At 39.2% G+C, this 144,179-nt stretch overlaps 1 protein-coding gene across 4 annotated transcripts; it reads left to right on the top strand.

The window, feature by feature from the left end:
* Window positions 1–44,207: 44,207 nt before the first annotated feature.
* NETO1 (neuropilin and tolloid like 1) lies at window positions 44,208–121,558 on the top strand. Of its 4 annotated transcripts, none has more exons than XM_033135633.1 (11): window positions 44,208–44,518; window positions 46,555–46,608; window positions 46,851–46,988; window positions 52,841–53,089; window positions 94,555–94,596; window positions 94,713–94,840; window positions 102,999–103,227; window positions 116,108–116,221; window positions 118,340–118,898; window positions 119,881–119,955; window positions 121,223–121,558. In XM_033135633.1, the coding sequence occupies exons 1-10, from the start codon at window positions 44,491–44,493 to the stop codon at window positions 119,939–119,941; spliced, it is 1,602 nt and encodes a 533-aa protein (XP_032991524.1). In that variant the 5' UTR covers window positions 44,208–44,490; the 3' UTR covers window positions 119,942–119,955; window positions 121,223–121,558. The 4 variants fall into 4 exon arrangements, with proteins under 4 accessions (XP_032991524.1, XP_032991523.1, XP_032991525.1 ...); XM_033135632.1 differs by having other exon boundaries at window positions 120,797–121,558; XM_033135634.1 differs by lacking the exons at window positions 119,881–119,955; window positions 121,223–121,558 and having other exon boundaries at window positions 118,450–118,603.
* Window positions 121,559–144,179: the final 22,621 nt, after the last annotated feature.

Raw genomic sequence — 144,179 nt, 5'->3', positions numbered from 1 at the left:
CAAGGGCTTTGTCTGAAATTCATTATCCATCTCACTGCTGTGCCCTGCTCTGACTGAATTGTACCATCTGAGGGAAGTACTACATCTTTTGGGCACAGCTGAGTAGGGGATTCCCTGGGGAGAGGTGGAGAGTCGGGCAGCCAGTTCTGTGCTATTGAAACCGTAGGCTGTAGTGTTGGAGAAATTGTGTACCAGCATCTCAAAGGCAGCGTAATGACTTTAAAACTCTGGGGGGATGAGCAGAGGAAGGAAACTGAAGGGTCCAAGGCACCCTGACTGACTGCTGGGCATCACTGACCAGGCCAGTCTGGTCCTCTGCAGGGCAGAGGGCTCCAGCCTCCTTCATCCTCCCAGGGCTGTGCAGTTGCGCCAGCGTCCTTAAATTGGTTGCAATTAATTGATGAATTAATGGACACCATTCACAGCATTCTCCAAGTTTAAATCTCATGAATGTGTAGATTTACATTGTTTCAGTTACCTTTATCCCAAAGCTTAAATGTCAGCAGAGGAAAAACTCAGAAAGCAAACACTCAAAAATAATAAAAGAAAACACCTACAAAAGATGATTGCCAGGTAGTGAGTGAGTGAGGGGTGCACTTTATTTTCTGAGAGAAAATAATGACAAGTCATAATTCCCTGAAGATAACCAGTTAGTAGTTTTCTCAGTTAAAAATGTGTTTTGTTTTTTTTTGTAGTAAAGTCTCCTGAATAAGATTCTCTGACCACTTCTCTTTCAACCATGCTGCTTCTTATATCTTTGTCAAGCTGAGTTATGTTGTCAATAAAAACACCAAAGCATTACAATTCTAAAGCCATCTGTCACTACCCATGCTTACTATTATTTTTTTAAACATCAAAGCTATGCTTGAAAACTTTCAAGAGTATATTTGCATTCTCCGCCGCATCTGGAGAAATTGGGGAATTGGAAATCACAGCCCATCCACTTGTAACCTGTGTGACCTTGGGCTAGTTGCCTGACATCTCGGTGCCTCAGTTTCCCCACTATGAGAAGACGATCATAACACATTTGTTTGTTGTGAGGAAGCAAACGTAACAAAGGTAGCACTCTCAGCACAGACCTTCCCAATAGTAACGAGCACAGAAGAGCTCTTCATAAGTGGAAAATGGTATCGGGCCACTGCACACCTGTGTGCGGAGGGATACAGTCGTTGTGGGCGCCTGGCCACAGTTAGGTGGATCCGCTGTTATTGTGATTTGGCGGGTCCTGGCTGCTGCTGCAAGTGCTCAGTCGGTGTTGACTGAACTGTTTCCATGCATAATGTAGACATGCTCCCTTAAATAATTTAGCAGCCGCTTTAGCTTCGCTCAAGAAATGCAAAACTGTGTGACATACGAGAAATCCCGTATGTCCCTTTTCTTTGGAAGTTTAAGACTAGAGATTTAAACGAATGTGTACTCTCTTCTCTCTATGAGCATAGGCCTCCAGCTTAGTGAGCATTATGTATCTTAAATTGTGTTTTGTTTAGGGAACAAAAGGGCAGAGGATCTTACAAGTACAGAGAGCGAGGGCTCTCTGTGTGGGATTATGTGCTTGCTCCCCAGGCGAGGCTCTTTCTGGGGGGCAGTCAGCCATGATCTCCGTGCTAGATTAAATAATTCTAGAATTTTATCCCATGAAAATATGTGGGCACAGAAAAAGCTGTAGAGTGAACCAAAACAAAACGCATGTAATGGCTTGGGATAATGAAATCCACATTCCTTATCAGGATCTGAAGTCTCCATTTGATTTGGCCGCTGCCTTTCGTTCCAAACTCATTTCTAAGCCACTTCTGCTGGCCCAGTCCTCTCGGTCGGCTCACTCCAGATCCCATTGTTTCCTTTCGTTTCGTTTTGGTTTTTTGAACATGTCAATCTCATTGGAACCTCCGTGTCTTGCTCATCTCTCTGGAAAGTTTTGCTCCTGGACTGTCAGGTTTTTCGGTTTTTTGTTTTTCTGCCTTTTTTTTTTTTTGTGGGGGGGGTAGTTCTTATTTTTTTCAAATCTTCAGTGAGATTCAAAGCAGAGTGGCCTAGCTCTGAAGAGGCACTTCTCTTGCATGTGAAATGTCATGTGAGCCAAGGCAATATTGTGTGGAACTCCATGATGGCAGATCCAGTTTTCAAACCTTCAGCTATTCTTCTCATAGGTGCAACTAGGTGTAAGAGTCACCACCATTACTGAGATTAACTACATTACTTACAGTATCATTAGAACCAGACACACGCTATAATCTATAAACACGATGAAAATGGAATGGAGGGAAGAGAATTTCCTATGTGACTCAGTGACACGCTTGAGAATGAAGTGGAATTTGAGCTTGACCTTGAAGACTCATTGCTCCCTGCTCTCCTTCACAGCCTTCGCTGAGTGCTCTGTTAGCACTTAATCCACCCTGCCTCAGCTGCCTCTCCAGCAGTCTCCAAGTTCCTCAAGGGCAGGGGTTTTGCCTTGATGTTTAACAAGCATCACCCAAACAGTTGCAAGGCACTGGATTAAACATTAGTGCACAGAGGCCAGTAGCCCCCATTTTGCTCAGTCTCACCCAGAAGAGAGGCACATGAGCACCAAGGACACAGTGCTATCCAATGGCAACCCATGTACCTGGACCCAGGCAGAGACAGCGGCCATGACAGAATTCAGTTCAATGAGTTCTGACAGTTGTTTCCCCCAGCAAACCATCACTGCCATTGAGAAGCAGAGTATTTGCATCGCCCCCCAAAGAATACTCATGCCCCTTTGCAGTCTGCCTCTTCCTCTGCCCATCCCCCACACCACCCCACCCCCATCCCGGCCAGTCGTAGGCACCACTGTTTGTTTTCTGTTATCATAGATTCGCTTGCATTTCATATAAACAGAATCATATGGTAGGCACGATGCACATACATATACACAATTTGTACACAAATGGCGACTGGCTTCCTTCATGCAGCACAGTGGTTTGGAGTTTCATCCGTATTGTGACATATGTTCCTAACCAACTTCGTGCTCGTTGCTTATGCTTCATTCTTAAGAGTAGTGTTAAGGGCCCAAAGAATGGTTAGCTAAAATTGACTCTGGCTGGAGAAATTAATATTGAAATTTTAAGTACCACCTCAACTTCAACTGCACGAAGAGAACAATTATAATCAAAGAGATCCTGAATTTAAAGGTCAAGGCATTTGCTCTGCTCAGCTTTCTCTATTAATTGTTCCAACAATGTGTGCACGGGAAAGGAGCAAGGTGTTTACGAGAGGAAATGACAGAAAAGCAGACCTTGGAGCACATGGTAGCCTGTGGGGCTCTGGAATGATCTGTGCAGCAGTGAGGGGCCTGGCTGGTGGGCAATTAGTGGATTTTCGCTGTAACTGGCTTCATTACATGCAACCCTTGCACTTCTAGGTCTTGTGTCTATAAGTACAATGAGGGGAATACCACTTCCTTCTCTTCCTTCTCAGGTTTGTTGTGATAATTAAAAGAGCTCAGTAAGTGTGAGGATGATTATGTAAAATAATCAGCGTTTTAATCTGGAAACCATTTAGGAACAAGTCTAAGTGAAGCGTGATGCTTTAACGCAGCATTTGGGTTCAGACAACGTGGGTTTGCATTTAAGCCTATTGTATAGCTGCGTGATTTTAAGGAGTACGTTAGCCTTTCCAAATTTTGTTATTTCTTTCTACCAGTGGGTATCATAAGTGCTTGGTAAACAATGGAGACGTGCATGCTAAGTATTTAATACAGAGCTTCCCACATGCTGTTAGCTAGTGGATGGAAGCTGTTACTGTCACTCACATATGGTCCTAACAACCCCTGTAACCATGCTCCTCACAATGTCCCTTTCAAATGCAATAATTATGTACAACTTAAAGCTGACACTAAAACCCTAGCTTAATTTGTTGATCTTCTTGAGAAATAAAACATACAAAAACAAAAAGCAAAAAAACCCACATGAGAATCAAAGTGACTATTTTTAACGTGGTTTATCTAAGATTTAGTTCGCATCAGATTACAAAAGTATTTTATCTGACTGACTCCAGTGTGGTTCGTAGAATGCCCCGCCATACTGAATGCTGTAACACTGAGCGCATCTAGTCTGCGACCAAAAGCTTGAGTGAATCCGAGATCTACATCCTGTAGGAGAAAACTGTGTAGAGCCAAGGATTACTGTATCTGTTGATATAATATCATATTTCACTTCCTGCTGAGTAAAAGTGTAATTTTAAGTTTTATTTTACCTAAGATTATAAACTTCAGGTAATTGCGCACAAATTATTTTTTAAAAACCTGGGGTAAGAAAATGGAGGTGAATAATACATGAGATGCTTGCTTAGCAACTCTATTTCGACAAAAACGTGTGAAAAGTGACATTTACATGTGTAAATGACAATATGAAGGAATGGTATACATGAATCTTCATTTGGGGAAGAAAAGTTACTTACTCTCTTTGGATATGATGTCCCCACATATTTTCTAAGACATATCATATCTCTGGAAATGCAGTATTTGTATCATAGCCTTTTCTTTTTTCCTAGCTTAGTTCATCTGACAAAGGCTGAAAATAGATAATTTCATTCTAAAGTCAAAAATATATGTTTACTTATTTATCTTGTAGCTCTTATGAGTAATTACCATTTTCCACAAATTTAAAAAGCAATTATTGTCATATAATAACACATTCTAGCCATCAAGAAAGAAAACTCACTGATAAACTAGAGTTTCTTCATTTGATGAAATTAATATTGCACTATCTTTATTTTGATTAATAATCAGCAATGATTTTCAACATCTTAAAATTCAGTCTAGCCTAGTGGAAGGGAGAAGAAAATGGTGTATTACTGAAAACTGGATTTAAATCTTGCTTCTATCAAAAAGTAGTAGCAACACCCTTTAAAATCATATGCATTTGTAAGTATCAGTTTACATATTTGTAAAATGTGGGACTTGACCTGGTTATTCTGTGAACTGTCTTCCAATAAGTAGTCCAGCCCATAGGAAGCCCTGAACTAACATTAGCCATTTATTATTAGCAGGCCAGTAATTTAAGCTTCCTGTTCTTCGTATTCATTTGGCAAAGTAATTAGCAGCATTTAAGCAATCATTCACACGTACCAAGCAATCTTATATATAAAAGGGGCCTCTCATTTCATAAGGAGAAGAACTTATAATTAAAGTAATTACCCATAAGAAATCTGCTTAGTAAAATCAGGTTTTCTAAATTCTTGTCCTTAGATGCCCACAGTTTCAATAAAGAATATAATTGTTTTCATTAATTTGATTTCTAAGGAACAAGTTTTTTTTTTATTCTCTTATATTTCATTATATAATATCTAATTTGCATTGTATAATGGTCTATAAACGGTTGCTAGAACAACATACATTATGTTTCCGGAATCCATCGGTTTTTTCCTAAGAATGCCATAAAATACATATAGAGTTATGTTCAGTGATGGCTCCATTCAACTAGTCATGACACTAAAAAAGAACATAGTGAAGAAACTGCTAAGAACAAATCAACTAAGGCCAAGCTCATGTGCTTTTAGCGGACCACGTATCATTTAAATACATGCAAAATAATGTATACTAAGGGCCTCCTACTTTTAGGTAGAGGGGGAGCACATGTTCTCATGACAAGTTCCTATGAAAGAGAACAGTTTGTAATCATGCTGTTACAAGACCCATCAACGTTATGCATTGGAGAATATAGGCTTTGGAAGATGTAAATTAGAGATTGCTTCCTGAGGAAAATTAACTTTAAGACAGAATAGTAATGAAAGGTAGTAATTAGCCAAGTGAAAGGGGTAAAAGTGGGCTGAAACCATGTGAGGTAGTGGTAGATGTTTCATAACAGCATTAATCATAATAATAGCTAAAACTTAACGCACGTATACAACCTACATGTATTGATAACACCTTTATAAGGTAGGTACTATCATTATTTCCATATTGTAGATAAGGGAACTGAAGTACAGAGATGTTAATTGGCTTCCCCCAAATCACACAGCTAATAATTGGTGGAGCCAGGGAATCTGTCTCCTGAGTCTTACTATGGCCATTGTCCCAAGGAGGAAACCCCTCGAGTGCCAAAATAAAATAAATAAATAAATAGAAATGTAATCAAGATACATATATGCATTTCCCTCCTATCTCATAAAAAGGTGCATTTACAATATAATTTGGGGTTTCATGCTATTTATCAAACATTTCGTCCATTTATATTGATTATCTGTACACCAATAATAATAACGATGATGTGACAATGGGAAGAAAAAAATTCACAGCAATTTAGGATGCCAGCGTTTTAAATTTTATCACCTAACATAATATATATTATCTACAAGTATAAGTAAGTATGCATGTATTTGTGGAGAAGTACTATGGGTATTCAGCTAAATATTTTCAAAAATAAAAGCATGTTACAATAGGATGTGATATTTTGGGCAGGTAAAATGCAATTAGGAATCCAAGACAAGAATGCATTGATGTAAAATTTATGACTATGAAAGAAGGGTTTTCTTTGCATATTTGAAATGGACTATGGTGGATAATGAATGACACTGGTGTTTATAATCTATGGCATTATCTAAATGACACTCAAAAGTTTTAGTTCATAATGTCAATATTTACAACACTGTAATTTATATCCTTTCCATTTTAACTTGTGATGCCAATTTTAACGTGAGAGGAAATACATAATTTTCCAAAGAATTAGGAAAGAGATTTGAAAATAACTACTCTAGAGAATTGAGAAGATAGGGGCTTTCTCCACATCTTAGGAACTTCTGCCATGGCTTCGGGGCGATGCCAAAGCACTTTGCAAAAGGGCCTGCTTCCTCTCCAAAACCTAGAAATTTTATCTTTCCTACCTCCTGTCCATCACACGGAAGGAACTGGACATGACCTTGAATTTGGCCACATCCAAGACAAGGTCACAAATAACCACCCTGAGGGTTTTAGGAAAAATAAACTGTTCGTGAGTTAGTAATTCAGTTCTTAAGCTACCAGGTCTCAGAAATTAACTCATAATGGTTAAATTACATGTTTTGGGCGCTGTATCATAGCAGGACACGCGTTGGTGAGCCTGGCTGATTCTTAGGAATGATGCGTGTCTGCTGATGAGACATTTCAGCAAATAATGTTTTAGACAAAAAAGACTCAAGAGACTTGTTCTTTTCATTTTCACTTAAGTTCAACAGTTGTAAGTCACTCATAAAAAGTATTTGGCAATGTGTCTTCTGAGATGGTTAAGAGCTTTATAATGTCTCTGGCCTGGCAAGTGGCCTGAGCAGTATTCCAAATTCAGATTGAAACAAGTTATGTAGAAAGAGCTAACCAGGAGTGACTGCATAATGCTAATCATTTGAAACTGTGTTCTCAGGAGCGTCAAATGCACTGTACAAGCCACTATCACAGGGACAGAGCTGTCCAGATCCCTTATACCCTAAAGCCAGAGTACGTGCTTTTCAACAGTGGAAAACTCTGCCTTTGATTCAACCCCCACTCATGGCAGATAGAGGAGCAAATCTCCAGAGTTTGAAAGTGGTTCCCAAACCCACTGCCTTTTCTTCCCCTCTTTTTTCACATATTAGGTAACCCTAGGTAAAAACTAAAACAAAGATGAAAACTTCAAAGTTCAAGCTTTATAAAAGCAACATGAGCCTCTGGCCAGCTCGGAACCGGCCGGTGTGCTCCAAGGGAGTTCCCTGAACCAGTGGCCTCAGCATCACCTGGGACTTGTTAGAAACATACAGATTCCTGGGCTCCGACCAGCCCTGCTGAGTCAGATGCCTGGACTTGAACAAGCCCTCCAGGGCATTCTGAGGCACACTGAATTTGGGGAACCACTGGCCTGGAGGATGGTCTGCACCGCTGGGGTGATGAAGGCCTAGATTTTAACCGCATCTCTGATACTTACTACGTGTGTGATATCTGCTCATTTGCGTTCCTTCTCTCACCTTCAGTTTGTTATTTACAAATCTGTAAATCGGGGACAGTATTTACTGAGCTGATGTCCTTGTAGAGATGAAGGGGTAACACCTTCTCATAATGCACAGGTTGCTTCTAACCTACCCAGATGAGACGTGCCATAGAATGGGACAACGAGAATGGCAGTGTCTTCAAGCCTTAGAGCAGAAGACACTCTGTAGCTGGGCCAGATATGTGAGTGCCACGTGCCTAGACAGAAAGCACTCCTGGTGGCTGCTTTTCACAGAATGCCACCAACCCACCCACCCAGGCCAAAGACGTGATACATTTCCTAAAATTGATTGGGGTGAGTCTCTTTCCCAACCTGTCAGGTGCGGTCTCTGAAAACAGCCCAGAGTGCCAAGTGCAAACCCCAAGAGTAAGAGGATCTATCCAACGTGGGGTGGGGCAGAAGAATAGCCAGCTGATGTCACTGTTGCCTTTCTCAGATCAGGAACAGAACTTCCTGTATGTTTCAGAGGGACTTGTTGAGTTCCCTTGACCTGCGATGCCTCTTCTCAGATGGGAGGATATTTCGTGTGTTGTGGACATTTCATATTCACTACTCTTCACATATCCTCATGTGAAGAGCACCAATTCAGTTAAACCAGTTACTCTAGAGGATGGTGAGTTAATCTGGGAGTTATATTAACAGTTTTCCGTGCTGTTAATTAAGAGAAAACATATCCCACACTTGGAACAAACAGATGAACTTTTCAGAGATAAGACAATTAGGAGTTTGGGCATCTCTCTCTTGTCCTGAAAGAAACTCTTCCCGAATCACCCTGACATCCTTCAGGGAGCTGAATGGAGTGCCGCATCAGAAAAGCTCCCCTGTAACTCTGGCTGATACTTAACTTGCCTTTTCTGTCCCGCTCTCCCTTATTGTTCTTTATAGCACTGATGGATACCTGACCTTTTAAATGTGTATCACCACGTGCCTGAACTCAGTGTGACAGGGGTGCTGCCCGTTCCCTGCTGTGTCCCAGCACTTACAAGATGCCCGAACATAGCAGCTACTCAGTAAACATTTACTGAACAAGTGCAGTAGTCTCTCTGCTGTTTTCATCCATATATAATCACTGAGACGTATTTTTTAATACTTACTGTTTCATTGGATACTAAAGTCATGCTGCTCAAATCTTATCTATTTTGAACAGCAATGATTCCAAAACTTTTACATTATCAGAAACCTATCCTTCCCCGATGCTGAAATATTGAGTCCCTTCTGAAATAATGAGATTCAACACTGTAGCCCATTTTCCTTTTCATTTGAAGCCCTGCAAGACAGCGACGTAAAGCATATACCTTTTTTTCTATATCACTCTTTTAATGGTCAACATTTTACAAAGACAAAAATATATGACACCAGGTGAAAATACAGGGAGAGGTAAATGTTTAGCTTTTTATAGTAAGTCTCTAGTTGGAATTTTTTTTTTTAAAGCCAGCAATCCACAGATTTTATAGAGAAAGAATAAAAATGACCAGGAGAAATCGCATAAAGAAGTGTGAGACATCAATGTGCTTTTACAGCCTCTCTGGCAGGACAGTCAGTAATGCCTAAAGCAGGAAGGGAAGAAGTGAGAGTGCAGTGGGCAGTGCCCAAGATGGGGAAACTGCCAAAGGAGGATGTGTGAGGGTGCCCGCTTACAGCCACATGGGGGCAAACATACATCATCAGCTTAGTTAGAAACTTCTTCACATGACGTTTCTTGAAAAAAAGAACCGAAGCCTATCACGGCAGTCCAGTAGCTCAAGAAAAAAGGAGGAAATAAAAAGGATTCGATTTATGGCTCTGTAGGTTAAGAGCAAGTTACAACTGTTTTAAAAGGAAAAAATTGGAAGAAAATAAAGGCATGGTCTTTCTGATTTTAGGTCAAGAAAGGAACAAAAGGAGATTAATTCTCCTTTCTTCTTAGCATGGGTTATATAGAATTTGTCACTGAGGTTTTCCTGTTTCTGGCTTCCATTATTATTTTCTAAGAGTGTCGTGAGTGTCCACAAACTCAAAATGATCGGAATAGGGGCGTACAAGGGAGTGGGAGTGACATCTCGGGGGCCATTGTTCACAGATTCCTATATCATCAAGAATCCTACTTGGAATTTGGAGGACAGGTCAGGCCACTAGGTCAGAGGTCAGGGGGAGGACTATCCAACCTCTTGCCTGGCCCCCAGTTTCACAGGCCGTACTACATATTATTTATTACTATCTAAGAGTCGTAAGTAGGGAGCCCTTCCACATCGCTTTGCTGGGACAACATCTTGTGTTTGATTAAAATGTGGTTATATTATCGTATCTCACCCCCTTACTTAGAAAACACAGTCTGGGTTGCCACAGTGTGACCTCTGACCTTCGCAGACTGATTCGTTGCCTACAAAAGCCGTTATACACACTCCCATTCACGGATTGTATTCCCTTGCGGAAATTTTGCACACACTTCTCAGTGATGGCTCCTTCAATTCAATCAGTGGTGATGCACTCCTAATTAAAAAAAAAAAAAATACAAAAGAAAAAAATTAAACAATGTGTTGACTGGCGATGCCTCAAATGTTGCATTCTTTATTAACAACATCATTTATTCTCAGTTTCATCTGTTTGAGAATCCTTATGTGTCTGCACAAGAATAATCTGAGTGCGATATTACATCATTTCATTCTTAAGCAAATAGCAATCATACTTTAGTCATGGGGCTGAATAAAGAAGATTCACACAAGAAAAGTCCACACAATTTCCAAAAATGTGGGAGGGTCCTTTAGGCCGATTGTCATGAACGAGCCACTCATCTCAGAGCCTCTGGGGAGAATCAGGACAAATCAACGTGTAACTGCCCATCAACCTTAATTTATTTCTGTTTGAATTTTAAAAGTTTGTATCCAAGTAGAAAACTATTTGAAAGCAAAACATGCCGCTGCGTGTATTACAGGTAGATAGTTCACAGTGAATTCGCACTGTGGAATTAATACTCAAGACAATAATAATGTAACTCTCTGTTGGTAAAACAGAAATTCAAAGTATCTTTTAGATATTTTTGAAATATTTACTAAAAGTGAGGAGACAAAGAGTTTTCTTCTAATAAGATTAGTGTAAGATTTATTAATGGTTTTCAAGACAGAAATACTCAAGAGATGCAGCAAAGGAGAGCAAGACCTGAAACCATCACTCATCTCTCCAGGTAACCTTCTCACCACCGTGACGTCCTCTGACCTATAACACGAGAGGTCCTCATATATCTTACATAGGATAGAACTGTTTAGTCATGAAAGCATTTTATACTCAGTTGCATAACTTCTGTGAGCATATGTGATATTCTCCAAGTAGCCATGCTCCATCAACACTCGGAGTGCAGATTTGTTTATTGTAAGTAACCTAGACAACCAGGTACATCCTGCTTGAAGCACTTCATAAATAGGAACTCTTGCTCTAAAAAGCTATTATCCTTTTTGCCAAAATATCTGATGATAATAGACATTTAAAAGAAGATAGCTCCCTGGCCTGCTGTCTTTCCTGAGGACTTCCTCCTGCAATGTGAGAAAACAAATCGTAGAACTGCTGCTTAATCCTTCTATTGTGGAGATTCATGTTGAAATGTCCCCTGTTATCTCAAAAGTACCCCCTACCATATTCTTTTCTTCATGATTCAGACATGACATTTGGTTTTCATGTCTCTTTATTTTATCCAACTCTAGAGAAACGCCCTATATGTTTTTATCTTTTATGAGAATAACATTTTTTGAAGTCCATCTTGCTTACCTTGCAGAATTCCCTACATTCTGGATTTCTCTGCTTTGTTTTCTTCCTCATTTTTAGAACGTAGGTAAAACAGTTGGCAAGAAACTACATAATACTCCATATATTGCTGTATACGCTTTTACTGTTGTATTCCCAAATCATATAATATATTACCATGTATTATTAATAGGATACACAACGAATTCTACTGACTGATGAGTTAAATTATCAAGACCATGAATTAATTATGCCATGATAGATTATTTATTAATAGGAAGAAAAAAGCCAAAGAAAGGAATGTGGCTTTCACATGCATCTAAATGCCTTACCCAAAGGATGATTTCTGAGACCTGCAACTCTCCTCAGAACCCAGACTTTCCCTTGCTTCTGTGACTCTCAACAGAGTCCGTATTGATTGATGAAACAGTAGGAGCATGACCTACTTAGTGAGTACTGACTACAGCAGGTGCCATTCAAAGTTTGAGTGGCATCTCTTCACTCTTTCCAAGAAGATAAACAAACGATTGTTTGCTTATTTTTTACCTGTATGGTTCTTTGGCTCTAAAGTCTATATCACGATTTGTGTAACCTTCTCAGAACATGATACTGGTTCTGCCAGTGTGTTATGTGCCTAGGTGGTGTCATGAGTTGCTGTGTCACCATCTTACCGTTTTACTAAACTCTCAGATAACTTTTTTCGTGATATTTATAGTTTCACTCTTTCTGTGGATACATAAAGCATTTATTTTTCTTTTCTTTTCTTTTTTTTTTTTACTGAAATTACATCATACATTTCCAAAGTAAATGTGAGTCCCATTGATTTCCGTCCTTTTCTTCAGGGAAGTCTTCAGTGTAGCGTGCAGTAATCTCCTCTCATGGCTAGAATTCTTGTTCATTCTGGTGTCTTTGTACATAGTACCAGTTGACATTGATTTAATATCTAATGGATCTTCACATTTGTCAATTTAACAGTGTTTTCCTACTGAAAGCATTCGGTACCTTAGACTCGTACGTTAGGGGGTCCTTTGTTCTTAATATCATCAGCCCATCTAACTTCACAGGAGGATATCTAACATGGTCTCACAGTACTTTATATCTGCGCAAGATGAGACCAATATGGCAAACAATGTTTGATGATACCCACGTCAAGCCATCTTCCTGAGAAGATTAACAATGAGTAAAATATTATATATCCTATAATGACATTCCTTATACTTCATGCATATAACTGATACAAGACAGCAGGTGATAATTAACCCCAGCAATAACACTTGTTTTATGAGCAAGAGTGAATTGATATAGTTGGAAAAAGGGTATCTTTTCGTTGAAAGGCAGTCTTTGGGAGGAATAGATGGTTTTGAAGTTGGAGGAAATGAAATGCGAGAAAAATTCATAGTCTAGTAGTTTTAGGTCGAATGCTCCTTGTTCGTGAAGGCCACTGTCTTGAAACATGTTTTCCTTTTATTTTAAGATAAATTTGAAAGTGATAGACTGTAAAAACATTTCTAGAAATAAATGACGTCTTGATCATAATTTCATGTTAGCCTCCACTCAGAAGGACTTGCAATGTAGTCAGCTTCCAAGAATGTAAAAATGCCCCAGAACGGTATGGCTATGAGGTGCTGGGATAGGAAGGCATTAGAAGAATGCAAGGATAACTCACGTTTTGAGAATAATCCACAGGATGAAGAATGATTGTCTCTATAAGGGTAAAAGAGTGGGGTACTTTTGGACCTGAAACCAAAAGAAAAATAACCACTTGAATCTCACAGTTCATGACATGATTACAGGTGATTGGCATAGTGTAATCTGTCAAGCCAGCCCTCTCAGGATTATATGTCTAGGCATGTACATTCTTTAGGGACAAAGTGAGTACAATTATATTACTGGATTATTTTGTCATTAGCAGAACTATCTACATTTATTCCAGTCCATTTTCATTTTTCTAAGACGTATAACACATTTTAGCATCTAAAATCTAGGCACTAACATGAAACTTCATGAAGATAAGAATATCATAGAAGTCATGTTTTGAGTTAGATTAATACTGGATTCTGTCCCACGTGTTCTTCTGTTTAAATGCAATTGACACAGGTCAAGAACAATAGTTTAAAACCCATTTTTGTTTCAGTTTCCCAGTATTACCTAAATTGAGTTCAATTTAATTTCTACTTTTTGAGATAAAATTTCCATCAGAAAAGTATCATGAATACAAATTCCATTTCAGACTTAAAACCATGTGATCTGTGACAAGTGCACTAATTCATCATATTACTAGTGTCTTCAATGACATAAAATTATAGTAGCTGATACGATGTAGGTAAGTAGCAAGTTTCAACACAGTACAAATGATTACATCCAAAAACTGATAAAGGTTAGACTATTTGAACAGGTTCAGTGAGTTTTACTGGTAGCTTTCTTTGGGAGATTTATATGACAATAAATAATTAAAGTCAGTTTCTGACTTTGCAGTTAAAGTGTATCAAGAATTTGTACCATTTCATTACTGTGTGACTAAAGTAAAGCGCCATGTTAAAGTCAGGAGGAAAATGTTTTCCCTAAAGCACTTGCTATGATTCTCTTTCTCATCACAGAATCATGAAGTATCTTCTTTCTGTGCCCTGGGAGCAAGGAAATCTAAATCCATGGTAGATGTACATATCTATATCTATACAATTTTAATAATGTATTCTATGTATTATGTAACTGTTTTAAAGATTTGTTACATATTTGCGATCCAGGTTGTTTGTGTTTATATTTCATTGACGCATTTTATATGCTATTTTTCATCACGTGTATTCACTATAAATTAGTGAAAATATATGCATTTCCTCAGGCAAAAAGAATGTTTATTATGTAATAAACTTTACAATCTCAAACCCATCTTCCTGTTCTCCAAATAAACGTGGTGGGAGTCCCACTGGCCATCAGAGCCAAGTGCTCAGGGAAGCCAAAGCTGAGTGCCCACGTGTGACCTGCTCCCTGAGAAAGATTCTGAGAACTTGGATCTGGCCGCAGTGAGGGAAGTGTTGCGCCTTTCCCACCCAGGTCTCCGGGGAGGATGGGGCCAGCCCTAGGTGTATGGGAAATTAGAAGCCTGACCCTCAGGCAGCAGCTTTTAAATTACAGTAGACGGATGGACCCCTTTGGGGTAAGGAGTGGAGATGGGCATTTTTGCCAGATCCTCTGTGCTGAACCCTGGGAGAGCTGTCACTAGGGCTTAGGCTTCTGTTAACACCTGCTCCTTGGTTTGCTTAACTCTTCAGAGTCTCCTGGCAGTAAGCCCCATTGGCTCTGAGAGCTAGGTGTTTGGAGGGCCTGTCTGGTGGGTGGCAGTCTTAAAAACTGTGGTGCCAAATGGTCCAAAGCCTTCACTCCTCATAGAGAACCAGGAGGTAGGGGTTTCCTCCGGATTGTTTGTCACTGTGCTGAGGGTGCGGCGGATGGCAAGGGGCTCTCTCAGCCTTTCCTGTCTGTTTCAATGTGCGCTTTTCCTCATTGGCCTGCTGAGTGGAGTCTCTCAGCTAGCTTCTGGGTCTCTTTCGGAGGTAAATGCTCCATGTGTGGCCATGTGTGGCCGTAAGGTCCATGGGGGAGGAGATAAGAGCCCCACTGTCACCATCTTAATTGACCAACTCTTAGACATTCTTTAAGTCAGAGACTCTGGCTCTGTCTTGTTTCCTCCAACACCTTGGGTGTCTTGTTTTTTATTCCTGAAGTTTTGTCCTATGGTGGACCCATCCCTTTCTCAGATTGACTAGTCTTTTGATTTGAGGATAGGTTACTACTTACTAAAATTCCCTCTATGTTCCGTATCAGAAAAGACACTGCTGTCCTTGTCAAAAATCAGGCACCGTCCATGTCTGCACTGAGTGGAGTTTGCTGGAGCACTTTTCCTGATCATGCTGAGTGTCCTGTTCCCGCCTCACACCGCCCTTCGGTAACTGCAGACTTCACTCATGGTCCCTCTCCAGCTTTCCTACAACCTCTTGCTAAACCCCAATTCTCTCTATTTTCCTGCCTCTTCTCTGCAGCACATCTCTCAGCCTTAGGATCTCTACGTCTCCAACTTGAAACACAGTAAATATATGAACCGAATAATAACAGATAGTAGAGGTTACTAGACAGACAGATTTTTCATGAGATTGCTGCTTGATATGTGTGGCACCGGCCAGATGGCTTCTGTCCTGGGCTCTTGATTGGAATATTTTATTATTTACTTGTGAGGATGTAAAATGTCAGTTAAACAAATGCATCATTAGTACACAACTAGGAGGACGTCATGAAGAATGGCAACAGCAGTATTTACAACGGACTTTATAAAACGATCATGAAAGACCAAAATGAGAAATACTAAATATAGTAAGACAACGTCCAGGCTTGTACATAAGGTGTGCGTTTCGGGAAGGCGTGTTGGTGGGTTTGGGGAAGTGGACTCTGAAGTTAGAACTGGGAATCCAATCAATTAAGTACGAGTATTTCTCCTGTGACTCTCGTCAAGCACGTATTCCCTAAGGCTCAGTTTCCTCTTTCTTCACTGAAAATGTGGGAGGATTACACAGACACCAGGCATAAAATGCTTAGCGTCTACGTGACTCTCGGTAAACATTGCAGAAATATTAGTCACTACGATCATCTTCGTCATTGTATGCGAGAGTGGCGTTAAAAGCGGTTCATGTGAGAAAAAGAAAGCCTGACGTGATTGATACTTAATCGCAAGCACGATATCAGCTATCTTGTGATTCAGTTGCTCTAAATCAGGGGTGTCCAAACTTTTTTCACCGTTTGTTACCAAGGGCCATATGCGGTAAAACACACAAACAGCCGGGCCACTCACTCGAGGTGAAGTACGTATTGCCTCACCTGGTTTATTTACGTAAACTAAATATATTTTTGGAATTTGCAGTGGGCCAATTAACAATGGATTGCGGGCCACAGTTTTGACACCCCTGCTCTAAATGGTTAGTCGATTTTATACTACATTATCGGAAAATAAACATAGCAACCTCAAGGTCAGCAGGCAGCCTCTGCTAGCTCATGACCCAGTGCTTCTCAGCCTGGAGGGTACATGGGGCACCTGGGACTCTTAGGACATCAGATAACACAGTCGGTCTGGGTGAAGCCTGAGTGTCTACGTCTCCAGCTCCCACGTGATGCTGCTGCCAGTGGTGGCGGCGGTGGTGGGACTCAGCAAGGGTCTAGAACTATCAGCAGACTATGTTGCGTGCTAGGCCCTAAGTTTGAGGAATACTGACAAATTAGACATTATTGTAAAGGAAGTAATGAAGAAGTTAAAAGATCAGAAATTTGTTCCTATGACAGGAGAAATAATAGATGGCCAGGGTATAAAAGCATAAAGTTAATTTTCCTTATTGAAGGTATACGAAAAGCATTACAAATAATTTATTAACTCTTAAGAAAAATAGTGCTTTTTTTCCTTTCTCCCACACTTTTGAGGAATAGGCAATTAAAGGCACTTAAAAATAGTAATTTGGGATACTTAGTAAATGTCATATAGGAAAGTGCCGGAAAGGATTATTATGTGCTCAGTTTGGCTAATGTCATCTTGCTAAAGGTCTAAAATTAATTTAAAAATATTTATTAAAACAACCTGTGATATATATAAATCATTTTACTTGGGCGTGGAAATTGCATAAAACAGTCTGCATTCAAAAATTCACACAGAACTAGGGGAAACCAACACATACACATCTACTTATCATATAATAAATAAAACGTAAGCAAATGTAAGCCATTTTCTAAAACAGCTACCATCATAGATAAACTGAGTGTTCTAGAAAACCAAAGGTGCGAAATATATTAAATCTTGTATCAGCTCATTAAATTGACAAAAGGTCCATACAATTCTAAGAGTCAGATATAGGGCCAAATCCAACGTCATATTAGTTCATCATTCAGAATAATGTCATGCTTCATTCCTGACACAACGTTAGCTATTTTTATTATTCTAATTTATTGTGATTATACATCTACAGAAAGTATAACCATAGCAAGGAAGTCATGTTTTATAAATAAATGACCATCTTATAACCCCTAGTTTTTGAAATTTATTCCAAATGAAACACACCAACCCTCAAGATAGTTGGCTTATTCTGATGTTGCCTCATTTTCACTTTGGTTTCTGCTTCTTGCCAGAGTCACTATTAAATAGATTACAAGTAGCACTAAAAATTATAGTTTCCTCTAGAGAGCTTTGTCAAAAATAAAAAATGTATGTATTAATATTAAAAATTGAGACTCGTGTGTGTGTGTCTGTGTGTGTGGGGGTGTCTGTGAGAGAGAGAGAGAGAGAGAGAGAGAGAGAGAGAGAGAGAGAGAGAGAGAGAGAGAGAGAGTTTTCTTAAAATGTTTCCATCTTGCCAGCATTATTCAAATTTCAGATGTGAGCAGGTGGCAAGGGACAATCAGAATCTTTTCCCATAATCAGCATTCTCTCTTTCCAAAAGTTGTGGCCAAAAGAAAACCACAGGAAGAATGCTAAAGGGGAAAATCATTTGAAGATCTTGAAATGTGTAGGACTATACAACAAATTTGCATTAGAAATACAATATTTACATCAATTATGTTAACATTTAAATTTTAAATCAGCTATCAAAGTCGGCAGTGATATTCCAGTTATCTAAGAAACCAATTCTAAAATAGCCCTCTGTGCCCATGAGCTCTGATGTTTATGGGGCTACCTGCCAGGACTGTGAAGTATTATGGGCACATTCGACTGCATCCTAGATATTGTCACCGGCCGAGATAAGGTGATGGCACTGTGTAAATGGCAAAAATTAGGACAGACAGAACTTCCAATGACTTCTGTAGAATGGAATCGTTCAATTCTGAGTTCCGCGAAGACTCGGGAAATGTGGCGTTGAAGGAAAAAACCAGCAGCTCATGAAATGTGACACCCTAACTTCCCGTTGACCAAAGTCGGTTGGTCATCTGTTTTGTTGTCTGTTTTGACACGAGGCTGTAGACAAATCCCTATTGTTTCCGTGGCCTTTGAAGCTCACTCATTATTTTGGAGTCAGATGAACCCCTGCAGCTGTATTTGGTGACTTGAAGCCTGAAATGATAGTTGGGTCAAAGAAAGGCTGTGACTGCACAGGTGGAACAGAGGCTACAGAACTCTGGGTACCAGGCTGTTACAGATTGTGTCCTGGGACCGTGAACACAGGGAGACACACTAAAAATACGTCCCTGTTCCTCGCATCCATGTGGTGCTGGTACTGACTCAGAATGGTTAATGGAGCAAACTGCTAATAGCTTGTTTAAAAGAAATACGAAAGAAAGGAAATAGTGGAGCCCTCCAGGGCCAGTGAGAGGGGAAAATAGAAAGTCTCCTGAAATCCCTGTTCCACAGCATCTTTTGAAGTAGAAAGACAACTTAGGTGAGCCTTCCTTTCCAAAAATCTGCGTCTTGGACAAATCTGGAGGGACCAGATAAACAAGGTGGGACTGCTGAGCAATGACATAATATCAACTCTTTGCATTTTCCGTATTTTAAAGGAACAAATGAATAACAGCGATTGATTGAAAATGTGTTGTATATTAATTTGAGGAGAATGAGTATAATCCCTTTAAAATTAATATAATTCACCCTTAAATATACCATTATATGCAGTATATGCAGAGCAAAGAAGTCACTAAATATAGCTTTTAAAAGCATCCATATATGTACATCTACCTTTCTGATTATATTGCAGTTTAAAGTGTCCCACTTTGAAATGATATTCATTCTATTCTAAGAACTTAATTCGTATTTGGTTCTTGCTCAGTTAACTTTTAGATGGAGACTTGCAGCATGGAAGGTGAGTTTCTGTCTCAGCACTGAACTCACTTTTTTCATCATGCCAACTTGATCAACCTGGTGCCACACTCTCTGATGAGCAACAGATCCTGCCCACATGCGACAAACGTAAGAAATCTCTCAGTGCTAAATTTAGATGGAATTCTGAAGTCAGCTTGAGTGATAAAGACACAATTTTTCCTTTTGTATAACATTTTAGTCCAATTTATTGAAATATAGAATTCACACAAGCTTTTTAAAAGAAGAGACAGAGACTCTATTAAGCTTTTTCAAAACTACACAGGCTTTGCTTCAAATGTAAACAATGTTTGCAATATGAAATATGAATATGGGGATTTGGGGTTGATTATCGCCTCTCTGAATATGATAGCCATGACTATTGCTGTTGTGCCATCAAACGTGCTTTGTATTAAAATTGGTGTGTTTTTTCATATATAGTTGTTATTTTCTAGGCCAAACAACTGAATTTCCCCTGCATTTCACAGAGTTTCCAAAAATTACTACTTAGATTTTATATTAAAATATTTAAATATAATTAAGAAGAAAAATTACTGAAAGGGAAACGTCAAACACACCATAAGGGTGATAATAAAAATAAAACCTACTAAAAGGAATATAAAAAATTATTAGAGATTATTTGAAGGATCTTAATCTTTACCATTTTAAATTTGGACAGTCTACTATTTCTCTTTGTTTTGTTTAAATTTATTTTACAGAAATTTATTTTATAGAAACTTTACTTACATTTCTATATAATGTTATCATGTTTGCAGTCAATTTTATGAAAACATACATATTTTAAACTTGCTTATGAGAATTGATTGATGAAAACTCATAATGTTCTAAACACAATGTGTGGTATCCTGAATTGAGTCCTGGAAAGAAAAATGAAAAGATTTAATTGGGAGGGACTGAAATGTAAATAGTGTGAACTTGACTTAGTCATAATGTACCAATGATGGTTTCTTGGCTGTGACAAATGTATTATGGTAATGTAAGATGTGGACATTCGGGGACAGTGGATGACAGGTATACAATGACTTTGCATTATCCTTGCAACTTTTCTGTAAATCTAAAATTATTCCACAGTAAAAATTTTATTTTAAATATCATACATCAGTCACATATTTATATACCTCTGTAATGGAAATTGCAGTTATCCATACTGATAACCTGCCCTTGTTTTAAATAATTTTAACAGGTAAACTATCAACAATATTCAAATTGGTTGAAATATTCCTCAAAAAAATAGGTGTTAAAAATTAGAGTTTACTTTTTTTTTGGTCCTGGTAAATTGTGCCATTCTGGTGATGAAAATGAAGATGAGTTAATTAATTATTTTGAGGTATTTTCATTTCATATTCATTTGTTTAGCAAATTGTATTTTCTGTTTAATGCATTTTAAAATATTTTTTGTATCCATAAGACAGTGATTCATCACAAGCCAATAAATGGAACCATATTATTTTAGATGAAAATAGACTATCTTGTACCTTAGAGTCTAGAATTAGGACCATCAATTTTGATACTTCGTAGCTATATGACGTGTCACAAAGATTGCTCCCTTAGATCAACTATTGCTACCACAGAAAAGTGAATGTGCTCTTCCACCCACCAGACAAATTAAAGAGTAGCAGTATTTGTCATAGATGCTACACTCTATTTACCAGATGTTAAAGAGATATGTCTGCTCTGTAGATTCGGAATTGATAACACCCATCATGCATTAACCTCACTGTGTTGCAGAATATAATAATTTAAAGTTCAGTGCAGCCAAAGCACTTAAGGGACACCTATACTTTCAGTGACAATACTGTCCGAATCCAAAGGATAAGTGCCAGGTATTACTTAAGATCCGGACTGTGGAGTAATCAGATGTGAGCTGAAAGCTTGAGGAATGTTATTATGAGTGTTTTAAGGCTGCCCTGAGCCAAAGAGAAGTGATGTCACTGACAAAAGGAGAAGCAGAAAAGGAGAAGCAGGTTCGGGATGGGGAGAAAGATGAAGTTCAGTTAATTTGAAATTTGTCAGACACAGTGAAAGCAGATGGAATGCGAAGGACATAATCCTTGTCTCATTGTTTAATGGAAACCAGGCCTGTAAAGAATGTATTATAATACAGTGTAGCTGGGAAATGGATGATGATGTACGTGACACTGTGGGAGCTCAGTGAAGGCAAACTTGAGAGGAGAGTCTACGAAAGATTCTGCTGTGTTATTCACAATAGCCAAGTTATGGAAACACCTACGTGTCCAATGACAAATGAATGGATAATGGGGTATATGCAAGTCTGATAATTAAGTTCGCGAATTCGTTCTAGAAAAAGTGGTACATAACTCACTGCTGAATATCACTATGGTCACCTTTGAAGGACTCCCCTTGGGAAGTTATGCACCGATGCCAGTGCCTAGTCCCCCCTTCCAAGCAATTTTGGAACTCTTTCTGGAATGGCCATCAGAGCTGTCATCGTATTACCCTTGATGTCCTGAATGCCATCACAGTGTCTTCCTTCCAATATTTTCTTTGTCTTTGGGTAAAGACAGAAGTCATTGGGGGCCAGATCAGGTGAGTAGGGAGGGTGTCCCAATACAGTGATTTGTTTACTGGCTAAAAACTCCCTCATAGACAGTGCCATGTGAGCTGGTGCATTGTTGTGATGCAAGAGCCATGAATTGTTGGCGAAAAGTTCAGGTCATCTAACTTTTTCACGCAGCCTTTTCAGCACTTCCAAATAGTAAACTTGGTTAACTGTTTGTCCAGTTGGTACAAATTCATAATGAATAATGCCTCTGGTATCAAAAAAGGTTAGCAACATCATTGCAACAAGTTTGTGAACTTAATTGTCAGACCTCGCACAATGGAATATTACTCAACTTTTAAAAAAAGGGAGGGGGGAGCATTCTGCCATTTGTGACAACATGGATGAACCTGGAGGACATTATGCTGGGTGAAATAAGCCAGACACAGAAAGACAAATACTTTTTTTTCAATGATATTACTCATATATGGAATCTGAAAAAAAAAAGTCTAACTCATAGAAATAGAGAGTAGAAATGATGGTTGCCAAGTGCTGGGGGGCTGGGAGAAGTCGGGAGATGTTGGCCAAACTGTACAAACTCAGTTATAAGAAGTTCTGGTGATCTAAGGTACAGCATGATAACTATAGTTAACAATGCTGTTTTGAATACTTGATATTTGCCAAGAAAGTAGCTCTTAAATATTCTTACCGCATACACACAAAAGTAACTATGTGAGGTGATGGATATGTTAATTACCTTGATTGTGATCAATCAGTGTAATGCATATTGTGTTTAATATGCATTTCTTATGGAGTGATAAATCTCAGTAGTTTCTTTTGTTGCATTAATAATTTCCTATATTTCTTTCATAATCCTCCTTGACTAGTGTTATTTATCCTCCAGGTTTATTGGGTCAATTAATTTAAAATAATAATAGCCATCATGACCAGGAGAACTTTTAGTAAGAGCATAGCAGTGATAGCAATCCATTAATATTTATAATTGTTTTAATTAAAATAGCATTTTACTCTGAACCTCAGAAGTGATTGTTGTACTGCCTCTCAATTTTATTAGCATAATGTTTGGTCCATAGAAAAAGAATAGATGAAACTTAATGTTATATATTTTAGATAACTTATGCAGAATATATTGAATAAATTGAATTGTAATTATTATGTACAAAAGCACATTGTGCACTTAAACACAAAAGTCTGAGCTAGAAAAATTTGTATACTTAAGTCTAGACTAAAGATGGTATAGAGAGGATGAGTAGAAAGATATCTCTGACCTCACCTAACAGTTTGTTGATGCTAAATTTTATTCTGACCAGGCCTTAAAATATCGTTGATTCTCTATAGAAGCAAGTTTGCCTCTGTGAAGCTAACTAAGAGCATTCCATCTTTGAACAAGTGTCTCCCATGTTATGAAGAATTCACAGAATTTACAGTTTAGAGCCAAATGAATGTGTTCTAAAGAAAAAAATGTCATATCTTTACCTTTTGCAAGTCTGTGTCATAAAAACTATGTAAATATGTTTCATTTCATTTTGTTGCATTGAGTGAAATATACTCTATGTTAACTAAACATTCTGAATGTTTTTATTGATATTGTATTGTTTTCAATGTTCAGTCCATTCATCACAATGTAGATATAAGTAAATTAATTAGAAGTCTGCTCTATAGGCGACTAAAAGTCTTACCAATAGACAGAGTAAACATATGTAGAACTGAAAGTCCTGTTAAGGGAAGAAGTTATTACATACTCTTGATACATTTAAAAATATTTCAGATAAATATATCAAATTTTGGTTCTAGTCAAAATTTACATTTTACTCGTCGTGAATGCATGTCAGTGTCCCATGTGCCATTTGATATAATTCCATAAATCCAAGGAGATTATAGAATTTAATGAACAATATTTATAAAGTAACATTTTTGACAAAAAAGAAAAACTCAGTTGTGAACTGGCTATTATGTTTAGGAATAAAGAGTATAAGACAGATTCACTTCATATTCTGATAATGTTTGCTATGGTTTTTAAATACCTTACTGTTTCTATAGTTACAGCATGAAGCTCAGAAATGTTCTTTTCTTTGTAATACGCTAAAAGATAACTTTATTATAGTCTGCTAGAGTATAATGTTCACTGCATATACTGTCATAGTAGTTTTTATGTTACTATCAGACCCCACTCTACCAGACATGATATATGAGCAGGAATTTTTTTATATTGAATATGAATAACAATGCTTACTATTTTAGAAGTGCTTATCAAAGCTAACTAAAGCAAGGGGAGAGAAAATAATTTTTAGCTTCGTTGATTTTGTTATTAAAATTTTATAACTTTTTATTATTTTGTAACTTTGTATTACTCTGATTAGGTAACATCATTTTTGTTCATAGCACTCTAAGGCACTGTTTGCTCATCCAAACCAGTGCTTGGAAATTAGAATACAGTGCGTCGTTTCTTATGTCAGTGAGACCTAGTGTGACTTTGAAACCGAACGTTTGATGGAAGCTCTTTGAAAGGTAGTTCTTTCCCCTGCGCCCCATACCTCAGATCTTTGGGTAGAAAGCAAATGTCTTCCACTCCCCCTTCATCATCTAATTCTGCTTATTACGATTAAGTCTCTATCTTTTCATCCCCGACTTTCTGCATTCTGAATGCAAGGATGACAGAGAAGCATGTGTGACCTCTCCCCAGCGAAGTTGTGAAAGTGAATTAGTGCACACGCGAATGGAGGAAACAGCACCTACAGGGAGAACTGAGCTTTTCAAAAGAGCAGTTCTAGCACATTGCAGGTTTTCTGTTTATTTTACTTATTTCTTCAATTAGAGAGGCAAGTATTAAAAAAAACAAATAAACAAGCAAGCAAACAAACAAACAGCAAACAGAGGTAAAGAAAGACCTTAGCCCAGATGCCAATTGCCAAGGATTGTTTTATTTTAAACTTTCTGGATTTCCATTTTGCACATGCAGCTTCAGAGTGCGACGCCTGTGCATGCGTTGGCCACAGTGGAGGGTTTCATGCACTGAAGCAGCCAGGTTCCCACGCCGTCCAGTGCCTATGCTGCCTAAAGTAGCCTGGCTGCTTCAGGGGCCTAATTAGTGAGACACATCCGTCATCTGTTGCACTGCTGAGTCCTCTGAACAGATTCAACATGGTTGTTCTTTAATGAAAAGCAAATAAGGTCTCTATCTACTCCTCTCATTCTCTTGAGGTAGGATGACTTTGTTCTCACTTTAAACCAAATACTATTATCAATATCCCCTGGAAATTCCACTTAATGAAAATGCTCTAGTCATAAAATCTGCCAATTAGAAACTTGGTTAGGTTTTTCAATTAACTGCATTTAATTCGAAATATATAGTACGGAGTCGATCTGCTCATGTAGCTTATCCTAATCAAAGAGGCTTGGGTTTGGTCAAAATAAAGAGAACATTTAAAAAGTAATGGCTATCAACAGGATAAAATGCTGTCTCCCCCCAAAATGTCCTCATCTGGCCAAATGCATTCGGCTTTGTGTTGTCAGGAGTGAGCCACCTGGCTGGCTCGGATCACGGGGCAGCTTTGTGACTGGACCCAGCTCGTATCCCTGTTACCAAACGTCCTCATGACACCAACTTAAAAAGGAAAAACGGAAGAACTGGCATGGAAATCGTATGATTTCTGAGTTTTATTTTCTTCTGTTCAAAAACACAAAAATAATGTCGAGTAGCATTCAATTACAGTTTCACACAACCCTACCCCATTCTTTCAAGAAATTAAAAAAAAAAAAAAAGGTGCGCCATCAGGAAATTACTTCTCTTTGAGCTCCCAGTAATTACTTTCAAGGGTGTTGACGATTGTGACATATGAACGTTATCCCAAGATGAAAGCAAGCATGCTTCCCATGCAAATGCCGTCTATGACAAAACACGTGGAAATGAAAAGTCCTGAAGTCAGCCTGGACACTCCACATTTACAACCATAGATTTATATTTATTAACTTGCAGCAGGAACCTCCAGGCTCGTAAAATCTTGGTTTTTACAGTAAAGAGTTTTGTTTGTTGTTCAAACTATAATGGGAAGTAGTGGAACCCTACATGTTTGTTAGATTTGGAGGCTTCAAATCAGGCCTTGATCTTACCTCGTACAGTCTGGTGAATCGGGATATTTTCCAGGAAAAGGGAAATGCAGCTCCGCCAACCCCACGGCCTGACCTACATCCAAGGGAGAACAAGAACTACAGCATCTGAGCCTATTGGAGTCCTCACCATCCTGACTCAGTGGGACAAGATACCATTTACTTGCTTGCTTTTGATTAATGTCTACTATTTCTTCAGTGGAAGGAACATGTTTTGAGCCTTTCTATTAAGGTCATGCTATCATGGCTTCATCACAAAATCAGAGTAGAAGTTGAATTATTGCTCATGTAAAGTCCAGTTGGTGACTGTCATTGTGTTGCCTTTTGTGGAAGCAGAAGCTTAGATCCTTGCAGTGTGAGGGATGAGCTACCGTAGGTACCAGAGAGGATCCGCTTAAGCAAGACTGGATCGGAGGAAAAGGTAAGGTGCTATGCAGATCCAGCAAAGCCTCCACCCACTCCATGGGGTGACCTGGAGCAGAACCAGCCAGCCGGAGCCAAAGGCTGAATGGCCCAGACTTTATCACCTGGCTTTGTTTGTATTGGGTTCAGCTATGAGGTGCTGAAGCAAACCTGGGAGGAGCTGACATCTAGGTGTTGTCTGCTGACAGCTGCCTCTTTTCTGATGGAACAGAAAATAATGTATTTGACAAATAGGAGGTCCTCTCGCATATAACTGCTGCCATATTTATCTGCCTAGCAATTGGGGTTACTGCTGCCATAGTGTAAGGTCACACCCCACCCCAGGACCCAGCCTCTTTCTACAGGGGCCAGAATGATCAATGATCATTAAAGAGAAATATTTGGGGGCTTGACTCATTTAGATCAGAGTTGCAGAGTTTTCCTGGAAAGGATCAGATAGTGAATATTGCAAGCTTTGTAAACCACCTGTGATCTCTGTGACGATGCTTCTCTGATTATTTTTAGGAATTTAAAAAAATACAAACCATTCTTCACTTACGGGCCAGGCAATGACAGATCTCAGTCTGGATTTGACTCACAGGCTGTTGCTTGCTTACCCCTGATTGGGATTCCTATAGGTGGCTCTGATGTCTGTCATCACTGCCACACCACTGCAGTGTTGTTTTGAGTCACTACATTGGCTGAGGATGGAGGGGCAGTTTCCCAGGCTTCTTCTGCTTGGCTGTCCCACACCGAGACACATCTGTTGTCTGCCTCCCATGTACCCCCATTCTAACGGGGGCCGTGATTAAGCTTGGAATCTCCAGATAATAGTGTCATTGTAGACCCTGTGTCCAGTGGTCCTCAAAATATTTTGATATCACCTGTTTTTCAGTGTTATAGGTTAACTTGTGTCCTCCCAGAATTGATATGTTGAAATCCGAACCCCCAGGACCTCAAATATAACCTCATTTGGAAATAAAGTCATTGTCAATGTCATTAGTTAGGATGAGGTCATACTGCAAAGGGTTGGCCCTAAACTCAGGTGACTGGTGTCCTTACAGGGCAATTTGGACACAGATACACACACACACACACACACACACACACACACACACACACACACAGAATGAATATGTGAAGAAGAAAGCAGAGATTGGGTGACTGAGATTGGCCTCTGTTGTCCCCATTGCTATAACTGTGCCTAATTCTGTCATGACCTCTCTTATCATAGACCCTGGCATAAAGAGGGGGCCGCCACTTAACATTTAGAGGTACTGGTGCCCTTGTCACCGTTCTTTCCTCGTGATGATAGTTAATAGCACATTCTTTGGGCTTCTTTGTGGAGTCACCTTGTGCAGGGCTTCCAGCCTCACACATATGCCCACCCCTGCATGCCCATTTGCCTGAGATTTGTCATTCTCTCTTCCAGCAGCTGCTATGCAATTCTAGCATTCACCTTCGCTTAGTGCTGGAGATGCAAGGTACCCAGGAGGGTGGACATTCATCAGGGCTGAAAAGAGGAGAATGAGCTGAAAGTCTATATGTGCAATTGTGGGCTGTCAAACCCCATCTTCAGGTGCAGAATTTGCATGTCTGGTGTCTGTCCTGCCTCCCATTCCGCAGGCAGGAGATCTAAGTTTTCATCCCTGGGGAAATTAAACTTTCTTAATAGAACAGTCCGTACTCTGGAATTTGGTTATCTCTCAGCATAATTACATCTAGCTTACTTTCAATCACTCTTAAGTATGTCTGACAGGGACAAGCCTTATAAATGTACCCAATTTCCTACTATCTTTTACTCACATTGTTCTTATAAAACAAAGTTTGGACAAATAGGTGAAGAAGATTCCAAAAGTACACACTGAGGTTCCTAGTAGGGTGAATCAAAACAAAACCAACTAAACACACCAAGGCTCGTGAAATTTCAGAAAATCAGGAATAATGACAATATCCTAAATACTTCCAGAAATAAAAATGCATTTAAATTACACAGGAAAGATCCTCAGATTTTTTTCCTTCTTATTCTGAGTACTAGACTCTATATGCTTTCAAAATATGGAGGGAAAACTATTTTCAATTAAAAATTTTATACCTTACAAATCTAGCAGTTAAATGGAAGTTAAATAGGAGACTTTTCAGTTATGGGAGAACTCAGAAAAAATTCCTTCCCTTAGTAAGCTTGTCTTAAATTACATGTGTTGTAGCCAAACAGAGAATTAAACCAAAAGTGTTGCAATGTACCAATTAGGTCAGTTTTAACTCTAAATAACTGAAAACCAATAACTAGCACAAGCTAATAATAATGATAATAATTAGGCAGGTTATTCTTACTCATTAGTGTAATAGTTTAGGCTCAAGGTTGGTTTTAGTCTCTAACAGTTCCACCCATTCAGGTTAGAGATCATCAGGAGAAATAAGGTAGTTCTGCTATTACACCTGCTAGACAAACTTTTGTAGAAACGATTTTTTGTAGAAACCATATTTATATATATATAAAGGTCAGAAATTCCATTGAAAATCAGAACTTCTAAGTGAAAGAAAAATAATCATGGAACACTATTTACCTGGTCACGTGGTTGTTACCACAAATATTCATTTCTAATTAAGTAAATATACGACCAATCTCACCAAAGGACAAGGCAGGGGAAGCAGTGTGGGATGAAAGAATGCTAAATCTTTACTCTTATCCAGAAGTAAATGGCAGTGTCTAACTTGGAGAACTCAAGATATAGCAATCTTCGTAACTTCAGCTTTTTATTTGGGTAGTTACAGTCATATCTCCAAACAATGAAAACCCCATTGCCTTGGAGGAGAAGAGGCAAAGAAAAAAAGATGAGGTGGTCATTCTCTATTAAAACACTTTCAGGGTTATTTTATTTTTATCCATGTTCATGTATTGTTTGGGCAAAATTAACTTTGTTTTTTAAAAGATGAGCTTAAGGTGTCTCTGTTGGTCCAATGTCAACTTTAGAACCACAGAGTCTTTCAACTTAAGTTTTTCAAATTAATTATCCTATCAAGTTTTCAATAATGAGTAAATTTTTGTTTTTCCTTAGATTTGTTTTTCTGAACAAATTATGGCCAAGAAAGAATTTGTAAACAAAATAATCGTTTTCCTTCTTGCATTCCACTAATGCTAAGTTCTTACCATGGGTCGGTATTGTCACTGGTCCCAGTATTGTACAGTCCCAGTTTTGATGTAATGAAGCAACAACGGAAGGTAGATAGTGGGTGGATGGATGGATGGAGGATGGATGGATGGATGGACGGGGGTCGGAGCCATCACAGGTATGCAGTCCGCACATGGCTTCTTCTATTATCTATGAAATGTAGCACGGTCTTATCATTCACCATCTCACCAGGTATTAGAAATTGTCTTTAGGTAACAAAAAAGATCAAAATTGGTTTATCTGCCCCTCTTCGTTTGTCTCCAGTTTAAATATATCTTAAATGAACAAAACCAACAAGCTTGAATGAGAAAATAGGAACGGGTTATGTCACATAAAGGAGCAGGCAACTTGAGAGTGAATATAAAGGAAAGGGGAGCAGGAGGGGGTGTCTGGCAGCTTCCACCCCACCTGTTTTTCATGAACATCCACGTAGGAATAGTGCAGGCCTGTTTTAGTCCTCACTGCTGGGTCCCTCCTCCTTCCCCACCTGCTCTGTTTCTCTAGGCACCTGGTTCCTCTCCCAGCAAGTCTCTGTAACGCACATCTGGTGGAAATAACTTTATTCAAAATGACAGTTTTGCTATTTGAGAGTTCTTGAAATTGATTTAGGAAAAGGGGGATGGGACAAAGGATCCTGTGACTTCTGGCCTTACTAGCTGCAAATCGTGCATTTGAAGTTTTTTTCTAATACTGAATCCTTTTTTTTCTGTGCATGTCATGGCATACTTCTTCAAGGTACTGATATTTCTGAAATGTTTTTTTCATTACGAATGTTGAATTTCAATACCGACAAATCCAAACACAATTTTAAAAGCTGTATAACCAGCATCTAAATTTCAGTGCATAGTAGAGAAAAATTATTGTGTATTTTTTTGAAAAGTGAAGCCTCGACTTAAACAATAGCAGTGTAGATTATTTATGAAAAGATGCTCAACTTCACTAGTCCTCAGGGAAATGTAAGTCCAAACCACAATGAGATATTGTGTATTTCCCTCATACCTGTTAGGACGGCCATTCTCAAAAGCAAAAAATAACAAGTGTTGGTGAGGATGTGGAGAAACTGGAAGCCTTATATATTATTGGTGGGAATATAAAATGGTGGATTCTTCATGAAAAACAGTATGAAGTTCCCTCAAAAAATTGAAAATTGAGCTACCACATGATCCAGCAATTCCACTTCTGGGTATCTATCCAAAAACAAACAAACAAACAAAAAACTGGAATCAAGATCTTGAAGAGATATCTGCACTCCCATGTTCATTGCACCATTATCCCCAGTAGCTAAGGGGTAGAAACAGCCTAAAAGTCCATCAGTGGAAGAGTGGATAAAGAAAATGCAGTTTATACACACAGTGGAGTATGTCAGCCTTAAAAAGATGTTTGCCCCGCCATATGTGACGACATGTATGAACCATGAGCATGTTCTACTAAGTGAAATAGACCAGTCAGAGAGGGAGGACCACTGCATAGTTCCATTTGTATGAGGTATTTAAATTTGTCAACCTCACAGAAGCAGAGAGTAGACTGGTGGCTGGGGGAAGGCAGAGGTAAAAATGGGGACTTGTTGCTCAGTGGGTATAGAGTTTTAGTCCTGCAAGATGAAAATGTTCTAGAGATCTACTCTACAGCAATGTACATACTCTTAAAATGTGTTGAGGGTAGATTTCATGTTATCTCAGTTTTAACATATTTCAAAAATAATCCGTTCAATCGACTCAAACCCAGAAAGTCTGGGTTTGTTTGGGTGCTTATACTGCACAGTCCAGGGACCGGCTAATGATCTGTGTTTTCCATTTTCAACGCCTACTGCTGAGGGGACAAAACTTAGACTTGTAGCTCTGTGCTCCTCTGCCTACCGACCAACCTGACCGGAACAAGATTTCATCTCACAAAATTACTTACCATTCTGTCACATCAGTTAGGATTTCTACCCTGTGCAAATGACAACTTCTCCATGCAAACCAACTTTTGCAAAACTGGACTTATCGACTCATAAGATGGAAAAACCCAGGATAGTATTTTAGGCACAATTTAATCCAGAAGCTCAAATTATTTGGACTAATTTATTTCTGTTCCGCTTTTCTTCCAATTGGCTCTTTTGTCTGAAGACCCTTGCCAAACCCTCCACTTCCCCCCACACACATACAGAACGCCCTCTCCAGCAGCTCTCCTACCCCGAAATGTGCATGCTCCTTTCCTAGCACATCTGTGTTTGCTTAGTAACATATTAGGCTGGTGAAAAAGTAATTGCGGTTTTTGCAATTAGTTTTAACCTTTTAAACCGCAAATAATTTTGCACCAACCTAATAGATATATAGTATGTTAGTATAAAATTGTCATTACTGACTAGTCCAGTGGGTTCAATATTTTCAACCGACCATTTAGCCATGTTCCTGAAGCTGTGAAGTAAATATCCATTTGCCTCCTATTATACCTAGATACCTGGAGTCTATGTGAATATTTGACAGAAATGGTGGCATTCTATTTCATTTGCTTGATTTGGTCACATTTTCATCTCTGGCTGGTTACTTTGGCCGCAGAATTTAACATATTAGTTGGCCGAGCCTAAGTCCTCCTGTAAGCCTGGAGGCAGGAGTGTAGCAATGTGCTTTTATGTTTTATATTATCTAAGCAAAGGGAAGGCTTCTTAGGTTTCCATAGTCCCTTTAACTGCTGGGTTCAGCTTGCATTTCCTGTCGCAAATTCTGCGTGAGGCTGTGGGCTTTAATTTTACATTCAGTATTCCAGAAGAGCAGATTTTCTATCCAAGCACCTCTATCCATGTGTATGTAGTTATGAATCCTGAGTTGTGTATTGAAATTAAAAGAATATGAGTCAAAGGCATATACTAAGAATAAATTATTTTTAAAAAATCCTTATTGCTAAGGGTAACAAAAAAAATGAGTTGCATCTTTAGAATAATATATAGATTTTCTAAGGAAAGGCAAATCCTTCTTTTCACAAAGATGGATAGGGTGGTACTTAAATAGATAAAAATAAAGTATTGAATTACAATATATGAGTATTCATTTTCTATCTATCTATCTATCTATCTATCTATCTATCTATCTATCATCTAATCTACTTATCTATCTATCTACTTATTTAATCTATTTTCAGATATGGAATGTGTTTTTCCTATTAAGGGAATCAAAAGTGTAACTCATTCTTTTTAAAAGTAATGTATACTATTAGTATTGTTGCCTACTTATGTTGGCCTTGGTTATGCAAACCCTATCTTGTAGCTGTGTAAGAAGTTATTTCAGTACAGTGCATGGACTGTTCATGAATCAATCTGACCTTCTTCTCTCCCTCCCTTGCAAACCTATGCTCTGTTCATTCAATATAGAATCCTCTTGAAAAAGAGAACAAAAACTCAAAGGGGCTTTACATGAAAGCTTTGTTCCTTCCTGGGAGACATCATCATTTAAAAAATAAGTAGGGAGAAACTCCAAAATCAAACAAACAAAAACATGTAAATGTCTAGTACTAAGATAATTGTCATAACCACAAATTTGCACACATAACATACTTGACATTCATTTCATTATCCCCTTGAATTCTCTGGAATCATCCTTAATAGTGTGTGTTGTAGGCATCCACAGCTATATTTTTCTCATTTTTAGAGTAGCTCTGTGAATGTCATGAAGAATTCCTCATTCAAATTTGGAAATACGTTTCGCGGAGCAAAAGGAGTCGAGTGTGTATACATTTAGCTGTGTACAAAAATATAGCAGGCTCCCTTTTCTTATGTATGAAGTCAGTCTAACCCCCGAGCTCAAATACAGGAAAACAATTCTTTCCTAACCTGAAGATGACAATCATGTATGATTTAAAAGTCAGTCCCCCACCGCCCTTCGTTGATTATAGACAAATGACTAAGTTCAAAGGTCAGCGTGGCCCAATTCGGGGAATCTTGTTTTGAGAGAAACAGAATCACTGGAAGGACCTGGGAATTATCGAGCAGGTGCCAGGCTGGGGACAAAATAAAGATATCAGTAAGACAGTGTGGGCATTGGGGAACTTGCCTGTGATTCAGAAGTTAATGATTTGACAAGGACACCTGAAGCAAACACTAAAATTGAGCGAGTAATAAATGACTGGAGTGTCTCCTGGAAATAGTGAGAAAATAAGGGCTTCACACGAATCCTGTGGAGATGCCACTGGTGAGGGCACGTAGCACCCTCAACACCCAGCTTCCGATTCTGCTAATTATCTCTTTTGTCCCAGAACACAGGCAGGAATCCCCCAGTTAAGCCACGCTGAGATGTGAACCAAGTAGTTGGTCTGGAGTCCGTGAAGGACGAGGTCAGAACTTGAGAGCAAGGATGGTCCTCTATGGCGTTAGCCTTGGGGTGGGGAGTTCTAGTGTTGACACAAGGGAGGCTGCTGTTCCCCAGAAAGTGTGGATGAGACACAGGTGCTGGTCCGGGGGAGAGGGCAGTCTGAATGTTCAAAATCCTCGAGCACAGACCACACCTCATCTCGACGTCACAGGTCTCAAGGTCCCACTTCTTCGCTGTCACAGCCCGACTTCAATGTAGAGCATATGTGCCAGGCCGCCCGTTCTGTTTTCTATATTAACTGTCCATAGGCCAAAGCCCCAGGGCTTGGGATTTTATGACAATCTGGGGGCACCAGCATCCCAGTACTCACCGTCAATGGACGGCTTGTCACCACAGGGCAGTGAGCGATTCCAAACCAGAATCCGGTCCTAAGAGTCTGCATCCTAGGAACACTTTGAAATCAACGCAATTGTCGCCTTTCCCCAGAAAACAAAACAAAACAAAACCCCAGGATATGAATCAGAATATCGGTCGTTATTTTATAGGTTTTCCAAGCAATAGTGCTAGGATATTGGGAACTGAGACTAGGAAGGGAAGACAGGAAGGTAAGTGTGTGAGCAAACAAGCCACGGCTGTGGGTAATGAATGAGACCTGCATCCTGCTGGAAAGTCTGGGCCCAGGGGAAAGCACCCACTTTGGGATTGTACTGCAGGATCGGGGAGGGACCAACTGCCAGCAGTCACTCTTGGAAGGCTGCTTGCACCTTTCCTGCCATGAGCCTACTCAGAGCAGCACCCAGCCAGGGGAAAGCCCGAGAGAAACGTTTGCAGGTGCTGGCAGTGGAGATCTGGCCAGTGGGCACCATGTGGTAAGGGGCAGGAGGGTGCTGCTCAGACACACAGCACCCGAGTTCAGTCCGCTGCATTTCCATGAGCTTCAGGAACCGAAATCTAGAGCTTTGCTTCTTTCGCCTTCTTTTTAAAAATTATTTTCTGAAACATTGTTTAATATGTGGATTATCATGTCCTTAGAGGTAAAATGTGTCGTGCAGTAAATTTAGACATAATGTCATCCTGTCCAGGGACTCGTTTATTTATTTCCTCATCCATTCATTCATGCATTCATTCTTTCTTTGTATTGTGGGGGTGAAAGGTGGTGAGCAGAATCAGCAATTCAATTTATTTATGGTTATTGGAATGTTCAAGATTCTGTTTTTTTATTTAGAAATGTTTGCATTTTATATTTTTTTCTGTAACTTTATCCTGGTTTTCAAATTTGTGTGTATGTAGTTGTCCATAACATTCCCTGCTTTGCTTTTATCTCTGTTTTCTCTCCTTTTCATTGTTTATGGTGTTTATACACCTCTTATTTCCTTTCTTGCTCTTGATCAATCTTGCCAGAGACTTATCTAATATAGTTTTTCAAAGAACTAGAATTTGGTTTTAATAATCATCCTCCTTCTATCAGTCCATGTCATTGATTTCTAGCATTTTCTGTGTGGATGTTTTTCTATGCCTAGGTTTCTTGTAGCTGTGGGTAAGGTACTAAAGAGAAAACAGGTAAAAGTGAAACTGCTCATCTTTCAAGAAAAATTTAGAGGAAACATAAAGGAGCCAGAAATTTCTAAGTTCAAAAAATAATTTTTTTTGTTACTCTAGCCTTTCCAGACGGCAAAAAAAAAAAAAAAAAAAAAAAAAAAAAAAAAAAAAAAAAACCAAAAAAAAACCTAAAAACAAAACTTTCAAAGTTAAGAAATGGCTTCAAAATAACAGTCAAATCTGGGGCAAGGCCAGTGAAACAAGGTTTCTCAGGGTAAGTTCAAATCAAAGTTGCAGCTATAAGAACCTTGATTCAAAATTCAACTACAAGAAAAGGCCTCAGGAATCTGTGTATCTTGTACCTCTCAACTGGACAATAGGGCAACTATTGGTCTTGAAGGCATTTTTTCTTAGCTCCTAACTTGCAGCCCAAGGCAGAGAGGGAAATCTTTCAGAGATTTATGAACATGATTTTTATCCGATAGAGAAAACCCCAGTAAGATATATGGGAAACCCACGAGAATTTTAGTAAAAGTATATTGGCAGAAGCATCCGTACCAATGCAAAGGAGAGTTATGGCATTATTATAAAGCTCTCCTGAAGGAACCCCCACTCACAGCCGCTAGCCTTCTCCAACTCTGCTGCAAACCCCAGTTTTCTCAACCCAGGAAACAGCTACCAAATACTTCCTGAAGAGGTTCTCACATTATTTGTACAGTAGTCCCCCTTATCTGCAGGGGATACATTCCAAGACCCCCAATTGATGTCTGAAACTGCAAATAGTACCAAACTTTAAATATACTGTTTCTTTCCTATCCATACATACCTGTGATAAAATTTAATTAATAAATTAGGCACAGGAAGAGGTTAATAATAACTAATAATAAAATAGAACAATTATAACAATATACTGTAGTAAAAGTAATGTGAATGTGATCTCTCTCTCTCTCTCTCTCTCTCTCTCTCTCTCTCTCTCTCTCTCTTTCTCAAGTACCTGCTCTGATAACCAAGATGGCTACCAAGTCACTAATGAGCAGGTACTATATACAATGTGAATACACTGGGCCAAGGGATGATTCACGTCCCGGGAGGGATGGAGCAGGATGGCACGAGATTTCATCATGCTACACACAACAGTGTATAATTTAAAACTTATGAATTGTTCATTTTTGGAATTTTCCATTTAATATTTTCAAATTGTGGTTGGCCACAGGTAACTGAAACTACAGAAAGCAAAACTGAAAATATGGAGGGACTACTGGATTAGTTATTGAGCTTGGCTGTGATATACTCATATGCCAACCTTTTTCAGCTTTGATATCTGTCAGCATTGTTATGTTAAACCTTAAATGCTTATGGTTTGAGGATATAGCTGTACTATGACTATAGCTATAGATAAAGAAGTAGGTACATGTATAGATATGGGTATAGTTATAAGTGTAGGTATAGATATTATCCAGGTACCAAAGTTTTCATGGAATTGTTTCCATCTGCAAGACACAAAACTAGGTAGTTCTGATCATTGTATTGATAAAGAATAACAGTATTTATTTATGCCTGTCACTGTGGTCAGGGCTTTATATGTCGATCCATTTATTATTAAATAACTATATGTGTTATTATTCCCATTTCATAGATGAGAGCACGTAGGCTAAGGAAGTTTAAGTAATTTTTATATATTTACTAATTGACAGACCTGGCATTCTCACAAGATGTTCTGACTCCAACATTCTTAACATCTACACGTCACCTTTAAATGTTGTGAAAATAGTATTAAAGAATTGTCTTTTATTTCTAACAAGTCATATGTTATTTCGTTTGGATATATGCACTGTGCACCCACCTGATTTGTCCTTATGCTGCACGTGCATGTCTGTATGTTTGTAGTTATGGCATTATTATATTCCAGACTTTATTATAAGACTGTACAATGTGATGATCTTGGCCATTCCCCATTTTTACTTTCTATGTACTAAGGTATTTCTGCTCCCTACGCTTTTTCCTCCAATGCACTTGCTATTTTCTTGAATTACTGTGTTTTTGTTTTGTTCTGTTCTGAATGCTAGTTGTCATGGACACTTATTTTGTTCAGCAGTGGCTCTAGAGGCCTGCACACTCTTGTTGGAAGTAAGTAAGGGAACAATGGCAGAAAACATTAGGGCTTTCCTTTGAATTCAGGAGAAACAATCTCAATTGAGTAGCAAGTTTTGCTTTTGTTATTTCCCTGTGAATTGGAGGACCTGGGATCCCCTTAGTTATCATGTTATGAATAAAGTGACATTATGGAATCATTGCACTTCTTTTGATCTCATTTCCCTTGCTCTTAAAATGATAAGGTAGGATAAGATCAAGGTTTGCTAACTCAAATGCTTATAGAGGTTAGCTGAATGAACCCTAATAATGCCCTAAATAGTCAAGCCTGGAGTCATAAAAACATTGACCGAGATGTAAAACTATGTTAGTGCAAAGGAAATGGTAAAGTGCTACGGATATTTCCTCCTTGGCTAGGAGGTGAGGTTGGTGGAGATTGTAGTCATTTATCAACTGCTCTTTTGGATTAAAAGGGCTGCTGACACTGGGGATTTTGGTTAACTATGGTCCAATCAAGATTTTTAAGTGAAGTAAGCGTTATCTAGAATTGGACTTAATAAAATGCATTATTCAAAAGCATCAGCTTATAGACTTTAGACCAAAAGAACTCAGTTATGCTTTTCAGTCATGACTTAAAATGATTTTAACCTCATCCTCTCTAATTTTAACTTAGTTCTCATACCCTGACCTGGTGAGAATGTCAAGTTCTTATAATACCAAAGTATATCTCCCATCCTACTGTCTTCAAGCAAAACCTTAAAAGAAACCCATCTTTCTAATAAATCTTCCAATTTGTATCCTATGCATATATAACAATTTTCCCCAGTACTTACCTATTTGTTTCTTCAATAAAGGCCTGTTCTGTTCAGAAGACTGTGTTAAGACAGCTTGTAGAGGGCCTCTTGGAATGTTATTGCTTTTTGTCATTTCCAACAACCTTTTCTTTCTTTTCACTCCATTAGAAAGCATCAATTTAGAGGAAATGCAACTGTGACAGGATTCATGTATTATACATAGCCTGGTAATAACTATAATAAATCCTTTATTTCCCAGGGAAATGTGTTGAAAAATTAACTGTGTATGTCAATTATAAAACTATTTTGAAGACTATTATTTTAATTGATACATTTACTAAAAAGCATTGATGACAGTTTCCCTTGATTTTTTAAAAAATATCATAACCATAATTGCTTGGCAAAAATTCTGCTGCAGTATCACTCCTTCCTAAAACTGTATTTTTTTCCAACTTGGTCTTCTCTAGAGCTGGGGGGAAAAGCCCTTTCATAGGCAAAAGGTAATGAAAACATTTGGGACGTTTCCTTGTACGTGTTGAGTATAAGAAAGAATGGACAGTCAAAGAAAGAAGAATGGATAAATGATGGCTATTATAAAAAAAGCTGTGTTTTCATTCAACATTTATTTCCATGACCCAAAGTGTACTTCTGTCTTCAGAATTATTTCATGAGTCAGATATTAGTCCTGTCCTACCTTAATATTCAAGGTTATTTACAACAAGCAACTCTTGGCTTTCATTACTTTCCAAATCATCCACCTAACACCCAATAAATCATAATAATAACATAATATGTCTTAAAGAGACAAAGCAAGAATTTAGGTAATACTATTAATTTATGTAATTAAGGATAAAACATTTAAATCTGATCCATAAGTAACATTCACATATTTGATTTAGCAATTTTAAGTCAGTTTTGTGTGTATTCATTAACGGATGTTTTAAAATAGAATATACAGATCCATTCTTCACATTAACTTATATTTTCCAAATATAACTAAATCCCTTTTCAATTAGGGATGGGAAGTTGTTTTCTCCCCAAAATAACACTGGTTATGGCCTAATACTTAGTACAAAGGCAGCTCCTTCACAGAGCAATGCTCTTTCTATCTCAAGATACGGGCTTATAAATTTCATTTAGTTTATGCTGATTTAGAGTACTAGCCATTAATTAGGCTGGTGGTTGTAGAAAATCTTGACATTATTTTTATAAGCCACTGTCAATTCAATATTGATCAGAAGAAAAATATATATATATTTTAATTTTAGCGTAAATTGGTGGATCATGGAATTATTTTTATTCTCCTCACATTTCCCCAAACAGAGATGATAGTACATTGTTCCTGGAGCACGATTTTCATCTAATATGAAACATGGACAATGACTGTGTATCTGTAAGTACTGATGAAAGTTGGTTGAATAATGCAGTGTTACGACACTTCTTACCCACAGGAGGCTAATAGTCTGGTGATACCTAACAATACATAGTATATTCGTACTTCTAAGAAAACTGTGTTCTACTTCTCTAGTCATGTGCATTAACTATCCTGTCTTGTTTAGATGTGAGGTTTCAAAGATTTTAACTCTCTTCTATTTTTTGAAGACGTTCTATCTTCGTGATAACATTTAGAGATTGCTGAAGGGAAATGGCTGCACCCATAGTGCTTAAAACCAATTTTGCATGTTACAGCATTGCCAATAATTTTTAAAAACATTCCAATATTTGGCAGAAAATTATTTATGAATACATGTTTCGATTAACTAACATTAAGACTTGTATATTGTTCAGTTAACAAAATTAAGAACATAACTTTATAGCTCACAACTATGTAAATAAATAAAAATTTATTTAGACATTTTCAAGAAACTATCGTAATATAGAATGTGTAAGAAGCACTATTTTATTTGTTTTTTTTGTTTTTTTTTTTTTGTTTTTTTTTTTGTAACATTACCTCTTGCAGTTGTAGAAAATCATCCTTGAAGAAGATGCCAATCCTGCAGATGGAGTCACACAAGTGCCCCGGTAGGCCTGCAGCTTCCCCATTTTCTCTAGAGAACTACATGTACGTAGACAAATCCTAGCTGCTTTTGCATTAGAAGATCAGTGTCCTACATCAGATCTGTTTAAGGTTTTGGAAACTCTTTTCACCATTCAGTGTTATGAGGTGCAAACTTGAAGAACACCAGTGACACTTTAATTGGGTTCAAGAAGTGTTAGTTTTGCCTTAACTTCTGCAAGTAGTCTCCTTTCCAGTGCTAGCCTCGCAGAACTGTGCCCAAGCACCCTCTTCTAAGACAGCACCTTTCATTTGTTGAAGCTCTTGGTGTATAAGCTCTTCCTATCAAAATAATCCATCTGCATATCAGACCATACTCATATGAGTGCATAACCTTCCCTTAGAGAAGCTGGACTTTTCCCTTATGTCGTTTTTTTCTCTGAAAGATGATTGCACGGGTCCCCATTAGGGAGGTAGCGTTACTTAGCAAGTGATGGTTCAGAACTCAGAAGTGGGGAGGCAGTTTGCCAAGCAAGCAGGAAGTGGAAGGTGGTTAAAAGCGTGTGTGCATGTCTGTGTAAGAAAATAAATGGGATTTTCAAGGAAAAAGTTGCAACCCTCACCTGGGAGGATTAGGGAAACCCTGGAGAAACCTCAGCACCTGCCTGTCCCAGTCCCTTGGTGAGTGGGCACAGCACCTGTGAGTGCGTCTGGCATGGACATGTCCAGGACTTGCACGTTCACTTCCTCAGCCCTGAGGTTTGATTGCAAGTGCAACCCTACAGCCCAGGCACTGCCGCGGAGATCACTGGGGTTCAGAGATCAAAGACATGCTGTTTATGAGAATTTGATTTCAAACACAGAAATACTGGCCACTAGGTTACAGGGGGAATGAAGGCAAGAACAAAACGTTTGGAGTCCCCTTTCTTTTATTATCCCTGGGATTTCCTTCCTGAGTTTCCTGGATTCCTCTCTCCTGATGCAAGGACCACTTGCCCAGCAAATTTTCCGTTGCTACTTCCTTGGCCAGGTAACAAAATCTGTGGGTCCAGAAACTGACCTGACAGAGGAGGGGAAAGGTTAGACATACTTGATTGGACGGATTAGCAAAGACCAGATTTCCATCCTGTCTTGCTCACATTGCACTTGGGGAATACAGTAATTTTCCTTAAGATAATTTTTAACGTCCTCACTGTGTCACTGAAGGGCTGTATTATTTTCGTAAAGAAGATGTATTTCTGGTTTTAAAAATATGCAATCTTAAAGATTTCAACTCCACTGTGATCAGGCATCAGTCACTGGCAGTTTTTCAAGGACCCTTTCGCCCCTGTTGATGGCCACATCCTTTGTATCTATTTACCTATCTACTCAGCGGTCCCACGACCCTTGGTCGTTTTTGTTTCTTTGCAGTTGGGACATTTCTTTCTCAGCTCCTCTGGCACTCACCTCCCCCCAGAGCCCACGCTGGCATAAGAATCACACGTGGGTCACATGACTCCACGGGGCCTTCTGCCTGTTTCCCCCTGGACCCTCTGACAAGCACACGCGTGGGTAGACACACACTGGCTTTCTGAGGCGCTCCTCGCGGCTTCCCATCCATCCGCTCAGCCCGGGCTCTTTTCTCGGGCTTGTAGCTCCACTCGCAGGCGCGAGTTCTGGTGGAGTTGGCATTCTGTGGGTGCGCGGTCTCTGCCAGCCTGCCCTTCTCTCGCTCCAGTTCTGTTTCCCATTGCTCTGTCTGCCTTTCCTGAAGTGGATGGACACACACACACACACACACACACACACACACACAGCCCTTCTCCACTTGTTAACTTTTCCCACCATCCAGAACTGACAGCTGCCCAGAATCAGGGAACTGAAAGCTTTGTGGAAGGAATCTTGGAGGCTGCGTCTGGGACTGGGGCATCCCCTCCAGCTTTGGGGTCACCTTATACTCCTCATCTCAAATGACTGGCAGGAGACCTCTACTCTCCTAGCCGCTTTGCTGGGGGAAACGAGGGCAGGGCAGCGAGCACCCGGCCCACCCGCGTACACGCGCGTGGGCGACCCAGCGCAGCAGCAGCAGGTGCCAGGAGGTGCAGGCCGGGCCCACGCGCTCGCCGGTCCCCTCTCTGGACGCTTTCCTCTCTCCTGTGCCTTTTGAGGTGACCCCAGTCTTAGCACCACAGCGTCTCTCGGCTTTCCACCTTTCTTAGTTCTTCCTGTTCCCATCCCCTCCCCGCCATCATCTCCAACCCGAGCCCGGGTCCCGGCTGCTGCGGAACCAGGGGCGCGGCGTCGGCGGCTGAGCGCCCCTGGGGTCCTGGGTTGCCAGCCCTCCGCACGCCCCCGGTCCGGCTGGCAGAGGGTGGGTGCGCGGGGGTCTGCAGCGGCTGGGAAAGCAGGAGGGAGCGGGGTTGGGGGAGCGCTGCTGCAGCGCCCGGGAGAGACGCCCCCGCACCTTGGAGCGCTCCGGCCTCTGCTGCCGGCTCCTGTTTACAGTTCTTTCTTATTTATTTATTGGCGTTTTATAAGCTGGGGCTTTTCCGGGGCTGTTTCCTCGGCAATTCTCCCCCCGCCCCCGCCCTCAGTTTAACAAGCAGCGCGAGCTCGTGGGTGCCTGTTGGGGTGTGTAAGAGGTGATCTCTGTGTGCCTTGGGGGGGTTAAATTCTAAGGGAGGGTGAAGGTAAATTGCAAGTAGTCCGAGTCTGCAGGAGCAGTTTGGTGGGACCGACCTCCGCATCAGGCCGGGAGATAAACCGCAAAAGTTTTCCTGCCTCCTTTGCCTTCAGCGCGCCCCTGCCTCGTCTCCCAGCTGGAGCTCCGATTCCAAGACAAAGCCTTCACCCCGCAGAAGAGAGAGCGCCCACTTCCTCTAGACAGATGGAATGTAAGGGGTGGGAGACGAAATCGACTGCGATTTCTAACCCTTAAAAAGTGAAAAATAAACCCCAGGGGTATTTGCACATGACGGCTCCTCCCCGTTGCACGCCTTATGTACTGCTCACGGATCCAGCTCGGGATTCGCCTCCTCCCTTCAGGCCCCCTCGCCTAGTGGCCGAGTGACGGATCCTCGCCGGGTCCTCTCCCCCTCCCCCTCCTCTCCCCACCCCACACCCCCAGAATCCCAGCGGGTGTGATGTCCTTGCTGCCGCCCCATTCCGCCGCGCACCAGCCCAGGGGGCGCCGGCCTCGCAGAGCTGCCCAGTTTCACCCTGGTCCCCTGCTTCCTGGAGGGTCGCAAAGCCCACGGCTATGACTCAGGCGCCCACTTGGTAACTCTGCCATCTTCCTGCTCTTCCCCCTCCCTCCTTTCCCCGCCCCCCGTTGCCACCCCCGTGCCTCTTCACCACCCTCCAGCCCTCCTCCCAGACGCCCACCCACCAGCTCCTCTGTCTGCAAGATAGCAGAGGTGGCGCGGAGCCCTGCGAGCCGATGACCGACCCTGTCCTCCTGTCTTCAATGCCTCAGCGGAAGATCCCCAAGGGCTGGACAGAGGAGACCTGCTGCTGGACATCTTCCCGGAGAGGCTGCTCCGACCTGCTGCTCGTGGTGTATGAAACTGGGGACTGAGCGCGCCCCAGTCGCCACCGCTGCCCGCTCCGTCTCTGCCGTCGGTCTGGACTGGCCCCCGCCTTGCCGCGCCTGCCGCCCGCCGCCCGCCGCCCGGCCCCGGCCCCGGCCCCGGCCCCGGCTCTGGCTCCGGGCGCCCCGGGGCTCGCCGCCCGCGCGCCGACTGCCCGCGTGCCCTCCTGACAGCTGCGGCGGCGATGATGCAAAGGAGGAGGGTGCTGCCGCCGGCGGTGCTGATGGTGGCGGTCGGCGCCCGGGTGTGATGCGAACGTCATGGTGGGGATGCTGGCTTCGCGGTGAGACAGCGAGAGCGAGCCCGGGGCGGAGGACGCATGGATTCGGCTCTTCTGCCGTGTGGGCTCGGATCTCTTTCTTCCTTCTCTCTCGCTCCCCCATTCATTTCGTTCTTGCTTGGCACATTTCACATCTCTCGACTCCATCCTGTCGGCCACCACTGGACGTCTTCCCGTCTCTAAATGGAATTAGCGGAGCTCGGATCCTCTGGTGTAAGGAACAGACATGATCTATGGACGCAGTTTGTTTCACAGTGAGTATTTCCCAGCGCGCCGGTCCGCTCCCGCTGCCATCCCGCCCGCCCTCCCCTCCCTCGTGGCCGGAGGCGCGGGGGGAAAGCCTGGCCACCGCTCTCCCGCGGACCCCGCAGTCCCCGCGAGTCTGGGGCAGGTGTAAACTTTCTGTATTGCAGCATAATAGAGCGGGACTTGGGGGCGGCGCACAGTCACTGGTCTCCGGATCTCAACACCCGCCCAGGAAAGCAGCCTCTCCGTGTGCAGGGAGGTCCCGGGGATGGCCGGTAGTTCGGGGCTGAGCACGAGCGGCAGCGGCCGGGCAGTGGGCCCGAGGGAGGGCGCAGGTGGAAAGGGAGCGACAGCCGGGTGGACAGTCTGTGGGACCAGAGGGCATATTCCTCTTTCAGGGGCTCCTGGAGCTCGGCGGGCCCACATTCCCCTCCAGAAGGTAGTTTGGGGTACACCTGGACGCAACGCTTGAGGGGAAGACTGGGGGAGGTTGGGGCTCAACCTTCTGGCCAGTACACCTCTAGTTTTGCTTTAGGTAGGATCCTGTGGTACACATGAAGCCATGGGGGGAGAATTGGAGAGAAGTAGTGTCAAAAGTCATCAAGCAAAAGGCAATATGAGAAAATGTGTGGTGGGAATTTCACATTATAAAGCAAGGATTAGAGTCTTAATCCTGTGCCACGCAGTTAAAAGACCGGTTTTGCTGATGTGTTCATTATAGTACATGTTCCATAACGTGATTCCTTAAAAACAGGAAAAACAGAGTAAAGAAAACACCAAACATATGTCCTGATATTGATGGCTGTTTGCCTGTGTGGGTACAGAATTATGGCAAGTTAAAACAAGGTTTTGTTCTATTTAAACACACACAATAACAACAACTAATGTTTTCATCTTAAAGCAGATGACCAGGCAAGAGAACAAAGTAATATAATTGATACAATTTCTCAGATGCTAATATCAAGACCCAGATACTTTTCTCGGCACCCTCTTTAGGCATACATTTATAATAAGCCCCTGGAGTGAGCTTGAGCTTAGGAAGTCCTTGTAAATCAGAAACATCCCTTTCCCCATTTCATTTGAAGTGGAAACATGATTATACACCTAATGGAACTTAGAGCTATTTAGATAAAAACAAACAAACAAAGTAGAAGAGGGAAAATCAGAAACTATGAAGCTTACTTTAATACATTCCTAGGTTTAGGTTTTGTAAAAGTGTCCGGTGAATCGAGACTAGACATAAAACAGAAGTTCAGGTTACAATGGTCTTTGCAGATTTACTGTTAAATTACAGATCAGTCTCTTTTTGATATTGAAAAATTGACTCAATAAAATGCTTATAGAAATCGCCTTTGTCAAATTAATAATCTACTTCTGGAAAATACTAAATATTAAATCACAGTTAAGTTTAGAAGATATTAATTTTATAGCATAGAAAGTGCCGAGGACGTGGTCACTCGGTAATACATTTTTATAATGAACGTTTTTATAATACTGTCTCATGCCCCCATCCACATTCATGTTTTTCTCTGTTCCCCTCTCCCTCCAGCCATAGGATTTGCCTAAGCATATCTTTTCTAAAATACAACAACATTGGCAATGTGTTAGGGTCAGTCCTGGAGTCCTTTCTCACTGTTTGCTTCTCCTTATCATCCTTTTACCTAATGTCACCACTCTTCCTTTAGAGATATTAGCACAGTCATTCATCAATGTCCCCTTAGTGTGGGTCCTGAAATCCTACTGTAGCCCCGACATTAAGATTACAATGTTGCCCCTTAGTCTTGAAGCAGGCCTTTGCCTAAGGAATTTGGGTCTCATCCATTCTTAACTGGCACTACCTCTTGAAGCCATCTCTAAGGTTTCCTGATTTGTGCATTTCGAATCAGTTTGTCCAAGTCCTGAATCCACTTGGAGCAGTCCACAATAATAAAATTAATCTGATTTGATATCATTTTATCTTTAAATTCTGTTATGTTGTTATAGAATGTGATAATTTCAGTGAGTATTAATATTATCTCTTTCTAATTTTTCTTTTCTGTTTCAGTTGTAGCAAGTTTAATCATCCTCCATTCGTCTGGGGCAACCAAGAAAGGAACAGGTGTGTTTCTTTGGAAAACTGCAGGTGGAACACCTCTACTTATTTGCATTTTCCTATTTTCCCCCATATTCTTGGTATTCCAGAATATCTGAACATTTTATAGTGTGTATAATTGATTGGTTTTGACCAAGACAACATTTAGAAATTAATTTACTAATGGGTATTATAAGAATGTCCTCTCTATTTTTAGTTTTATAGAAAATTGGATGATGGCTCTTTTATTTATTTATTTTTTTTAACAGAAAAGCAAGCCACCTCAGAAACACAGAAGTCGATGCAGTGTGGAACTTGGACGAAACATGCAGAGGGAGGCGTCTTTACCTCTCCCAACTATCCCAGCAAGTACCCCCCTGACCGAGAGTGCGTGTACATCATAGAAGGTGAGGGGCCACTACCCAGCCCGCCACCTCTGTGTGGTGGATGGACAGTGTGCAAACACACATACGGAAACGGGCTTTGTAGACCTTGCATGTAAAGCACTCTCCATGCATCAAATGCCTGTGATATCTGCACTGAGGCTAAGGATGGAAATTCTGAGGGTTATGAACAAGTAACACCTGGGAAAGAAAAACAGATCGACAACTTAGTTTATTTTGCAGTTGATTTAATGATTTGGAAGTCTAAATTAATGGAATGGCTGCATACTTGGCATTACCCTTGTAGACACCTCTCTATTATAAAAGTATGACTTTTAAAAATTCAGTTGAGTGTTTTGTCTAGTGATAGGTTTTAATACAATATGTGTTAGCACCTGATGACCCCAAACTTGCAGCCCTTCCCCACACCCCAACACACACACACAGATGGAGTTGCCTCAATTAAAGGTATGTATGCTCAGTATTTACGTATAAATAAAGGACATGTTCGTTCCTTTGATTGATCTTGCAAAGAAAAAGGCTTTATATTTAACTGTCTTCAAAAATGTCTACTTAGAAATGATTCTTTTTCTTTTTGTAATTTTTGGGCCAAGACTCTTCCCTCTCTGCTTCTGCTTGAGGTTGAACCGTTAGCAACGGTGTCCCACACTACAAGAAGGAGAAAGAATGAGCTCTAGCAATAGATGGATAAAGCTGAGAAAATGGCACTCTGGCAGTACTTCCTCCTCTTATGACTCATAGAAAAGGAAGTTGAAATATGGAAATTTGGGGTTAGAATTAGTTGTGACTGTTACTAAGTTAATATTACATATCTATTATAAATATAATGTTAGGAACTTTAAAAGAATTTAACATACATTAGAACATTTAATCATAGGAAGCAGATATATTTGTTCTCCCTATTTTACAGATAAGAAAACTGAGGCACAGTAAAGTTAAATATCTCACTTAATTTCACATACCTTGTTTTTTGAAATAACAGTATTTTAAACTTCACATTAATGAAAAGAACAAAAGTAAGCAGTTCTCATTTTAGAGATTAATTCAGAAGCAAATCTTTGCATGTTAATTGAGCTTTCGTGTTTACTATTATTTAGAATTAAACAGCACTGCTTACTTTTGATTTTAATATCATGCACATACTCACATGCAGTCCTTAGTTACACCAGGACAAAACTTAAAGTTGGGAACTAGAGCCTCCTGTTACTGTTAATCTTGCTTCTGTAGCCTTTTTGAAACACTTTGTACTAGTCATTTTTTAAATTCATTTATTTAAATTTCAAATATTTGTTGAAACAACTACTAAGAAACAACCACTCTTCTAGGTACAGTTTAGAGAGTACTGCACAAAGCAGACATGGTGCTTGCCTTGTGGAACTTAAAAATATGGTCTTTCAGTAAACAATGTGAAGTCCCCCAAATGAGCACAGGTTCTGGGATGGGGAGGAAGAGAAGGCTGTAAGGAGGAGGAGAGGGTCACGCTCAGTTTTGACCAACATGCAGGCGTTCATCATTCCATATAGAACAGCAGAAGCAGAAGTTCAGAGATGCGGGGTGCGCAGGACCCACATGAGCTGTCTGCTGAGAGTGAGGTCAGGCACCAGCCGGGAAGCTCAAGATGTGGACAGTCTCAAAGCCAGGTGGAACAGGTATTCCATCTGTTCCTCCAGGAAAGTTTCAACTTTGTTATAGACAGTGGGGCACCGTTGAAATAATGTAAGTAGAGAAATAAAAAGGTGACATTTTGATGAAGTCACTAAAGGAAAACAACATTAAGTGGAAACCTGTTATGAAAGATTAAGTAAATCATAGTAAAAGCATGAACTAGAGAAGTGATATTGGGGACATGTCAGAGGAAGAAATGAGACATATTTAGGAAATTGAACCCTGAGTGATGGGACATGGCTAAGAGAATAGAGAGTTCCAGGACTATTCTCAAGTTTTTGGTTAGTGACTTGTTAGATGGCATTGCAATGCCAGATAAGGAATATAGGTGGAAAAAGAGAGTTTGAATAGTGTGTTCAATTTTGGTGTTTACACAGATGTCTCATAAAGAGATTGGATATATGGATGTTTAACTCAGTGGAGCATTCTAGGCTGAAAATATGTATTTATAGGTCATAAATGTAGAGACTGCTATTAAGGATATTACTATAAATAAAATTGACCAGAGAGAGTATTTGGAACACTGTTGTTGAACCCTTTCAAAAAATACAGATGCCCAGGTGCGCTGCTCATGAATTCTGACTGAATTGGTCTTAGGTAGAGCTGCCTGCATCCTTACATTACAGTCATCGCCCGTCGGGAAGTCAGTGGCACCCAGAGCTCTGGTCTGGAAAGAGGGGAGAGAAGACATAGACTAGATGTCTGGAAAACAACCTATAAGGGACGGGCAGAGTAAATGCAGGGAAAAGCCAGAGAGGGGGACTGGAAAATAAGGTGAAAGGTGCCACAATAACTGGAGAGGACGAAGTTTCAAGAAGCAGAGAGGAGCCCAAGAGCCAGCTACTACAGCACAGAAAAATCAGTTCAAAGCAAATTCATCTAGTGCAGGAGGCAATTAAGAAGCTGTGAGGACTTCAGAGCCTGCGCTGTCACAGACATGGTGGGGTGGGGGCCAGCTTCCTGCGGATGGAGGAGCTCTTGGGCGTGCTGATGGGCTCACGTGGAAAGGAGGTTTCTTTCTTTTTTTCTTTGTCTTCTCTTCTTTAAATGGAATAAATTGCCATGTTTAATTCTGAGAATCGCCTGTTCTGTAGGAAAAGGTACCTTTAGAATAGAAGACAAAGATGGATGAATAGCTGGTCGAGTTACTTGAGGTAAGAAGATAGGTTGTGATAAACGCAGATGGAGTCTCAGTCACAGAAGGGAGGGTCCCTTGTGTGGATTTCAGGTTGTCCTACAACTCCCACAACGAAGAGGCGACTTTCAGTGTCATTGTGCACGATTCAGGTGGAACTGTCCATGGTTCTACACGTGTCCAAAGATTCTCTAACAGGTTAAGACCACTTGAAAAGGAACCTCAGTGTTTGATCAGAGATAGCCTACAGAAAATGGTGAAGTGAAAGGTCGCTGTGACTTGAGACAGTTGAAGGGGAAGAAAGTCTAAGTTTAGGAGGTTGGAACTGCATAGCTTCAAATGTTTTACCTCACCATAATCACGCATTTTTATTTTTAAATCTACAATGAAACTTATAGGATATGCTTATGTTTTATTTTACCACCTTCTAAAAGTCATTTAGTGGAATTTCAGATATAAGTTTGTCTAGTTGTCTTCAGGCTGGCCCAAAGGAAAATGAATTGTCAACACGTCACGTATTCTACCAAAAGTCATAATGATGGTATGTTTCCTGAAAGAACATTGAGCGGTTGGTTCATCCATGTTGGACAGAAAGTAAATGACAATGAAAATAAACGTTTAAATAAATGAATTCATGTTGGGCGGCCATGTATGTCCTGTGGTAATAGGGAAGAATAGACGGATATATGTTGATTGGCAGAGTTTTAGGTAAATTAGCAGAGGACGTTTCTCATCCCGTTACCTTTCCCTAACCACACATTATGTACATCGAAAAGAAATATCCTATGTTCTGAAATCATTTACTTCCTCACAAAACTTATCATACTAGCTTCTCAAAGAAAGATAAACAAGCAGATACATCCTGTAGGATAATATACATACAAATAGTACTTTAATGATAATACATAAATCGGTCCAGTTTCTTAAGCATTTGCCTTGTTGTTATTGGATGAAAAAAGGGGTGGGAGTGGAGTAGTGTGGGGGGGCCCATGGCTTTCCAGGTAATTTCTTAGGATATTGTCTAATTTTCAGATTTAAAAACAAATCGTTGGCATTCCCTTGAATCTATCATTACGGTACAGACTATATTTGCTGACCTTTGTGTTAGTGGTAGATAAAATTATTGCTGATTTGTCTTGTAAGAGTAATAATTGTCTCTTTTCAATGTCCAAAGAGTCAAAAACATTTTTAGAGATTAAAAGTAATCCATAAAACTGTATTTTAACACGGATTGACCTTTAAGCAATCCATCTTCAATTTTATCTTTGGAAAGTGTCAAGATTATATTTCATTTTATAAGTCTCTGATTTCCAAGTCATGATGTATCTCAATTCTGTATAAATTTTGGCATCCATACATACAAGGCTTTAATTTTAAAGCCATCAGGGGTGACATTCAATATATATCTCAGAACTGGTGTGGTGTGGACCACAGTCACTCAGAATGGTCACCGACCACATGGGGTGGAGCAGGTCCCTCTGTGCCAGGTCTTAAGGTCCAGCTTCCTGGAGCAGGTTGGTTCCTGAAGAGGGCTAAGTGGCTGAGAAGCACTCGGGGACTCAAGTCAACAGCTCTTCACAAACTAGGGAAAATGTGTGTGGGTATCTCAACAACTGTCAAGGCTATTTGGGGGTATCCTGGCTAAATATCCGTCTGGAATGCCAGAATGTTGAACTGTTTTGGACATGACAGTGGAAAAATGGGTGGGCAGTAGCAAATGCTCCCATAGGGCAGGTTTACAGAGCTGCCCTAGAAGGCTCTTCCATGATGCTTTAGAGAGCTATAAAAACATTTGTGAAGGCAAGAAATTCATTTACATTTCAACCAACAAACTTTTTTTTTTTTTTTTTTTGAGAAATCCTCAATGACAAATATTGTGCTGCGTGCTGAAAAAAGAAGGTGAATAGATAGGGTTTCTGTGTTTGGTGAGTAGATTTAGAGAAGAGGTTTCTTTTAAGCAAGATTTGCCTACAAAAAGAGGAGTTAACAAATTGGAGGTATTTAAATACTCAAGAAAGTGGGAAAAATACATGACAGCCTGAAACAGCATATCTCAGAAAACATGACATGTCTGGCATAGCCTGAGCTTGGGCTGCGTGTAAGGTAAAGAGACCCTGGAAGTGTCTCTTTAGGCTACCCTTAAGGATCCTACGTGTTTTCCCGAAAATAAGACCTAGCCAGGCAATCAGCTCTAATGTGTCTTTCAGAGCAAAAATTAATAGAAGACCCGATCTTATTTTACTAGAAGACCGAGTCTTATGTAATATAATATATTATAATATAATATAATGTAATGTAATGTAATGTAATGCAATGCAATGCAATCCAATATAATATAATGTAATGTAATATAATATAATATAATATAATATAATATAATATAATATAATACAATATAATACTGGGTCTTATGTTAATTTTTGCTCCAAAAGATGCATTAGAGCTGATGGTCTGGCCAGGTCTTATTTTGGGGGAGACATGGTATATGCCAAGTGCATCGATCATTTTCCTGTAACTGTTGGAGTGTTGCTGAAGAAGTTTGAACCTGAGAGTGACATGATGAGATTTGTGCTCGGAGAAAAATGGCTCTTAATTTCCTCCTGCATATACTTCGATCTAATCATGGCCATCTGATTGCGATTATTTGAACGGTTGCATAACTCTGTGCTCAACAATTCTCAAGTGGTATCTGACCTTAAAACTGGTTAGTCCAGAAAATATGGGAAAAGTACAGAAAGATGCCTCTCTACTTTATAAACCTGAGTCAGCAGCCTTTCACAAAAATATTGTGATTTGTTAGTTCTATGTTAGACATCGAAATGGTCATTTTATATCAGAAGAATATTTTGTGCAGTGTCTAAGGATCACCCCTTAGTCTTACAGAAATATTACCCGTTGGAATCCTCCGTATAGCATCCTTGCTTAGTGTTTCCATCATTTCATGCTCAAAGTTTGATAAATGTGCAGATAAAATCTGAAGTAGAATCAGAAAAATCAAATTAATGATTCAAGAAGGGCCTTCTAGACATGATTTTTCTTTCTTTTTTTCCTCCAGCTGCCCCAAGACAGTGCATTGAGCTTTACTTTGATGAAAAGTACTCTATTGAACCGTCTTGGGAGTGCAAATTTGATCATATTGAAGTTCGAGATGGACCTTTTGGATTTTCTCCAATAATTGGACGTTTTTGTGGACAACAAAATCCACCGGCAATAAAATCCAGTGGACGATTTCTATGGATTAAGTTTTTTGCTGATGGAGAACTGGAATCTGTGGGATTTTCAGCTCGATACAATTTCACACCTGGTAAGTAGGGGCTTGTTTTTTCCTTATGTCTTCTTCTTCCTTAGTTTCTGTCTTCCTAGCGCAATAACTTTTGTAAGACAATTTTATAATTTTTTGAAGAATTTTCCCATTCTATTTAAAGCCAAGCCTCCAATGCTCTCTCCTTTCATTTCATAAATTCTGAAAGGAAAATACATTTTCCGTAAGACTACACTGGAGGTAAAGTGAGGTGACTCAGGGGTCTGGATGGGCATCAGCAACACGGTTAATTAAACGGACTTCCATTATGCTGAAATGTGTAATTTCAGAGACAATCTGTGATAAAGAAACTAATTATACATTAAATCCCAATAAACTTGAAAAAGCAATTGTATTATTTATTGTAAAATGTATCCATCAAAATGATCTTTGGAGAATTTGAACAAGAAATTCATTTGTTCTGAAAATTATAATTTTTAAAGCACATGGATCTTAGTATAAAATAGACTAAGCTCTTTATAGAAATGCAAATCCCTAACAGTCAGGATGAAAGGAAAACTGGACCCATAGCATCCAAATATTCATTTGCAAGGCGAGGCAGTCATTATCTGTAATTATATAATTGCACATTCTGTCAATTTTCCTTCTAACCTGCTAATATTTAAAAGGGTCTGTGATGTTGACTGGCTCACTTTATCATGAGTTATCATTTATTACAATAAAAATTGGTTATCACATTTTCAAATTGCACGAGTGTCAGGCTGAAGCCATTTGAGATTTGATGAAAAGTCATTTTTTTATGGAAAAATGTCTTAATTACATAAAGCACCTTATTTATATATAATTGCTTTTTTTCAGTTTGCACATGTTTTACTGAGGTTATACTTAGGTGTTATTTAGGTTACAATGGGCAATAGATGATATTGGAATATACTGGGTAAAATGTGTTGAAGTTTCTGTTGTATGTTACAAAGGTAACATCAGAGCAAGGATGTGATGCTCAGTTCAAACACTAAAATTAAAAAAAAAAGATGTGCAATTAATGATGAGTTCCATTGTGATAGCGTGATTTATGTTAAATAAGTCAGATATTCCCTGTACCCTATATATTAACCTTAAACTTCAGGTGTGTTTTAAGAATATCGCCAGGAGGCTGGGGTTTTAACTGTGCTTTGCTAATACTGGACAGCTCACAGAAATCATGGATGTTTTACACATGGCGCTCAAACTCATTTGATGTTTTCCAAAAAGGGTGCAAACATTTAGATGACTTGATTAGTCCTAGATTTGGAAATGGAAGTACATATTTTTTCTTAGCTGATATTTGAGTCTAAACAGGACCTAGAGAGTGGCACATGGTATGGTGTAGGCTTTTATAAGTTGTATTTTCATTCTGGAATTGGTGATCATGGGAATAATATCTGGGATTTAAATTTGTGGATTCATAAAGAACGGAGGGTCAACTAACATACTTTATCAACATACATGAGGCGACCTACCTTTCTAGGCTGACTGGAGATCCCATAAACTGTGGCACTCAATGTGGCACCGTACGTTTTAAGCAACCCCTTTGTTCCCTGGGCACAGTTCTTCCCTGTCTGCTTCTGTAGGGCCACCTCGCTTCATCTGAAGGAGGAGATTCTATTATCAGGAACAACTGAATCGGGAGGGACCTTGAGAAGATGCATTAAGGATAGACCCAGGCTCTGTTTCCACTCCCACATGGGTAAAGGGACACTGAGCCTCTGAGGGAAAAGCAGGACCATAAAAAGGAGACTTGTAATACTTCCATGGCAGCAGAAGTTGAGGCTCCATGGCCCCCGGCCATTGCCCGGTGGCACAGTCAGCTACAATTCATTCCATAAAGAGGCAGGACTGAGGAAGCCAATTAGTTAATGAAATAGGAAGGTGGCGGGGATGAGGGATAATTTAGGGAGCTTTTAGGGAAGAGGAACAGGAAGGCTTCAGTTTAATTTGGCCTAATATTCATTTGGTGGAATGCTTTAAGTAGTGACTTGGGGAAATAGAGGGGGGAAGTGTTCCTCAAGTCAACTTCATGATTTCAGTTCTAAGACATGGCTGCAGTCACCAGGGCACCCAGTAGACGGCACACTGGAGGGGAGGCCTGCTGACCCAGTCCACTGGAGAGCTGGACTCTGGCATGGCCGTGAGGAACACCAGTGTGGGAACCAGATCTGGTTTCCAGTCCTGGCTTTCTTGTTTCTTGCTTGCTGTAAACTTTGCACATCATCCTCACGTCCATGCCTCAGTATTTTTATTTGTAAAATAAGGATACTATTGAACACCTCATAGAATTGTTTGAAGAGTGATTGTCAACCAACGCATACTTAGGAATTTTCTCACTTCCTGTAAGATCTCAACTATTGGGAGCTATTGGTTTCATTAATTTGATCATACGTTCTTAAAAGCAAAAGAGGCCTAGTATAGATTATTAAAACAGATTTTTTTAAATTACAACAGCTCTTTCTGATTTTGGGGGGCAGATGTGAAAACTTAACACCAACATGTGTGCCACTTTTCCTTGTTAGCCTTGTTTAAATGAGTCTGGGCCTCCGTATGGGGGTTGTTGTTATCTGTGACGGCAGTCATGAAACATGTCAGAGCAGAAATGGCAGTGGGAAACCTAAGTGGTCTTTATTACTTTCGTGAATTTGCCACGCTCTGGAATCGATCTTAAATCTTACAGTCTCAGAAATTTGATGTCAGTCCTCATAGGAATTAATCACATTAACCGAGCTGAAAAGGTTGAATAAACATATATGCATATGTACATTTATGCACATATCTATACATACATACACACACATAAACACATGTATGTTATCAATAAGAATTCTTAGAACTACGCAGGTCAGTTGTTCTTATAAGCCAGCATTCACAGGTACCCGGCTTCTAAGCAGAGGACTGATAGCAAACGTGAAATCCAAATATGGAAGCTGAGATGACGTGCATTTTTGCACCATCCAGCTACGATCTTGATGACTCAGCTCCATAACATGGATCTTTTCTCCCAATGAGGCTCTAATCCTCAAACTGTCATGGGCCAGATCCCCTGTCCTGTCTTCAGCTTCCACCCTGCCTGGCCAGAACGCTAATTTGTGTCAGCTCTTAGCTTAAAACGTGTTTCTGTTTCTTCATATCCAAGTCTCTTTGACTTCCTTTTCTACTCAACTGAAAAAACAAAACCCTTCAGTGCCTGGCTGCTGGGAAGCTGGTAAAGGTACTTTGGAGCTAGTGGTGGGTGGGAACTAGCCAAGTGGATGTCAGGCACGGGTTTGGAGGGTAGGAGGGCAAAGCCAGACAAGACGCCATGGACATGCTCTTCACGGGGGTTTTCCAGTATCTCCTGATTCATTTGGATGATTCCCCGTTATTTCAATGATCGTGATTATTTTTGGATACTGTGTCATTTCCAGGGTCCACAGTGCAGTGATGAATCACCCAGGATTATAGTCTAGTACGCATAACAAGGACAGTGAGATTGAGCGATGGTCAGGAGTCAGCTGGTTCACATCCTGGGATCTGCAGACCTGAAGGACGAGGGTGAGGCGTAAGGAAGGGCGGAGGGGCTCAGAGCCCTAGCAGGACGCTTTTGGATGACGCCTGCAGGGGAAACCTCTTGTCTTCCTGTATAAACAGAGTTGTGTCGTGATGTCTCCCAAACAGTACAACTCTCCCACCTCTGGGAAGAGAGAGAAATTCAGAATCACTGAAAATGTTGAGTTGCATGATAGAAAATTTGATAACCCACATGTAATTTAACAAGAAAACATATAAAAGTGCTTACTGTAATAGAATGATATTGTTTTCTCATCTTCATAAGATAATCTTTTTCTTAAAAAACATGGAAACCACATTTACTATAGAAAAATGAATAATGAGAAAATATTTGTGATAAAAGTACTTTAATAATATTGGAATAATATTTACCAAACTTAAAACAATGTCGTCAGGGGATCATGGAGTACTTACTTGAAGGTGCCAAGATGTAAACATTTACCAGCATTGTCAGCAATGCTTTAATTTTTGAAAACTACTGGTTTTTTTTTTTTGGTATTATTTGTATAAATAAAATTATTTACGATAAAAGCATCTAAAAAGAAAAATACCATAGTTGGTAATTTTTCAATGAATTTTTAGAAGGGGGAATACCATTTCTCTATATTCTGTAATTTCTTTTCTTTTTAATCAGACTAAGAATGCCTTTTGAGTAGAAAATAAGTTTCGCCTCTAGCCAGCTGCCTTGATGCCTCAATTTTTGCCAGTTGAAAATATAAACTAAAGAAAAAACATGGAACAGTGTCTGCTGTATTCCCAGTCCAGTGGCATCGCGGGGGCTTTGTTCAATTTTATCAAGAAAAACATCCAGGATGCTGTGTAATCTTGGGGAGAGTAACCCTTCTGATGTCTTTAGGAACAAGTATCATTTATTCGCCTTCTCTTCCATTTCCTGATAGAGATTTTCTGCTGTTTACAGGCACAGAATGGGAAGCTTATGGCATCTCCCTCTGGATAGTTGTTTCTGAACTAGTCTTATGAAGCAAAGTTACACCCACCCTCTTGGAGACATTTGATTGAAGGGTTCTGCCTCGGCCTAGCAAATAGGTGAGGGGGAATTAGGTGCTGGCACGGAAGTGAGTGGAGTTGTTAAATAAGCTGAATTGATTAGGATACTTTGTTCTGAAATAGCACCTTTGGTCTGAGGAACTCCACGTGGTTTAGAGTGTTGGGCCCAGTTCCGAGCCTCCTCTCAAGTGCCATGCTGATTGACTTCAGAGCAATGGGGAGAAGGCACCGCAATGCAGCCATTTGGCTGACTGTTTTAAAAAGATGCCTATGCATACGAAATCAAATGTGTCATTTAGGTAAAATATCGTCATGGAGTCAATGCTATTGCAATTATTCAGTGCAATATCTCTCTTCTTTTTATCTAAAATATGAATGCATGTGTGAGTTCTAACCGTGTTGAAAGTTCCTAAATTTTCCTGTCTAAGCAGAGTTTTGATATATGCTCTGTTTTAAGAAAAAAAGGAAAACACGGCAAAATCTAATCATTTTCTCAACAACTAAAGTTTAAGTAGGATTTTGCACTAAAAGATGAAAGAATAAAAGGTTTGAGCAGCTATGGTTAGAAGAACTTTATTTGATTACTTCGTTTTTCACATAGAAATAATAGATGGAATAAATTTAGGTCAGATAGTTTGTTTTTGTTTCTATTATATTTACACTGTGGGCCCAAAATATTTTAATTTCAGCCCCAGCAAAGGCCGTAAAACAGAAAATGTATGGAGCAAAATCACATGTGTTCTTTTTTTATATATAACTTTTTTTATTAGTTTCAGGTGCACCAAACAATGTAATCGTTAGATGTTTATCATTTATATCCCTCATACAGTGACAAACCCCCTCCCCCCATTCATTATCCCTCTGACATCGCACACAGCCATTACATTTCCACTGTCTCTATTCCTAATGCTGTACTCCGCTTCTTGTAACTATATGTATATATAAAATTGTAGTTGACATTCATTATTGTTCAGCTTCCGGTGTACAGTGTAGTGACCAGGCATGTAAAGATTTTGTAGGGTATCCGATGGTCACATGTGTTCTTGAGGCATATTTTTCAAGAAATGAAGTTAAAAACTTGAGAGTCCCAGAGGAACAAATTTATCAACGTCTAATAGGTACCACAGATATTCATGTGAGGGTGAGTTCATTGATCCCTTATTCTCATCCGTCCAGCTGTGACTTGGGTGAGCTGATCTGTACAATAGAGGGCTCAGGCAGAGGACTGAGGTAAAGAGAGAGAGGGGGAGAGAGAAAAAGGGGGAGAGAGGGCGAGAGGGAGAGAGGCAGAGAGGGAAAGAGGGTGTGAGAAAGGGAGAGGTAGAGGAAGAGGGAGAGAGGGAGAGAGAGAGAGAGAGAGAGAGAGAGAGAGAGAGAGAGAGAGAGAGAGAATATGCTGGAGAGGGAGAGAGGGAGAGAAGAAGAGAGGGGGAGAGAGAGACAGAGAGAGAGAGAGAGAGAGAGAGAAAGAGAGAGAGAGAGAATATGCTGTTTGGTCTAGGTGGGTGTTCAGGAGAGAAGTTGAGAGTGGGAGAGAAAATTCCAGGATTAGCTCCCATCTGTGCAGACAATATTGAAAGCAGTAGCAAAGGATAAAGAGAAGAGAGATTTTTAAGAAGTTTCCTGTACAGAAAGAATGCCTTCCTCATCTTGTGTCCTGGAGAGGTGGAGAAAAGTGTTCAGGTGTGTTTGTATTTATTTAGTGGGGCTACTCGCTGGACCTGCATGTTTTTGTATATGGTGTATAGGGTCCCACGTACATTTCCATTACAGATGTGTATTTTCTTTAGATATGGAAGAGACCATGGAGTTCATCTCTTTGAAACTTTTCATTGTAAAGATAGAGAACTAAAGGTCTAGAGAAAATACATTGCCCAGGCTCGTGAATTCTGTGTAGAAGTTCAGCTACTGCTTGCACATCAGTTATGTAACTACCATGCTGATCCACCTTCTATAAAGGGTAGAGATTACAACCTTAATTACATCACACATTGCAAGTACTTTCAGTACAGTTATATTAAGGAATTTAATTAAGGGATAATACTGTATCAGCCACATTTCACCATTAACTGGTGTATGACTTTAAAAATTCACCTCTCCGATGTTGTCTGAAATGTCTTTCAATTCACAATGACCAAAGAGGCAGTAATTTGTCCCCTGTCCCTCTACCTCTATCATAAAATTCTGCCTTGGCAACCCACCTGAGCCTGAAGGCACAATTCATTTCCTGTGCTTCTCAAGTATCTGCTGTTAGTGACGTGGTCAGTGTATGACGGTCTCATGACTTGAAACCTGTGCTCATCTGCTAAGTACTCAAGGGAAAACTCTAATTCCCTCCTCCTAGATCTCCCACAATATTTCCTCCTTCATAACACACGTGTCTGACTGTTTCTTGGTGCCAGGTGCTTGCAGTCAGCACCACCGTTCCTCCCTCCAGGGCTGCTGGTAGAGTCTGTACATCAATGACACTCGGTTGACGGGGAAAGACGGGCTAATTGCATTCCTATTCAGACACCCTGGAGCAGAGCCACATCCAGACCCATTTAGGGGACTGGGGACTGGTTACTAATTCACATGAAGGTGACTTTTGGACTCACCGAGGCCATGCCTCAATCGATCATAAGTTCACCTCTGCATCCAAACACACGATAGTCCCAACACCCAACGACAGACATCTACCTTTCACTTAAATTGTTCTAAAGAGAAGTTGTAGCATTTGAGCAAGAGGAATATTCAAGAAACAAAGCAAAAGAGAGAAATAATGCATACACTCTGTCTCCATTTTGCATTCTCAGGTTTTTCCTGGGTGTCTTTAGTTACTAGACTTCCTGGTAAAATTGTCGCCTAGAAAACTCTAACATTTAACTTATCGTATATTCAAGAAGTATGCTTTTCAAATTATAAACGTCCTACATATTTTGCCTTGGAAAATATTATCTAGCATTTTCATTTTTTAAAACATTTCTTTTCATAATGATTCACTTTAAAGCTTATTGTTATTTTGTATGTGTACAAAATAAATCAAGGAATTATCAGGAAAACTACTCATACTGTTATTTTCTTGACCAGAAATGTTTTCCTATTTTAGAATTTGTATGCCATTAGAGGTATTTAAGTATAGCTCATGTAACTATTTTTAAAGCAAATGCAATGAATAACTTAATTCCCACTAGGGAGTGTTTACCACTTACATTTATTCAACAAATGTTTATTGATTCACTATGCTAACACTGTAGAAATACAGTATGTACAAGACCCTATCTTCCTTGTAATAACTTCATAATCTATAAGAAAAGAAATCATGTGAAAAGGGATGTCTTTGACCTAATCCCTGGGACTCTCAATATGTTAGGTTACATGGCAATGGGAAATCAAGGTAATTGGATTAAGGATGCCAATCAGCTGACTTTAAAACCAGGAGATTCATTTGGATTATTCCAGGGGAGGGGGCAATGTAATCACAAAAGTCCTTCAGTGTGGAAGAGGGAGGCAGAAAGTCAGTGTGAGAGTGATGTGATGTATGAAAGAATGCCAATGGCCATTTCTAGCTTTGAAAATGGAGGAAGAGTCCCCACGCCAAGGAATACATGACGTTTCTAGAATCTTGAAAAGGCAAGGAATGGGTTCTCCCCTAGAGCCTCCAGAAAGGAACACAGCTTTACCCTCAAATTGGTTGTAACCCAGTGAGACCCATCGTAGACTTCTGACATCCAAAACGTAACATAATACATTTGTGTTGTTTAAAGCCTCTAAGTTTGTAGTAATTTGTTATGGCAGCAATAGGAGACAAACACAAAACTTGTGCCTGAACGTGGACTGCTGCTGTAAAAACTTACCTGAAAAAATGTGAACAGAGAAGTTGAAATGAAAGAAAGTTGTCAGACAACTCAAATATCTACAGGCAAGAAACATGCTGATAAAACTACTCAGCAGCAGACATATTCTCTCTTTCATGGAAAAGGAGAGCTGGTTCAGAGGGTAAAGCCCAAGTCCAGTGGGTGGGGCTGTGAGTCCAGAAGGAAGAGCCAAGAAACACAAAGGATTATCCCAGGCCTTGAAACCCAGGGGAATTTTCCAGCTGGATTTCACATTGCTTGGGAATGGTAGATTTTTTTTTCTTTCCATTTTCTCCTGTTTTGAACAGGAATGTCTATAAATGTTATCATATGCCTGCCCCATTATGGTTTTGGAGCAGCTAAATATTCCTTGAGTTACACAGGTTTCCAGATGGCGAGTATTTGGGCCCCAGAATGGATTATATTCAGTGCCTCATTGATACCTGATTTAGAAGCGATAGATGTTGAGATGTGAGACTGTTGAGCTGATGGCATTTAGACTTTGAGTTGATACTGTTGAGACTTCTGGGGATCCTGGAATGAGGTGAATATACTTTCCATGTGGGAGGGACTTGCATCTCTGTGGGCCCCAGATTGGACTGTGGTAGGAAGAATAATGGCCCATGCAGGTGTCTACATCCGAGAGTCTGGAACCTGCGAATACATTATGTTACATGACAAAGGAAAATTAAGGCTATGGATGGAATTGATATTGCTAATCAGTTGATTCAAAGATAAGGATGTTATTCTGGATGGTCTCAGTGGGCCCAGTGCAATCACAGGGGTCTGTAATGTGGAAGAGGGAGGCAAAAGAGTCAGTGTCAGATTGGTGTGGTATGAGAAAGACTCAAATGGTCATGGTTGTCTTTGAAGATGGAAGGGGCCCATGAGCAGAGAAATATAGGTGGGCTCCAGAACTCAGAAAAGCAAAGAGATAGATTCTGTCCTAGAGCCTCCAGGAAAGGAACACAACCCTAACCAACCTTGATTTTAACTCAGACCCATTTCAGACTTGACATCCAGAAGTGAAAACGCCTTTGTTCCAAATGTACAGTATCCGAACCTCTTAGCTGGACTTTCCTACACATAATTGGATCCCTTATATCTATATGAACATTTGATTTTATGTGAGTGTCATCTTTATGCACAAATGTGGCCGCAGCCCCAACACAATAACAACTTGCAATTCTTCCCAAAGACGTGCATAGGGTGGTGGCATTTTTCCTCGTGGCAATAATAGCTATTTGTGGAACCTGGCACTCAAAGGCTCTGCCCCTTCACGGCACATTTGCCTGATGCCTTTGCTTCAAAAGAGCTGTGCTGTGTGTTCTTGCTTGTTTGGCTGGCTTCCCACCTCTCCACAGCTATGCTGACTTGCTTGAAATTCGGCTTCAGCACATCCCAATGGCATTTTCCCGTTCTCTTACTTTGAGACACCTCACTTCAACTAGACTACCAGAAGAATCCCAGAGTGATTATAATACAGCAGGACTCTTCACAATGGGCAAGCCATGTACCCACAAAAGACTTAAACTTGACTTGTTTAAGCAGGAGGACATATTAATCATAAATATGTCACTTCTATTCTGTTCCCTATCGATCATTACCCGAATCGGAAGACTGGTCTATTCCCTGGACACTTTTCTTCTGAAATTTGCACTTCAAAGCCCCAAGCAGTTCCTCTAAGAGATTCCGAGAGAAATTGGATACAGAAATCAGTGCTACGGCAGCACATCCCCAGACTCTATTCTGCTGGCTGGTACCCACTGGCAGGGACGTGTATTTCCTTTAGCAGATTCGGGGGTGATCAGGGGAGGACTTGGAGAATGGTCAGTGGCTGTGGTGATGAGCTAGGAAAGAGCCGATGAGGGTTGTCATGGCAATGAGAAGTGAAGGCTGAAATAGAGGGTTTCCATGGGTTTAAAATGAATCAGCCTTGCAGAGATCAGCTGGCGTGGGTAATTGCTTAACTGGTAAGAAAATTATTCCTAGCTTTTTTGTATTTGCGTATTACTTTAATAGTCATCTTAAAATAACATTTGCATCTCAATTTTAAATTCCAAGAAAGCTATCATCTAAAGTCTGTACCACCATGCACATGTTTGACGACGGTTTTCCCTTTACGTCATTTCCGTTCTCTCCATTGCATTTGTTATCCTGTTGGGGTCTTGCTCTGCTTTCCGCCTGCCACCCCTTCCTCCTCAGCCCCTCTTCCACTTACCTGAGTAGAGGCTGCATAACTTCCCTTGAAGACTCCTCGGCGGTGTATTTCCCACTCTGTTTCTCAGGGCTGCTGCATCTTGAGGTTCTACATTGCACCTGTTGACTCTATCAGCCTCATTTTTGGGGTTGTCTGTGCTCCCATTTTCTAGAAAATAAATACAGGTACCATTTCCGTCTGAACTATTTATAAGCCCTTAAAATAGGAGACATGTAGCAATTAGTAAATACAGTGTTTAATTTCCGGCATAAAATATCAGTGTTGGCATTTATGTTCATTGTGCTACACTTTGCACGGTCTAGCTTGAATTGGACGTTATTTTTTCTTCTAACAACTACTTACATGTTCTATTCTAAATCATAAAGTAATCCACAATAAAGCTCAAGTTTCTGTTCACCTAAGGTAAAATGGTTCTAAGACTGTGTTTCGGTATGTTCTTCTCATTATCTGTGGATGAAATGTTCTTATATGCCTGCAAGTGTTCTAGAAAAGTTCCTCAATAATTTCAAGTTATTTTCACTGTATCCTATATTTCTTCATCAGAGAAAGAAATCACTAATCATTTGAGGTCATAATTCATAATGCACATTCAACTAAAAAGAGTTTATTTTAGGCTTTTCCTTTAAAACATACTAGTAGGCACTGGGTTCCTTTCAGAGGATATTGGCAATATGCCCAATCATTGAATGGTCTATTTGTACAGGACTTCTGTTTGTTTTTTTTATATCTGCATCAACCTATTTTTTATCAGAGTTTCATATAATATGTGTGTATGTGTGCTTGTGTAACACACATAGTTTCATGAAACATGGTCCATAGTGCCAGATTTTCTAAATTCAAATTCTGGCTTCGAAACATTATTATTATGTGACTTTTGGCAACAGCGATTTACTTACTCTCTTAGAGTTTCAGTTTCCTCATGAGAACAGCACTTGACATATTATCATTATGAATTTTGCTACCTAATGATACAGCCAAAATACTGCCATTATTTCACATGTGACACGATATTCCCTGAGATCATGTCTGAACCTCTGATTCATTATTCATATGTTCATTCAACAACAATAAAAAATTTTGACCCATAATTGGTCTAGATGCTACACTATATGCTGAAATACGTAAAAAACTGAGACACAAAATCTACTCTGTGTGTTTGATTCCTGCTTTCTGCAATCTCATAATAAGATATCCATTTTAATGAAAGCAATTAATTACTGAATTCTTATTACATGGCAGGCACTGTTCTAAGCACTTTGCATACATTATCTCATTTGATGTTTACAGCCCACCTCTGAGGTGTATCATTGCCAATCTTGTTTTGAATTAAAAAAAAATAGACTTAAACTGTTTAAATGCCATACTGAAGGTTATCTCCCTAGCAAGCTGAGATTTGATCACAGGAAGTGTATATATTTAGGAATTATACCCCACTGTCAACAAGTAAATACATATTTGCTTCAGAGCTTAGTATCTCAAAAACGTTATTTTTTTTCACCCTTTATGAATTTATTGTTGAGATTTGACATGTTTTTTTTTCAGTGATCTTAGAATTTATCTTATCTTTGCACTCTGACATCTTTCATATAATGAAACGTTTGTCTCTATATCGTATTTAAACAAAAATTTCCTCTGGATTTTTAAGATCTTAATTATAATATTTTACTTTCATCATTAGCATTATATTAGTCATCAATATTAGTAATCAATAATAATGATAATACCACTATTTATCATTTATATCTTATGAATTGATTTTAAACCTATAAAATAATTTTCATATTTGTCAAGTACAATATAATATGCAGTTGCCACAGAAAAATGATTAATTTACTCAATCTATATGTTGTCACCAGTAAAAAAAAAAAGTGAATAACAATTCTGAATGCTGAAATAATAATGGAGTTCAACCATCTTCATTTCAAATAATTCCCCCACAGGCACCACTTTACGTTTCTGTGGACTTCAAAAAAAAAAATTAATTTGAAACAATTTTGAAGTTTGAGGAAAGTTGCAAGTACAATGAAAACATCTTCCCTGCCACCTCTGAACGCTTTTCTCTACACATTTTATTTAATCATTTTAATCAGCAGAAAAATAGCATCAATCAGCTTTACCCTTTCATTTAATTTCAGAAAGAACTCAATATCTCCTCTTAACAACATTTTCTTGACCATGAGTGTCAACATGGTACAACCCCTCCTTTTAGTTGGTGGTGACAGGTGAGAGTGCCATGTGACACAGTGAAAAGAACACAGCTATTCAGCCAGCCAGCTGCACTAACACTTTAAGTTTGGGAAACCTGGAAATCTGGGCTAAAAGAACACAGATCTGGGAGTCAGGCAGGCCTGCATTCAAGCTGGACTTTTAGGACATCGTCCAGCTGTTAATTAAAACAAAACAGTTGGCCTTTCTGAGTTCTAGATTTCTGCTCTGCCAAGTCCTTGTATTAACTCTTCGATCCAATTTTGTGAGGATTAAGGAAGATAATATTTGTGTAACCTGTTCCATAGGATCCTTTGCACATCTTCTCTTTCTTTGGGCCTGTGTATAGACTGATCTCAGAAACCATTTCATCCCACCATACCAAACCGCAAATATAATAGTGAAGTCATTGATGGCAATGCAGATTTGCTAAAGGCTTCTCAAGGAGCTGGATTAGTTAATTAAATATATAATAATTCAAATATATAAATGAAAATGTCCCATATACTTTAGTCAAGTATTTGCTTTCCCTCCAAGTATTCTTTTCATCTCCTTTAGCTCAAACTCTTCTCAGCCTTTCTATAGACTTGGGTTCATCCTCCACCTCCCAAACACCCCTCTTCTCCATGCCCTTGATAACCAGCTAAAAGAACTGTCACCAAAACAGAAGCCTACCAACAGTTACATGACAAACAATGATCCTTCCCCAAATTTATGCTGCTGATAAGAGAGAGGAAGGGACTCCATCCTTTGAAACATACTTGGCACCGTGCCTTGGACTATGGGTTAGTGGACACCCTACAAAAAGCATTCTATGCACTGATTTTGGTAGCCACCAATCATCTGTGCTACTTAGTGTCTACAGAGCTCTTCCGTACTATACTTTTGTGATCATATCTAGTGTCAGTCATTCTATCTTGAATACCTAAAACAAACACTGGCCTCACCAGGAAGATTAAAAATTATCTTCCTTTAAACTTAAATTATCCACAATCTTCTATCTGTATTATTGGTTTAATGCTAGAACATGATTTTTAAGTGTCTCTCTTTCTCTCTCTCTCTCTCCCTCCCTTCCTCCTTTCTTCCCTCCCTCCCTCCCTCCCTCCCTCCCTCCCTCCCTCCCTCCCTCCCTCCCTCTTTCTCTCACCTCTGAATTTGCTGTTGGAGCAAACTCAAACTTCTTATTGGGTTATATAATGCATATTTGTGGAAAATTTCTCTAGGCCATTAATAGACTGTCTGAGATCTTTATAAATCACTCTCAATAATTATTCCCCTATTTCTTGTATCATTGGAAGATTGATCCTTGAAATATGAAATGCTTGACTGGCACCCAAAGTGCCTTTGTTTGTTGGGGTGATTATTTGCTTTTAATTACCACTCCGATAATACGCATGATGGCTGCGAAGTCTCGGTCGCATAACTGCCTACGTGTAGCAACTGAATGTTGTTAGACCAAGAATGCGTACATGCGACACAGTCTGGCTTCCAGGGGGAATAAAAGGCAAACTAGTCTAGGCAAATGTGGCGAGGAGAAATTAGGCTTAGTCCATTAATAGCCACCATTTTTGCATTTCCACACTTCCGCCTACCATGCTTCCCTCCCTTCCTCCATCTTCAGTGCTCACCTTAGAATCCTACCTGGTGTCTCTTTTGTGAAGATGTTTATTCTGAGCTAGTGTCCTGGCTGGACAATGGTCCTATAGACCTGCCTCTACTGAGGAGGGATTCTACCTGATGAGGAAGGTTATTCCCTCCAGCTAGAGCAATCTGCATTCTAGATGACATACAAGGACTGAAAAACGTGCTATTCTCAAAGGAATGAACTTCTAGGCAATGGGGCCAACTGTGGAGTGATAGAAGCACCTTCGGGTTATGAGGACTTTGCACAATCCTTCACTCATAGACTCCATGCTTTCATTACCTGGATGTCCACTGAGCACCTGCTGTGTATTAGGCACGAAGTGATAGATACACAGATTACTCCAGGAGAAGGAGACAAACAAATGCAGTAACCATAAATACAAAGGGCTATGGCAGAATGAAAAACAAAAACAACTTAATAATATCTTTCTTAAGTATGTCTGAACCTTGGAGCCTAAGAAAAAAAATAGCCTTTTCCCCTTCTCTGCTTCTTTAATGTGGATGATATCTTTCTGGCTACACTCCCTCTGTACCTTCGGGAGAGTCTGTCCTTTTTTTTTTTTTTTTTTTTTTGTGACAAGAAATAGAAGTAGTCATTTTAAAGGCATTTGAGGTGTTCACCTGAAATGAGGGAAAGCTATCTCACCTTGAAAGCACTTACATAACATCACAGTCTGATGGGTCCTGAATTAAGAATTGGTCATGTGGCCTTGGGCAGGTCCTTCACCCAGTTAGGCCTCCATTTGCTCATTTATAAAAGGACCTCAAAGAACTTGATGTCATCCAAGCTTATAGGAACTCTAACAATCTCCAATTGTGGAATCACTCACTATTCTATTAAAATGAAAAAATCCATAAAAACATGGATCACTTGATTTTTCAAAACAAAATTGTATTGTTTTCCCTGTTCACCTGTTTTATAGAAGAGTGATTTTAACTTTGTAGCATATCTGAGTCTGCTCAGGCTACTATAACAAAATCCCTCAGACTGGCTTGTAAACAACAGACATTTCTTTCTTCCAGTTCTGGAGAAGCACTAGTCCAAGACCAAGGTACTGGCAGACTCAGGGTCTGGTAAGAGTCTTCTTCCTGGGTCGTAGACGGTATCTTTTTACTGTGCCCTCACATGGTGGAAGGGAAGGCAGCTCTCTGGGGCCTTTTTCTGATCTGTTCATTAGGATTTTGCCCTTATAACCTTGTCACCTCCAAATACCAACATCTTGGGGATCAAGTTTGCAACTCATGAATTTTCAAGGACACAAACATTCAGTTCTAGCAGAGTGAAGTGCTTTGTACACAGCATCATGACTAATAACTGGAGCTACTAACCATACATACTCTTTCTAACTCTAAATTCTGCAGTGTGTTTTTTTTATTATTATTCAAATTGGGAGACAACAGATTCAGAATCTTCACTTCCTGTATTCAGCAGAACTTTGCCTTGACGTTCAGTTCTTAAAATAGCTCTGCAATAACAAAATATTGATTCTTTTATTTACATTCGACATTGTAGTAACAGTAGGTGAAATTTGTTATGTGTCATGTGGTTGTCTATACTTTGTGGACCAGTAGAAAAATAATAACCATAAGCACAATGACTTAGGTTCTTTATACGTTATTCTTTCAACCTCTACACGAATCCTAAAAACTTAAACATTACTATGAATATAATAGTACATAATTTTTCCTATTGACTGAAAATTTTAGTCAAAACATTACAGTTGAGAAAAAATGGGTAAAACGAATCTTAAATTCTAAAGGCAGAAGTTAGATATGTGCATGTGGAACTTGAGTGACGAAGCTTGTGATTCAAATTTTACCCTCAACTTCCCAACAATCTTTATCAAATAGAAAACTGAAAATTCACAAAGTTGGAAAATAGGACAGTTTTCATTCTGGTTATGGATTCTCCAGGAAAACCAGTCTTTGAAAGTGTGGGTTCCTGCCAGAAATGCAGCTAGGAATGTCCCCCACCAAGATGCACTGGAGCAGGGTGGTGACAGGGTTCTTGGGTTCTTAGGACACCTGTGACCTGAGGTTTGGAAGTTTATATAAGCCACAGGAATGGTGCCTGGTTCTTACTCAAAGAATTTCATAGGCTAGGGTCTGGAGCAGCTTGTGATGGCAATAGAAGTATCTGGGGAGAAGTAGGTCAAGCCTGTACTCCCATATCTTGGTGTAGCAAGTGGTCAGGTGGTCACTGCCCAGTCAGGTGCTCACTGCCCAGACAGGTGGACTATCAAGGAGATCAAAGCTCATGATGTCACAAGAATTGTCTCAAGACATCAGTCAGAGTCTAAACTGCTCACATAACCATGACCTTTGTGTGGGAACTAGTATTTAAATGCCTGCCGCTCACAAGGATTCATCAGCAGTGAAGCGATAAGTACGAGTATCATCAGCTCAACATGCAAATGTTTGCTTCTTTTCCTTTAACCTGGTCTTCAAGCAAATAGTTGCCAAAGATGAGAAGGATAAGGGAACTAGAAAGAGAAAGAGTGACCTGTCTCCCCTTTCCCTCTGCAGGGCGTTCGGAGAGACACTTTTCAGGGGTGGAGATGAGGGAGGGAGAATGTTTTGGAGGTGTGCAACTCTTCGATTTCAACAGCTGAAGTATCTGAAAGTGAGTCATCATGGTTATAATAAGAAGTGTCTAAAAAATTGGAAAGCTATAGGATCTTCCCAAGCTCTCGTTCAAGGACAGGGAAAAGAAATTCTATGTAAGTCAAAGACTATAGTTGGAATTAAAGTAAGAGTATTACTCTTCGCACCCTATAAAGATAAGCCCAGTGAATCATCTAGGTGTAAAACTGTTTTCCTATATTAGAAAGAAGAAAACAGAAGCTTAGGAAAGTTAAAAAACATACCCAAGGTCACCCAGTTTGCAAATGACGGCAGGAAAATCAAAATCTCATGCAGTCTGACCCTAAACACGTCCTCTTGAGACCTATGCAGTACTTCCTATGAAAATCAGAATGATAAACTGCATTTAGTCATAGGTGTCTTCACAGTAAGGAAGAACAATACTTTGACTCAATTCTTGCTTTGCTGACTAATGCAGGGATCATTTATTCTTAACCTCCGGCCACTGGGTACTCTCTCGTTCATCTCACTGTACTTTCTTCGGAGACACAGTTCTGTATTCCGGGTACTTACTAGGAACCTCCCAGATGTACTCTAGACATTGTATTTATGATGCCTGAACTTGAACTCATTAGCTCCATATCCCCAGGTGAACAACACGTGCTGAACATTTCCCCAAGCCTGTCTTTTTTTCCATTGTTCCCTTTGTTACTGATCAATAGCATCATGATTCACCCACAAATTCAAGTCCCAATCATCTGAGACATTTGATTTTCTCTTTCCTACTCACTTTCTTCATCACTAAGTCCTTGTGAATCTACATCCTTAAAATTTCACCTTTGCTTTTTCTGTTCTCCATTCCTACTCATGTTACACTTGTTCTGGCCAAACAGTATGTCTCATCTGGCCAGGTAATAGCCTATCTCCTCTCATTCAGATGCATTGTCCCCATTTATCTAACCCATTACTGCCAGTTGTATGGAAGAGAAATCAAACTGTATCCATTTCCCAATGAAAACCATCCAGTAGTTTACTATACCATGTCTTACCACGGCCATCAGAGCCTTCACAATCTAATCCAATCTATATACTCGGCCTTCTTCCAACACTCTCTTTTTGATGAAAGTCTTCTATTCATAAAAAAGTGTCTGCAATTCCAATCTTCTGTGCTTTTGCATGTTTCTCCTGCCTAGAATGTCTTTCTCAACTCATTCATTTATGTATGCTCTTATTAATTAAGTAAGTATGTGTGCTTGCTCTGAATTGTGTACTGGACACTGGGGATCCAGTGATAATCCAGACAGATATGGACCTTAGTGTTAATGACCTTAAATATTTAGTTACAGATATTAAATAGGGGCACCAGAAGGGGAAGAGAGAGAGCAAGGAATTGAGAACCTCCTTGAAGAAATGATGGAAAACTTCACTAATCTGGTGAAGGAAATAGACATACAAGCCCAGGACGCACAGAGAGTCCCAAACAAGATGAACCCAAAGAGGCCCACACCAAGACACATCATAATTAAAATGACAAAGGTTAAAGGCAGAGAGAGACTCTTAAAAGCAGCAAGAGAAAAACAGTTAGTGACCTACAAGGGAGTTCCCATAAGACTGTCAACTGATTTCTCAATAGAAATTTGCACGCCAGAAGGGATTGGCACAAAATATTCAAAGTGATGAAAGGGACCTATAACCAAGATTATTCTCCCCAGCAAAGCTATCATTCAGAATTGAAGGGCAGATAAGGAGCTTCCCAGATACACATATACTGAGAAACAATCACCACTGTAATGTTAGCCAACACCATCATCTTCACATAATTACCATTTCTTCATTTCTGAATACTTCCCCCTAGGTTATTTCTTTCCTTTTATACCTTTTCCCTCTGTTTGTCTCAAGGCATAGAAGACCCCTCTCCTCTTCTTTAAGTGCTGTCATTCGTGTGTGTGTGTGTGTTTGTGTGTGTGTGTGTGTGTGTGTGTGTGTGTGTGTGAAATGGAATTGGAGCTTGGGCTCAAATTTTTTTTGTGTTTTATTATCTAGAATAGAACATGTTTATGTGGAAATGGTTAGTATTAAATACTAAAGACCTGGCATAAAGTTGCATGTATTCAGATCCTTTTAGCTGGTGTTCTAAAGATTTCACTACAGCAAAATATAATGTGTGGTAGAGGGAAGTATCAGACTTCAGAGAGTTTGGTGACAATCTTGTTCCATCACTTTGTCATCATGTGGCTTTTGGGGACCTTTCGATATTTAGATCTCTCACCAATACAGTGGGAACAACAGTATCAAACTCATTGTGTTACTGTGACAATGTAAAACATAAGGTATGGAAAGTTTTTGGTACATTATTTAGTGCAATCATTATTCTTCTCTAAATTCAGTGTAAACGTTTTACTCTATTGAACCTTTGAATAAGAAGCATGGTGAGCTTGATCTCCAGGGCAGAAAAGATATTTCTAAGTGGGCAATTTTAGTCAAGCTAAATGCAACCTCCAAATTCCCTTAACTGAATTGATTATTCAGTTAAATGCTTATTTTGTCTTATTTTTTCCCTTTTTTAATTTTGTACATCAAAATTTACTTGGTGGTTGCCACGGCCAAACAGAGACCAAAGAAGGGGAGGGAAGTGATAAGACAGTAACTTTCTATTTTCTCTTTACTCCCCTTTGCCATATTTTTGTCAGATTCCTCACCATTAATCATCAAAAGTACAGCTCTCCCTGAATTTTACCTCATTGAGGGAAAATGTTCTACTTCAATCAAAAATTGTTGTTCCTCAAATCTTTCTATTGTGGGACTTTACTTGAAATTCCTGTAGCATTCACCCTCTAGATTATATCCACCGATTTGACAGTAGTTGTTAGCATTGTTTTATTCTGTACAGTTTCCTGTTGATGTGTTAAGTATTCCTAGGTAGGTCTTAACCTCCCTTAACTTGAGGCTGTATCTTACACAGCATCTTCTGAGGGTCTTTTGGATCCAACATATGCGTAATGATTATAGATTGATGGTCAGAGAAAAGAAAGCAGAATAAAGACTTTGAAAATCTTTAAATTAGTAACACTTCTTTCCATTAAACAATGTTCAAACTATCCAAGGGCATGTCTAACTTTTGCTTATTTTATGTAAGTTTCAAATTACCACCATTATAAATTACACATCATAAAATAGTATCACTTGCTAGTAAAAATACAACCATATTAAGAACACCTTTTTATTACACCACTGTGTAAGTAAAAATATATATGTAAATACCAACACTATAAAGTTGTAAATGGAAAACTGAATTATAATAAACCATGCTTTGGCCTATGCGTTACTAAGAGTCTGTATCAGTGAGAGTGGCCAGCAAACTATAGCAGGCTAGTCTAGTCACATACCCATCCCTTGGATGATGCTAAGGAGCCAGATGTTGTATCCTATAACGAATAGGAAACATCCGCTGCCAGATGTTACCCACAGGCTCAAGAGACAGTTATAAGATCTGCTTATTGCAGTGCATGGGTTAATAAGAAGTCTACTTGGCTATTTCTTAATTATTTTGCAGTGTAATTTAGAAGTAGCTCTTCCCGAAGAGTAAATGTAAGTAAATAAAATCTGAAGTATTTATATTGCCCCAACAGAAACTGGATCTTTATGACAGTGAGGCAAATTACTCTAATTTCAAACCTGAGAATTATTGACTATTGCAAACAATAATGTTCTCCCTTAGAAATATTTTGAGTCACACTAAAATTTCTAGTCATTTTAATTTTAATTAAAAAAAATTAAAATGACTAGAGAAATTTGAGTCGCACTAAAATTTCTAGGATATCGTCAAACACTGTCTAAGATAAATTTTAGGGATTACATTTTAATTTTCCATAAATTACAAAGTATTTTATACTACATTAAAATTTAAGAATTAGCACACTGGATAGCCAGCAGGAATTTTAAAGCTATCACCTAGCTCATCTATGAGTTATTCATTTTTTCATGTGCTAGGCACTGAAGATAACAAGTGAATAAAACTCAGATCCTGCTCATATCCTACCTGGAAAGACAAGGTGTCTATTACATACATCAATCAATGTGATATATGTCATAATAAAGGTAACATATGGTTTTAAGGAGGTAAGGGAACAGGCGCTGAACTTAGATGAGTCTAGGCAATAGAGAAGCACTCTCCAGAGGAAACCAAATCTGATCTTGAAGCACTCAGAAGAGCGAGCTAGCAGGAAGGTATGAAAGGGCCTTGCAGGCTCTAGGACCCTAATGGCCAAAGACAGAGTGTTGCTATCTCTTTTCCACCAAAGAAATTGCAAGCTGTTTGACTTGGCTGAAATAAAGACTATGCACAAAGATATAAGTTACGTGTTTGACAAAGTTATCCAAGATGGAAGTCAGTATTTGCTATGCTAACATGTTTGAGTTTAGTCTTGAAACAATGGAAACTCCCAAAAGATTTTATGTATAGAAATGATAATGGTTGAAACACAGAAACACCACCGGATCAAAGATAGTAAATTGGAAAAGGGTGGAATTATTTATGAGTTGGGACACTGTCCAGGTTAACTGATACTAGTTCTAGTGATAGCACTGGAGATGAATGGGAAGATGGAGCTTCAAGAGTGATGCAGATGTTAAAATGGATGACACATGTTCTCTGATTACATGCGAGGAGAAAAGATAGTGAGTTATCTTGGTATGTCTTTGGTTTGTGGTACCTTTGAAATATAGACATGAAGCAACCCAGTGTCTTTTATTATCTGACGTACCAGATGGTAATTCTATGAAGAAATAGATAAATTTTAATTCATTGTGGTAGCTCTACTTATTGAATAGAATTTTAAATTATGAGAATGATCTGGTCGGTGGAATCAAATGTGTAGTAGAAACCCTGGGTGTGGATGACAGTGCTCAGCAAAGAATTATCAGGAAAGATCAAGCCTGAGTAGGTGGACTGGCCAGGGAATAGACAGGCTGCTATTTGCGAACTCTAAAATACTCAAATGGGCGGCTCCTGGGCTTCAGGTGGTGGAGTGGGGGTCCTGGAAACCAAGGGGAAGAGACCTATTCAAGTTAAATAGTTTGTGGTGTATCAAACGGAATAGAAGTAGCCATCAAATTTTTGCAATTAGAAGTAAATGATCACTTTTTAAACTATAATTTTCCTACAGTGGTAAAGGTTGAATTCAGACTGCTGAGAGGTAAGCAATGAATGAAATGGAGCAAGTGGAGCCTAAAGGTGCAGAATAATCTTTCAGGAACTTTGTGAAATGATAACGCCAGGGGAGGCTGAAGGAAGAGTAGGTGGTTGAACATGAGGAGCAATGCAGAGTCAAGGGAGGATTTTTAAAGTTGACCTTTTGTCACTTCTTTACGGAGGACTTTGCCCCGTTAGATATTAGCCTTAAGACAGGTTTCCTTCTGCTTTCTGCACCCGGCCTCCTACCTGCACCTAACAAAGTCAGCTCCTGAAAACTTCTGGCAGTCCTCAGTAGTATAGCTGCTCACTGAGGAACGCAAGCCCACCTTCAGCCCCTGTGACCTTTGCTATTTTTTTCATTTTTCTTCTTGCTTGGGATCCTTATTTAGATGTCGTGATCCCTTCCAGTGTCCAATAGCAGTGATAGGACAATGGTTTTCTGGACAGTGGTCTTACTGATGTTGCTGAAGTTCACACCTGGCTGTCATCCTGTTTCTGGGATTTGAATGCTGTCCAGGGTGCTGGACGTGTGGAGCTGTCCCTGGTCCAGGAGCTCCATTTCCACTCGCTCCACTCACCACACCAATCCTCGCAATGTGTTATAGCACTGCGGGTCCACTCCCGTGTGGGGCTGGTTCCGCACCCACGCTGCCGCTTCCCCAGTTCTGTGCATGACATATATTTCCACACGACGCCCTGATAAAGCAGTAAGTCTTCTAGTACTGCATGCGTAGCTCTGGGGCCCGGGTTCAGGCAGTGTCCGAGACATGCAGTATGATCTCTTTCAACTCTCTTCTTTGTTTGTACGACCGGAACTCATTTTTCTGGGAGTGAGGTTTATTTCTTGCCCTCTATGGATAGACTCCAATTATATTCAAAAGTGTCTTTAGCTGCTTGGGTCAATCCTAGGGCCCTGCAGTTTAGCCTCAAACGAGAGTCAGACAGTGGTCACCCTACATGGGGCCACGTTGCCTTTAGAGCTGACTGCTGTGATGGGTCCCTGTACAGCGAGGGCAGGGCCATCTGACGCTCCCGACTGAAGACAGTGGGCTCACTGCTTCCGTTTGAGAGATGCTGGCCAAACGTTCTTCTGTTCCCTAGGGTTCCCATCCTGTTCTTATTATTCCATTTAGTTTTCAGTCTACTATTTGGCAAAGGAGATAATCATTTGCTTGTATTCCACAAAGTAAATATATGCTAGAGTAAAACAAACATAGATCTATCTTAACAGTCAAAGTAGAACCTGGATGTTAAAATATACATTTCAATTTCACAGCTTTTATCATGTCAGGTATGTCAGGAATGCACTAGGACTGTGAAAATACAACAATGATAATGGTAATAAATAATAATAATAATAATAATAATAATAATAATAATAATAAATGCTATTATTATAAGATTTAATAGCTCATTGGAGTGTCTTGGATATTTTTGGCCCTTTTTTCTTCCACAAAAAAGAATCAACTTGTCACTTTCCATTAAAGAAAATCTCTCTTGGGATTGTGGTCAGTCTGTTGATCAAATTGATGAGGAGAGCTACCATTTTCAGTACATTGGGTGTTATGTTTCATGAACATGGAGCGTGGCATGACTCATCCTTTTAGGTCTTATCTAATGCCTTTCACTGCCATTCAATTCTAAATCTTTTAAAATTTTTTCTTTGACTCATCCTATTTTTTACAATGATTGTGGTTTTCAATTTCAAAATGAGATTTTCATATTTTTCTGAACTTCTGATTTACGTTGTATTTTCATAGGAAATGCGAAGCATTTCTTGTTACCATTTCATTTGTTTACTGACTTTCTTGCATTTGAAACTGTTCTCAGATTATTTTTCTCTTGGAACTAATCCTCAAATTTTCCTTTAGAAACGGTCTCTTGGAGATAAAACTCCCTCAGTGTTTGCTTATTCTCTAAATGTTTTCATTTCCCTTTCATCCTTTTGCTGACTGACAATTCAAGGTTGACAGGTGTTTTCTCCTGGGTCTTAGTAGATATTATTTGACTGTTGGCTTGTGTTTTTGCCGTCAGACTGTCTGAAATCATTCTGTCATTTCCTTTAATTGACATGGCCTTTCTTGCTGCCCCTTCAAGATTTTATCTTCTGTGTTTAGTGATTCCATTGCCATCTGTCTAGACACGGATTTCCTTTTATTTTACTTTATTTTTCGTGGAAGATACACTGATCTACTTTCTAGATCAGTGGCTTCATATTTTCATCAGTCCTGAAAAATGCGTAAATTATTTTTTTAAATATTTTCAGTTCTGTTCTTTAACTAATTTATATATGGAAATTCCATTTTCAATCGCTTTGTTTTTTATAATTTCTTACTGTGTGTTCATTTTTGCTCCTGCCTCCTTTCGAGACACTGCATGTTTATCTAAAGACATACATTCTCTATTGGATGGCTCCAAACTCTAGCAGCTATCGTGTTTGTTTCTGCTGTTGTCTTGTAGAGTGATGACGCTTTTCCTTTTCATCACCTTTTTTTTAAACTCCAAGTACAAACTTTATTTATATTACAAGGATGTTATTAATTATAATACTGATGAAATAAAAAGGAAATGGGGGCTGATACTTGGTTTTCAGAGCAAGCCAAGAAGCTTAGGCCTCATTTGTCAGCTCTTTATTTTCTCTTTGAATCTCTTGCCATTTGTCAACTCATTTTGGGAAACTTTCCTCCCAAGACGACTTGGTAGAACAGAGTAACACCAGCACTCCTGCAAAGTGTGGGTGCAGAAAAGATCCCCAGTCTAAATTCCATGTTCTTCCCAAAGTTCAAAGCCCCCACAGAAGTGTTGTTATGGGAATCACTCATGCGAGAAACTCTCCCTTCTCACATGCCAAACATTCAGACCAATTTCCTGCACTCCTGCCGCCCCCCATTCCCTCTTCCTGTGGGCCTGTCCATGTGCCCTGGGTTCCAGGTGTTTCTGTCCCAGTTACTGCAGGTCACTCCACTCCAGTCCAAGCTCCACCAGCGCAGCGGGGGCTCAGCTTATGGTTATGGGATTGTTTGAACCTGAGAGTCGTCCTGAGGCTGGTGAGACCAGTGAGGTGTCTGTGAGCGTGACCCTCAGGATACAGGAGTATCCGTGGGCAAGTGTGTGCGTGTGCGTGTGTGTGCATGCGTGTGCGTGGTGCTCCTCAGAGCTCCTAGTCATTCAATGACAAGAAAGAAATCCTGAGTCATTTTCAAAGAATTATTTTACAATGAGTACTTTCAACATCAAACAAATATAGGGAACATATTTAAAATTCTGCAAACTCATTGCTAAGCCCTTAAAAATATGGGAAGGTTACCATTAAATAGGTAACTTAGAAACTTGAGAACAACCACTATATATATAGAAATACAGTATATAGTTTCCAAGCCATCGGAGAACTAAATGGGGATATAGAAATCTTATAAATCAAAGGGAAGGCAGAAAAATAGGAAGAAAGGAAATGTGAAGGAAAAGAAGCATTTAGAAAACACAAAATATTGTAAAAGTAAACCCAGATATGTTACTAATCAGTATAAATATAACAGAGAAAATACCAATTAAACTGTGAGAAGTAAATTAGACTAAGCAAAAAAAATCCAGCAACACAGCGCTTGTAAGAAACACACCTGAAATTAAAATACGCATATACACAAGCAGGAAGGTTGAAAATTAGAAATATAAAAAGAGAAGCACTAGGCAAAAGAAAGGCGACCCGTTTCTGATCTTTTCCCATGGCTCTTATGGTTGGCTTATGAGTCCATGGCTGGCGGTTCCTTACTTTATTAGCTCTTCCACAAGAATATTTGACAACTGCCCTTGTTCTATTATTCTAAAATGAAGGTGTTAATTTTATATTGAAACCCAAATCTCTTTGGTGGTAATTTAAGTCGCTTTTCCAGTCTCAACATATGAAATATTTGGGAACTATTCTCATATGGTGATGTCCTAGGTAGTTAATGAGTATTTCCCAGAACATTTTTCATTGTTCAAAAGGAACACCTAATTCATTTGTATCAAGTATACACAGCCAGATAATAATAAATTCAATCTGAGATTGAAGTCTGAGATTGAGTTTCACAAAAATTTTATGAGAAGGGAAACATATTCATAGTAGAATGCCATGAAAATATAATTTGAAATAACGTTACCTTCTGCCAACTTCCAGGGCATGATTTGAGTGCATTCCTTCTTTAAAAAACATTTCATGAGTACCCACTAAATGGTAGGAATTCTCAGAAATGTGTGTACTGAGATTGAAACAAACCAGGAAACTCTACCTACTTTCAAAGTGCATAGGGACTCTGTTGGGATTTGTGGATGAGTAAACATTATGACTGTAGAGCAAAATGCTACAGCCATCAAATTGTATGATAAAGTCAAGCCCTTGCTCCCAACAAATATTGACCACAAAGCAGTCAGAGTGATCTTTGAAAACTATGGTCAAAGTCACTCCACCAACAGCCATCCACGGGTTGTTCTTTTTCATCAGAGTCATCACTAAACCTCTCTTCCGGAAAGGACCACATAGTAAATATTTGGGGCCACTACACCTCTGTGGCATTTGCACAGCTCACAGGGAAGCAGCCCGAGGCAATAAGTGGCATGGATGTGTCTTAGGAATATATATATTTTTTTGAGTGGGGGGAGGTTGGAGAATTTATTGTTATTGTTGCTTTTGTTGTTCTTGTTTTTCCAGAAATCTGATTGTATATGCAAATTTAATAATTCATAAAAAAAGGTTACAGAACACTGTCTGCCACGAGTTAAGTTCAGCTTTTATTCGTACCGCAAGCCATGTTGTTCTGATAATAGCAGCACCATTATTATTTATTTCACCATTACGAGATGCACACAACTCAGACATAGACAAATGTGACTCTCAAAACTAAACTACTTTTCTTGACTCCCAGCTCATAGTTTTGCTTGGCAGTAGATAACTCCATTTTATCCAGGAATTTCTTTTCTGTAAGCCATATTCAAGATTCAACTCAATTCTTTTTGACACCCTGTCTGCAAATGGTGCTCCTGCTGCTTCCACACTTCCCCAAGTTCTGCCGGGGATCCTGAGGGTGGCAGTGTTACTGGCACCAGCTTCTTTGTTACCTGTGCTGCTGCCACTGCAGTCTGACTGGTGGCATGGATTGTGCCCTGTGCTACCTCATGCACGTGGCACATTGGGTACTCTGCAGCTTCCCGGCATCCTGAGCCAAGGGAGTCAGGCTCCCCAACCCCATCCACCTGCCCGCCTCGTGACCAGCCATCCCTGTGGTACCCACCTCTCCCTGCCCCCTCCAGCTTCTAGGGACTGGAGCCCCAGTCAAGCTCTTCAGCTCCCCGCCTGGCAGTCACTTCATAGCCATCTAAGTTATCAGATCAGCTCTGGGGGTATTGCAGGGATTGTATTCAAGTAACTCATTTTATTGTTATAGTTGTTCTATTGTATTATTAGTTATTGTTGTTGATCACTTACTGTGCCGAATTTATACATTAAACTTTATCATAGGGATGTATGGACAGTCTATGTAGGGTTCAATACTATGTGCAGTTTCAGGCATCCACTGGGGGTCTTGGAACGTGTCCCCCACAAGTCGGGGAGACCCCTGAACCTGCATGCAAATTCCACTCTGCCCTGTGTACTGTACGACCTTCATCAATTATCTCAGTCACCACAAGTCTAGCTTTTTTCAACTTGAAAATTTAGAATGAGAACCCCCCTGGGAGTTAGGTATTATGTTGAGGATTAAAGAGACCATCAGTGGTACACAGGGCTGTGCATATATAACCAGTGCCTGATTCTCCTGGGGTTGAGTCCCACACTTTTATTTACTTACATAAAGAGAAGAGCATAAAGGGTAAAGAGAGCTCAGCTCCAGGTGGCAACAGACAGAACGAAGCTAAGGAATGGAGGAGACGTCGTATGTCAGTCAGGACAAGATAGCTGCTTCAGGGTTGGGAAGCTGAAGGGGACTGGTGGCTGTTTCCCAGGCAGGGGATGGGCAAGAAAGATGTGGAGGGCCCCGTGCCATCCAAATTAGTCAGGGTTCTTCAGGGAAACAGAATCAATTCCACATGAGATTTAGTATAAGGAGCTGGGTCACATGATTCTGGAGGCTTGGAGGACCACATACCTACGGTCGGGAAGCTGGAGACCCAGGAGAGCTGGTGGTGTGCTTCCAGCCTGTATGCAAAGGCTTGACAAGCAGGAGAGCCAGGCTGCAGTTCCAGTTGGGAAACGGGCAGGCTCCAGACCCAGGAAGAGCCAAGTTTTCAGTCTGAGTCCAAGGACAGAAAACTGCTGATGTCTCAGCTCAACAGTCAGGCAGGAGGACTTCCTCTTAGTCCAGTTCCCTTTTTGTTCTATTCAAGTCTTCAAGGAATGCGTGGATGAGGCTCCCCGACACTTGGGAGGGCAGCCTTCATCACTCTCTCTATGATTCAAAGATTAGTCTCATCCAGAAACCCCCTCATGGACCCACTGGTACAATGTTTGGCCACACATCTGGGCACCACATGGCCCAGTCAAGTTGAACCGTTAACCATCACACCGTCCTATGTGTTTCCAAAGCTGCAGCAAGGAGACCAGGCGTCGGTTGAACAGACAGCACTGCTGGCAGAGTGCGTGCGCTGGGCTGGGCAGAGGCAGCGTTCCATTGTGCGGTCAGGTAAAGAGGAAGGAAGCTGTGTATTCTGTAACTGGTGTTCCTTTCCGATCGTCTGCTTTCCAACACATCGATTGCTTTGTTTAATTGTTCCACACTGAGGTGCCCTGAAATTTTAGAAACAGAAGTTTATAAAATTTAATCCTAAGACATTTACAGTCAGTCTTTCCTGAAACACGAAAATTATAAATCATTCATTCTGCTCTAATTTTCTATACATAAGTTAAATGAACATTAATGGAGTATCCATATGTCAAAGGGCCTCTCTCAGAGTTTTTAGAGTAGCTTATAAATTTGAATTTTTCCACTTATGTAGCTTTAATGTGAAACGTATTCTTTACCTCCTTCTAGTACAAAAGCAAGAAACAAACCTTTCAATCTTTCTGGTGCTGAAATAATGTTTGAGTTTTTATTGTATGCGTCTCTCACCAACAAAATACGTTTTTAGGTAGAGAGTGGAATTTTTTTTTCTTTTTAATAGAAGCAACTAAGAGAAATTGTTCTTAATATTTAAATTTAATATCCTGAAATTACATTATTTTTCATATCAAGTACAATTCAAAATTAATTTTATGTATTTAAAGAAAAAGTGCACTTTTTTGTTTTCAATATATTTTATTTAGAAATTTCTTTACATTTAACATTGCTTTTTATGCTTAATATTATTTACTTTTGCTTCATGTCTCACTACATGGAAATTTTCATGATAGTTGACAAGAAATTTTAATGTTTAAGGAAAAGAATTTTAAACATGAAAATTAAGGAATTAAATTATAATTATATTTTGATGGTTTTAAATATTTCAAGTTAATTTTTTTAAAAATCTATATTTCTTTATATATTATAGTGTTGGCATTTTTATTTTTAATTAAAGCTTTATTATGAGGAAAAAACAGGGATGTTATGATAATATCTCTGTGAAATAAACCCAATATGTATGTCAAATATTTTAGAAATCATAGCATTAGTTAATCAATTTTTAACATCTCAGAATTCATACAGCTCCTTAGAAGTTCAAATTTTCTGTGAAGCAAGCAATATCAGACATATAAATAAACTAAGGTTTGTTGTACACAGATCTACATCACTGGAGTGAAATGTGTCACGATTTTCCCATGGCACAATTTCATGTGGCAGACCTCTATTCCTGCTGACTGGACATAAGTGCCACGTGATTGTCGTGGTCTCACATCCAAGCTCTCCAGAATAATTCTCAGCATAAATGGGAAAGAAAATTCAGAGACAAAGAGAGAGAGAAAAATGTAAGAAGAAAGGAAGATGAGAAGGAGGAGTTAGAAAATGGAGCGAAGATTTAATTCACCATGGCTTTGAAAGTCCATGGTAGATAAAAAAATAAATAAATAAAAGAAAGGATGACTCTATGGAGTTTCCCAACATTTCAATCTAAATCAGTGGAAAAATAGAATTTATTATAGAGTCATGTTTGTGTGTTTTAGGAATAGAATGTATATATGCATATATATATGTATATGTGTGTGTGTGTGTGTGTGTGTATATATATACATATATGTATACACACACACACACACACACACACACACACACACATATACCAGGGGTGACAAAAAAGGTATGCGCATGACTTGTGTTCATCTTTTGTTATTGGTGTATATTGAGTATTACAATTTTAATACAGATTTTTCCTTTCTTAAAATGTGTATACATTTTTTGGCACCCTCTGTGTGTGTTTGTGTGTGTGTGTGTGTGTTTGTGTGTGTGTGTGTGTTTGTGTGTGTGGGTGTATTCATTTTTATATTTTAGCTAATTTTTAATTTTATGTGCTCTTAATATTGGAAAATCATACATGTAATAAAACTACAATGACTATCATGGGACTTTCAAAAGAATGTATTGCTTGTTTACTTTATTAGACTAATAGATAAACAAGAACATATTTTTATAAAGTTATAATTAGCATAATACTTTATGGTATAATTTTCCCAAAGGAAATCGTAATATAAATAATAATATTATAATATAATTTTTTTTATCCTTCCATCAATCATAACATCTCAATAAGCAATGGATGCTCTGGAATAAAAAATGCCACATATTTAATTTTAAAATCTGAAAATACCTGAGTATAGTCTTGCTTTCCAAAGAATGGGCTTAACTTGATCAAAGGTATATTTTGTTCTGAAAATGAAGTTGCGTATTTTTATTTTGAGGAAGAAGTACATAAGAAACGTGGACCCTTCTTCACCATGCTTGTGCCCCACAGGATGTGAACACTGTGGCAATGCCCCAAACGGCTCACGGGGCCTCAATCATGTTTCTTAAATAAAGAGAAGCACATGGCCAGAGGCAGAGGCCATCATGTACGATGTTGTCAATATTTTGTCTAATATCCGGAAATTGCAAGAGGCAAGTGCATGAGAGAATTTTATATTTTCTCTTGAAACTTGTGTTCACTTTAGGAGTCTTCTAAATAGTAATAAATGGCATGGTCAACTTCATTTCATGTCATATTCCTGCTGATTTCTAAACAATTATTGCTAAACGGGTAGGTGTCCATTTAGTTTTGTTCTTCCTCATTGTATGGTATCTTTGATGAATAATAACTACTAAAGATCAAGAAGTACAAGGGTTAGATTTTTCTTTTTCTTTTTTCTTTTAACTATATGCCAACCAAAAGCTAATGTTATTTAAGGCAAAAGAAAAAAGAAAAAAAAAGAATAAGAGCTCAGTGTGCGAGATAACTGCAGTCATCTCCAGGCTTACCTGGGCGAGGACGCACTTCCCAGCTCAGTCACATCACCCTCCACATGTCGCGGTCCTCAGGGGCCCTTGGTTCGAGATAATATTTCCCTACTCTGTGTTCCCTCTGTTGAGTAGTTCGTAGTATGAGAACTGACTTTCCTTAGAGCAAACGGAAGAGAAACAGAGAAAGAGATCAAGATGGAAGTCACTGTCTCTGTAAGAAATCTTAGACGGGACATCCCATCACCACTGCTGGGCATGAGTCACTGTTTGTTGGAAGTGAGTCAGGAGCTCACACTTCAGGGAAAGCAATTACAGGAGGGCAAGGTTACTAGAAAGTGGGACCCTGAGGGCCACCTTAGAGGCTCCTTAGTACATGCTATTTCTATCTCCGTATGCATGTTTGTGAATACCAGCAACCTTTTGGTATTTGTATCAACCTTTGTTGAGTTAAAACAAAAAATAAAATTTTGTGGACTGAACAAGTAACAATGCAGATTACTCACGTTTTTGTTGGCCGACTAGTTGTTTCTTCTGCTTCGTGTGCGGATGAGCACAGGGAGGGTCCAATGCCCTACTCCATGGTAGGCCGTTGTATTTGCCACTAGCCTTTCATGTCACCTTAGCTCAGCAAATACATGTGAAGCTCTGGAGGAAGGAAGGACTAAGACAAAGAGACTGCTTAGGATTCTGATGCCCTACGATGATGGAGGCTGCCACTAGACCCCTGCAGGCAGGAAAGGGGGGCTGGTAGTGAGAGAGTTTACAAAGAATAATGGACAGCTCTTGCTCTCTTTCTGATGAAAGCAAAGTGTGAAGACGTCAAGTTAATTTTGCTCAGCCAATCAGGAGAGGCTAACGATTGACAAAAATGAAAATTCCGCGGGAATACAATTGATGGGAGCTCATCAATCATACTCTGACTAAACAAGAGGGATTTAATTCTCTCTTTCCAACCTAAAAAACATGGTGTTGACTTATAATGCTGTAGACCATTACTTTGGGGAAACCTTGGATTAGTTTCAGACTTCTTAATGAAATAACTGTAGGTGCTCTTATATTTCACTGATAGAAAATCAAGCAAAGAAGGTCCAGAATTTAGCAAGTGTTTCCGTAAACAGCTGGGTCTTAAACTGCAGCCTAAAGGCACATGAATCATTCAAGGTTTTTATAATGCAACAGCATTTTTACAATTGCACAAAATGTTGAAATGCCAATGGATAAAATGTCAGTAGAGCGCTCACTATTAAAAACCCTAAGACACATTTTAATGAGCACGTTTGAGTTGTATTTGATACAGGCTGGAAATGTGCTGGATTCTTACAACCCTTAGATGATAGATTTGGGGTCCAAGTGCACCATGACAGTCTAGCTCTGTCTGAAACTCCAGCATCTGTAATTCTCCCCCACCCACCAAGATGGAGGTTACCCTCTGAGAAGGAATTCTTTCTCAGAGGTGGAGTGGTTTAAGAAGCTCTGGCCTTTCTCAATAACTAGGTACCTGACAATAATGACTTGCATTCTCAGGTGGAATATTCATTATTCAGATACCTATGTCACTGTGATATTGGCGAAGTGAGTACCAGGGGTATCAAAAGAGATGCAGCAAATGGCGATGGAAGCTTTCTGAAATTTTCTGTCTCTATTAATTCCTCTATGGGAACTACTTAAAATGGGCCCAGGTTATTCGCTAAAGGAGAATACAAATAAGTGATAATCCTCTTAGTCCTGAGATAGGTACATACACGTAGAACACCTGCAATTGTCAGTTGTGACATTAGACATGATGCTTTTTAAAAATGGCTTCATACATAGTTATAGAAGCTCAATTTTACCATTATTTAAAATTTGGGTATAATTGCTGAGCTACATTGACCTAAAAAGGTTTTTTTTGTAGCTATTAGATGTTGTAATGTATTAAGGGAAAAGTGGAAATTTGCATATTTGCCAGGATCTGGCATTATTTGGATATTGGTAAACATGCAGTGAGAACTATATTAGAATTTGCTGCAGGAATTTACCAGCTGATATCAGGCATTTGAGGAACTGAGATGAAGTCCTCATTTACCCTGAAATTAAATGCCGTCTAGTGAAAATAAGTAAAGTATGCAGAATAGACGGTGAGGTTACAACAATGGTATTTGATTTTGTAAATATGGTTTTAGAGCAACAGTAATATTTTAGGTGTATTTTAAAGATAACATTTTAGATATTTTTTATCCATTTATCACGCAGGAACTAAAATTCTGAACTGCATTTGGATGTGGTGACTTACATCTCTATAGGACTTGGCACTTTAAGGATCTGCCTTTATTGTATCCGTTATCTCATCAGTATTCACAAGTCCTCTGCTTTGTATTAAACCCAGTTGATATTTTTACCCTAATCTTTTAGAAAGGAGGAAATTGATGCCTTAGAAGGTAGAATTCTGTCCATAATTGTCGTTACATAATACAGGCTTGGCATCATTAAATCTTTCTGGTGAATCCTTTGCAAAATTAATATCTGTCTATGTTTTGGTTATATATTTTGGTTTTGCTTTTAAATGTGTTTTGTTTAACATAATATTGCCATACACTTTTTTTAAATTACTTGACTTATATATCACTGTGCGTGCTCTGAGTCTCAGTCTCTCCATATCATTACTCATTGCACGTGGCTTTTATAGAAAAGTGAGTGGCTTGATTTTCTGGATTTGAAGAGCAGAAGGATGGCTAACACTCAAAGATTCTGACCTTGGTGAAAAGAGATGAGAGTTGTGAGTAAAAAGTAAGGACACACTTACTTTTAAACACAGGACATAATAACTTCAGCCCCAGCTGCTGAAAATTAATCCTATTCACATCCTCCCGTGGGCTTCTGCAGGATTTAGTGGGAGGTGCCTCACGCATGCTTCCATTGCAGCCTGTTGGCAGGGCAGCCCCTTGGCATCTCGGACTTGCCTTTTCTTTCTAGTCCCATGATGGCTCCCGTAGCCCACGGGCCCTGCTGGTGCCTGGCATATACACTCTGGTGTGCTTGCCAAAGGCACGGACAGAGAGTTTCCAATCGGAAGCCATGCCAGCTCTATTTAGAAGGGGGCAGAGGCTGATCCAATTCCCTGTGGGCACAAATGGTCTTGTCCCGAAGCTGCATTTGCATGCCTCGTACAGCTCACTTGTGTCCACAGTGTATCTACTGAGCTGTAACTTATGCTTATAAGGCATATAAAAAAACATGAGTGGATGTTGGGGAAGGCGTTCCCGTGAATTTATAGAAAGAGGAGGGCACTGGGGGTGTCTTGTTAACTAACGGTGTTGGCACCACAGTGGTACCAGCAAGATGTGCTCCATTAAAACCAGTTCTAGTGAAAACGAGGTCAAAAGATGGACTCCTTTATTTTGGGTTTCATGTGATTTAGGATGAACTTACTGGGTAAGTGAAGGAGGGTGTTCTGAGAGAGTTGGGGGGAACATGTAGTTTCTTAATAATGAACCCAGGACATTCCTGTTTTCTCTTGGACAGGAGAAAATATGTTCTACGATACCTCATTCAAATATGCAAATGCCAAACACCAGGTTTGGACAATCTAATTCTTTTTTTTTTTTCACATTGTCTTTATAACTCTTTTGGTCTTTTGATGAATTATTCTTCCCTTTTTCCCTCAAGTTTTTTCCCTCTATTCTGAAGGGTAACTCCATGTTCCCCATGGAATAATACTATTGCCTTTTAACTATCAATCAAAAATAAATACTGTCAAAGCCTATTTAATGTGAACATAAGCGAAACCCACCTTCTGTGTAATCGTTTGTAACAATGCGTTGTTCCCTAGATCATGAGGAAACTTCATATATTACAGCTAAGTAAATTAAATAAGGAAGCAAAACTCTGTATAAGCCATGCAAATATCAATAATATTTTAAAAGACTTACAAACTTTGTTCCTGAAATTCTTGTATGTTTTGATTTCTAAAATTCATACATGAGCAAATTTTATGTGAAAAACTAGAAAAAAGAACCAATGGTATGTACGCTGTGAGCTGACATTGAGATATTTAGGAAGGCAAACGATGTGAAGGGAAATCGCCAACCCAACACTTGGTGGTCACAGTAAACCCTCATCTATAGGTTTAAGATATTGCGCTGTGGCTTTATACTCGAGCGATGCTTCTAGACGAGAGTGAAATAAATCAAATTATTAAAATCTGATGATGATGCAAACTGTTGTACTACTGTGCGGTCAAGATTCTTTTGCAGGTCATTTGAACACAGCACCTTAAACTCAGGTAACCGATTTCAAAACCTATAAAGGCAGTGGGTTTCGATATTGAGTAGGAAGCAAGGTGTCACCGTTGTGATGGGTTGCAGACAAGTAAAGAAGGAGGGAATAGGAAAGTGGCCATTGAAGGGACAGTTCATTTCAGTGCGAGGGCTGATTCAATAAAGCTACGGCCACAGATATTAAGGGCTTTCAAAAGTACGTAGTAGTGAGAAGTGGAGACATTATGGAGCTCATGATATAATTCGAGACACGTAAGATTGTGGAAATTTGAGGAAGGTGTTGATTAGCTTTCTCTAAGACTAGCCTGTCAGGTAGCTGAGCTGTGTATTGTAAACATATCAAAGGATCAAAGTCGATTGCTATAATCAGAGGGTTTTGTAAGTATACAAGTTACATGGCCAAGTCGGGCAATTAGATTTTCCCATAAACTGGTGTTCTGGGAATAGCACTGTGTTCTCTGATATAATGGCATACGTGAGGTGTAAAAGCCTAAACCGACAACATCCTCCTTTTAGCAAAAACAAAACAAAACAAAAAACAAAAAAAAAGTTTCAGAAATATTTAGTGATTTGTTCAAAGTTATAGAGATTATAGGTCAAAAAACAAGTTGCATTTTTCTAGAGTTGTTGAACCCCCACTTTGTTCATTTGTAATATGAAGATGCATTTGATTTGACTCAGTCATAGTCTAATCAGATAAGTGGTAATTTACTGAAAGTCCATCCATAGTGTGGCTAGCATTGTGGAAATTTCTTTGAAATATGAAATAAATGCGTTGCACAAGCCTAGTTAATATATTATAATTTAGAGTTTTGTTGCAATAAGGCATTTACCCGTAATACAAAGACCGGGTTGGTTAGAGCGGAAGTTCTGAACTATTTCAAAACCCTTATCCACTTTTACAAAATACCAAAGACCTCAAAGTGCTTTGATTTATGTAGCTATTCCATTCAATATTTATTATGGTATGCATTTAAACTGATACAATTTTAAATATCTTGATTAATACATAGAAAAATTACACTAATAAGCCAATTATGTGTTAGCATAAAAACATATTTTAAAAACATTAATGTTAAATATTAATTAATAAGTATTGATATACTGACTAGAGAATTGTGTCACATTTTTGTAAACCTAATGTCTGGCTTATTAAAAGACAACTAGAGTCTTGCATCTGCTTCTGCATTAAATCTGTTGCATTGTGTTCTTATGGATGAACCATATGAAGAAAATTCAGCCTCACGGCAATATGTAGTTGGAAAAGCGAAAGGTATTTTTGTAGCCTTTTCAGACGGATACTACCTCAAACCTCAACAAGTGATAGTTTCATAAAGGTTAGTTACAATGAGGAATGGGAAACTCTTATCAGTGAATTGTTATATTGTTACATTAACATCTGTCAATATGTTTGGCTCTTCAAATGCCTGTTACCCAGGTATGTCTGTTGAACATCATATGTTACTAGTTGACAGTTATTGCGTCGCTGTTATACATATCTTCCAAATGTTGACACATTTCACTATTTAATATCAAAAATCGTATTTGTTCATATCCACAATCACACTTAAAAATCCGTAAGTATTGAGAAGCTGTCAGATACACAGTGATGGATACATTTTTCTTTGCTTGAAGCTTGAATTGTATCATTTGCAGCCAACATTGTATGTCAATTGTTTTCCTTTAAGTCAACAGATTCACTATGTTCATCCTGAAGAAAAGGCAGGTGCTCAAAATCTTAAATTTTAAAAATTTGGTAAATTTCAGTGCCAGATCAAGGAGACTTTTAAGTAAAATAGTTTTTACCCCCTGCATACATGTGGATAAATTATATGAGACTATTAACAGCTAAGGTTTGTGCCATTGTCCCAAGTCTTCACCACCACCTTTGCACCATCGATGCAAATGCCAGCCGGATATGCCAGGATAGGTCATGAGATTCCAAAATTACCCGCTGATTTGACTGTTTCATCACTAGTTGCATCTGTTGCCACGCATCTACACAAGAGAAGGTCTTTGATGATTGGTTCATGTTGAAACTGGATGAATTCAACCCAAATAAGCAAGCTCGGTCATGCCTGTACAGCTGCCTACTTGTTAGACAAAAGTAAAGTTCTGAAGACAAGATACTAACTCTGTCTTTTGATTAATGGCGAGTTACTGGATGGTTGGAAAGCAGCAGTGTCCTGATTTTTTTTTTTTTTAACCGACTTTCCATGCAGTAGCCATTCAGCAATGACAGCTGTGTGTCACTTGGTTAGTTTCTCAGGCCTTGTGTGTGGCTTGTCTAGCCAATGTAATACCATACCTTTGTAAGATGGTTCAGTGACTTTGTCATTTTACTTTGAGAAGGGCAACAAACCATTTTCAGCTTTATTTATTTTTGTTTTGTTTTTGCAATATTGTTTTTATAAAACTTTCCTAAATGAAAAATAATAAATAAAAGCTATTTTATTATTATAGCTTATACAATTGTATAATAGCTTATACAATTGTCATATTAACATTTATTATTTTATCATAAACTTAATTAAAACGTATATATATATATATATATATATATATACACATATATATTTATATTTAAAGATGCATTGCAGACTTTTAAAAGGAAAATTGGAAGACTTGCTTTCTTAACCCAACTCCACTGTTTAACATCTAAAGATGCTATAAAGAAACTGGCATAGCAGAGTTCTCTGACTCATGGAAGTGAGGATTTACTCCAAAGAAAATAAACAAAATTCTAAATAAGAAGCCAAAGTATAATAAAGTCTATTCTTCCCCAGGCTTTATGGATATGAAGAATTAACTTACTGTGTGTTATGCTACAGAACACCTTTGAATGGTACTGTCTCACTAGTTCAGTTGTGGAATCATTTTGAGATCAATCATTAAAGAAAAAGAACTAAGCTCTTTAAAATCCCAAAAGTATTCGTTGTATCTTTCAATCTAGAAGTCTAAAAGCTGCTGAAGCATTTTAATGGGTGAGTTAAAATTTCCAGCTTTCTCTATTGGCTGGAGAAAGCACACACGATAATGGAGAGGTTCTTAGCTTTTGAAGAACTAATTATGTCTACAGTTAAAATATTCAATAATTTCCAAACAATTATTTGTCTCAAAATACTGTTGCAATAAAACTGTTACAGTAACAATACTAGAAAGTCATTTTTCTGCCTAAATCACAATAAGGCAAACTACTAACACATATAAAGCTGAAGAAATGGTAGTTTTTGTCATATGTCCATCTCTTGTGTACACCTTTCCCATTTTATTTGGAGTAGATTTCTCCTTTCCATAAGTAAGAGACCTCTTTGAAGTATTAGTTTCATTCTTTTCTCTGACCAGAGCTATAGACAGGTGAATGGTAGTGAAGAAAGTGAGTCTTTCAGTCTAGTGAAGTATAAGGTCAATACAAAGTGAACAAGTAGCAAAATGATAGTCATTTGTAATAAAAAGAAACCATAAAGGGAGAAAAGAAAGTTAGGGACACTATTACTGTAAAGAGGACCATCCAGGAAGGATGAAAATATTGTATTTGAGAATATAATATCTGAGCCGAGAACTGAGGAATGAGGAGACCCAGCTCTGGAAAGCCCTGGGGGAAGACACTGCAGATAGAGTAGAGTTCAGGTTCAAAGTGCTGAGGCTGGAACAGCCTGGAATTCTGCGGGAAGAGGAAGGGCCAGTGTGTTTTGAGTGCAGAAAGCAGAGCTGAGCAGAGAGGGGAGCTCCGGCCAGAGGCAAAAACCCACAGGGCGTATGATCCATGAAAAAGAGTTGTGGTTTGATTCTAAGGGTAACGGAAAGGCAGGTATTAGGGGTAGATTTATAGCTTCACAAATTTATTCAGGTTGCTTAGTGGAGCGTAGATTTGGGGAGATCTAGTGTAGAAGACGACTTACTAAGTCAACTTTATTGTGCTTCTGCAAAATAACTTGCCATCGCCCTTGGACAACCCGGGGCAATACATCGATCTTAATATTCTTAAGGTAGCGTAGGCTCTTTTTAAAAATTATTGTGTTGTTCATTTCTGTTTGTTTTTGCAGGTCATCTGTTATGGTAATGGCGACATTGCTGGTGGCTAATTCAAATGGAATTGCAGAAACGATTTTTTCCTAAAGTTTTTTTTTTTTGTTTTTAAACTATCAGCACTCTCACCATTAATACAAAGATAAAAATAAATTTTCAATTCCCAGAACTGGCATTTCTCTCAACGTTGTCTGGCATGAGTTATAAAAATGATGAATGTTAGCCTTCAACTAGAAAATAGAATCCCAGCTACATTTCCACAAGACTCAGTGACAGCCGTGCACGGCTGAAACCTTCTAATCAAGAGGGAGGTCGTGAGTAGAAATAATGACTATTAGTAAGCATTATGCAGTATAGTAAGAAGGACGCAATAAATCGTAAGGAGCCCGGATAACTGAGGTGGGCAAGCTAGATGTACAAATAAGGACAAGAGTGGAATGGGTCTCTTCAATATCAATCAAACTGCCTCATGGTGACAACCAATCTGAGTCATTCTATACAAAGCATAGTTCTTTTCTTGTCTACAGTAGGTATTAAATATTTATAACTATATAAGCTTTTAAAATTATAACTACCATGGTAGTAAAATGAAACTAAATTTCACAATCATCTTTTAAATTGTACACCATGCCTCTCCGAGACACATCATAGGTCACCCATAAATAAAAGAGAGTCCAATTCAGAGGAACTAAGACTATAAGGACGTGCATTGCTTCAAAAGCAAAAAGCCGAGAAGGGGGCAATGACAGAATTGGTTAAACCCTCGCGCCCGGGATAATGGAAAGACTCAGATCTCCAGGTTTCCATTCTGCGCATCACACCAGGTGGCATTTCTCACATCAGCACCAGTCAGCATCCCAAGGGTCCAGTGCAAACATGACACAACACGAGTAGGGAAAACTATGCATGCTTCGTCTCCATTTATTGTTGCAGGAATTCCTCCAGCAGGCTCGCCTCTGTATCACGTGGGCCACATGCCTATCTCAAAATCAATTCCAGGAACTGGAAAGGAGACCATCGGTTTTGGACTCTTCTGAGGCTCATGATAAATCCAGCTTCTTCAGCATTAATGTGCAGAGATGGACAGATGTCAGATTGAGGGGACAGTGTCATCCACCAGGGAGAGGAGATGGCTTTCACATCTTAAGTTTGTGCTTCTGATATTTCAGTTGAAAATTGTGTGTCCACAACTTACAGGATCTTTTCAATCAAACAAAATAATTGTATCTTAGACTAGATGGAGTTTCACTCAAGCCCTGAATTGCCTATGGATATATTTTACAAGAACGTCTATTGTCCAATTATGGAGTTAGAAAATGAATAAGATTCTTATTTGATGACTAGATGAAAGAATGGCATTAGAAGGTTTTTAAAACATGGCTTATTTTGTAGTGATAAAAACTCTGTAGTCGTAACGATATGTTATATAAATTAATATTTCAGTCTTAACATTATCATGCAGTTTTTATTTAACCATTTGATTTCCCCTAATGTGGAGTTTTAGGCAGATTCCCGAATCATTCAATGGTATGTGACTCACCATCACTAAGACTAATTGTCTTTTTCTCAATTTTTAAGATCCTGACTTTAAGGACCTTGGAGTTTTGAAGCCATTACCAGGTTGGTAAAATAGATATTTAATAACGTTCAGAAGCCTTTGTTTTCTGCTGTGATATATACTTTTGGTTTATTATTCAAGCTCCATTTTTGTGTTTGTTTGGCATTTTGTTATTCAGTGTGTGAGTTTGAGATGGGCGGTCCGGAAGGAATTGTGGAATCTATACAAATCATGAAGGAAGGCAAAGCTTCTGCTAGCGAGGCTGTTGATTGCAAGTGGTACATCCGAGCGCCTCCAAGATCCAAGGTCAGTCTTAAGGTGAAACCCAAACTGGACAGTCAACTTGGGAAGTGTCAGTAGCATGTGTTGCTTTCAACCACATGGACATGCTTAGTCCGTTTCAGAGTGCGACCACCAGCTATCATTTCATTTGGGTTTTGAAATGCCACTTGTCTTCCCCAGTTCAGTGTAAATTTCATGTCATAAATAATATGGAGAAGGTGCTGAAGATCATTTGTTAACTTGCAGAAGAGACTGTAATGTAGCTCTCCTCCTCCGAGAAAAGGATTGAAACATTACTCGTCAGCTGTGGTTCTAAGTATAATTACACATATGCCTGAGTGTCACCTGCAGTTCGTTTGCTTTTTCTACCTAAAATCATGTGTGGAAGACACTGTCCAGGGCTTCCAACATCATGTATCTCTGGTAGGTCAAATGAAGCTATGCCAAGGCCGGGGTGGGGGCAGTGGTGACCTGGACCTGGGAGAGCATCAGTGACACAGGCAAGAGTGTGAGGCAGGACAATGACGGGCACACATCTGCATTCTGGACAATAGTTTTCCTTGTGAAGCGAGGATGGAGGGCTTAACAGTGCAAGCAGAGGCCCCACTAGGCGGTCCTGACCATGACCCCCGGGGGTTGACGCTCGCTTATGATGGGCTGCAGATGAGGGAAATAGTATTCCCAGAAACAGTAGCATTGGGTGGCTGGATATTTGGGATGAGGGGAAATCAGAGTCATTTTTGAGGAAGTTGGCATTTCAGGAAATATGTGTGTCTTCCTTCTCTTGATGTCCATGATTTGCAAGTGTCACACACATTCTCCGAACTTCTAGTACTAAGACTCCGAGACCATCATCCGGGTCCCAGCTTTGCCACTTATAGATCTCCTTGCATCTGAACAGATTTTTGAAAAAAAAACAATTGCATGGAAAAGACAATGATTCTTCCTTTCAAAAAAATCAAAGGTTATTGGTGCCATCCAGCTCAACTCACTGCAGAGATTGTAAGGGAGCTAGTTGCATTTTATTATGCTCTCTTACGTAATCTGTGGGAATCACATGCAGGTCCTATTACTTTCCTTCTACTCTGTGAATAAAAGATTTTTTTAAGTTAAAAAAAAACCCACAGGAAACATATGATCCCCACCTTTTTATCATAGCCCACGTCTTTGTCACTGTCCCTGTTCAAAAAAGAGGGTTTTTATGGGAGTGTAAACACACACAGTTTTCTTCCAGCTGGTCAATGCGCTGTCTTTTGTACAATCACAGAACAACAATCCCCAGTGTACCTGTCTGTAACAGAATTTGGCATTCTGTGACCCAATGGGGAAGCCACATGCTGAGCCGGACAAAAAGGCTCTATTGTGACAGGTTTTCTCTGTCAAATGAAAGGTTAGAGGATAGGAACTGGCTTTGAATAACTGCGGAGAAAAGCAAGAACTGCAGATGATGGCCTATGTGGGCTTTCTATTTTTATGGAGTTCCTAGCAGCTTATGAGAATAGATTATCAAAGCCCAATTTAAACGTCAACTGGCTCCTGGTGAATATTTGGATGATAACTGGTGACTGAAACATATTGCACGGTCAACGTGCTAACCAGCTTATTTGGGTTCTGTTGAAATTTATATCAAGTATGTGCTGCTTCTCAGCCTTTTGACCACTAAAACTATAATATCTGATACCTGCTCAAATCAGATACCTGCTCAAAGCAGATATTCTCAAATATCTGCTTGATTTGAGAATAGCAATACAGATGGTAGTCTTTAATCAGAATGTGATTAATCCAGATTTCTTAGAATTTGGAATACCAGAGTCAGAAAGAACTGTGGAAATCTGTTACTCGTTAGCTCAGATGACAGAGGAATGAGCTGAGTGAGGAGAACGCGTTCTCTGCGGGTTCGCCCTGCGATGTAGGACGTGCCTCTGTATGCAGCGACTTGGTATTCAGACAGATTACAGAGCAAGGATGGTGGAAGGGTAGCATCTAGTAGGTGTCTAGTTCTGGATCTGATCCAGAAAAGAACCACCAGTAAAGAATGTTGGATGCCCAGATCATCGTAACTACTGGAACGTTAGCTCCACGAAGCTTGGGTTTATTTATCAGTGCCAAAAGAAATGTTTGCCATTCAGTTAAAACTCATGGAAAAAACAAACTGAAGTATATCTAGAGAAAGGGAAGCGGTAGCAAATATTTGAAGGACTGCCATATGACAGAGGAATAAGAGGATAAGGCGAATCCGCATGGTTTTAAGAACTGAAATTTATTTGAATGCTTGAAAATGGAGAAATAGCTTCTGATTCAACATAGAGATGTTTGGGTTTTGGTTTTATAATGGAGCTGTCCAAAGATCATATGAGATTCCATCGGAGGAGTCCAAGTAGAATTTGGCAGGGCTGTTGTACAATAATTAAAAAGTCAACTATATTTTTTGCATAGATAATATTAAACCGTTTTTAAGATCAAAACTTGATGAGTCTGTAATCAGTACCTGCCTGAATAGTTGGTCAGTTAGTAACAAGGCTGAAGCATGGTCTCCATCCCCTGACTGCCAGGCCACTGTGATTTCACAAACCACGCTATTTGGAGAAATTGCCAAATTTAAAAAAGGAAAAGAGATACGTCAACCAGACTTATAGTGGTGTACAAATGAAGATAATGTAATGATTTTAGGTTTTGGGAGAATAAAACTCTACTTTTTAGTAATTACACATCTTTTAAAACTTCAAATTAATTTTTAATATGTTTTGAATATTAAAAATGTTTTGAATAAAATGAGGATAAAAATAAACAGAAACATTTGACAAATATAGTAAATAGCGAAGTTGTGTTAAAGTTAATTATATGATGAACTTCAATGTTGTAAGCAGAGTCTGAAAGCTGAAACCCGAGATTTCCAGCCCAGTCCCTGGGACTGTGAATAAGAGAAAATAGCGCACCCTTGATTATGTTAAAGCCCTGGCAGAGGGATTTTGCTGATGTTATTAAGGTTCCCAATCAGTTGACTCTGAGTTAATTAAGAGAGAGTTTATCCCAGGTGAGCCTAGTCTCATCGCAGACGCTTTTTAAAAGCGGAGTTTGCTCCAGCTGTGGGAAAAGGGGGTGTCAGAGTCAGAAGAACTACTAAGAAGATTTTCTCGGAGCTAAAGTGATCTCTGGTAAACTATCATCAGGAAGATAGGGACCTTGGTCCTTGGACTGTGAAGAGTTGGATTTTCAGCCTCATACACCCTTAACAGAGAACACAGCCCAGCCTGCAAGTACTTCTAACCCACAGAACTCAGATGGTGGGTTGCTTCAACAAATGGGTGTTGCTTAAAGCTGCTCCATCTGCAGTAATGTGCTATGGAGCCAGGAGAAAACTAATACAATAGACACAGGTTAGTGACTGAGGTTGGTTATGATGGTAGCTGTCAGAGCTCGAATGGTTGCATCTGCCTCATCGTCTCCAAATATAAAAATAAAAACCGGGTAAACAAAATGAACAGTTTAACAGGCTAAATCACTACCCATGAAAATGCTCTAGGTCAACTCTGTTTTTAAACGAAATCTCAGTTTTGTCCTATCAGAGTTTGGAGGGCTACTCAGATGGACTTATTAACAATTTGATACTTGTCTATGCACATCAGAAAATTATTTTAATATTGTTACATCAGGATTTGTTGTAGGGCTGTGTTTTTCCAACATTTCAGAAAAGTGGATGATGTTCTGGTTTTCTTCTCCAAAATAAGGGAATGCTGCTGCTCTCCAAGTCATGGGGTGTCCTGCCTAAAATGGGAAGGCCTGGTGTGGGGACAGAGCCCCAGAGAGCAGTTTCCAGGCTCTCGGCCTCATGTGGAAAGGTGCTGGCTCAGGTAGTAGATGGCCATCAACTGTGATTGGATGGCTGTCAGCTGTGGCTGGTTGGCCGTCAGCTGTAACCATTGAGCCATTGGCTACTAATATAACTGCCGCGGCTACGGAGGGAAGTGGAGGAGAGTGGAGGAGAGTCGGTCGGTCGGTCGGTCGGTCGGTCGGTCGGTCGGTCGGTTGGTCGGTCGGTCGGTCGGCCGGCCTGCCTGCCTGTTGGCTGGCAGCAAAGCGGACAGCAGGTCGCATGTCGTGTAAACCCAGCCTCCAGTGAGACTATAGCGGTATGACTCCCCTACCTATGGCTCCGTGGGTGTTCCTTTTTGGCCTCACCATGTCCTGCGTTCTTATGTGGGGAGCGGGAGCTGAGACCCCACAGGCCGCCCCGCATGACACCTGGCATTGCCAGGTCCAAATACAACAACAACCACGCAAGTCATGGGCTACACTCTTTTTGAGACGTAGCTCTATTTATCGAAGTGTAATGTTTTGAATCCATGGACAGACAGCCTTTCTCAGACGATGGTGTTCTTAATTTGTGTTTATCACAGAAAAAACTGTTCTGGGAAGTCTTAAATAATTGTCCCAAACAATGTCTGCCTTTCGCATATCATTGCGACAGGAAGGGAGGGACCAGGTGGAATGGCTGGTATTAAATGTTTGTACATCTATTACTTAGTAAATCATTAGCTAGATTTACTTGCTATACATATACAGATGGGATTCTGCCCTCTGTATTAGTGTGATTCGAAGGCAGATGTCACTAGAAATCACTTCTATGTTCTGAAGCCTCCTGAGTCTTACTTAATAGATCATTTTGTCAGCTCAAACTTTGTGATTGATTAGAAAGAAGAATGCATCAAAATGATTCACGGAGAGGAGATTGCAATCTGACTATTTTACTGGAGTTATATATGATTCTGTTGATCATTTTCTCTTTCCTTCAGGAGAGAAACTAAAGAGCTTTCTGTAGTTGTCTACCTTAAATAAAAACATTGTCAGATGGCATCCTTCCCTGGCATGGCACTGGCTTTAAGCCGATGAAATATTATTTCAGTCACAGTGCAGGAGGGCTTCTGTGTGATGTCTGCTAGAGCAAGTATGGAAAAGCTCGATCACTTTTCTGGCTACTGCCATTTGCAGTAACAGCTCTGCACCCAGTAAAGCTAAATACTCACTGGCATGTTTTATGTCTTTTCTTGAACAATAAAAAAAGATGAGGTTAAAAAAAAAAATAATTGAATACTTCAGAAGTGAATAACAAAATCGAGTGACTGAAATTGTTCATTTCCTCTATAAATAGCAAGAATGGCCTCTAAATATAGAGGGTACGGAGGGCTCAAGTCACCGCACTTCCTGGAAGAAAGCAAGTCAGTCACCTCTTAGGGAGAAGATGGAGACTCTGTAGAATCAAATGAGAAGACATGGGTGGGGTATGCAAATGGGATCAGTGCAGTGATATTCCTCTAGAGAATCATTTTCTCTTTTGAGAAAATTGAAGGCACCTATTTATTTCAGAGGGACGTATCTATTTTCTATGAATCTCATTTCTATCTCGATTGCCAACGTGTTTCCTCGCCCTTTTAGGAAAATGATGTTGCCCTGCTTGCTTATTTGCTAATTTTACTGAAGCTTGTTTTCTTGGAGATTATAACTTTCTTTCTGGAATATCAGTCTGAGAATTAAAAAAAAAATCTTTATATGAGACTGTGTGGTGTGGTAAGATTTTGCATTTTAAAATGGTCGTGATGAGTGTTCCTTATAATCCCACAGCACATTTCTTTGGCTTTTATGTCATAGTTTAGAGTTATATTATAAATATGTTGTTTTGAGAATTATCTCATATAGTTTCCTATTGCAAATAACAAAATGTCAAATATTCTGTATAATTGTCATTATTAGTAACACTTAAAACACTAGTATATAGGTGCTCAATAACTATTTGATGGGTGCTGAACAAATGAAGTCAATAAAAGAATACAGAATTTTTAATCAGTCAGTCATTCAAAGGTACGTCCATTCACATTTCATGGACTGCATAATATATGTGATACATGGTTTAACACTTAGAATTTAAAAAGTACACCATTGCCCCAGCTTTACAGGAACACACAGTTTAGAGAAGGTACATATAACCTGTAACTGAAGCTTAAAATATGTCAAAATAATATTTTAGCATTGAGCATGTAGAGAAAATTCAGCCGTGGTTGGTAGCAGAGAACACTCTTCACTGGGTATGTAATCATTGAACTAGACCTTGAAAAATCAGGAAGAAGTTGGTAGACAGAGAATGGAGAATGGTAACTTCATGTCAAACTAATGCCATACACATAAAGGATGGCATTTCAAAAATAAAGGTGCAATGTTCAGAGATAAGAAGGAAAACTTGCCAGTTTATGATTTTTAAAGTGTTTCATTATAACCATTTTGAAGCCAGTTAAAGATTTTTAATATGATTATCAGATTTGTGTCTTTTTTTAATTAAAATTTACTGGGGTGACAATGGTCAGTAAAATTACATAGGTTTCAAGTGTACATTTCTATAATACATCATCTGTGTATTGCATTATGTGTTCACCACCCAGAGTCAGTTCTCCTTCCATCACCATATTTCTTAGAAATATAACTTTGACTGGTTCAGATTTGGGGGTGAACTGGAAAGTTAGTCCCTGTGAAGCACCCAGCATTTGGGAGACTGTTGAAATATCACAAAAGTGTCAGTGGAGATGGAAAACAACTATTCTGAGCATTAAATTAACAAGGGCTAATGCCCAGTTCAGTGCGAGCACTGAGGGCAAAAGAGAAATGTCTTTTAACTGAAATAATAAAACTTTTTAATGCACGGCAGGCATACTAGATCTGGGGGAAAAAACTGTCTTATGAGATTCACAGATTATGAAATAATTAAAGAAAAGCAATACAAAGTGATGAATAAGTTGAATTTTTAATTTAATGCATGTCTTAGTTTATACCTGTGACATTAAATAGAAGGGCTTTTAAGAGGAAATAGTCTATAGGAATTCATATTTAAAAAAGAAAAAAGTGAAACGCTTAGCAGAGATCTGTGTGGGGAATGCCTTTTCTATTCCACAACTGGCCCACACACCCTTCACAGAGTGTGTGGGTTTTGTGCTTCATGTCACTTCTCACCGTTGGACACTACATCTTTGTGCCATGATTGAATGGACGCATATTTTAAGCACTGGTCCTCCGTCTTTGTTTGCCATTGTAACCACAGAGACTTGAATGGCGTCTGAGACACAGGAAGAGGCTGGGGTAGATAGTGCTGCATTGATGGATGAATGGACGAATGCCTTCTTTTTAGATTTACCCTTGGTTGAATTAGTGGTTTGGAGTCTTCAATGTGCATTGGGAGAGAGTCAAACAATAACTGTTGGTCATAAAACAGTATGTGTGCAGCAGTGTCATACCGTGGAAGGATTAGGGGCGAGCGAGGTAGTGGGACCTACTGTCTAACTTAGACTGTCTACCATCCGAGTCTGAGTTTTTCCATTTGAGTGTCACAATAAAACTTCATAGAGTTGTTGGGAGTATTTATAAATGACCTATAAAGTAGGTTTGTGCGATAAGTTTTACTCGTTAAATGTTAATTTTATTTGTATTTCTGTGGACTTAACTCAATGGCTTGATTCTATATTATGGTGAGAATAATCATAGATTAGCTGTCTTTTTTTTTTTTTAAATATGCTCTATCCCCAAAGTGAAGCAGTGTAACTATGTGAAATACTTTAAACAAAGTGAAATCAGAGGCTACCTTTTGATACCATTTCTGTTTTCCTTTGGTATTAGGATGGTGAAAAGTAATTGCAGTTTTCTGCAATTATTTTTAACCTTTTAAACTGCAATTACTTTTGCTCAAATTTAATAGTAACACAAATTATTTATAGCCGTACATTTTTGGAAGTAAATGGAGGTCATGGAACTTTAACAGGAATGTATCAAGAATATTTATGGTACATTTGTGCTGACCAAAATAAAACAGTGTATACATATGAAAACTAATACCTGATTCCAGATGTGCTGTGAGAAGAAATAAGGATCCTTTGGGTAAAAATACTCAGCCGTGGGAAATGGTACATTTATATGTAGAAAGGATAGTAACATTTGAAGAAGAAGAAGAAAAAAAAACATTAAGCACAATTTGTCCTTCTTGTCCTTCATTTGTCCTTCTTGCCATCCATTGGGGAAAAGAATAAGATTGATTGCAATCAAGACTGTCTTGTGAGACTGAGAAAGAGGAAGCGACTTCCGGTACTTACTGAATTACTTTCCTACTTCCGTTCAGGGAAATCATTGTGTCTTCGTTGTTTTATAGATCTACTTACGGTTCTTGGACTATGAGATGCAGAATTCCAATGAGTGCAAAAGGAACTTCGTGGCGGTGTACGATGGCAGCAGCTCCGTGGAGGACCTGAGAGCCAAATTCTGCAGCACAGTGGCGAATGACGTCATGCTCCGCACGGGGCTGGGGGTCATCCGCATGTGGGCTGATGAGGGCAGTCGCAACAGCCGATTCCAGATGCTCTTCACATCCTTCCAAGAGCGTAAGATGCTTGACTGTGTCTTTCCCTTGTGTGGCATGATGCAGGCCTCACGGCGGTCACTGGTGGTTTCTTCCCACAGCTTGAGCACAGCGAGGTGTGCCTTCAGACCTTGTTGACATCACGGACAGTCCCTTTCCTTGGTTTTGCCCCAGTGACAGGAGTTAGACTGTACATTCTGACTACTTATTCCTGCAGATGCATTGTAGCCTTGCCAACAACAGTTCCCACTATTCAACTGGGAAATGATGACATGTATCTGTGTTTGGTTTAGCTCTGACAAAGACTTGGTTACTCATACAGCAGCTTCTGATGGAGTTTGAGTTTAAATCTTAAAAACTTATATACAAGTATTTGTCAGGTTCTCTATAGTAAGCTTCTCTTGCTGTCCCGCTTCTTCCCAATGCGTCTGTGACTACAGAGTTCCCGTTATCAGAAAATATTTAAAATAGCACAAGGAGTGGCACCCAGACTTTTGTGCAAAGCACAACAATTTTAGAAAATTATGTTCCCACAAATAATGAGTCGTATTGATAGATATATATTTGGAATGTTCTTTAGAAATTCTGAGTAATTCATGTTGAATACATTTATACCAATAGAAAATAATCCTGAGACATTCTTGTCTATTTTTTTTACTAGAATCTGAAGACATTCAGGCTATAAGATATCAGATTTTGTGTTTTCATTCCTGATTGCTCTACCAAATTCCATAGGTTATGTCTTTGATAAGGGTGTAGAGTGTATTTTATTCAGTATTCTTATTAGTCTTGGTTAATGATATACTGAGAACTCCTGTCTAATTTAAATGATGAAAATATGGAAACGCTAACTAATGTTTTAGATAATACACTCAAGTTTTCTACTATTATAAAAAAATCTTCAATTTTTATCAAATCTACACCATAAAATGTAGTAGGGATCAATTAAAATATATATTCTTACATTTCAAATATCAAGTAAATAACAATAGTATAGAGGAATCCAAATTCCTTGTACTTCCTAAGGTTTTATTTCATTAAACTCGATATAAGCCATTTTTCATAATAGACAAAAATAGTTTATGCTGTATTAGCTTATATTAGGAAAGTACAATAAACAGCTCAAAGAAAATAGTCTCATGGGAAGCTGAACGGGTCAAAATGCAAATCGCGGGGCCTGCTCTTTTCATTAATGAGGAGGAAAGTAGTCAATTGAAGAGGCTGACCAGGAGGCAGAAGCATCTAGAATTGTGAGAAAAGGCCTAAGGAGAAGGAATGTTTATCTTAGAGATTTTATTTTTGTTCAAAATGTGATAACTACCTTAGGCTTATGTTGAGTGATATTGATTAATGTCTGAAAGGTAAGATTAGTATTTGTTAAATTAATTATAGGGAAACAAGTTGAGTCTAATTTAGTAGAAAATGTCTAGCTCATAGGAGCTGTGATATTCCAAAATTGAATGTGTTCCCAGGGATGAGTTTGACCTGAAAATGGATTATCATCTGGCATGAAAGGTGTAGGGAAAATGTTAGATAGGAGAAAGGACTAGTTAACCTCTCAGATCCCTTTCACTCTAAGGTTGATTAAGATCTATGAGTCTTCAAAATTTTGCTTATGTAAGAAATGGTGAAAGATATCATGCTGTACATAAATCATTAGAAATACTTCTATTTGAGCTAAAAGGTAAGAGTTTCCATGCCTATAATTAAATAATCTCTGGAAATCAGTCAAGTGGGTGGACTTTTCAATAGCTATTCCAGAAGAAATGAGGTATTCTTCCTCCATTGGAAAAAAGCACCCAACTCTTTATGTTCCTAGAGAATAGATAGATAATTACTCTCATTTGACGAGTATTATAATAGCATTCTCTATGACAATCTCATAAATTTACAATAAGCTTCGATTGAAACAAATTTATCTTGTGTCTTTGTTGTTTTATTTATCCAGTGGCGATGGATATGGGCACCCCAAAATAAAAGAAAGTATTAAATTTATCTTATATTCTTTAAGAAAGGTAACTTACGAGCATTTAACATTTAAATGTTGTGTGAAACAAATAATGAAACGTACTAAACACTGTAACCATATAGCCTTTGCTTAACCATTATCAGAAACATCCAAAGATAACAGTGTTGGTAACTAAAAAGTCCTTTCAGGAGGTTAAAGTTCTGCCTTATCAAACTAGAGGCCCCGGGAGGATTAAGGGCAATGATCTTCTCAGCAGGAGCCAAGGGGAGAGAAAGGATTATCTGGAACAGATTTATGGGCGTGACTGCCTAAGAGCAAAATCCAATGAATTTCAAGCCAGGTCCACAAGGTTCTTGAGAAAATCATTTCAGCAGAAACGCTGTCAGTTTGGAGTGAAAAGGACAGAGAGAACCAAACAGAAAGAGGTTGTTGGAACCCCAAAATCCTAATGGCATGAAGCAATCTGATAAGACTACTCGGCTACAAACGTATATTACCTTGTATGAGAAAGAAAGGATGACTCAGAGAGTAGAACCAAGAGCCTGGAGGGCGAGGCCTTCAGCTACAGAGGATTCGTCCTAGAACCCCAAACAGAATCCACAAAAATCCACCATTTCCCCTGCTGGGTTTCAAAACTGTGGTGGACCAGTGAGTCCTATTTACTCTTCATTCTCCCTTTTGTGACCCAGAATCTCCATACCTCCCATCTTAGCCTGTCCCACCGTTGTGTGTTGGGAGTGTTAGGGCAGCTCGCTTTCCTGAGTACATGCATGGGGAGGAGCCAGGTTAGGGGACTGGTCTCAGGAGCCTCATCCACACCCCATTTAGATGGTGAGACTTTGGACTTTGAGTTGATGCTGTAATGGGGTGATACTTTTGTAAGCCTTGGGGCAGAGGGAATATATTTGGCACCTGTGAGGGAAATAAAACGTTGAGGGCCAGCAGGTGGTCTGTGATGGGCAGAATTTTGTGATGACCCCAAAAGTTTCACAGTGCACAAGGCTTGTATATAGCCCTCCCCTTGAGAGCAGGAGGAAACTGTGAATATCGTGGGGTATCACTCCATGATCATGTTACATTATATGGTAAAAGGGGTTTTCAATAAGTAGTTAAGATCCCTCATCACTTGACTTTGAACTAATCAGAAAGGAGTCTTCCCTGGTTGGTCTGACTGTACACAAAACATATTGATATTGAGTAGTATGTCCTTTGCAAAGAAAGTCTAGAGGTCAGGATGGACGAAGGCTGACTTCTGAGCTGCTGGCCTTAAGGGAACACACTGCCATGGTCTAGAGAGGGCCATTTCACAGAGCATGGCGGGGGGCCTTTAGGAATTCAGAATGTCCCCCAGTTGACAGCCACCAAGAAAACAGGAACCTCAGTCCGACAACCCCAAGGCACTGAAGTCTTCCATCACCCTGCATGACTTTGAAGAGGCCTCCATTCTCCAAATAAGAATCCAATCCAGGCAGCTTCCTTGATTTTAATCTAGTGAGACCCTAAGGAGAGAACACAGCCAACTGAGACATCTGACCTGCCTAACTGTTTGATAGTACATGGATGTTGTTTGAAGCCAGGAAGTTTGTAATAAACTGTTAATCAGCAATAGAAAACTAAAACATATCGTTTAATGTGACGGATAATCCAAATCTCAACCTATATATGTTCCTTAATATATTACTTAAATATATTATTTGATAGCAATACATTAATAAATATATTACCATTTGTTAACGTATTGCTATTCCTAAATTTGGTAGTTCAGCAGATCTGGCAAAATATAATTGTAGGCAATAAAAGAAAAATCATCACTCTAGCATCAGCTGGACACTAGAAGTTGAGGATCTACTACTGTTCTATTAACCTAGTCATGGATGAGTTTTCATTTTGATACTATTGGTATTCCTCCATTCATTCTGTTGTTCCTTCAGTAAGCAAGTAAGCACCCAGGCACTGATAGCACAAGGTGAATAAGAAGGCTGTTCCTCTTCAGGTGTCACCGCACTCATTCAAATTAAGTTCAAGTGTGTGAGTCACTTCAGAAAATGTTATTAGTATCTGGTACTCTGTCCCACACCCCAACTACACACTTCCTCATTTACTTTAGTAAATTATCCACGCTAACGCTGTATTTGAAGAAGCCCAACTCTCCTCTCGTAGCATTTGTTTTTCTCCAGCAGTTGTTTACATTAGTTGGGTCTCTACTCTCCTGCACAGTGATTGATTGTTACTCAAAAGTCATTGCTTTCACTATATACTCACCAAGGAGAGAAAATATTATATACTCGAGGAGCAATGTTACCCATTATAACACAGATTAAAATGTAAATTCACGTTTAACTGATAGAGATCTCCAGGCCTCACCATTGTGAGTTGGTGCATTTGAAAAAAGATTAAGACCACTTTATTAACACGAAAAATATTTACCTATGTATGTCATATAGCAGCATAAATATCAGCTGGCATAGATTTAAATATCTACAATACACAAAATGTGCTGGGGAAATTGTTGAATGTGTGTCATATTTTCACACCTCTTTCTAAAGTAGACATAGAATAGTGTGGATAAAGAAAAATATCACCATATACAAATATACAGAGTTTAAAATATGCACTAAAACGCACAAACATAATAAAATAAAAAGGAGAAAGGTGAGCTGGAGAACAATTGGCACCACAAGTGCTAGGCAGTGGGTGAACATCCTGATGTTATAAAGAATAAAGTTTGTAGAAGACAATAAGAAAGATAAGTGCACCAATACAAAACAGGGCAAATAAAGTAAAAAAAAAAAAAATCTTAGAGAAACATAATTGGCCGTTGGTGGAGGAAACAAACAACTCTACATATGAGTAAAGAAAGAGATGTAAATTAAAATAGGAATGAGACATCATTCTCACCTCTCAGATAGTTAAAAAAATTAGCAATAACAGAATACCCACTTTTGGAGATAGTGGTAAAATGAAAACACATGTATGCTGGTAGCAAAGTAAAAGTTTGCTAAAGGGCAACTGAGCACTAGATATCACAATTCTAAAATAGGTAAAAAAAAAAATAGGATCTCACCAGCTGAGCTAAAAAATTAACCTAAAAATATACACTGGTAATGACTATGTTTAAACCATTTAAAAGGTGGAAATTGCTTAAACGGCTGGGTTAAGTTCCTTGGAACGTTTATACACGCTTTAACTGTTAGGATGGTGCTTTAGATTGATACTTAATGACATTGAACTATGTTAAGAAATAAGATTCTAAAAGCAAATAGCAAACAGAACACATGTACATTAAAAATAGACACCTGTGAATATGTGCAATAAATATTTAATATATAGTATCTATTATATATGTAATATACATGTATAGGCGGCAATGCACTTGAAATATTAATAGTGATTAATTTTAGGTGATGAGGCTTTTTTGCTTATCAGTAGTTTCTGATTTTTCTACATGGCATCTTTATTATTTCGGTACACATGTTAAAACTAATAAATAAATATAATTTGATAAGCCCTTCTGAAGGGATTTACTAAATCTAAGAAAATAAAAGCAGTAGTCATTTTTTATATTGGGATAATTAAGACTCATGTATAATAACAACAGAGTTTTTTGGGGAGAGGTGACAATGATGCCAACAGTTGATAGTACCATATCACTATCTAATGATCTATTCTCTTAGACTAAATTATCACTACTGTCTTTATAATGTCTCCCCTATTTTCACCTCCAAGACACACTCAAGGGATGGCATATTTACTGCATGACAAAGGCTGATGGCTGAGCCCAGGGTTCTCCAATGCCCTTACTACCCTGCCAGTAGCACCAGCTTGTTCTCTCCCAGGTGGCATGAGTGAATCTTTGAATTAGCCGTAATATTTTAAATGATGGCAATAATTAGAAAAGGTTGCTCTTGTAACATTTCACAGCAAATTGTGACTCAGGAGCTGTCAGAGTGTCCTGGATGAAACGGTTGCTCTCCCACATCCAAGATCTCCTTTGCTTTTCCCATTTCTGTCTTTCCCTACCCCCACTGCCATGTCGTTACCTCACAGGGCAGCTGTAAGTTTTAAATATATGTGTCTGGAACATATTATAGCACACGGTCAATAGACGGTGGCTACAATTGTGTCTATTCATGGGATATTGACACATTTAAGTTAGCAGTATCTTGCTTTCAAATATAATAAGACTTTTAAACAAAGGAAAATGATACAAAATTTTATAATCTTCCAGGGACTCCCTTCCCTTCTCTCCCTCCCTCCTTCCTTCCTAGTTGAGTCCAAATGTACCATAAAGAAAATAACTGTCAAAAATATCTTAATATAAAGATATAAAAAATAAGTTAATTTTTGTTGGACATTTATCACTGACTTGCCCATTTAACTCAAATCAATGAAAATATTGTATGCATATAGATATAAAGTTTAGTGCAATAACTAAACTTTAAAGTCAATTTCATCAAGTAGTTTGGTTTAGGCTAAAACAATCATCTTCATTGAAATAATTGGGCTGCTATGTTTGTTGACTGAATTAGGAAATTTTGCAGAACTTCCATTGGAAATTTGAGATCAACATGATCTGTAGCGAAGTTGGGAGTCTACCAGGGATCCTGTGGACAGAAGAAAGGCAGCACATTCCTTGTCATTTTGGGAAGGATTCTTGGGTATAATTTACGAGTATATTGGTCTCTTTGATTCTGGTTTTACAGCTACTGTAGTTTATGCGTGTCACTGAAAATAGGCGGTACACATTTATTGTTTGGAGATAGAAAACAAATATTCTGCATTGTTAGCCTTTGAACTAGCATATCACAAGACTGACGCTATGGTGGTCCATTTATACTTGGCTCTAATCTTGATTGCAAATCCTCCTTTGGGAGTTGGCACATTCAACCATGAAACCAAATACAGTACCTTTTACGGAACAGTGTGTATAAACTAACAACTGTTACGGATATGTGTACACCAGTCATGGAAACAAAGCCTGGGCCGAATGTCCGAGTTCTAATAATAATCAGAGTCCAGACCCCAACAAAATACAGTATCTTCCTTGCTGTAACTGTAGTCACGTTTAATTGAACACAATGAATAAATCGTGCTGCTGACCCAAGGAAGACATAATCATCGTATGAAAATGTATAATAATTTCTTGGACTCAAGTAGTAATGGTTAAATCATGATGTGGATTATGTCCTCTGTGAGGAAAGAAATGGTCTTTATTTATAGAATATGATTTTCTCACGAAGGTGTTCCTCTTTTCTTAATATGATGTCCTTTGGAACAGTAGGGATATGCAATTTTAGCAGAAAGATGGGAGGGAATCTAATGCGAGTGGTATTAAATTGAAGTTTGTGAATAGACCTTCTTGCATTAAAAAAAGATTAAAATACATGTCAATAATACTGGATATTTTGACTGATAACTGAGTCACATTGGAACATAGTTTTAGAAGCAGATATTGATTTTATAAAAAAAAAATGAAGGTGATAAAGGAGATGAGGAGAAGATGCACAAATCTATTTCTGGCCTCAAATCTGATCATCATTTTTCAAATAAAATGCCATTTCTTCTAACTGCATAGCTCGAGGGCCATTTTAAGTTGAAAGTATTACGACAGAGAAATGTTTTCCATTTATTTTGGGAAAAACAAAACACAACATTTGTTTTAAGGTTAATTCTGATGGCCTTATTTATTTATTTATTTATTTTGCATTTGCTTTTTTTCTATAATTAGAATACCACTGTTACTTAGTAGCAATGTATACATTCTTGTCATATTTTTAAGCTTTGTTCCCCTCTGTCAGGCAAAGATGGTGGTACACTCCAGAGCATCTTGTGTGTCAGAAAGTTTTAATAAGTCAGTGTCTTCAATGCTGATAAAAGTTGGATTCAGGAAATGAAACAAGGACATGTCTGTGTCCTCCAAGCTATTTCCTCATTCTGCTGCTTCTCCACATAGTTCTGTGACCATTTCCATTCCAATTTCAGATTGGAGAAAAAATGAAGCATAAAAAAGAGCAGAAGTAGAAGATCCAAAGGAGTGTGTGTGTGTGTGTGTGTGTGTGTGTGTGTGTGTGAGTGAGTGATCACACACACGCACATGTATGTGAGTGTTGAATGTGTATCTATATGAGGCTGTGCACACACAGGCCAGCAGAGGGGGGTGAACTTCCGATAAACCTCAAAGAAGTTGAAAGAACAGGTTTTGAGGAAAGCAAGGAGAATGTGGGTGGAGAGGAGATTTGGGACCAGGGCTGGGAGACGTGGGGAGAAGCATCTGACCTTCAGCCCTGAGTTGTTATTTAGATAATGTAATGATTTTTAAAGGAATATAGATCAAGCATCACTTTATTTCCAAATTTTCTTGATGAAGTGTGATGTTCTTTGACTCTGAATCTACCAATGATATTAATAGTTTTATTAACCATAAAGCAGAGGTATGTCAAAGATCAATATTTCTGAGAGAAATCTGCCATTTTATTTTACATTTGGTTTTACTATTTCCTGAACAGTATTTGATGGATTTCTGGATTCAGTAAGAAATGGGAGAGAAGAAAGAAAGAACTTAGAATGAGCATTCGTGGCTTTAGCATTAAAATAGCAATTATAAATTAAAAACCCTTTAAGAACAAAATTGGAGCAATATTTACATGGGCAAACTACTGAAAATGATGATGCATTGTGATTAGAGCTCTAACATCATAGCATAGAGGTTGCCGGATTCTTTACTAAAATTTTAAATAAAACTTCCTTTGTGTTGAGTAACATGGCTGCCGTTCTCTCTTGTCCTCCCTTACCTAATTCACACATGCTCAAAATTCTTTTGGTTATCTCCTGCTAAAGTTTTTATCTCTTAAGAATCAGGAATATATAGATATAAACCGTTGTTTATCCCAGAAGCATTCATGGTTTAAAAGCATCAAGATGGACTGAAACGTAATTTCACCAAACTATGGGGCACACTGCCACCTAGCGGTCAGAATGGGAACATATGCGGATTTAAAAATAGAACCCAAAAGAAAGCAATGGTCCTGGAAACCGCTAGTGTGCAGTCCTCTGAATTTTGTGCTCTGTATCACTTCCTACTTGCCACTTTATTACCAGAAAAACTTAACATTGAGTTTCTTCCAGATAAGTTGGGGAATTAAGGGGGCTGGTTTTTAAGAGGCAAGAGCTTTTGATAGGTGTATATTGAATTTCTAAGTAGAATAAGTTCTCTACAATTTGATAGAATACGTGCTTCGTCAGTAATAGTAAGAGAGCAGAGCAATGATGCTGAGGTTCAGTTTCTGAGAATATCCCAGTTTTACTGGATGTGAAGACCATGGCAGTGAAGTTACTTCTCCACCAATAAACGCACCTGTCAGAGTTTGCTCCCTGGGACATAGCTCGGAGGAGTAGCCTGGCCAGAGTTAAATTTTTGCTCCGTAAGATTAACATATTAAAAATATCTGTTGAATATTTCCTACAAGCCTAAGCATGTGAAGTCCTATAAGAGATTAAAAACATATACATTTTAAAAAAGTCATGCCCCTAGCCTTAACGAACTTGCTGGGAAAGATGATAGCATGTAGTGCTAAACGTTCAAAACTTGTAATAGGATTTATGGAACAAGTAATTTTCTGTTAGGCTGGAATATTTCAAAACTGTATCGATGATTCAGTTCTGATGGGATTTGGATTGCCAAGTGGAGAAGGGGTATTCCAGGGCACACAAGGCCTGTGTGTGTGGGCGGGGTGGAGGGTGGGGGGTGGCCACTAAGCCGAAGTTACCAGCAGCATGCCAGGGAGTGTGGGCAATGACGGGACTGCAGAGTGCCTTCAACCCGACGTGCCTGGAAGAGCAATAAGAACGTAGCTTGATTTGGGGGCACAAAGGTGCCACATGATGTTTTTCTTAGCAGGAGCTAGAACTGAGACTCTTTCTTAAACCACTGCAGATGCAACTATATGAGAGAAATATTCAGACATAAAAATATCAAGAAAATTCAGAATCTGATATGTTTTATTTTTGGTGTTTATGAAACACAATTGATTTGTGTTCAAGGAATGTAAGTGGTTATACATTTGTTTCTTTGCCATGGCAAGATTTGCTTTTTATTTTTATTTATTTTGTTGTTGTTGTTTGCATGGCAATTCTATATATGTTAGCAACGGTAAGGGGGGAAGATGGACTATGACTACCTGGAATAATAATAACTTTAAACAGCGAGGATGATTCCAATTACTGACACATTTGTATGATTATTTGATGTAAAGAAGTATGTCAGGAATATGATTTATTGGCAGTCCTGGCTTCCCTGTACATTCAAGTCCAACCACCAATATTTAATGATAAATGAAGCTGGGACTTCGATTGGTAAGCTTATAAGGTATTTTCACAACTACTAAGCAGCAGAAACTGAAATCACATTTGGAGAATTTGGAATTCAATCTCAGTGCTCTTACAAACAAACATACTGTCATATTTCACTCAATTATAGAATGCAAAGTCATTTTTATTTACATGTTAACTTTTTTAAAGTAACCCATCCTATTTAATAGTAATTAAAATAATTTTTCCAACTCATTCTAGAAGGTCCATGAATATTTATGCTCTTTTAAAGGTATTCTTTACTTAATGGATAACTGTACTTTCAAAACTACTGCAATTTATTAGGTAATGTGTCTTTTACATTTTTTACTAAGGCATTTTGCAGCCACTCTAATCTATTTGCAGGAAACTCCTGTTTGTTCTGTGTGCACGTTTTCACAACACTCATTATCTGCTAAACAGCCTGTATCAGTTCTACAAAAGCCACTGTGATTGACTTCAGAAATTCAAATTTAGTGTCTTACAAAAAAAGCACATTTTTGCAATAATATATTGGGTCATTAAGTTTTACATTATAAAAGGTTTATAGGATGCGTAACAAATCACTAGCCAAATAAAATGTTAAACATAAAACTTTTCAATATGACTATTGCACATTTTCTACTCTCTAATTCTAATTTCTTTTTTTTTTTTTTCCCAACATGACTGTTATATATATATTTTTACTTTTTAACCAGGGATCTAAAGTGAAACCAAGCTGAGGGAAGAAGAAACTCTGTTCTTCTGTGAAAGGGGTGGGGGAAGGGCCCCGAGAGCTGTTTCTCTTGAGTTGGCTCTATCTTTGCTGTGCTGTTTGATTTTCAAGACTTGAGTGTTTGTTTCCTTATTTTAAGGATTCCTCTAGGTGTGTTAAGATATATTAAATTGTCTTATGCAAAGTAGCTTCCTGACAAGTTTGATTAATATAGAAAATACAGTTGACCCTTGAAAAAAATGGGGGTTAAAGGCGCCACACCCCCCCACACATAATTTTGACTTCCCCAAAACTTAACTACTAACAGCCTGCTGTTGGGTGAGTGCCTTACTGATAACAGAAACAGTCAATTGACACATGTTTTGTATGTTATATGTGTTATATACTGTATTATTACAATAAACTAACTACCACGTTTCCCTGAAAACAAGACTAGGTCTAATATTAATTTTTGCTCCAAAAGATGCATTAGGGCTTATGTTCAGGAGATGTCATCCTGAAAAATCATGCTAGGGCTTATTTTCTGATTAGGTCTTATTTTGGGGGAAGTAGGGTAGAGAACAAAAATGTTGTGAAGAAAATCATAAGGAAGAGAAAATACATTTACTGTATTTATTGAAAAAAAAAATCCACGTATAATATGTGGACCCGTGAAGTTGAAACCCGTATTGTTCAAAGGTCAACTGTACATTTAAAGATGGTACCTTTTAAAAATATCTGCAATATATAGTTTTGAAGGTGAAAAATTTGTTACAACATGACTGCAGTGTTTAGATAATGTCAATCATTAATAAACCTTTGCTGATTCATTAACCACTATAAATTTTGTGTTGTGGCTAATGTGTTTTTCTAGAGTGCCTATTCTTACAAGGGTCACAGAAATATTATTGAAAAAGATAGACACTAAAGTTATCTTTTATGAGATACGTGGGATGATTACAAAGGTAAAAACAAAAGTTAACTTTAAAGGACTGTCTGTCAGCTATAAATCCTAATGCAGTATTACTCTAGAGACGGATTATTCTAAATATCCTGTTACTCTGATAATGAAAAAAATAATGTTTTCCTAATATCGAAGTTACATCTAACATTTTACTTTGCTATATTAAACGCTTTACTATTTCTTATGTTTATGTAGCCAAATTATACACCTTCCTGGGGTTCTTATTTTACTTCCCAGCCCCCTAAATACATTGTAATATGGAGATCATATTATGGAGACCCTTGTACCTGAAGTTCCCAGAATGTGTGAAATGCATTCAAAAATAGGCTAATTTCATCACCATATATATATGTTAAATGTTGATGGGAATAATATATAGTTTTCTTGTGTTCAGGATTACTTTTCTCCCGTTCTGAATTTCCATGACATTCTTTGTCTTTTTCAGAGGCTTAAATAATGTTACGGGTTTCATTTGATATATACCTTCTTCATTAGTGTTGTGTAAGCATAGACTTTTCAGAAGCACTTAAATTAAGTCTTTTTGCGCAGTTCAACTAAAAATGTACAGACAGCATGTGAAATATAATATTGTGCATGTGATAGGCACTTACGTTTTGCTAACTGAATGCACTGATTAAAAAAAAAAAAAACAGAAGAGAATCAAATGGATAATGTACTGCATTTTTTATGCTTGAGCTTTCCCGTGCCTGGTTTATAAGCCACACATCTCGAGAGGAACACCAGCTCTGTTAGTAACACAAGAAATAATTACAACCACGCCACCACTTCTGAAAACGTAATGTCAAATTGTTTGTCTCAGTTGGGCGGCAAATTATCATTGTGATCTTTGTGTTTTTAGATTTGCAATGTGAATGGTTTGCTACTGAGCATCACTTGTAACTCCTTTGTCTTTTTCTTTTGGCTTTTAGCTCCCTGTGAAGGCAACACATTCTTTTGCCACAGTAACATGTGTATTAACAATACACTGGTGTGCAATGGACTCCAGAACTGTGTGTATCCTTGGGATGAAAATCATTGTAAAGGTAATGATTCGTCCTTGAAATTTGCAAAATCCCCTGCCTGGAGGTGGGGAGGACATTTATGCCAATGTTTATGTGGATCAGAGAGCCTTAAAAATAGAGGATAGAGTGGCTTTTATGAACTTTGTGTGTGTTTTGTAATCCATTGGTAAGCCTTTTTTTGGCCATCACTATGGCTGTAACCGAAAGTTTCTCATCCATTCACGCACAGTGAAACATCCTTAACCCGTGAAGGCTCATTAAAGGCTTCTCCGTACTAGACCCTGTGGGGCCATGGAGAGGCAATGGGAGCTTTCAGTGCAGTGCAGTTTCCTGTCACACCGGGTGCCCTGAATCTGTGGTGGCATCTGCCATTATTCCAGTTTGTCATCACTGAACGGGGCCTGTGTACTCTGCAGAGAGCGTACTAAAGGCATGTGTGTGCTTTCAAGTACTTCCAGCCACTTAAACTCAGCTTCAATTTGGTACCTAAATGCTTTGCTTCCTTTCTGATGAAAACAGTTTGCGAAGTCCTGCTCCCTCCTGCAGCCTATAAAGAATCTGGTTCTGTAGACATTGAGCTTGGCTTGGGTAGAAATGTTGCATGTGTTCGTGAAGTTGAAAATACCAGCCATACTCTTTTATTCAGATTTAATGAGAACCAACTGGCAAAGGAAAAGAAACAGGCAGAGAACTCTTTCATGCTTAAAGCCCAGTATTCTCTATTCCCATACCTCCTGTGGGCAGAAGCAGATAGACAACGCACAGCAGCCATGGTCCATACAGTGTGTAAGAGAGGCAAATCCGGCCCAGATATCTGAAGGCGGGATGTGAACGCCATCCATTTTGTGTCCAAGGAGACACTTTGCAATGGATGGGGAATTAAATATTTTGTGAAGAATCTCACTTCAGCACTGTGAATTTCCATCGTTGTTGAGCATGTCCACACTGGGTACCAAATAACGTAACTGTCTTCAGGGAAAGCTGTAGTGCTCTCTGTCCTTCTGGGATGCCTTTCTTCATGGGCAGACCCTCCTGCGCCGCAGCTCTGGGGGAAGGGGGAACAGGGACAGTGGTGCCCCTCTCTCAGTCACATCTCGTCTTCTCAGCTGGCTTCCAGATGGTTTCACTGGATGAAGGAGCTGGGACCACTGTGACAGGCCTACATTCTCAGCCCTCTGCCCCTGAATTAGAGCCCCTGTCCTACCTGTTGGGCTGGTGGGGGAAGGGAGCCCCCATATCTCAGCCACCCCAGCTTGGAATTGAGCATTTGCAGTATGGATGGGAGGTGAGAAATGCTACTGGCTTGCCCGTCAGGGGAGGCCCTGTAGCTCCAGGCTGGAGCTGTGGGGAGAGGCAGCCAGTGTTGTCTGGAGTCTCCCTGAGTACAGCTTTCATCATGACGAACTGGGGCTTCCGGGAGCTTAAATGCCTCAGACACTCATGGCTCTTCAAGAAATGTGGGAGATTTATTATTATTATTATTATTATTATTATTATTATTATTATTATTATTATTAAATGTACCTTCCTGTGCTGTATGCCATTAGGATAATTTCCCAGACTTTAAGTGGTTGGGATTTTTAAACATAATTTCTTACCACTTATGATTGTGTCACTGGGGAAAAGGCCCAGATGCCTTTGAGCCACCATTCCAGAAACGTCTGTTGTAACGTTTAGTTACCTTTTGGGTTCAGAATATTATTCTTGCTTTCACTTCAGTTATCCACATCAGGAACAAATTCACAACAATATAGGTGGAGTCATGCTCCCAGTAGTGGAGTTTGGACGTTTTCTTTACCCCTGTGAGAAGAAAACGAGTTTACTGCTTTTAAAATTAAGAGATCGTTCACAGATGCCGTTCAAAAGGTGTTGGAAGACCTTCTCCCAACATACATGCACATTTAAAGCAGGGACGCTGGGCAGTGGGAGAGCTGTGTCCAGGCGGGAAGCCAGGGTCATTGCGAAGAGTGAACGTTTGGGTTCATTTGTAAAGACGTGTCCGTGCTGCTCTGAGCCTATAAAATGCTGTGCTTAGCCTGTTGCGTCTTAAAGTTCTCGGCCGGCGCTCTGCCTTCCATATTAATGCGTGCTGGGTTGTGTCTTGTTCTCTCTGTTGTTCTCACTGCCCTCAACCTGTAGCAAAGAGGAAAAGCAGCCTGCTGGACCAGCTGAGCAACACCAGTGGGACGGTCATTGGCGTGACTTCCTGCGTTGTGATCATCCTTATTATCATTTCTGTCATTGTGCAGATCAAACAGCCTCGTAAAAAATATGTCCACAGGAAGCCGGACTGTGACCAGACGGTTTTCCAGGAGGTGTTTGAGCCTCCTCATTACGAGCTGTGCACCCTCAGAGGGACAGCGGCCGCCGCGGACTTTGCCGATGTGGCCGATGACTTTGAAAACTACCACCAGCTGCGGAGGTCGTCTTCCAAATGCATCCATGACCATCACTGTGGCTCACAGCTGTCCAGCGCGAAAGGCAGCCGCAGCAACCTCAGCACAAGAGACGCGTCTGTCCTGGCCGAGATGCCCCCCCCGCCCGCCAAGCCCCTCGGCCCGCCCACGAACCGAAGAAACATCCTTGTCATGAAACACAACTACTCGCAAGAGGCTGCCGCGGCCTGTGACATCGACGAGATCGAGGAGGTGCCCACCACCAGTCACAGGCTGGCGCGACACGACAGAGCCGTCCAGCGGTCAGTATCAGTCGATTTCTTGATGACAACCATAACCTGAGGACAGAAATGCTTCCAGAACCTCGTGTTCTATTTTGTCTTCATGTTTCAGTTTCTCTTTTGATTAATGATTTCAACCATAGTGTCTCGACTTTTTCCCTCTTCTTTTTCCCTTTTCAGTGCTCTCTCCATACTCTTTCGAAATCTCATCCATGTATGTGTATGTGTGTGAGCACACACAGACCAAAGATGTTTATTTCTATGCATACATAACGTGCATTTCTACACAAACTATGGTTTTAATTCATATCACGGATTTCCATCACAAATTTGCATCCACACGCTCACAAGTGTTGTCCCAATCAATATTTATATCTTTTAATAGATGAAATATTTTGAAATAGTTGCCTTACCGAGATGGTTAACCCCATCTTGTTGAATAATTTTAAAGTAGAAATAGCATATTTTGCAATATAATGTATTATATTTTTGGTATGAAAATGAAAATACTTTTTTCCACATATCACGTAATAGTTATATTACAAATTGCATAGGATGGCATGATATGCTAAATGCTAGATATTTATATTTAAATGTAGCAAACATTAGTAGGAACATTTAATTCATTTTCCTTTTAATATAGAGACAATATTATCTGCATTATATTATTAGCCCTAAAATGAGTTAAAAAAAAATGAGAAAAGGAAATTTAAGTTTAGGGAAATAGTTATTTTAAATCCCCAAATCCAGTCTATTTATGTCTTGTTTTGCATGTTCACTAGCATGTAGTTTGTTTTATAAATGTACATACTTTTTCGATTCATCATCCATCCTCAAAACCTAAAATATTTCAGTTGATTTGATATTTTTGCATGCTGATATCAAAAATATATTCCCATAGTTTTATGAATTTTTAGGAATGCTTTTAAGTAATTACTTGTGTGCATATTTACTTTTGTGTGCAAATATTACTTTGTTGAATGAAATAGCCGTAACGTTCCAGGTTCTGCCTCATTGGGTCTCTAAGCAAACATGAATCTGAATACAACACAACTAGGGTCTAAAAAGAAAATTCAAGGTAAGCAAATGCCCTCAGTCCCTTCTCCCACTTTGTTCTATTCTGTTTTGTTTTGTTTTGTTTTGTTGCACTTGTCTTGTATTCTTTTAGGGAATGGGTTTTTTATTCATTATTTCCTGTGATACGTGTTTCATAACCTTTCATGACGAGAGATATAATGGATTCAATGCTGATGGAAGATGATTCTTAGTACATGTATGTTTAAAATAAATGTGAATATTCTCACCACGAAGCATGGTGCTACAGTGCTAGTACAAAGATGTTCAATTAACAAGTTCAATTTTACATGTGTTAAGGCAAAGATATAAAAATTAGTGACCTCTTCCAAAAAATAGCAGAAGAAAACCAAGGTTTTCATAATTTAAAAACTTGAATATTGTCTCAATAGAATTGAAGTCAATACATAAAATTGATAATAATTTTATTGATTGAATTTGGCAACATTTCCCTCCAAACTCATACACTAAGTGCTCACTGGTTCTCCTCCAATGTGTGCACTCTTATTTTTGCATGACTGTGTAGGTTGTTTCATCAAAATTAATGCAGCATGTCCCGTTGGATGCTCGTGATGTGGAGCGTGTCATAAGTACCAGTTGTCTGTGTGTACCTCTAATTTGTCGCTGGGGATCGTAATGGCTTTACTTTTAGCATTTGATAGTCCATATCTATATTAGACTAATTTGTCCCCAGTGAAATTTGCTTGACAGCTAATCTCTTTAAAACTCCTCTGACCTATGAACTAGGTGAATGCTATTCCATGCTCTATATTACCTTGATACATTGGTGTATTTGTATGCATTTTTCAACGGGAGAAAATGTTTTAACTGTGTTTTATTTTCAGAGAAGAACTATTTATACAAACATGGGGACTGTGAAAAGAAAATTCTATAGTGAATTGTGAAAAGTGGACATATTTCTAAATTCATTCCACTGCCTTTATCCCAACTTAAGAATTACAGACATTTGTTATTTCTTCAGCAAGACACCCCCGCTGCACACTGACTTGTTCATTTCCTAATTTGGTTGCTGGCCACCAAGTGCTCCTTAGTATTTAAATACATTTTGAGATTTACTGGAAACTTGAAGAAGAAATTAGTTCCTGATTAAGACTACCCCGACTTTATTTTTGCTGTCGGTTTCACTTTGTTTCTATGTTGTTTTTCGTCTCTGTTATATAATTGTACATTGTGTGATCTGTGAAAAAAAAAAAAAAACCCACGATTTTGGATGAACTTTGCATTACATGTACACTGTTTTCATTATATAGACTGCTTGAGAATAGTGCGTTCCTGAGTGATTTTGAACATGCTACAGTGAAAAGTGAAAATATGGACCCTGGAAACACCAGCTAGAGGTCTTACGGACTATAACATCTGTTATTGTGTTATGATTAAGTGCAGCCAAAAGTGACAAGTAAAATTACTAGTTTGCAATAAGAACAATCTCAGTTTTTTGGTCTTTCCTATATACCCTCAGTTTCCTTTTTGTTTCTTATCAAAGGAAAATGCCCAGTTTCAGAAACAGTTTTTGAAATCAGGTATTTTACCATTTATACCCTTCAATAGAAATGTTTTTTTTTTCCTGTTTTTCTTTTTCTTGTTTTTTTTTTTTTTTTTTATTTGATTGAGCACTTAGCAATATGATTGAATTGACAGTTTGAGAAAATATCCTGCATGTCAGTTCTGGATATTTCAGTTGGAAAAATATCCTTTTTATTAGACACATTGTAAAAAGCATGCATCCTCGAATACTACTGTTACTCTTCCATTTTTTTGTGTCATATGCTTGCTACTTGTAACTTTTTATATAAAGATATATAAAAATGTATAATAATTTCCTAACTTGAGTTAAGAGAAATGTTTTCTTCTATTAGAGTGATAAAAAAAACTGACTTACATAAGTCCACACTTTATATCAACTCTTTCCACATTTTAAGCTACAGGACGTCCTTTAGCATTGAGGCTTATATCTCCAAAGTTTTATGGAATATGTTTTTGTTTTAGAATAGGAGAGTCTTTTTTAAATGCTTTAAAATCACAGGCCATTTTATAACCCACACCACACCATTCTGAGTTCTTCTTATACTAAAGGCACATATGATACCTAAAATCTTACTAATTAAGATGTGTTTAAATATAAATAAAGTGAAATCATATATTTAATTGCTGTTGAATTATATACACACTCTATAAAGTTTGATTTAGTGATTGGGTACTTTTAAAATATTGAATGTGTATTCTTAGAAAATAAATTTTAAAAATCAGAATTACTATTTATCTGCTTGCCAACATTTCCAAAACTGCTGAATTCTACAGAATTCTGTCCTTCAAATAGTAAAGCAATCTTGTCTATCACAACTCAGACCTTATATCTCAAGCAGGCTTTACAAACCGAACAGATGAATTACCCACACACATCCCTGTTAGGAATTCAGTTTCCTATGCCACGAAAACAAATAAATGGAAAAGAAAAGAAAATTTTAGTGATAGAAAAACTAAAGGATCATAACCATTCTGAATAATCTATATTGAAAAAATGTCAAGCTACAGAAATAATCACTCCCATCAATTTGATAAACCGGTGAATAGAAAAAAAAATGAACATATTATAATAAAGAAAGATTATTTTTTTATTTTGCTACATATTTTTATATACATTGTTTATGTTAAAATGTAGCCTTTTTAAATTGATTTGACAGATTTATTTATTATCAGACCTACTTTTATGCTCTTTAATTCAAAGTTGATGCATCTGCATCCAAAGATTGTTTTTTTGAAGTGATTAACCATATTTATATTAATTTATTTAGAAATCTTCATAGGGTCCTTTACACTTTGAATGATCTCAAAAAGTATGATGTACATGACAAGACTCTTTATAACAGTAGAAAGACAGGTAAATAAATTAGGTGAACAACTCACAATCACTTATTCTATAGAAGTCTACACGCCTTCCATCTCCTCCAGTTCTTCCTAAATATACAGAATTCTTCTGATTTGCTGCTTCACTGCTTAAAAGATATTTGCACCAGAACTCCACTAATGGAGACTTAAAAAAAAAAAAATCCAACTACACTAAATATAGTGATAAAGATAGATTGCTTACATATATTAATACATAACAGCTGCATAGGAACACAAAAACATATTCAAATGAAGAATAGGCCTCCTTTGTGGTAATACGAAACAATATTAAAAACGGGCATTGGCTGATCAGAAAAGAAGACAATGATGATGCTGAGGCAGGGTCCTGGGCGGGTTCCGTTATCCGTGGTTTAACTCTGGACGCCTGATCTTGGAAGTAGGGGCTCCAGGATATCTGGGAGATTTTCTTTGGAGGCCTCTAGAGGAGGCTCTTTAAAAGCCAGTAATCAGTATTGAAATCTATCCATGTATTGAAAACTCCTATTTATTGACTATATTGGACCATCTGAATAGCAACTTTTGGCTTACTTTCAAATGGGGAGACTCTGGTAAGTAAGGAATGAGATGTTTCAAAACTTTCGAGACATTTCAAATCAAATTATTTTAGGAAATAATTATATTTTTGGTAAAGTGAGTTCAAATATTACTTACATAAGTGCTTTATTAATTCCATAAGATGTTTCCAGTGATGTAATTACACACTGTTAGGTAATTTGAAAATAGCTGTTTTCATTTTATTTCTGTATGTTTGAATTCATTTTTAAAACCTGGGAGGCCTGTCATTCTGTGCAACACCTACGAAGCCCCAAATTAAACGATTTACTTTTGTCCAAGTGCATTTTGGTTGCTTAATTCAAGGTTGGCATGCTGATTTGGAAATAGGATTTTTTTTACCTGATTTTATACACATGCCATTTTTATGTATTCTTAGAAAGTAAATTTTAAAAATCAGAATTACTATCAATCTGCTTGCCAACATTTCCAAAACTGCTGAATTCTACAGTATTCTGTCGAATTGCTTCAAATAGTAAAGCAGTCTTGTCTATCACAACTCAGACCTTATATCTGAAGCAGGCTTTACAAACCGAACAGATGAATTACCCACACACATCCCTGTTAGGAATTCAGTTTCCTATGCCACAAAAACAAATAAATGGAAAAGAGAAAAAAATTTTAGTGACAGAAAAAATAAAGAATCATAACCATTCTGACTAGTCTATATAAAAAAATGTCAAGCTACAGAAATATTCTGTATCATATTGAATCATATTGCAACATAGACATGTAATGTTTGATTTGTCATAATTAACTTACATTTGATTTTGTAATTAAAGTGAGGCTAGAAACCTAAGTAGAGATTCGTGTCTTTGGACTTTTAAATGAGAACTATCCACATTTTAAAGATGCTGGCTTTTCTATTATTTCACATTATTATTTTTTTTTCTTCACTAAAAGTATTTCAATGGGTCTGACTCCACAAACTGTTATTCTCGGTATTTAATAAAGTTAGGTTTTTGACATTATCTGAACATTCAGTAAGCTATTGCATCAACTTTTCCTATATTTTTCCCTTAGGAATTTGAGTTTTCCTCAAGTTTGATAGCTTTTAAAAAAAAATTCCATGAACGGATTTTCCTCAACCTCCGAATATCACACTAAATTGCAAAATATGATACTGGTTCTTGTTGCCTTATGAAAGGGATAGCAAGTAAGTTATTGGTGTTTCGGTGATAAAATAAATAATAGCATCTTATCTTATGAAGTTTGTATATTTCAATGATCAAAATGAGTCCTGTCAGAATCCAACTCGGGGGAGAGGGAGGTTAAATAAACAAAATCATTAAAATTATCTGATTCCTGAATGTCTATGATTTCAAAAGTGGGCTTCAGCGTTGTGCGACTTCTCTAACTTGAGTGAGTTTTTGTGTCATGCCCACTGCACACACACCTCTTCCTCCCTTTGCTCATTTCCGTTTATGACACTCATGAGACAGAGGTCCCAGCCAAGAAGTTGTTAAGTAGATGAAAACAAAATAAATAAATAAAAGTTAAATTAATTATTAATATCTTATCCACTCTTAGCCATATTGATAGCCTTATGAATAGCTTATCCATATCTTATCCATTCAACCTTAAGGTTGAATAAAACAGCAAAATTATATTGTTCAAATAGCCAGAGATGTGATTTCATAAAAAAAAAAGTCCTGTTCAATAAATCTGAGGCCCTTTGTTAATAAAGAATTATCCTGATCATTTTATGAATGAGTTTGCTTAAGTTGTATTATGGATATCTTTTAACTGAATTATTCAAACAAATCACACAGGGTAAGGAAAATAAATACAGATTACTGATGTCAGACACTCCTGGTCAATCTCATTATTAAAATTATTTGAATCCTGAAGTCTTCGATTTCAAAAGTATATTATAATATACTTTTATGATATAAAAGTATATTATGGCCTATGGTCCTGTGCTACCTTGTGTGTTATTAAAGAAGTGAACCAGTTGTGATACATCTTTAATTCCTTAGAGGTGCGAATAATAAACTCGACCTGCTTCAGACTGATGTGATTTACTAGTGTTGGTTTCTAGAAGTTTCTTTTTCCTGCCCCAGTATTATCGTGTAAACCACTTCTGAAATTCGTTGTGCAGTCAACGTGCTCTTACTTATCCCCAACTCTTACCACCTCTTCAAACTCAGACTCTGAAGCAGGTTAGTTTACATTGGTTCATTCTTTGAAAAAATATTATTCTTTTGCCCAGGAGGGCACATTCATAGTCACAGATATAGGCAACAAATGTAAAAGTGACCAGAAAACATAAGCAATTAATTGCTTGAAGTACATATCAGTTCAGTATACTTAGAAACCATGGGTCTTTCTAGATTATTTGTTTCTCACAGATGCTACCTTTATGAATAGGTCTTTAAAAAAAAAATTACCCTTGAAAAGGCACCTTTTCCAGGTAGATCATTATTGTTAAGATGTAGCCTATGAACACATTTTCATATAATATACTTGCCCAATTTTCTGAAAGGACAGTCTTCGTGTGTTAAAAAGATTAATTATTTAACTAGTTAATTAATATTAACTGAGTATTAAAGTATTTTATAAAATGTTAATGCACTTGGAAGGAGACGCGTACACTCTCTCCTTTTCTTGAGCCTGCCTCTTTCTCCCAGCTCCACTGAGACTTTTCTAAACCAGATAGGTATTTCCTGACCTGATGCTTAGTTTTTAGTCACTTGTATAGACATCATTTTTTAGGGACGGTGCTAGTTGGTAAAACATGACAGCTCACCTGCCAGCCGCCCCTGCTGGGAATTGCCAGCGCTGGGACTATGCAAACTAGTATGTCCTTTGCTGCTGATCCCGGTTCAGCTCTCCTCACAGAGGGTAATAGAGGAAGACTGGAAGATGCAGGAGGACGAAAAGGACTTGTTTTGTTGTTTGTTTCCTGTTCCTGTCAGCATCGTCTTAGAAATTGAACAGCAGCCTCCAGCTTCTTTTAGCACTCAGGGACCAAGCTTCATGCCTTCAGAGCTATTGGCTCTGGTGTGCCGTCCTCTGAGCTCTGAGCCCTGCCTTTCCAGGATACCTTCTCGATTCCGGATCCTAGAAACTCCAACTATTGCCATTGTCTCCTTGGTCCTAGGGCTGGTCAGGCTTCGTAAGAACTTATTATCCGTGTGTCACCTCCTTATTCCCTGTCATCTCTCCAGCCTTTCAACCTGGGGAACAGAATCCCTTTATCTGTGGATGTACCTACCGTGTTTCCCCGAAAATAAGACCTAGCCGGACCATCAGCTCTAATGTGTCTTTTGGAGCAAAAATTAATATAAGATCGGGTCTTATATTATAGTAAAATAAGACTGGGTCTTTGTGGGAACAGAGCCAGGAGTGAAGTTTCCAAGCTCTCGGCCTCACGTGGAAAGGTGCTGGCTCAGGTAGTAAATGGCCATCAACTGTGATTGGATGGCCACATCCAATCAGCTGTGGCTAGGTGTCCATCAGCTGTAACCAGTGAGCCATTGGCCACTAATATAACTGCCGTGGATACGCTAGCAGCAAATGGGGGCTAGTGAGAAGGTGGTGGCTGAGCTAGGAAGCGCGGATTGCAGGGAGGCGGATGCCACCAGCAAGGATATAGTGGTATGACTCCCCTATCTATGGCTCTGTGGGTGTTCCTTTTTGGCCTCTCCATATCCTGCGTTCTTATGTGGGGAGCGGGAGCTGAGACCCCGCCTGACACCCTGCATGACAGTCTTATTTTAATTTCTGCTCCAAAAGATGCATTAGAGCTGATGGTCTGGCTAGGTCTTATTTTTGGGGAAACATGGTAGAATGTTTTCTGTTTTACTGGCCAGCAGATTATGATGGATTTTAACTGGGATTTTTTCTTTGTTAAGCACCTTTTAAAATTCTTCCCTGAAATTCTGTTGCTTAACTTATGAAACGTTGCCTAATTCAATTTCACATGATAAAAAAGTATGTGGCTAAATTATTTCTGGAATGTTAGTTCTATAGCATGAGTTATTAAATTTGGTATAACTACAATACATATGTTTATAATAAGCATAACTTCTCATGGTGATTTAAATGGTATAGCATTTATAGTATTAAAATTACATGGAAATGAAAAAGCATGGGTCCTCTTTCTAATTTATATTCCTGACCTGGCCAGCTGTAGGCAATTTCTTAATTTATTTACGTGGACCGTAATCAGTTCTTGCAGATTTCTCAATTTTACTTGATTCTCTAAATTAAAATCCTTTTCAGAATGGCAGGATTGTATGGGCATAGTGATGCCTTCACCAGAGCCCGGGAAACTGGCCCTTGTCTGTTAGATGTTGCACAGCATTTCCTGGAGGGTTAACAACTTAAGTTCTAACTAATCAGCCAAGGGTTTGGAAAGTTGAAATCTTATCACTTCACTTTTTCACAGGGAATGACTTCAGATCTGATCACCTGATAAGAATTTTAGTCTTTCTAAAGTCAACCACCATCCAACTTTTATCTCAAGGGAACTGGGAGACAAGGAAATGTGGCTGATAGGTGAATGGAGCAATTTTGACTCAGTCAGTGGTCTGTTTAAACTGTAGTTTCCTGATTACACAGGGGTAACACCCATTTTTCTGGCTTAGTCAGATGAAACCATAGTTTGTTTTGATGGACTCATTTCATACCAAAAAAAAAATATATATATATCCACGTTACGTTAATGTGGATTTTTACCAGAACACCTCATATGTGTATATTCCTGTTTTCCTAGCAAATTTGGTTATTTCTGAAGGCACACAGAAAAGAATGAGTTCTATCTGAAAAAAGAAATAACCAGCAAAACAGTAGCTCTGCATTGCAACCCAGGTGTGTAGCATAGTGGTTAGCCATTTCTGTAATTTATGCAGTGATCCCCCCAAATAGTCTGGTACCCACCTGGCACCACACATAGTGATTACAACATTATTGACTATTTCTGAAGAACAACAATGGTCATTGGGTGGAACACACTTAAAGTTTAAAAACTTATATATTGCGGTAAGTTCACTTAATTCTACCCAGTTGACTGTGTGTGGGGGGGAAGACTTCAGAGAAACAATTCGTGAGCACAAAGAAGCCTGCAGGAATGATAAGGTGAATGTTTACCCTAATTGCTTTTACCTGTCCAGTAGTGCAGTATGGAGAAAAGCAATGACATGTGTTGGTCCTGTCCTCGGTTGGATTGTACCCACATATACAAAAGAATTTTAGCATCATCAAAACTGAAATAGTAGCGATATTCCTAACAATACCTAGGAATGAGACTAAGGGTTTAATATGTTGATGATGACTTTGGTGTATTATATACTGACTATATTTTTTAAAATTTTGTACTCCACAGAATGCACTTTACTTTTTGTTATTAATTTGGCTGCCATTTATTTAGCATACGAAGTTGGAGCCCATTGAGCTCATAAGAAATTATATATTTTTGTAATAGGTAATGTAGTGCGAGAATATGAAAATAATGCGTTCAGGTAAGCATATATTTTAAAAGCCTGGATTTTTCGATTGTCGATCCTAAAGATCTTACTATGGACCAAGTGGTAGCGTGTTCAACGATTTATGGTAGAAAACAAACAGCGTCTCGTGTGCTGAGTGTAGAAACTGAAACGTATAAAATGATAGTGCTGTCAGTGGTTCTGTCATAAAGATTAATCAGAGGAAGTCCTTTGAAAACAAAACCTGCCATTAAATGCTCGATGTAATTAACGTGAGATTCAGACTCATCTATCAGCATCCGCTAAATCGTGATTAACGAAGATTAATAGGTTTCTCTCCACTACAGGTGTTACTTATTCCTGTTGTCTCTATGTCTCTGAGGGATAAGAGAACGTTTATCCATAATCGTGCTGTGGATTTATTATTGTTGGAATGACTATCAATGTATACACAAATACATTAGCGTTTGACTCAATCATCTGATCACAACTGTTATACACCGTGCTGCAATCTGTGACTAACCAGATTGTAGACAACGTTAGACATAAGTGAACATTGTTGTGAATGCAAAATGCGATTTATTGGGTATAGTATTTCCAAGAATAGGCTGAAAGAACAGTAGGTCTACAAAAGGTAATGTTAGGGAACCTTTCCCACACTGTGTCACAGAGAAAGTATCTGGGGCCTGTTCCCAATGAAGAATATCACCTAGAGCGACAACAAAGTCCCCTGGTTTCTGCCTCTTTTACTTAAAATGCTCAGTCATGACCGTGCGGGATGACAAATGGCACCAATGCCCCAAAGGAAATGTGTTTGGTGGTGTTTGCCTCCGCATAAGTTCAACAAGGTTTTGCCAAGTTTTAGTGTATACGTTCAAAGAACTACACAACTGTCTCAGAAAATAACAATTGTGTTTGTGTTCTTGGAAGACTCCTATGTGGGTTACTTAATGTTATAGCTTCTTTAATATCCACTTTTCCTGCTTATCGTCGTTATTTACCCTTCATTCACTGTTACTAGTGGTCAGTCAACTCTCAGTACCGAGTGGCTGCATTCCTGTTGGGTGATGCTCGTTGGGCACCCCTCGGTCCCCCTCACTGCTGACATGACCATTAGTCTATGTGCCAACAGTGAGTATAGAAAACAGCCGTCGCTCTGGACTGAGATCTCCGTAGAGGACAGGTACTCTGTATTGCATGTTTGAATGATTCTCTTACATTGTCTAATACAGGCCCAGGAAAAGAGCAGGCTACCGATGTGTATTTGGTGAATGAATGTATAAATTATTCAAATAAAATAGTTTTTAAATAATAGTTTATGTTTAGGTTTGTGGTTGGTTTGTTTTTTCTCATACCAAGGGGCCATGACCATTTTCAATATTCTATTATGACATCAAGATGGATACTTTTCGCCTTGATGTGTCAAGCCCCAGGGCATGGTTCTGCTTTGACAGTCGGCTTGGCGTCAGTAAGATGCAACCCATGAAGGCAATGGCTCCTGCAACAAGCATTTGTTTCTCCTTCAGAGCTGCTCCACGTTTCTCTTTCTGGAGGCCAGTCTGCAGGCAGAGCCCTTATTGGCGACACACTATCCTCACTGGGGAGGAAAAACAAGAGAGTTGGAGGAAATGCAAGTGATATTTCTGAAGCGTCTGCTTGGTCTGGGCTCATGCCACATTTACTCACATTCCATCGGCTAAAACTGTAACATGGCCAGAGCCCAAATCAGTGGGAGGTGTGTAAAATTGTCTAACGAAGAAAGGGGGAGCAAATAGTTGGAGACTATAATACAATCCAGCTCATCTCTCCATAAAATTGATCCTGTAAAACAGGTATCTTTCAGAAAGTCATCTCTATTTTAACTATAAAATTCAAGGACCATCATTTGTTATTGAAAATGTTTAACTGAAATTAGAGAAATCAGAAAGTTCTTTGGCATCCAACCCACTGAGTTGAAGCTTTGCAATTATCTGTGAACTTTGTAAGTTTCATGGTTATATGTCCTCTGTGAATCTCAGTGGCAGTATATGAATGTATTAAAAAAAATGAGTTCAAATACCTATCTTACAGAATTTTTGTGCAAATTACATGATAATGTAAAAAAGTTGCAAGGACAGCTCCAGTAGCATTCTCTCTCTCTCTCTCTCCCTCCTTCTCCCCTTCTCTCCCTCCTCCCTCTTTCTCTTTTTCTTTCTCTAAAATGTCATTATGCTAGAGTAAAGAGTTTCACTGTGTTGTTCAGTAACATTTGACTTTCTGAACTCTGGTCTCAGTATTTTTAACAAGAAAACACCGTAGCTAACTTGTCACAATCTGGCCTTGGTATTGAAAGCTGGGGCTTGGTTTCCATCTCCATGTCCCTGGCTTCAGCTGCTTTCTCTATCTTCCTTCAGGCAATAATATATTCTCCCAACCGACAGCAACAGATATAAAAAGGAAGGGTTTCGTTTTTCCTTTTTAACTCTAGAAAGCTCATAGGTCACTGTCATCCCTTCAGCCTTTTCCTGAATCCTTCTTCATAAAAAAAGGTATTGAGAAAGTTATTAGTATCATTACTGGCAGCAAGAAACTCAACTTTTCAATTTCGTTCTTAAAGAATCTCTCATGTCTCCCACCCACATTCTTTCAAAGCAATAAAGTGACTGTATTGTCTTCCAACTTGAAATAATTTGATTGCTCCTGAAATGAATCTAAACTGAAATCAAAATACTAACGTTTAATGAATCAATTAATTAAACTGTACACATTGACTTTACCCAGTTTCATGACAATTGGATGCTATGCTGTAGTGCTTCTCAGGCTCTTAGTAAAAATCAAGAGTTTATTAATTTGGCTTTTAACCAGCAGCAACAAAAAATAAATCTTTATGGTGAGTATTGAAAGTGTTATAATATATATATAATTATATATGTACCTATTATATAGAACAAAGCTTTGCAGTGCCATAATTTAATTATGCTCCTGTAAAAAGCTTTCTCATTTTTATATTTCAAAAATATTTATGTGTCCACTTAATCCTTTAATTATAGTTTCATGTATTAAATATTTATGGATTACAGTCATTGTGCCAGATACCTATATTGGGACCCTGAAATTTAAATATGAACATTTTCTCACGTGGAAGACAAGTCAGCAGAGAATTCGTGTGTCATAGATTTAAGCTATATAGAATTACAAATGTAGGATATTTATACTTATACTGCTTAATGCAAGTGTAAATGGAATATTGTGAAAGCAGCCACTTCCCTAAGAAAGTGAAAAAGATATGTTCCTACATGTCTGATATTGATCTGGTGGTTTTGTATCCTCGTGACCTCACAGTGACAACCAACTTCTCTGGAAGAGGCTGGGTGCAAACGTGGTTTGCCTGGTTACAAAGCCTATGCCACTTACGTGACACTTAAGATGGGAGTCAAAGGAAAATTAGGATTTTCCGTGAGAGGAGCCTTGTCAAGGGCCTTCCAGGGGTGGGGACGGCTGCTAGGGTTATAAAGTGGACAGAATGTTCCAGAGGCTCTGCCTGACAGGTGAGACGTGGAGGCCAGGTGATCTAATTTCCAAGCTGATGGTCTCGATCAGCTTACCGTCCTGCAAATTAATACATCCACTAATCATTCACTCGTGTAATTCAAACTTTGCTGGCACCATGCTAGATCTGGAGAGACAAGGAAGAACAAGAAAAGAATGGCCCTGACTCGGAGAGGTTTTAGTCACTAGCAGAGGAGAAGAAACTCATTGAATATTCACGCACACACCAATGCAGGGTTGTGGGGAGTTCAGGTTCTTGGAAGTCTGATGTGAGAAAAGCTACCCTGTTAGAGCAGAAAGCAGAAGTCTAAGCAGTGTGGAGCAGTGAAATATCAACACTTCTCTTGGCCTCCGAATCCAGAAATTACCTACATTTCTGTCACTTTTACTGGGCCGAGGTTTCTGGATCCACCTTCAAATCACTCCTATGCTCCTAATGCCAAGTCCATCTCCTCCACTTGCTCTGAGCCCTTTTAGGGTTTTCTAATGTTTCTTTTAGCTTCAATCAGTTTGGACTGCGGTTGATCGACTTCCAGCAAAACCACGACCTCTTTACTCTAAGCATATTTGAGGTCTCTCTCCCTTCCTTTCTCAGTCTCCACATATATTATTTCTTGTCCATCGCTGAAATAATTACTGAAATTACTGAAATTCAGACATCTACATTTTCTAATCTGATATCCTTGATCAAGTTGCTTTCCTTTTCATGAAGAACATTCGGATCTAAATGTATCTTCGGTGCCTAATTGGCATGTTAGAGGCACAGTTTGCATTACCATACCTTCTGTTTTAACCTGAGCTCTTCAGTGTCAATCTATCTCTTCTGTCAGATTGACTCTTGGCAACCACAGAAGAGGTCCAGGCTTTCTCTTGCACTCCAGAATATACCTGCCTTACCAGCCACGTGTGGTTGCCCCTCCATCCTGTTTCCACGGACTCAGCTCCATCTACCATAGCACGTCATTGCAATGACAGGTTTTCTTGGTTGTTTCTCTCCATTGTATTTGAATATTTCAGATGAGGGATGATCTTACATTTTATCACTGGAACCCGGAACATTTCTGATGCAGATTATATTCAATCAGTGTTTTTAAAATCTGTGAGCAAACTATTACATATTAAGAGAAAGTAAACTTTCTTCACCCCAGTCTTAAACAGAAATTTTACTTAGTATTCTAGTCATGATTTCCTGTACTTTTGTTCAAAGATTACCCTTCATTTATTAATAATTGTCATGTATTATGTATGAGGAGACACTTTTTATCAGTTAACCCATCTGAACTGCATTACTGTGAGGGAGAGGATAGTGGGTCTGTTTATTTTTCTGTCATACAAGGACTGCTATACATAATTTGTATAAAATGCATTTTGTGTGTAGTGTACTCTTTTGTCCCTTATAAGGAATATTTATTATTTATATACATTCACAAATAATTGGGGTGATCTCATTGCTGAAACTGCGGTGAGTATCTCTCATTAGTTACTGTCAAGGTGGAACTCCTATCAAGTCTAGATGTAAAGCAACATTTTCACATTACTTAACATGTTTTAGTCTTTGCCAACATCTCCCTGCCTTCTCAGTCTTCTTTGGGAATGACAATGACCACAAGTGAAGGGGGAGCAGCTCTTTACTTTCTGACAAGAGAAAACGATATCCAATGATCTGCAGAGATCGATGTGGGCCTTTTAATACATGTACTGAATTGCAGAGAGTGAAGGTCTTGCCTCATGGAAGAGTGTGTGTGACGGCTGAGTCATCTGAGAGTCAGCTCCGGCAAGGTGCTGGCGTGAGAGATCAGAAACTCAGAGCCAGAAAAGTCAACTCCACTTCCTCCCGAGACCTTTCCACAGATCAGAGGATACATTTCTTTCTTCTAATTGCTAGTCCCGGGCTGCTTGCATCATCTACAACGTGAATTAGGTCAGGAAGAAACAAGTTAGACCCCAGCACCTGTGCCAAGCAGCTTTTATTTTCCAAGACCACACTGTATTCCATACTCACAAAACCTAAAAGGGGAAAATGTCCCTTTAGAAAGAGAAAAGAAATACAAGTCCTTTTTGGTCATAATGTTATGGAATTTGCTGACTTCTTGAAACATGCAGCGGGAGGTGGCGAACCTCGGGAGACGACTGAGCTGCAGTCCCTTTGGCTTACCGATTATCACCTCAGTTGACACGGAGCCTTAGGTGTTATTGTCACAGAGGATGAAACACATCCTTTTGGCTTGTGGAGATTTTGGAATTGAAACCAGATGGGTTCTAATTAATGCAGTAGCTGTACACAGCCTACTTCTTTTTATTCCTCATTGGCAACCTGGGATCATTTGGGATTTCCCTAAAGAGTCTATTCTAGGAAACTACCATTTGCATTAATTAATTGTACGGTACAAATAGGGGAACATTTAGAGGGTTGTCCAAATTGAGGTGAGAATGACAAACTCAGTTCTCTGCACCTTCAGACTCTGCAAATTTAGGAATTGTTTTTGAAAAGTGGAATGATGCCCTGACACCATCTAGAGTCCCTCAGCCTATAGTGTTGTCCCTAGTTCACACTTTTCATTTAATGACAGAATCTCAGTTTTGTCCAGAGCATCAGTGTTGAGTGTTCACCTCCCCAGCTAGGCGTGGCCACACGAACAAGCTCTAGTCAGTGATGTAGAAGGAAAAGTCAGCTGAGGGCAGATTCTGTGATTGCTAGTTTTTGACCAAAAAGAATAGGACTCAGGTGGCCCATAACTTTGATTTTCATTTCTTTCCACTTGGGCTGCAGACATGGTGCCTGAAGTTGAACAGGTTATTTGGATTTCCTAAGAACAAATCCCCATAATAAGAGTGGCAGAGCAGAAGAATGGACAAAGCCCAACGCAGAGTGGCCTTGTGCGGTGGCCATGTGCGTACTGTTCTGGGCTGGCTTCTGTGACTAAAGACCTGGATACTCAACTGGCAAATCAGCTCCTCATCGATACTCCAATGATCAATAATTCAGATCTAGTTTGGGTTAAAATATATATATATATATATATTCCACATGTATGGAATATATATATATTCCATACATGTGAAAACTAAGTGAATAAAGAAGATTTTGCTGAAGAGCTGAGGATCACGAGGAGTGTTTTGTATTGTTGAACCCCAACATACATTCAAAAATCAGAGATTTTTAATTTGGTCTGTCTTCCTGGACTCCACAAAAATAGAGATTTCTCTTGACAATTTTCCATGTAAAATCTGAGGTCCTATCCTTCTTGGGTCTTCTCTGTCCTTCAAGTCCCACATCTATATTTTTTATACAACTTCTCTGTGAAAACTTCAAAGCAATTCCCTCTCTTTATCTCAGGAGCTGTAGTTGAATTCCTGCTTTTTGAGGCCATCACACCAACACAAAGCCAGGCTTTCTACCTCAAATGTGTACTAAGGTATTACACGTTGCTTTATATATGTTTTTAAAACACTTCCTATTGTTGTTTTGCTAAGAAGAGTATTGGTTTCAGTTATAAGAGGTAAGGGTTGTTTTCACTTTGTTATAAGTAAAGGGATAATTTATGTATACATATTAATATGGATTAAGTCTAGTTTTATATTTATAAAAATTGTCTATGTGGGCCTTAGTAATTAAATTTCCACTTCAACGGGGAGAGATAGACTTCATAAATGGCTCCAAAAAGATGAGTAGAATCTCAGAAGGTTTTGAAGAGATGGCCACGGTTGCACAGCAGGAAACTCAGAGGGTCTAGAAGGCACTTAGGTATGCAATCGTGTATATCTGTGTATCTCCCTGATTTTTCATCTATTAAAGAATAGCACTGTGGTCATTATATGCCTTGAGAGATTAATGAGACCATAAATATAGGCTGTCGGACAACAAAGAAATGCTGGAAAATGGTGGCATTTTTGTTGTTGTTTATTGAGAAAAATGACAAATCTTAGTTTTCAGACTTGTGGACTATAATGTTTTAACCCAAACTAGATCTGAATTTTGATCGCTGCAATTGGCCTTAAATTTCCATTCTCAGTATACATTCTGTGGAAACGAGCTTTTTATCCCAGGCCATGATAATTACACCATTGTGTAGCACGTTACTATATGATGATCTCTGCTATAGTATGACACAAAAGGAACAAGTACTGTCAAACAAACACCCAGCATAGCGTTGCTCACATGGGAACCTCCTCACATAATGCACCACCACCAGCACCCCAACTAGAGGGTAGCTTCGGGGCGACACCTTTACAGTGGTAGTCCCTTTCACTACAAGTGAAATCATCTGCAGATAGTTACAGTGAGAGAAAACAAGAGAGGTGGTCAGTAACAGAGCTGGCAGCGCAGCTGATGCTTGTTGACCTAAATGAGCACCCACAAGCCCACAGAGACACCGAGCAGAATGGAAGCGGCAGGTTTCCGACAGAGATTTCAGCATTCTTGTACAACTAAGTGCTGTGAGAACCCAGCACTTGCCCCCTCTGGAAGGGCTGAGCTTTTGTAGTTTAGAATCAGTGTCGAGCTTACGATTATAGTCCAGAAAGGAGAAATGCATTTGCTTTATGCTATTTTTATTCCAGAAATAATAGACAATCAAAAAAACAGATAAGAATAAGTCAATGTTTCTCACGCTTTTTCATTTCTGCAAGAAAGAAAACTCCACTGTCATCTTGAAATTCTTCTATAGTCTTCTGAGTAGGTAAGTGATTTTTTCCTCCCTTTACAATTCAATGATTTGGGCATGAAATACAGATGTGTTGACATTTGAGGGCTGTATATTGCTTTAGGAAACAATTTGGGACTGAAAATGTCCTTGACGTATCTCTGTGTTCGTCTCACTGTGTGCAATGTTTCTTTCCAATCCTTGTAAAACATGCTAACATGATATGTAGGAAAAAATAGCTTAAGCTATGACAACCACTTAGCATTTCATAACTTATTTCTTGACAGATAAAATTCATGGATGACTGTTAGGTGCAGATATAATTGACCTCTTTTGAAGCAGGGATTTTTTGTGAATGCAATTTTACTAAAAATATTTTTATAACATATAACACCAGCATTGTGTGATACCATCAAAAATACACTGAAAGACTTCATTGATCTCGTTGAAAAATGTCAGACTTTCCTAGACTTAGACATAACCATATTTTAAAGAGGGCTGAAATTGAGAATAATACGTTTTATTACTTATAGTACAAAGTAATTAATCATTAAAAGATTTTTCTAATAGCTACTGTTTATTAGGTGCTTACTGTATGCCAGGAATTATGCTCACCAAGTAGGCATTACCCTGCCTAGTACGCACAGCAACCGTATGAAATAAGTATTATGATTTTGTCCATTTAAAAAATAAGAGTTCTGAGTCTTAGAAAGATTAAGGGTGTTGCCAAAGGTGACTCGGCTGGGGTTCAACCCACGTAGGTTGAACTCCAAATTTCCTATTCTTAACCATTTGCAGTCTCCTACAAAATCCTTCCCATGTTTTACTTTCTTATTTCTTTCGAATACAAGACTTTCATCTCTGTGTTTCTGGTTAATACCCTTTTTTTATGATGGGTAACATGGTCTCTGAAATTTATATGATAAGAGGATGACATTTCACAGTACTTGTCCTGGATTCCAACAATGTAGTTCTACAGAGACACGTCTCTGACTCTGTTCAATGTGGTGTTTCTAACTCTGTAGGACCCCCACCGTGGAGTTCTTAATGTGATGAGGCTGGCCGTTCTACCTTAAATCCATGTGTGTCTGGTTGAAGAGAAAGTCTCAGGAGACGGGCTTGTGATTGTCACTCTCCTCTTCTCACTCAAAAGCCATTAAGTGTTTTTGTGCACAATGAGCCGTGTGGGTTTTGCCTCTATTCCGGTTGATGATTTGGGGTTTTCTAGTATAATAACATAACATGAAATTCGTAAGCCCTAAAATTTAAGCTAGGCTTGAAAAATAACTTCCCCAGAGACTGCAACTTCATTACTGACTCCAGGTCTCCATCTAGAAAATGGAAATCATCATGCTTAGATATCCCCCAGGGGGATGTTAGGAGTGATTGATTATGAGGATTTAGCTTATCAACATTAGAGATATTTGCTAAAAATCCTTTGACCCTCTGCTCTGCTCTGTCAGAGGGATGGGGGCAGGGGTGGGGGAGCGTGTGGGTTTCTTCCATTCTAAGCACTTTATCTTTAAAGAGCTTGAACATTTGCACAAGAGTGTACTTGGTGGAAAGCCAGTAGAAAGAAACACATTGCCGAAATAAAAAGGGCCGACTGCCTTAAAATAGACCGTTCACCATTTAATACCATTTATTTGTGTTTTGTCCTCACTGTAATAGTTCCTGCATAGTCTTCCCCCAGTTTCGTAAGACTACATCTCTCATCGGCTCCACTTCAACCAGAAAGGGCTCCTGGCTGTTACTCAAACAGCACAGCCCGTTTATTCTGCCCGGTCAGCTCTTCCCTGAGACAGACACAGCGTTGTCTCCCTGACTGCAGGTCTCTGCTCGGGGTCATCCTAGCGGAGATGACGGTTGTGACCTCTTGATCTGAAAAAGCACTGCTCATCCTCCTTTGCCCCCGCCGTCAGTCTTTAGCTGTTTACCCTGCCTTATTCTTTCCCAGTGACCGAGCCTTAGCAGGTACCGTCGGTTGTTCTTTCTCATCCCACTCTCTGAAGGTGAGCTCTGTGACAGCAGGGGCGTTGTGCATTTTGCTCGTTACTAACTTCTCAGCACAAACAGGGAGCTGGGAACACGGTAAGCACTCACCAAACACATGGTGACCAAGTGGGTAAATGGGCGGGGCAGATTGCTGCATTACACATTCTTCAGGGTATTTCCAGAGGGTCTGATCCTGGTAACTATGGATGTGATCTATGTGTGCTTTTTGAGATTTATAAGGTAGAGAAAGATCCTGTCCTTCAGAAAATCTTACAAAACAACTATCACTTGAGAAAATCAAATTCTAATTTGCGACATAAACATCTGAAGAGAGCGCAACAGAAACATATCTTTCTGGATTAGTATTGGTTTCTAAGCTCATTCTAAGACATCTTGCAAAATGACTGATGTATGATGGGGATCCAGAACGTGTTAGTCTTCCTACTGCACAGAGCAGGATATGCAACTTTTTGTTTAACCAGGAAACAAGCAAATGTGCCAAACCTTTAATTTTTCTCCTTTCAAAGCCTAGCTAATGCACTTCTAGGTACTTTGCAGTTAAAGCTACCATGGATCAAGCTTGTTTTTGGAATAGTTTCTGTTTTACTGGTGGCCCCGCCTGGTTTTGTTTGTGTGAGTCAGGCTTACCTGCTGCACCGAGTATCTGGGAGACTGTTAGATGATATTTCAGAAAGCTGCACTGCCATTGTGCCTTGTAACTCATTCGACAGACACCGTGTGCTGCTCTTACCATAATCAAAATCAATTGATGTTTTCATTGATTATTGGCATCCCACGGGCCTGGGGATGATGTGCCTGACCGCCATAAAATCCAGCTGCTGACCACTGATGGTGCATGTGTCGTGTCCTATGCTGTCTAGTCCTTTATTCTTTCACTGGAATGGAGCACTGGGATATACCTATGTCAATATCTCTATATTCTTTATAATCAATAAGAGCCAGAGCCATAGATCCTCATTGTCCCAAGGTATATTTGCTAATTATTTTGTTTTTCATTATGTGCAAATACTACCATAATATTGAAGATAATTATTGGATTTATGTTGGTAACTTAGTTGAACTATCCATAAAGCAAACATAAGGCTTCTCCATTTAAAAACAACAACAACAACAAAAAAAAAACTGTGCCAAACTTTTGGGAAAATGCAATTGTTTTTCCTAAAATAGCAATTCAGTATGACTACTGTAATTTCCAAGAAATTTAGTTCTGCTGTGACAGCTCTGAGAACTAAACCTCTCTTTCTAAAAAAATTGAATCAACAATCCGTACCTTGCTTTATGCAATGTCGTGCCCCTGAAACCTTTAGTACATCAAATGGTGTTTTAAAGGCACTCAGGAAAATCACTGTTTGCAAGAAATAAATGATACGTTCTCTTTTAATGTGGCCAACTGTTCTCTAAGTTATGTCCTCAATTAAATTTAGATTTTGTTCAGTCTTGAGTTTCCTGTCACAGTCGCACCAAATAGTTGATGACATTATTCCGGAGGCAGGTGGTCGTCAACCTCGAAAATGTACTCGACATAATAAGAAACTGCCGTATATACTATGCTAGGACATTTACTAACTGGTGAGAAATCTTTGTGTTACATGCATTTTGATTACACAATAGCTCGTTCCGAAGGTGGCACCTGAGTGAGGTGATGCGTTTGCAGGGAGGCCCAGTGAACAGGTGGCCTTGGGGTTGGCACTTAGTCACCTGGAGTTTCCCGCAGATGAACACAGAAGGAAAGAGCCATCTGATCAGGTAAATAGTGTGCAGAAAGCCGAGCAGTTGGAAAGGCGGGAGCTGTGTTCAAGCCATCCGACCTGCCGACTGGTGAGCGTGGGCAGACTGACAGCCAGGCTGAGGAATTTAGCCTTTGTGTGTAGGCGGTGAGAAGGTAAGGAAGGGTGGTGCAAGAGAATATGCACAGGAGATCGAAGCACCAGGGCGATGGTTTAAGAGGGTCGTTCTGCAAACGATGTGTAATCTTGCTGAGAACTGGAAAAGTTTGGATGTGTGGGAACCAATTAGAAAGCCCTGTGAGAATAACACCAGGGCTGTGTTTTCATGCTTGGCTGTTTAGGATGCATTTTCGCGTGGTCGTTTTAAATGCTTGCAAAAGACAGCAGCGTTAGTAAGTGGCTTCGCTGGGATGAGAGTATGGGCCTGGGAATCAGGGCAGCAGATTCATCTCAGTACCTTGTTTTTCTGCTGACTGATTGGTGTTATGGTGAGAGAGCTCTAAATCCTGCAGGGCAATTCCTCCTGACTTAATGGCAGAATGTGGAAGCGAAGTTGTAGGCAGCTTGTAGCCAAAGAGAGTCAATTTTGTGCTAATTTATCTGCAAGAACTTCACTGCCAAGTAGCAATCTAACTTTGTTTTAGGCTGAGCTGGTTAGAGCTTAACATGTACACATGTATGTACGACACATACACACGTCTGTGCATAGAACCTACACATCTGTATTTCTACACCGTAATGCATGCTGTCTCGGCTTTCCTCAAGCCCACAAGCGTGATGGGCCAGCTTTTAATCATGAAATAGCTGCATATATAAGGGCATGGGGATCCACTCGGTCCTAAAATCTTTCTCATGTTCATTTTCCACTGTCGCATTTCCTAGCTCAAAGTTGTTTGTCACTTGTGTAACTTACTATTGTCGCCATAAAAATCAAATCTGGGGGGTGGGATTCGGTTTTCCTAGATGTTATTATACCTACTAGCTTAGATTGCTAAGGCTGTCCTAACAAAGTACCTCAAACTGGGTGGTTTAAGCAACAGATACCGATTGTCTCACAGATCTGGAGGCTGGCAGCCCGAAATCAAGCTGAGGACCAGTGGTTCCTCTGGGGACTGTGAGGGAGCCTCCGTGCCAGGCCATCCTTGGCCTGCAGGTGGCCGACTTCATGTCGTCTTCCCTGATGTGTGTCCGTGTCTGTGTTCCGATTTCCCTTTGGATAAGCACACCGGTCGTATTGGATTAGAACCCACATGAACTTGCTCACCTCTGTGAAGACCCTGTCTCCCAATCAGGTCACACTCTGTAGCACTAGGGGTTAGGACTTCAACACATACGTCTGGGGAATACAATTCTACCTATAACGCCCAAGTCACAAACATTAAATGCCCAGTAAATACACTGGGGTAGTAATTTTTTCGTAATGAATGGTGAAAATAATAATTCCATAAATGGAACTTCTCTTGTCCTGGACATTCTGCCTGGACACCTCTTACCCCGATTTCTGTCTTATCACTCGGATGTCACTCGTATTTCCTTCTCAGAGAACTCTCTTCACTACCATTCGCACACTCCATCCAAAGCCTTTGCTGTTTGTAGCTCTTTTACTGCCAGGAGTGGGCTCCTTCCTTTATGTGATGTGTCCCTCCCACCCTTCCCAGCAGAGGAGCTACAGTCCCAACAGAGAGGGCTGTGCCTGGCATGAAGCAGACGTTCACATACTATCTGTTGAATGAAGGAGCAGACACACCACATCCAACGGGACTGCATTTGCTCTGGTTATGGACTGAGCACATCAGATGCACAATCACGAGGGCCGCCACATGCCTCTGAAGAACCAGGATGCCACCCACAGAGGTCGCCTGTTTCTTCTCCTCCTACTACCTGCCATTGTTCCATTGTATCGGCCACTTTCCGTGCAGTGTATCATTATTTCCTGCCCATAGCACTGTCATAGGTCAAAGAAAGGTAAATGATACCCTGATTTTGCAGATTTAGGAATCAGATATGTGACCATAAATCATAAATCGACTCACACTCCTCATTTGAAGGCCTAGGAAACTAAGACTCGGAGTGGTGATATGACTTGCCTAATTTGTGACCTTATAAAGTCTAGAACTTAATTTTCACGAGATTCACAGGTCTGTGAGGAACAAACAAGGAAGCCAGACCTTTCTTTGCGTATGTTTTGCTACCTGCCTGCTTTCTTATGGAGTCCTTGTGTCCGTGCTATGCCTGCTAATGAAAAACCAAAGGCTTGGTGTACGTGGCGTTTCCAACACAACAATGTGTTTTCTCGGTAGACACAGAGACTCCACAGGTGTCCGTGGTCAGGGAATCGGCACCTGTGTCCTGTCTGGCTGGCCAACAGCTCCGTTCTCAGCACATCCTCCTCTGATCTTCAACCCAGCTACGTGTCAGCCCACGGAAGTCTAGTCTTGTACATGAAAACAGAAGAAAGAAATTGGAGTTCTGTTTTGCATGCCTGCGATGGGAAGAGGGATAAACAATCCTATTAGAAATAGCCCGGGAATTGGTAGAAGCACTTTCTATAATCAGCTCTGTTACTCACTTGCCATGTCCTTGAGTAAATCACTGAACTCTGTGATTTCCTCAGGTGTTAAAAAAAAAAAAAAAAAAAAAAAAAGATTTCCAAGACCCCGCCCCCTTGTAGCTCTACAATTCAGTTTACATGTTAAATTGAAAGTGTCTGCCTAAAGGCATTCATATATTGCTCACAGTTTCCCACTAAACTACTTTCCAGTAAATAAACTGCCGAAGGCAATTTCAATAATACTTTCTCTCCCTCTCACTCTCCCTCCCTCCCTCATTTTAGATGACTAGTGCACTGATTATGTACTAATTATCTGTTGCACTGACTTCTGACTCATCCTTCTCTGCTAACCCTCGGTGTCTCACCTGAATTAAGTGAGGTGAGCTTTCACTTGGGGACTGTGGATGCAGGTGAGGGAAGCAGCTGTCACCAGCTTGCAGAGCACTCTTAGGAGAAGGCATTTGATTGGCACGGTCCTGCTGGGACTCTGCAGTTGTCTTATCTGCATGGAGCAGCTGGCTGCTGAAAGTCGCGTCTTGTGGTGATTGATCTTACATATTTTGAAGTGTGTTTATACCTGTCAGTGCGTTTTATAGCATCTCCTTTGTCTCTTCCATCCACAGTGTGATGTAGAAACCATGGCGTTCATTTGCCATTGGGAATAACAGATGGCATTTTAGTTTTTCTTCATATATATAACTAATCCTACGTAGCGGGGTTTTAAGGTACCTGCTGTATGAACTAAGAAGTTACTTTGGGTCCGTGGTAGTTATTCCAAGCTTACCGTCACATCAATTTGCTGGAACTTTGTCTTGAACATGAAACAAACTCGTAAATCTCCCTCTGATGGTGCA

The sequence above is a fragment of the Rhinolophus ferrumequinum genome, chromosome 19 (genome assembly GCF_004115265.2).
Source record: "Rhinolophus ferrumequinum isolate MPI-CBG mRhiFer1 chromosome 19, mRhiFer1_v1.p, whole genome shotgun sequence".
In the NCBI taxonomy this organism is placed as follows: domain Eukaryota; kingdom Metazoa; phylum Chordata; class Mammalia; order Chiroptera; family Rhinolophidae; genus Rhinolophus; species Rhinolophus ferrumequinum.
The sequence above is the reverse complement of the archived record's forward strand: the minus strand, read 5'-3'. Positions and strand labels throughout refer to the sequence as shown.

What these genes read in the sequence shown, in the direction of transcription:
- NETO1 (XM_033135633.1), top strand. Translation starts at nt 44,491, where the DNA reads ATGATCTATGGACGCAGTTTGTTTCACA. An exon ending in TGGACGCAGTTTGTTTCACA is followed by an intron (nt 44,519 to 46,554) that starts GTGAGTATTTCC and finishes TTTCTGTTTCAG; the next exon opens with TTGTAGCAAGTTTAATCATC. An exon ending in GGCAACCAAGAAAGGAACAG is followed by an intron (nt 46,609 to 46,850) that starts GTGTGTTTCTTT and finishes TTTTTTTAACAG; the next exon opens with AAAAGCAAGCCACCTCAGAA.